The 144179-nt window shown below is 44.0% G+C and overlaps 4 protein-coding genes and 1 long non-coding RNA gene across 5 annotated transcripts; 2 read left to right on the top strand and 3 right to left on the bottom strand.

Moving 5' to 3' along the window:
* Positions 1 to 8734: 8734 nt before the first annotated feature.
* On the bottom strand, positions 8735 to 9054 carry LOC119649381. The gene is made up of 2 exons (XR_005249126.1): positions 8894 to 9054; positions 8735 to 8823 (listed from the first exon to the last, which is right to left on the bottom strand). It is a non-coding gene; the product is annotated as an uncharacterized LOC119649381 (long non-coding RNA).
* A 23428-nt stretch (positions 9055 to 32482) lies between these two features.
* LOC119650084 (kelch-like protein 1) lies at positions 32483 to 40955 on the bottom strand. The gene is made up of 7 exons (XM_038052588.1): positions 40658 to 40955; positions 40396 to 40492; positions 40085 to 40339; positions 39920 to 40026; positions 33084 to 33789; positions 32803 to 33028; positions 32483 to 32746 (listed from the first exon to the last, which is right to left on the bottom strand). The coding sequence occupies exons 1-7, from the start codon at positions 40739 to 40741 to the stop codon at positions 32596 to 32598; spliced, it is 1626 nt and encodes a 541-aa protein (XP_037908516.1). The 5' UTR covers positions 40742 to 40955; the 3' UTR covers positions 32483 to 32595.
* A 9096-nt stretch (positions 40956 to 50051) lies between these two features.
* LOC119648338 (BET1 homolog) lies at positions 50052 to 50768 on the top strand. Its single transcript, XM_038050033.1, has 2 exons — positions 50052 to 50158; positions 50224 to 50768. Exon 2 carries the CDS (start codon positions 50276 to 50278, stop codon positions 50624 to 50626), a length of 351 nt encoding a protein of 116 aa, XP_037905961.1. The 5' UTR covers positions 50052 to 50158; positions 50224 to 50275; the 3' UTR covers positions 50627 to 50768.
* An 11225-nt stretch (positions 50769 to 61993) lies between these two features.
* LOC119649423 (transmembrane protein 19) lies at positions 61994 to 72056 on the bottom strand. The gene is made up of 4 exons (XM_038051570.1): positions 71661 to 72056; positions 71281 to 71532; positions 71072 to 71224; positions 61994 to 62781 (listed from the first exon to the last, which is right to left on the bottom strand). The coding sequence occupies exons 1-4, from the start codon at positions 71794 to 71796 to the stop codon at positions 62297 to 62299; spliced, it is 1026 nt and encodes a 341-aa protein (XP_037907498.1). The 5' UTR covers positions 71797 to 72056; the 3' UTR covers positions 61994 to 62296.
* Positions 72057 to 99389: 27333 nt separating this feature from the next.
* LOC119650466 lies at positions 99390 to 99913 on the top strand. Its single transcript, XM_038053333.1, has 2 exons — positions 99390 to 99757; positions 99808 to 99913. Exons 1-2 carry the CDS (start codon positions 99482 to 99484, stop codon positions 99859 to 99861), a joined length of 330 nt encoding a protein of 109 aa, XP_037909261.1. The 5' UTR covers positions 99390 to 99481; the 3' UTR covers positions 99862 to 99913.
* The last annotated feature ends 44266 nt before the right edge of the window (positions 99914 to 144179 follow it).

Here is a 144179-nt window from a genome sequence, read left to right as displayed (position 1 = left end):
AGGTCGTTAATCGCCTTTCATGGCTACTGAATAATGCTAGTTGGTATGATTTGGTGGTGTGATCTGACACACTTGATGCACTTAGATGACATCAAGCCATCAACTGAGACTGACGACCACCTTGGAAGTCTATTACAAACAGTAGACATGTTCAACTGTATTATTCGAATAGAATTTGGATTAGGCAAGGTTATCGTGAACCGCATGCCGGACATAACGCCTCCCCAAACTATAACCGAGACAGACTACTGCAAATACCTAGGACTTCTGCAAGGAAGCCATGGTCTGGTTGGTGATCTGAAGGATGTTCTACTGTTCGAATTCCTGTGACATGTGAAGATAGTGCTGAAATTGCACCTCCCGATGAAGGATCAAATAAGCGCATTGAATGTATTCACTATCCCTTCACTGGGTTATACATTTTAAATATTGCCGTGGACGAAAACCGACCTGGAAAAGCCTCAATCGTGTCTCAACGGATTCTTCGATTAATCCATTAGGTAAAATCCGGCATCTGCCCAGATCGTGACAACTCGGAGAATAAGGAATGATAGTGCTTAAATTCTAAGTCCGTATATCTTGAATATGGATATTAAGCCTCCTTTCTAAGATCCCTGCACGTGAGATCTTTTCAGTATCCAAACATCACCGTGGGGTTATGCCTAGTTTGTTAGATATCCTCAACGCCCACTATTGACGTCCCCTCTGTAATAATAACCTCTTACTTGTTATCTTAATGAATTTTTGTAATATCTTGAAGACTTTCAAGTAACTACCCGAACTGCTTTAGTTACATACCACCTACAGGGACTTAGCTGGGTTGAATTTTTAAGAAATATCTGAGCATGTTAGCCATTTATAGATCTTCCTGATGAAGCCACTCTCCTTGGTGCTTTTGTTCTTTGGATTATATTCAACTGAATTCTAATGAAAAATTCCATGTAGGTTCCCAGAATACAAGTCACATCCATAGATATTCATACCTTGGCGAGTGGTATCTATTTTTTGAGTAAATTTCAATCCGAACTAGTATGTGATGCTCAAACATGGTCCCCAATTAGAACCCTATTTGCATTTGCTTGCTTCCCTCATTGCAAATTCTTACCCAGCATGAGCATGAATTGTCGAATATGTGTACATATATTTCCTTTGATGAGGAGGAGATGGACATATATGTAAGACTGTCTAGGTTTGGATCCTAATTAGAAATCTTTCAACCAAATGGAAGTAATGATGAAGTTTCATTCAGTTCAGTCGTTGTTTAGTTGAATCGTATTCAGACTTGCTGCGAGGTTCTCAGGGCGCAAAGCAAAGTCGATATCGGGAAATTCAGACGCAAATTAATGCAATGGAATACTTGCGTTCATGCAGAAAAGTAGGTCGCAGGCAGTCAGAATAAAGGACTCTGCCCCAATATTTTGATTTAAATTAGTTCCCGCGAATACGCTTCCTAAATACCCCAATTAATTGACTGCCCCCGATGCTTCCGCAGGACAACATACCACTTATAATCAAATAATAGTAAAATCGAACACTTTATAACTCAGACCATGCATTACAATGATGTGAACTATGCAACATATGGGGATGTCTGGCCCTGCGTATAATGAAAAGCAACAAGTTCTTCAGGCATGGACGAAAGTGTCGTCCGCACAGATTACATTGTTCGTTTAATAGTCCTTGCCGGGAAGACAACCTGGAGTGGATTTCCACAACATTTAGCAAATTGCAAAGAGGAGTTTTATTGATTCCCTGTTACTTAAAGGACCTTTCCTCCCCATACGTATCAGATGCACAGACAACGGTGCTGGGAGGAGGCTCCGGATTCTGGCCAGGCACCGGGTATCCCATTATGATTGGATCCCAGCACTATCCTGACGCTCCCTGTGTATGCATACGGGATACGGTCAAAAGTAAATTTATACAATTTCGACAAACAAAAGTCGTATAAATAAATCGAATTTTAGGAATGAAATTGAACGGGTCACCCTCCTCCATATTGCCGGTTCTGAACCCGTCGGGGGTGTCAATAAACCGTAACGAAAAAGACATAAAAAATCGTAGTTAAATGATATCCCGATTCGACGATAAGGACTACTTGGGCAGAAACGAACGATGAATACAATCGTCGTTAAACGTTAAAAACGTAAAATGTTTATAATAACCTGGCAATAAAATTCTTTTTAAAGTTTTTCACCCCCTGGGCGGGTGGTGGGGGTGAGCTTTTTCAATTTTATTGAGGCAATATAAAATGCAATGTAGGAGGGAAACGGCTGTGTCTTCTGGCCGGGAAGCGACTCAGGAGGTGGGACACTTAATAAAGAAACACAGAATGGAATGACGTTTAATATTCGTTTTTATTAAGAAGATTATGATGAAGCCAATCAAGTTCTTGCTTAAATTGAGTGGAATTCCTACGACGTAGGCGACTGGGATGTGTCGAGTCAGAGTGTTATTTTTTGCAGAGACAATCTGCTTAGTTAATGGAAGGATAGAATGTTTCGTACTCTGGACATGGTCCTTCTGGAGAAGGCATTGAGGGGATTCAGATAGCCGCCATATGACTGGAAATAGGTAAGCGTTTTAATTTGCTTGTTCTTTATATAATTTCAGGTGAAGGACGTGTCCTAATTTGGCAAAGTAGTGGTGAGATTACATTCAAATATTCTGCACTGAAATAAGGGAATCGAAGTGTTAAGCAATTATTTTGGGATCTTATTCCTAGAACGGGGCCACATAAAATCCGTGGAGGAGATTGCAAAATGTCCTGCGAGAATATAATTCTTTGGAGAAATGGACGAGCCAAATAAACGTCGTATTTTTCCAACTCCATTTACACAATGAATTTGCTCTAAAGAAATAGTAACAATTTTATCTACTGGAACTGTGTTAACAGTGGTACGATTTCCATCAAATTTTCCAGAATCATGTCAAATGGTGTGTCTTCTATTGTTGCATTTTTTAGATATACTCCTAAAATACACTTCACGGCACAGGAGAAACACCGTGAGAAGCGTCGCCCACTTTACATTGCATTTCTGGATCTAGAGGAAGCGTTTGACTGTGTGCTACACGAACTTATCTGGTATGCTCTACGACAACACTTAGTGCCAGAAGAACTTGTACGCGGGGTTCGATTGCTCTACCAGGATCCGTACAGTAAAGTTTGAAGTGTGACGGTGTATCAAAACCGCTTCGTGTCTCTGTTAATGTTCATCAAGAAGGCGCCCTCTCACCACTCCTCTTTGTTCTTGTTATGGACACCGTCACACGGGACATCCAACGTCCAGCGCCCTATACACTGCTTTATGCGGATCATGTTTTCCTAACATCTAATCGCAAAAATGATCTCGAGCAACTTATTCAAAAACGGGATGATTGTCTCATACAATACGATCTCAGGTTGACTCTTTGACAAACAGTCCTTATGAAAGAAGCAATATCACTGTCAGTTGCAGTGGCCTGACCAGAACTGAGCGATTTAAATATCTTGGGTCAACGCAATGTAGGTCAATGGTCATGAAATTGCCTCACGCGTTAATGAAATCTGGATGAAGTGGCCTTCCACAACTGGTGTTCTTGGTGGTCGATGTATCAATGAACATCTCAAATCTAAAATTTACCGCCATGTCGTCCTCCTCTATGGTTCTGACCGGTGTTGACAGACCCTAAAAGACAATGTACACCACTTTGTGGTAATGGAGACGAAAATGCTGCCTTGGACCACATCCGAAATGAAAATATCCGCGATCGATATGGGGTTGCATCGATCGTGAAAAAATTACAAGAGAGGCGTCTTCCATGATATGGTTCAATAATTCGCGCTAACCAGAATTCGCTTACTAAAATTGGTCTAAACATCGGAGTCGATGGGAAACGATATGCTAGATGGTGATTTGAAAGCCTCGCGACTGGGCCTCAGAAAGAAGCACAGAGTTATAGATTAATGTTAAACTGGCTCAAGTGGTTAGAGCACAGAGCTATCATACGGAAGATCGCGGTTTAAATCTCACTGGTGACAGTGGGATTTGTATCGCGGTTTGACGTCGGATACCAGTCGCCTCAGCTGTGAATGAGTACCTGAGTCAAATTAGGGTAATAATCTCAGGCGAGCGCAATGCTGACTACATTGCCTCCTACAGTGTACTGTAGTGTATCGTTCCGGTCTTGAATGAAGTGCTCTAACACACTTCAAGGCCCTGATCCAATATGGATTGTTGCGCCAACGATTATTATTATGCTGAATCCCCATTTTGTCGCTCACACATTCGTAACGCTCCTTCCATGATGTCGCTCATAATGGATGGAAACACTCCTCACACTAATATCACCAAGTCGTCGGCGTACACTACCTCTACCCTGCTGCTGTCCAATATTCTTAAAATTTCGTCCATCACTGTTATCTAGAGCACCGGAGAGATGATCAAGTGGTTGCCTCCTAGATCCAACTGGATTATCCCGGTACTTAGCATGGATATAATCCAATGCGAAATATACCCCTCCAATCCAATACTGTTCAAGGCTTCCTTGTTCGTTGGTACTAACGTTGTTGAAAGCTCCGTCTATATCCAAGAAGGCAGCCAGGGTATACTGCAGTGACCGTTCAACCGTGCCAATTACCTCGTGGAGTGCGGTTTCTGTGGATTTTCCTTTCAAGTAGGCATGCTGGGGCTTAGAGAAAGGCGTTCTCTCCATAATCGTCCTTAACAGGATGTCCAAAACGGGCTCTAAGGTCTTCAGCACGAAGAACTTCGGGCTGATTGGTTGAAAGTCCTTCGCGGACTCATGGCCGCGCCAGTCCGATTTCGGTATGAAAACGACTAGTGCGCGTCTCTAGGATGGGCCCGGAGATTTATATGTGAAGAAGCTGTTTAAGATGATGATGATGACGATCTTGTCCTCAGTAATTACCGATTTGATAGTCTCGCAGGGCTGGGGTGGCCGCAACCCTCCAAGCAAGGCTCTGATTCACAATCCTTCTCGCTGGCGGGAAAGTGCGTCTGAACCAGCAGCTCCAACGATTCACCAGAAGATTCCGTCCAGGAGCCTTCCGACTTTTTAAGAAAGGATGGGCTCTTATGTTCCTTGGACAGAATCTTGCTGAGCCTCGCAGATTCAGTGTTGCTTTCGATGGTCTGACCAGTCGAACTAAGACCGCCAAGAGGCGGTCGTCCGATTTTACAGAGTGAAACACTTCTGCCTTTGCGTTCCTCACTCCGAACCGGCTGTTTGTAGCAGTCGTCCATAGGAATCCTAGGGTTTTGATGGCGCACTGATTGGACAAGCTTGTCCTTATCCATGCAAATCTTCAGCAACCAGATGCGTGTGAGCGGTCTCCTGGGAATCTCGTCGTAGGGGATGACATTGAGCTTTACGCCCTCCCAGGGGTCGCTGATCTTAGCGACGCACGAAACGAGAAAGTCCCTCGAGAATCAATTCTCGCAAGCTATAACGTGGAACCCATGGACCACCTGAGAGGAATCAAAGCAGGGGATGGATCCCGTGTGACAGCCTTCACTCAACACTGGTCCACACCCCCGGCGCTAGTTTCCCGCGGAATTACCATCCGCCGATGAAGGGCTTCGTAGCTCGTGGCTCATCGGCTGGCTGTTGTTGTGTACTTTGCCTCAGATGTTGCTTAGCGTCCTAGCTCTTGCCCACTCTGCTCCGCTTGTGATGTTGTTCGACCTCGTCTTGGGATCGATTGCATTTCAGAGCGATGGGCATCGCCCTCTACTCGTCTGCCAGGCGTTTGCTGTTGTATTCCTCAACAATCGCCTGGTATTTAGCGAGGTCTTTTTCTTCCCGCTCGTTGACAATACCGGCCTCCTTATTCTTAGCAATCTTGCTGGGAATATGCATGGCCTTCTGGTACTGGCTCTTGAGCGGGACATCAGGTGACCTTCGCTTCTTAGTCGGTTTCCGGTGACCGACGTTCTTATCGGTCTTTACTTTTGAGGGATCCCCCGACGTCCCGGATTTCGGGTTAGGAGTACTATGTCTGGTACTCGCTACACCCAGCTTGATGACAATAGATTTCAGGCTGGAAACCATTAGTCTATCTGCCACCTCACTCCGAGAGGTCCCTGCGGTTGGTTTCAGCACAGCGGTGCTACGGCTGGCACGACTTTACTGCTCTCAACGGCTACTGTCTCCTCGCTGGATGCCAGAAGCTCGTCCTCTGACCTCCTCTTCTTCTATCGCCGGTTTATTTATTTTTAAAATTAAGTCCATGTCTTGGTCCCACGAGTAGTTCGAGAAGAATGTCCACCCTGGCTAACCCGGCCACCAGGCTAAGGGTTTTATTTTAAACTGAAGGTGCCCAAAGAATTCAGAGTTCGCATATTGAAGACCAAGCTCCCCATTGGCCACGCAGTCCTCGGCCAATGTTTCGTTCTTTATCCTCTCTTTATCCTCTTCCTTATTAAGCTTTCGATTGGAGCTGGCCGAAGTCCATTTTTAATGGCACTATATGACCCTTCCTTTTCAAACCTTGGTTTTTGGTAAGAGGTATCTTAAAAAGTCTATGGACCATGGATCGATAGGGGCCACTAAGTTTATATAAAAGCCTTTTACTGAATTTTTTCTGCCAATAACAAATCTCACCTAGTCATTCCCGAAGTGGTGACCCTAGCTCAGAAGGAGAATTGCCGGGTTCAAGGTAAACGTATAAGAAGTGACAACGAGAATGTCGAGAACACGCAAACACAAATATTGACTGCGACCGCGTTAAACTGTGGACAAAATTTTCCAAACGATTTCCTGATCAAGAATCCATCAGAGTTGCCAAAGAGTTCCTTGGCGCATGGATTTCCAGGTTCAGCATACCACTTCGGATCAGCTTGATCAAGAAAGACACATTGAATCGAGGTCGCTGGAAGCACTCAGAAACCTCAGCTCAAAACGACAATACGATATCACAATAGCCGCTGGACGGAAGCAGTACCAAGAGCGATCTGCTGTTCCGGTAATTTGAACGTATTTTTAGCAGATTGTGTTCCACTAGTCCTAGGAGCAAATAGAAGCAAGAACAGCATTCCATATTATAACAACAACAAAAGCCTCACTTTAATCATCGAATGGTAAAGTTGATAAAATCTGATGCAAACTTTGTCTACCTTCAATTAAAACTATATATTTTTAGAATTCTCGAAAATCAAAAGTTAGGAACGAACTTTGAACATGTTGCTTCATAGCATACTTAACAGTCCACACTTGTCAATTGAGGGCTACGTATTAAAACTATGCATAAATTCATTTTTCATTACAAATGATAGATTCTAGCTAATTGTCGGCAGCTATTTTCCCCAAAACGACGAGAATACATCAAAATATATGTGGCTTGAAATGTATTAGTCTTGTGAAATACTCAAAATTGTGGATCATCAAAGAGGCCCTGACTGGCTTCTGTAGAAATTCCTATTTTTTGGAATAAGTCTTACGCCATTTTTGAAATATGGTTGTCATAAACCCCTATTTGGTGCGTCATCTTTGTCCTTTCCCGACAATGCGCTTCATCTGCCTCCACGATTTTCCGAGAAACATACGCTCGTTCTCCATATTCTGCATCACGTTGTTCTCTGGCAACCCACTCGTCGGCCGTAGGATAGTGGGTTTCCTTGTTTGGGTTAATCCTTTTGACTTATCCGCTGTCTCACCTTCTCACTAACATATCCATGGGTATCTAGCATCTAGTTATTTAGTTCGGTGTTAGGTGTCTCAAACCAGAATACCACGATAGTTTGATGCAAACATGAATTTATGAAAATTTTGAGCTTTTGAGTGACAGCGGCGGTAACTTTTCATATACTACTTCAATACGGTAGAAAAGCGAGAACTTTGATGCGGAATAGGCTCAACTTCATGTTTCTGTTGAGATAGTTACATTTCTAAATTTTGGAACAAAACAGTGAAAACGAATTTATCCGTCTTAATGCGTCAAGCAGCATGAAGTTCAGTGCGGCCCCCAGAAGAAAAAATACTTCTTAAATATACAAGTTCTTCGATGCCTTCGAAGCTCTCCACATTCATGCAATAAGAAGAGTACGATAACCAGTCAGACTGACAACCTTGGTTTTGTTAATGTTTATCTTCAGTCTCGTTTTGTTCGCCTTTTTTTCCAGATCCAGATCCATAGAAGGAGCAAATTAAGTGCCTATGGGGCACGGAATATCATTGCCTATTCGCAGGGTAGGGAGGTGGTAAGTAACTGGCCCCTAGCCCTTGCGGTTCGTGTATTGGTATGTCGGTGTGTCGATGACGCCTAGACGGCCATAAACAGTTGTGCAATGCCACGTGCTCACAGCCATGTGCTCGCATGTGACTCCACTCTAATGTACTGCAAAACATACACGGTACTGACACCAGAGCTAATGCGAGGAATTTCTCTCGACCATGTTCGAAGAAGGTTGATCATGTGCAATGATTTTTTTCCATTATACGATTTCAAGCAATGCGCCAGGTGACGAATCTCCTGTGTATAGTCTTCTTGAGTCCATGACTCTTTGATAGGGCAAGCAGAAGTCGGCGAGTTTAAGGAAGATGACGTAGTCCATTAGACTTTTCAATTTCAAAATTCAGGTTCATACCCTCCTTCAGAATTTTGGGTAAGGATTAAGGATTCGAACGACTAAAGAGTTAGTAACTTTGTCTAATGGGGTTTCAGCATACTTTCTGAAAGAATTTTAGTATAATATCACCACCTCATCTGTAATGTAAAGCAAAACACAAGAACTTCGCTAGCAAAATGTATTTCTTCTAATTTTATGGCACAACGTCGAAGAGGTTGTAGATGGCATTGACAACTTTCACACCAGTAGATCCCTGAAATCAATTAAATATTTCACCAATTAGCACTGATTATATAACTGCGCAAATCATCACAAATACTTACAACTGCCTTAATGATATTTTGGAGCAAAGCCTCGCTAGGATTAGCGAAAGCAATGATCAAAACAAGGCAGATCAAAAAGAAAGATACGAAATTCATTTTGGCAGAGTAAAGCCCACTGGAATGCCAAGCGATTGTTCCCAGGCTTTTATATCAACCTGATAAGAAGTGATTAAAGTCACATTGATGTCAAATTTCTGTCTTCATTCACTAATTACGCGTATATCTAGGAGTCAGCTGTAAGATAATCATGAATGGTTATGCATGCAAGTAGTCGCAGATAGTTGGGAATAGCATTTGATATGAAGCCAATAATAGATCACTATCTTTTTAACAACTTTTCAATTGGTTTTTGGATGGAATCTTAGATGAAATCAGCTTGGGTCTGATATTGCTTGCGCATTTGGCAACTGATACTGACAAAAATAGATTAGATTCTTTTGTTAGTAAAAAGTGGATATCAATAATTCCGGTAAAGATGTACGCAATTGTACCAGATGGGCAAGTAATTGGTATGGGGAGGAATGTTTTGGTTGCATATTTTTAGATTGTAGTATTCACAATAAATCTGTTCAATACTGTATAGGGTAGCCAGAAAATTATCCCGAACTGGCAACCACGAGAAAAGGTACTTAGCACTGTTGTTTCTCTAACGTTACCTTCGAAATCATTTATCATGTATCCGGTCTAGGTCTGCATTAATAAGGAACTCCAGACATCCCGGTTTTGCGCCGAGGTCCACCAATTCGATATCCCTAAAAGTTGCCTGGCGTCCTGGCCTACGCCATCGTTCCACCTCCTCTTTTTCTAGCATAGATATTGCCCTTATTGATTTTCCGGGCTGGCCCATCCTCATCCATACGGATTAAGTGACTCGCCCACCGCTTCTGTTAAGCTGGATTTTATCCACAATCTGACGGTCATGTTATCGGTCTCAGATTTCGTCGTTATGTGGGCTACAGAATCGTCCAATCCCAGGCCGGGGGTCAAATATTTTTCGGAAGATTCTTCTCCCGAACGCGGTCAAGAATTCGCAACTTTTTTTGCTAAGAACTCAAATCTGGCGGTGGTCAAAGGGTAGTATAGGTCCTAAGGCGAGACGTGGATTGGTACCCAGGATGGAGCATAAAACCTGCGAAACGCCTGCTGAACCAACAGCTCTACTACCAAACGCTATCCCCACCTCCACGCGGTGATCGCTGGGAGCTCTTTCTTAACGAAAAGCTGCAGCCGGAGAAGGATGAAGGCAAGTCTCCCGCGTCTATAAACGGGACAAATTATACCAACTGGTCCTCTAGGTTGGGTGTTGGGTAGGGCTGACAACCCTTCACGAAAAAAACTCCTTACGAAGCCACAAAAGGAGCCTCGGACTGGATGGATTTTACAACAAACCCGGCAACAAAAAAGGAATAACAACTTGCGCATTTTCTCATGGAACGTACGCTCCCTGTATAGAGGTGCAGCTGCCAAGCAGCTAGCCGATACCCTGTCCCAATATAGGGTTGATGTAACAGCATTGTAGGAGTTGCGTTAGACCGGGACCGGTTTCCAGGGAAAGAGTCGCTACACCATATATTATAGCGGCCATTCAGTAAACCATGTGCTCAGAGTAGGTTTCTTAGTCAGCCAAAAAATTAAGCTGGCTTTGAAAATATAAGCGAGCGGCTATGCACTCTGCGCTTGCGAGGCAAATTTAGAAACATAAGGCTCATTAACGTTCACGCCCATACAGAGGTGACTGCAGAGTCGGAGAAGGATACCTTCTACAAAGCAGTAGAACCAACCCTCGAAGCCTGTCCTAGATATGATATCAAAATCATACTTGGGGATTTTAACAGCCAACTAGGGACGGAGCCCTTATTCAGGCGATACGTTTGCTCCTATAGCTTGCATCGAGCGCCGCTACCTCTCAGCCTTGAATGTCAGAACGTATAGGGGGCCAATATCCTATTTCAGCTTACAAAAACTCGCGAGCTTTTTCCTGACACCGATGTCCTTGCATTCGATGATAATTTCCTATTTACCAGTCCTTAGAAATGTTTCTATTTGGCTTAAGAGTCTGTTTTCCGGTTTACCTTTGGACTTCTTGAGTTCCAGAATAGTATCGCCTTTCTGAGATCTCCGACTATGGCTGACATGATCTTGGAGCTCAACGAGCCCCGCGTCCTTCACACCATTTCGTTGAATATCAACATATGTTATCGCCTTCATTTAGAGACAATGATCCCTCTGATGCCTTTTGTTTTGCTTTTTGTTGGAAATAACCTCTCTTCAGACTGTGTTCTCTCTTTGAAGTTGGTTCTTCTTCCCAAGAGTTGTTGCCTTATTACTCTTATCGGACAGTTTCATCCACTGGTTTGGTTGCTTCTTTTTTTTTTAGGTTGACATTATCTCAAACGAAGAACTAGGTCGGCGCACAGACCTGCCAATCATCCGTACTGTGATCGGCATGTGGAAGTGGCAGTAGATAGCTCACACATTAGGGAAAGACGACAGCTGCATTGCGGGCTTCACTATGCAGCGGAATTCCCTCTCCCAAGGTGGCTGACGAGTGGGTGGCCCCAACGGCACTTGTCGCAGAACAAGATCCATTTCGGCAAGATCCATGACTAGAGTGCAAGAAGATGTCATCAAGGTAGTCGAGGTGTTTGAGGAAAAATATCATGGTTGATTGTAGCCTTTCATGCTCTTCGGTGAAGGCAGCATTGAAAACACCACTGATAACGAGAAAAAGTATTGGCGACAGAATGTAATTTTTACGGACTCCGCTTGAGGCACCGAAATTCCACCTTGATTTCACTTCGGTTTGACTCTTCCAAACAGTCCGTATCCGCATGTTACGACCGTTAACGTTCTTGTCCGAGCCATTATTGATTGGTCAGGAAGCCAGCAGGTGCCGTAAATAATAATGGTTTCGCTACCGTACACCGCTATTTAGGGTATCCACCGTCCGGTTAGTATGATTGTTTTCCCATTTCCGAATAACAGTGACACTATTGAGGTTAAAAGGTCGAGAAGAAGATGCAAATGATTTGGGCTTCGATATTTTCTCGCGATAATATAAAAAAAATTCTGCCTCTCTAATTCGCTTTTAGGCCTTCATTATGCTGGAGTCGTTTGCTACTGCCCGCAATATGTTGTTGGTCCACCCTCTCCCTCCTTTTATACACCTTACAATTGCAGTTGATTCCACAGCCCTTTACTACATTATTTGTACATGGAGTAGTACAGTACAACCTTTCGTAGGGTTTTTATCATAAACTCAACAACAAAAATCATCTTGCTTGTCAACCAGGCCTTGCTACTTTTCAGCGGGGTGGAAAAAGTCCGCTGTTAATCATGCCTTGAATGGGTAGCGAGTTCGGTTTATAGTTGCATACACGGTTCAGTACTTCGCTGGGAATACTATCCGGTCCTGATGCTTTTTTGGCCTTCATAGGTAGAACCATCTCTTCTAGATCCTTTACAGTGAAGGATGGACATTCTTCGGTAATTCCCCGCTCATCGACAGTGTCAGCTTGGATGGGGTGGATAGGAAAAAGGTCATGCACAATTTCTTCCAATTTTACTGCTTCTATGGAACAGGATAATCGATGGGCACCGAGTTTTTTGGCAACCACCTTGTACCCCAGGCTTTATGGCGCCCTGTTATTGTCGCTGATTAGTTCCTGTCAGCAGCTAGCTTTCTACCTGTTGATTTCGTGCCGGAGTTCTTTTTTCACTCTCTTATATTCTGAAGGTTAATTCATATTGGCCTTTTACACGCTGTGCAATACTGTAGTTTGAGGCACAGATACTTCTCGTGGCGGACTCTGCTTTTGGGAACCGATGCATTTTAAGCTCATTGTTGCGTGTACTAGGGATTCAGTCGCAATTCTTCTGTCCGCGTCCGGGTCTTGTCGCTCATTTGCCCCTCTTGAGAGAGTTTCTGCAAATTTTCCCACCTGGTAGGTGTTTGCCGGATGTCAGGACATTGGGAGGAGCTGTTTGTCACTTCTAAGGTAATGTACTGGCGGCGGGGACTATGAAATCTTTCAGTACCCCTCCATCGTTGCACCGCTGACACTAAGGACTTCGTAGCAGGTTACGTCTTCGATAGTGCCCTCGCAACCATGACATTACATTATTGGATACCGATGTTTGGGACAATAATCCAATCGTCCTATGGACGCATCAAGCATCAGATCTTTGGTGCCGATGTTCTCCAGTTGCGACGTGTAGCATCACATCCACTACCGGAAATCCTGCGATACGTTAACGAATCGGGAATATTCCGTTAGACGGAGGAGGCGAGTACAATGGGCCAACACGGCCTGAGTGCTCAGAAGCTGTAGCTTCTCCCCCACCATACACACACATACATCCGTTTTTATCATCGAAATTTTTATTTCGGCCCCGGGGCGAGTCTCCCTTTTCTACCTCCCTCTTGTCAGGTCTGCAGCACTTATAGCTGCGGGTTAGAACTGTCCTTCGCTTTATCTTGCAAATGAAGCACTTGATCTTCATTTTTTCGCAATGAAGTAGGCTCGCTGTGTTCTCAGGGGCGGTGACAATGCTCAATTTTTGTCCTCTTGAGGTGATAGATGTAACTCGCACCTTGAGGTTGCTCACATTTCGGTAATCCGTTTTAATCGCTTCCTCCACCTCTTCCGCGTTCGTGCGACAATCCTGATTACTCTAAGTGTGTTCTTAGGTTCTCGCTGGACACCACTTCTTTCTTGCCTAGAATGTTCTGAGTGTTGTCGTAGAATGAACTCTGCTTGCCATTCCTCTACACAAGTCCAAGTTTACCTCTTCTCTTTTTCTTTGGCGCTGATCTTGTTGTCTTAGTTGACTTTGACTTCGCTATTAAACTTACGTTGTTGTTAGTGAATTTTCTCCTTCTTTCCACGCTGTTTGGTCCGTTTGGTTATTACCTCGCGGAATCCTTCTTCCTCCGTCCTTGGCGGCAAATTCTCGCTGTATTTCCCTCATCACTTCTTATCGATTATTTGTTCCCCCTCTGTCGTGCTGAGGGTACACGTTCTGTGCGTTACCGATGCGTTTTTTCCTAAGCTCCCCTTCAGCTATCTCCTAAGAGTTTCGCTGGTGTCCAATAAGACTCAGGAGTTCCTCTATCCCTATTATGTCAGTTTTGACATCCATCTGTTTCGCTGGACAATAATAGCAGCTTTCGTTTTCCGTAGAATCAGCCCGAACTTCTTCAGTAACCTTCGCTCCTCAACCCTTGCCTTTCGTACGAGGTCGATCATCTTCGGTGAGATGACTTATGTTTCCACCTGGCTGGGAAGTTCGTCATTTTTTTCCAGATAAAAGACTAATATGCAGCTCCGAGCTATCGTGGCCGTTTTTTCGACCTCGAACTTGATGATGTCCTCTTCCTTTGGCCTCCAGACCTCTTACCTTCGACGGTGTCCCTCTCTTTTTCACTAGCAGTCGCCCTCTCCATTGGGACAGTGGGCCTTTCTTCTTTTTCAGCAGGTGACCGTCGTAACTTCATGCTTGTTGTAAAGAGATTTATAGTAGAATCTCCCATTTTAGCTAACAGAAGCAGTGGGTGTGATGTATCGCTGCTCCTTCTAAATATTATGGCTATTGTCGATTGTGGTTGCTGTTGCTCTTCCCGCTAGAAAGTGCAGCGGCGCTAAATGATTCCCGTGATTGTCTATCTGGACAGGAAGGTCACACGTGGGTTGACACAAATCCCTATTGGAGTTTGTGTTCATCTCAATTGAGCCTGTACTGCCAACTTAATGGTGTCATAGCTTTTGAACGTGCTTGGCGTCCTGCCAAGATTATTAGCAGGAGGGAGGCAGCTATAACATTAAAATGAAGGATATTTCCATGAGGTGCCACGGTCCTGTAGTAAGATAGCAGAATGCCAAAACTGTCAGCTCATGTGTAACCTATTCCGAATCGTTCGTCAAATCGTAAGTCCATGCCTTACCACTGAAGTTAGTTCGCCGGCAGGGCTACCAACCAGGAGGTTGAGTCAAGATGATTCGGAAATAACGAGGATCGTTTCCATCCAGATACTTGGACCTGTCTGTCCGAACCCATTTGGCAGCTGGGCATGTAGCTTTATATTGCCATTTAGACGTCGGAAGGATATTTTTCTGGTTTCTTTCAATTACCCACTCGATATTCCGAATTTAAACCTGAAAAGCAAGAATTGTTGCTTAGGTAGAGATAACCGGAATATCGAACTCCTTTTAAATGGATCCACTACTGAATGTAGCCCTAGCCCTTCCTATAAGTTTGTAATTTTAAATGCTCAGATAGTCAGGTTTCCTAGTACTGAGGCACTGTGGTCGCTAAATACTGCCAGGCGTAAGCACGTTTGTCCATTCACTGCAGCCACTGCTTTTTGGAAAGCCCTGATCCAAAATCCAAGACTTCATTGCCATAGCCATAGCATTTTGTTTCTGTCTAACCGATTTTCTAAATAAGCATCCCCAATCAGGCACCCATGCAGATTAGTATGCATGTATTATTCTCAAGAATTGTTATACCTAATGGGTAATCTGACAATAGTTAACAGCACTTCAAGGTGGGAGGCTGAAGCCCCCGACCTCAAATTGGCTCGGCTCGCACAATATGGTCTGGTCACTTTGGGTTTCAGGTCATATTGCGTTAGAAGGCAATGAGGCAGCGGTCGAACAGGCCAGGAAGGGAGCAGGGACGCCGCTACACGGGCCAGAACCCTTTTGTTGGACCAGAAATGGAGCAGTCCAGGGTGCTCAGGAGGGGATGCGAACCTGAGCTGTCTTTACGGAGCCAACCGCAAGAAGCTAACTCCGTCCCTATACTACCTAACCCAACCTCCACAGGCAACAAATTGACTTATGTTTTTTTTTTTTTTTTTTTTCCTTCTGCCTAAGCTTCGATGGCTGCAATAACTTTTTCAACTTCGGTTCATATCCCCTTGGCTTTCACTATAAGCTCCATGATATTTTCGGGTGTAAAGTGCTCCCCGGTTGTAGCTTCTAATGTAGCCCTTTGGGTTTCGAATCTGGGGCAGTGAAAAAAGACATGTTCTGCGTCCTCTGGAATGTTTGCACACTGTGGGCAATATGGCGAATCATCACGCCCAAATCGATACAGATATGCTCGATAGCCTCCGTGTTCGCTCAAGAATTGAGTTAGGTCGAAACCTACTTCGCCGTGAGGTCGTTCGATCCATTTCCGGATATCCCATATGATTTTGTGAGTCCAACGGCCTTTTTTTGACTCGTCCCACTTCTCTTGCCATTCCGCGACAGTTTCACCTCGTGCGAACTGTCGCCGACGGGCAGGAGATTCTCCGGTGAGGTACGTTCGATCGTAAAGTCGTTGTATTTCTTTCGCCAGAATCTCAATCGGGATCATTCCTGCTATCACGCAAGCTGCTTCATTAGAAATTGTTCTGTAAGCGCAACATGTTCGGAGTACACTTATGCGATACGCAGTTCCAATCTTTTTCTTATTTATTGTATTTCCCAGTGCATCTGCCCATACTGGGGCTGCATACAGTAGGATCGAACTGACCACCCTTGAAATAAGGAGTCGACGGCTCGGCCTTGGGCCACCTATATTTGGTAGCATTCTCGCAACCAGCGCTCCGATGTTATATGCCTTGGTTGCTGCACCCTCCACATGCAATCTGAAATTCAACCTCTGGTCAATCATTACACCTAAGTACTTAAGTGCAGGCTTGGAATAAATTGTTTGCTTTCCAACTTTGATCTTCATGGAAGTGCATTTTCTCCGCTTGGTAATAAGTACTACTTCCGTCTTATGCTCTGCGAGCTGTAGACCAGCATTCTCTAACCAGGATTTAATCTCATAGACTGCTTCATTTGCATAGAGCTCGGCTTCCTCGAGAAGGCGTGCAACAACCGTCACACCAATATCGTCCGCGAAACCAATGGAGGCCACACCAGTAGGAAGGTCTAGGGTCAGTACCCCGTTATACATAATAATCCACAAGAGTGGCCCTAGGACAGACCCTTGTGGAACTCCGCATGTCGTTTGATAGGATTTCATTCCTTCATCTGACTCAGCAGCACAGAGTCCTATCGATTAGGAAGTCGGCAACAATACGCACCAGGTACTTCGCCACGCCTAAGTTGATTAGGGACTCAAGTATCTTGTTCCATCTAGCGGAATTGAAGGCATTCTTCACATCAAGTGTAATCACTGCACAACATTTGCCCTCGTCAAGTGCGGTCTTAGCTGTGTTAGCTACTAGGACAAGTGCATCGGTTGTAGACCTCCCCTTTCGAAAACCGAACTGATTTTCGGACTGTCTGTCTGTCTGTCTGTCTGTCTGTCACACCCGATTTATTCGGAAACGGCTGGACCGATTGTCACGAAAATTGGTGAGAGTATGTAATCTGGTGATCCCTTTACATGCAGTAAGTGGCGCCATCTTGTGTTAAGTTTAAGGGGGGCTCCCCATACATGTGAATGGAGGGTGCAAATTTTTTTTTCACAGAATGTGGGCAATGTGTGCCATGTGGGGTATCAAATGAAAGGTCTCAATTAGTACTTTTCGAGACTGGTGCAATATTTGATATTGGGTGAAACATGGAGGAGTGAGCGCTCAAAATATGACCCCCAAAAAGTGTAACAGGTCTCGTTCTCAGAACCTATTCAACCGAAAAATTTGAAAAAAATCACAGTGGTGCATCTCTACGAAATCTAGGCCTCAAAATATATCCGGTTCCGACATCTGCACAAATAAAGTTAATAATAGTATATTTCCACATTTTAGAAATTTACCCGGCACCCCCCTTACGTTCATCCCAGAAGTGCAAAATTTGGCATGCGTGTAATGAAGAACATAATGCACAATTTGGTCAAGTTTGAAGAAAATCTAATTATTATTAGCAAAGTTATAGGGGGTGAAACTTTACAATTTTTTGTGAATTTCGTGCACTCTACAACCTGCATGACGTCATCATCACATATCAATTCGTCAATACCACAACGAAATAAGTTCTTATGAATTGGGTCGCAGAGAATTATTTTGTTTTAGTTTTTTTAGTTATTTGCCAGCCAGACATGTGTGCATGTAGGTATATAATATATGCGTGCTAATGAACTTTGCGGGTAGTGCCTAATTCAAATAGATATAAGAAGTAAATCGGAAATATGGGTACGATCCATTTATATACGTGCAGATATGTGTACAGTATATCCGAAGCGCGAGCTTCCGGTATTCCGACTTGTTTTACATCATTCAGCTTTGAAATTATATTTTCTATTTTTCTGAATCAATTTTTCGGCCCTGCAAAGAGCCGTAATTTTTACTAAACCTAGGTTGTCAATTGAGTTTCGCGTTTATGCCAAGTACAACCACTTAACACGACGAAGCACATAACCTGGAGCTCATGAATTATTTCACACTAACCAAAGTGTCTGAGCATTTTCCTGGCTCAATTCAGGGAAAAGCCAACGAATTTAAACTCTGCCCCATTTGAAAGGGAACCCATCGAAATAGAAAATCGTTTTATTGATGTAATGATCCGGAAATCGAAAAACGTAGTACGTAGTACGTGAAATCAGCCCGGAAACTTTTTTTCTTTTAGCTTATCTCAACATATCGATGCGAAGTACGGTCAAAGTCAGGCAAATCAGACTGACTTCGCTATGACTCGCTGGAATATATCCTTTTTATCTGACCTAAATATGTATGTACTTCGCACTATCTGAGAAATACATAGTACGGAAGCGAAGATTTTGCTGACTAAAAATCCTGCTCCCAATCAAATCCTCTGCAGAGAATTTCGAGTTCGTAACCTTAAAAACTGCTTTAGTTGCATTTATTAGGGAGGACGATGTCGACAAGGATGGCAGACAGATGAACGGCCAGAGGTCGGCGAGTCTTAGACAGTCATATGATAGTCGATTAACCAGAAATTCAATTGCTTTAATGTGTCATCACTCGTAGGTTAGGGATGCTGGGGAATCTGGTTCCAGAAGCGTTTAATTGGGACCGACACTGAAAATTCGGTTGGATTTTTCAGAGAGAATTGATTAAAACAGGAGGAGTTGGATATTGATAAGGACTTAATTAAAGGAAAGGCGTGCAGGTTTGTGATAAATCAACTTGAGCTGATTTAGTTGTTCTTTCTTCAGATGCTTGTATTTGGGAGCAAAATGATATCTTAAGAGTGTGAACCAAAAGTGGTTAGTCGACTAGTCTCTTAACAAAAGGGGCTAGAAATACACCTCCGTTTTGAAGTATCGCCATTTTAGGAAGTAAAGAGCTTTCCCAACAAATTTGAATTTTCCACCCTTCAAAACTCCCATTCGGCACTTCATGAATTCCGTAAGTACCAATTTTCCCTGAGTACCCACCAGCAACCCTAAGAGTTTTCACACGTATTGAAATATCGACGACGAAAAGGAAAAGATGAAAAGTAAATGCACGATTTATAGTTGATTTCCTTGTCTTTCTTCTGGGTCGTTTGAGAATCCTTTCTTGTTGGAGTCCACCTCGGAATCCATAAAAGATGATAAATTTGTATTCATCCAAAGGTTACATCGGGACTCTTTCAATTTCTCACGTATTTCCTTGTTTTTCCTTCCTTGCCGGCACCCAGCGATTGTTTCAGTTTTCTTCTACTTTATGGCATTCCTCAACGTCTTCAGTTGTACTCTTCAATGGTTAAGGTGGATTTGATCCTATAAAATATAAATCACAACAAGGATATGAAAACCCTTTTAAAAAAATCTTTTACCAGAACAGGGCAAAGTAGCAGCGTGGATGGCTGGATCCGGATGCGAATCCGGATATATAGAAAAGTGTTGAGCAATAAAAGAGGATTTATTCGTGGCTGTGACATGATTGATGAGCTATCTACTTTCGTTAGCACCACCTTGGTGGGCTGCAGCTGACTTCTCCGATATAAGTTAGATTATTGTCAAGGTCGTTTAATGGACCGAGAACGATATAACAAAGGATGTTGACTGACGAACTCGAGGGGTCGCATTACACATCGTTATTTTCGAATAGTTAAATTTTCAGGGAATAAAATCGAAATGTTTATTGTATTGGAAGGGAATGATGATCTGTTGGTGTTACTTTGTATAATTGGATTATTCAATGTTTGTAACAAAGTACAAACGAGGAAGTAGCAATAAAGTTTAGGCGGAAAGGAATTATAGCCATTCGAGGAAGCTAGGCAATAGGATGGGAATCCAAACGAGTTTTTAGCTTCGTTTTGAAAGAAGGATTTATATTAGGTAGGTAGGTATCAGTGGCCGCTCCGAGGAGCCCAATTAGTGCTGTTGTGCACTGTTTTGATGTCACAAACTCCTAAAACCGTAACTGTTCTTATGGGAGCAGGGAGGCAGAGTCCAGCCAGCTCGGATCTTCAGAGCCAGCCCGTACCATTCACGAACCAAAGCAGCTCTCCCACTCTGTAGCTAGAAATCTCTCTGAGGTCCCCAATGGCAATGCGAATTGTAGGGTATGCGGAGTCTGCCAGCATATTCCCTGTGGGTCAGTGCTCCGCGTAGACCGCCGTAATCTTGAATGCATTTGCACGCGTTTGGCAAAGAAGCTCTCGCGTTCGGGCTATGTTATAAGCGGCCCAAATCCTCCTCGACTTGGCACAGCTGGTAAGCCTTCGCCATCTACGGCCCGCGGCTGCGTGGCCTGGTAATGCGAGTAGATTCCGTCCTTGACAGCCGCCAGCGAAACACCAACTGTATTCACCAAAAGACTACCAAGAGCAGAGTCTCGCCTAGCCAATCCGTTCGCCCGCTTATTCCCCAGTATGTTCCTTTGCTCGGGTATCCAGAGAAGGGTGACCTTGAGCGTGCCGCCTAGACGGTTCGGCGCGTCTTTGCACTGTCCCAACTGCCTGGAGGATGTCATCGCTGAGTACAAGGCTTTCATGGCCCCTTGGTTGTTGGTGAGAATGGCTACGTTACGCTTGGGGCTCGAATCTCGCTCCATCGACAATCTTCCAATATCGCAAGTACTTCTGCTTGGAATACCCTGGCGAAACTTGGAAAACTATTCGACTCGGATACACTGTGTGTATTTGAGAAAACCCCCGCACCGACTCCACACACTTTGAGCCATCAGTAAAGAATTAAGAGTCATAACCTTGCAACACCCGCCGATCTTTCACTTTGTTCTGATTGGAAAGTCCATAGTAAAGTTCAGCTTGTGTGTAGCATAGTCCATGAGGAATGCCCAAATTTCCCGGGGTACTTCGCCTAGGGTGTTATTGTGGTCATAGGACTTCGCTGTCAGCATCCGGACTCGCGTAGTCTGACGGCACTGCACGCTACAACGTGTTTAACGTGGAGGTCTAGGTGGAGAAGATGCAGGAGTAAATTGAGAGCATCTGCCGGGCAGGGCTGGTTCTTTCAATCCTATTATGCTTCATCTTATTGTATTTTTTTCTCAAAGTCTGCCACCATACAATAGAACCGTACATTACGCCCCCACCGGTGTACATCCAGAGACCCATTCTCGGCCGGAGATCTCATTTCTTTGCAAAGGTTCTCTTGCAGGCGTAGAAGGCTATACACGCCTTCTTAACCTTCAGTTCCACGTTCAATCTCCAATTTAGCTTTGGATTCAGGATTACACCCAGATCTTTACATTGGAGGAAAGAACCAACCTTTGTTTATTCAGCCTTGATAGATGGAATTCAGGTATCCTGGGCTTGGTGGTGAATAGCATCAGCTCTGTTTTGGTTGGGTTTATGCTGAGTCCGCATATTGTGGCCCACAGGCATACCTTTCACATCGCTCCTTCCATGCTCATAATGGACGGAAACATCTTTAACACGAATATCAGCAAGTCGTCGGTATATGCCACCACCTTCACCCCGTTTCCGTCCAATATTCACAAAATTTGGTCCATTACTATTAACCATAGCAAAGAGATGGCGCCACCCTGGGGCGTGCTCCTGTTCACAACTTTGGTCCAGTGGTTGCCTTTCAGATCCGACTGGTTTATCCTGGTACTTAGCATGGATATGATCCAATGAGCAAGATACCCCTCCAATCCAATACTGGTTAAGGCTTTCTTGATGGCGTTGTTATTAACGTTGTTGAAAGTTCTATATCCAAGAAGGCAGCTCAACCGCGCCAATTACCTCATAGAGAGCGATTTCTGTGGATTTTGCTGTGAGGTACGCATACTGGGACTTAGAGAAAGGCGTTCTCTCGATAATCGTCCTTAAGTGGACATCCAGGACGCGCTCTAGGGTCTTCAGCACGAAAGAGGTGAGGCTGATTGGTCGAAAGTCCTTCGCGGACTCATAACCGCGCCTCCTCGCTTTCGGTATGAAAACCACTCGTACGTGTTCTCAGGACTGACTCCACGGCACAGCCCTTTCCTACTGCTTCTGTAGCATGACTGGCATTATGCCAATTTCCTAAGGCTGGGAAGATCCTCATTCCACCACGGTGGCAGTGTCTTCTTGCTGTACCTAGTAGGGCATGGGACTTTAAAGACGTTATCGAATGCCTTTTCCAGAACCCTGACCTTTGACTCTAGTTCGTCTGTCGTGCCAATTTTACCAATTTGCGCACCGGAGTTGTTCTTAATTACTTGACCAAACTTTCTCCACTCGATCCTCTTGGGGTCTCTGAAGGGTTTAGAGATCTCTGCGGCGAGATCTAGACTAAAAAATATCCAACTGTGATCTGGGAAGGATCTCTGGTTAGATACTCTCCAGTTTTCCACTCTAAGCATGTCATTATCGGTTAGTAGGGTGATATCAAGCACCTCCTCCCAGCCGCCACAGTTCTCCGAGCTGGGGAAATGGAAGGTTGGTATACTGCCCCTGTTACACACCGATAGGTTTAAAGTAATAATAAAATCAAAGAGTGACTCACCTCTCTCGTTGATTTCCGAGCTGCCCCAAAGCGTATACCTTGCATTGGCATTGTAGCCTATCAATAGATTGGCCTTCTTTGTTGCTATGGTGTTCGTTAGATGTTGTAGTTCTTCTGGTGGAGCTGATCGATGGTCAGCCATGTAAGCCGAGGAAATATGCACGTTCTCTGCTCTCGCCTGTTCTAGTTTGGCCAAGACTAGGTTGCTGGAACTCAAGTCCGGACACAGGAAACCGTGCAGACTCTTCCTCGCGAGGATACATGCTCTAGGTCTGTCCTGATCATCGTCTCCTGTGCTGTGGAATAAATTAAAATATTGCTTTGAAGCCCTTTGACAGTTCAGTCGAATCCGACTCAAGGCACCTGTATTAGCGTGATGTCGATATCTTCCTCTAGGAGAAAGACAAGCAGATTAGCCGAGGCGCACTTCGAGTGCTGCATGATCTGCTTGTGTGGGGGGTTCGTCAGTCCCCCTCGGACCGTCGATCCTCATCTCCTCCGACAGCTCGTTGGCAGCATCGATTGGATCTAAATCATCGTCCGGTTTTGCAGAGCAGAGCACTTTTACCTTTGCATTCCTGACTCCGAACCGCACTTTATAATTCCACTGCCTCCTCTCCGTTTATACGGAGTAGACAAGGTTGGCTGTTTGTCTGGTGTTCCTCCTCCTTGATAAAAACCCAGTGGTCCATGGGAATTCTGCGGTTTTGAAGGCACAGGGATTGGAAGAGCGTGTCCTTGTTCATGCGTATGCAAGCGCCCGCTCTCCTGGGAATCTCGTCGTAAGGGATGACATTGAGCTCTACGCCCTCCCATAGGTCGTTGATTTTAGTGACGCACGAATCGAGAAAGTCCCTAGAAAATTGGTCCTCGCAAGCTATAACGTGGAACCGACGGACCACCTGAGAGGAATCAAATCAGGGAATGAGTCCCGTGTGTTTGCCTTCGGTGTCCAGGAGATGCTCAATGACCATCTCCGACAGCCTGGCCTCAACACTAATCCATACCTCCGGCGTTAGTTTGCCGCTAGTTGAGTTACCATCCGCCAGCGCCACACGTAAGTGGCTCCTGGCCACGTCGCTGAAGGGTTTCACAGTTCGTAGCTCGTTGGCTGCCTGTTGCTACGTACTTTTCTTCAGATGTAGCTTAGCATCCGAGCTTGTAACCTGGCTCGACCACATGTTGAGATGGCAGGCGTTTGCTGTTGTATTCCCCAAGAATCGCCTGGTATTTATCGACAGTTGACAGTACCGGCCTCCTTATTCTTAGCAATTTTGTTGAGAATATGCATGGCCTTCTGGTACTGGCCCTTGAGCAGGACACCAATGGACCTTCGCTTCTTAGTCTGTTTCCGGTGACCGACGTTCTTCTCGGTTTTCACTTTTGAGGGATTGGATTCCAGGCTGGAAACCACTTGAGGTCCCTGCAGTTGGTTTGAGCATAGCGGTGCTACGGCTAGCACCGTCACAGAACATAGCACTAGCTAGGTTACATACGGTTACAGAGCGGAAGATACACAGAAAGCGGTGAAGAAATGGTAAACCATTTGCTTGAAGTGCACTTTCCAAGCAGCATCCAAATTATCAGCTCAGGGTCGGCAGGTGCACACAACCCTCAACCGAAAGTATCACTTGAGCAAGTAAAATAATTATTTACAACAATTCGTTCCATAGGTGCATCATTTTGGCTCTAGTAATAGCGGGATACCTTGGGTCTATATAATCGGAATGAAGATCATGCATACCTAGAATGCAGATGTGAATGTGATATTTAATCCTAAACCAAGGGAACTCGCTCATACGGTCGAAAAAAGCTTCCGACCGATCAATCTAACTTCACTTCTACTAAAAGAACTAGAAAGACCAGTACACCAGTTGATAAGGAATACATATATTTCTGGCAAAAATTGAAAAGACGATGACCGAAAATGAGAATTGAAGGTGGCTTCAATTATGTCTTATTCGCAGTGATATGGAATGCGACAAGCGAGCACGGAATCGATCCTCTATTAATCAGTTGGATTCTTCACATGCCCGACTGGATAAAGATCCTCATATTGATGTTAAGATTACTGTATTAACAGATTTCCAATAAACCAACGAAAGCAGATTTAACGATGTTAATGTGTCGAGTGGCATCGAGTTCGGGGACACAGACAGAAACCACGCTTCCTGGATATACAAACCGAGTGATCCGTCACACTAATAGCCTTGGTTTTATTGGTGATTATCTTTAGTCCGACTATCCATGCCTCTCTTTCTAAATTCAGAACTATTCGCTCAAGGTCATCGCAGTCGATATCATTATGCGTTGAACTCCTCCACGTCCTCTGGGCAAGCCAACATGAAGAATCCACTGATAACAAGCAGAAATAATATCGGTGGCAAGATGCAACTCTGGCGAATTCTGTTTTGGACCTCTGACATTTTACCTCGATGCAACATTTGACATTTTGGACCATCCTATGTTGCTCTGATAGTAACTATTAGTTCCTTCGCAATGCTCCTCTCACGTAGAACACGCCAGATGCCTCCCTGTTTGCGCTGTTGAAAGCCTTCTTGATGAAGAGCAGGTGAAGCAGAGGCAGAGTGTTGATGTGAGCAATGCAAGAGAATCCTAAACGGAAACCAGTCTACTTTCTGTGGATCAAGCTTTTAAAGGCGTTCTTTTATGCGTTCTAGAATTATTTCAAGTATTACCTTTATGACGGCAGAGAGCAGGCAGATATCCTTCCACTTAATATCGGTGTTCTTCTTTGGAATCCTAACAATCATCTTCTTCTTCCACTCTCTGGGAAAGGTCTCGAATTTTTAGGATTTCTGTACGAGTGAAACTAGCAAATCTGCAGAAACTGTAGGGGCAGCGATGAGCAACTCGACGGGAAGACCGTTAAGTCCAGTCACATTTCTCCATTTTAGTACATTGATGGCCGAAATGATTTCTCTTCTGTTTGAAAGAGCGTATCTGCATATCACAGTAAATAGCAATTTCATCCACAAAAGACGGAATTTCACAGGATAAGATACGGTTAAAAACCGTGGGAAAGTGTCCCTTCCATTTCTTCAGCTGCTCGTCATCGTGTATGAGGAGTCGACTGTTAATATCCTTCACGCCACCAACGAAATGTTTGCGATCACACGCAAGTTCTTTTCTGATTCGATATACACATTTTCCACTTCCTTGAACACTCGACAACAAGTTCTCTTTTGTCATGGGGCAGACTACTTTGGACTTCTCGGGATTTCGCACGGCATCGAAGTTCGAGCGTGTTATGCCATCACTCGCGGTGGTCAATAGAGCCGTCAATCCTTTCCTCCGTGGCCTAAAAGCTGAATAGTACCCACGGAAAGTGCATGATGCAGCATCTCAGGATCTGCCTCATCTTCTTCGAAACTCTTTTCAGCGGCTTACAATATTGTCCTCCATATGTGAAAAAAATTGTTTTCCCTTTATCTTTCTATTGTGAGCCACTTTGCTACTGAAGTAGCCAATTCTTCCAGAATAGTTCCTTGATCGAAATACTCGGAGAAAGAGCGTCGACGTCAAAGCACACCATGATTTTGTCCTACTCAAAATCTCCTAAAAACTAAAGGACCCGGATGAATTCCCTTGAATTCTTGATGATTTTCTCTTAAACTTTTTTTTCCATGTTCTGGATTTTCATCACTAACCCTTCGGTTATTTCATGAGTTGGTGCTTTCCGCGGAAACGATTTCCCTCAGCTTCCTGTCTCGTTTATAGATTTTGGCACTTTGATCTTGGTGGCACTGAGTTAGAGACGTTCATTCTGTTTTTTCTCAAGATTGGCTGGCATTCCTTGATGACTTTGTCGATTTGCTTCATAAATTGTGGTAGAGTATCGGTCCTGAGTATTCTGCATTGTCGACCTTATCCTTCATCCTGTTATCGTAGTCCTCTTTGTGAAATGTAACCAGTGCATTCCCTTAGTCCGCCGATCTTTCGCAGAGCTCCTACCTGAATTGTCTTCTGCTCCTCTGTGTTGTTGTCGTTCCTGGTTTTGTCAATATTATGTTCGTTGATAACGCCTGATGTTAAGAACCCTAATGCAGTGATGAAGCCTGTTGGGAAGTATGCGCTGATTCTCGTTTGTAAGTCGGTAATGAATAGAGCGAAGTTTGCTTGACTTCGAGTAGCAGAGACTCGTTTGCCATTCAGTTTTTTTTGTTTAAGGACCGCGAGTTCTAGTTCACAACAAAGACCATGTTCATGAACACTCAGCCCAGATAGTGTACTCGACTGCTTCGCCCTTAGTAGATTTGTAAGCTTCTTATCGAGGAGCTCTCTATGGGAGGAGGTCAAATGTTTCCGTGTAGGACGTTGCACTCATGGCATTCTTAGGGCCAGACAAATGGAGACGGATAGAAGAGACAACAGTGTGGCTGAAGTGGGCTAGTCAAATATTTAGTGTCCTTGCTTCGCGTTCACTATGACAAAGATATTTAAGTATAAAACTCTGGAAATCTCTTAGCGCATCGACCTCTCAACGATTTTCTGCGTAGCGTAGGTGTGGCAAAACCAATAAGGAATGGAGTCGACGAGATAGCGTAGTTGAAAAAAAATCGTCTTTTTCTTTGCATGTTGAAATCGGGTTAGTGGTTAGCGGCTTCTTATTTATTTATTTAATGAGGACGATATACAGAAAGCAAATTCCTTATTACATATTGTCCTCAGAGGGAGGAGCAAGTGAATGGCTTATTTTACGCTTAAAGCTAGAGAGGGAAATAGAGTCAAAGGACCCAAGCTGTAGGGCATTCTAGAACCGGCAAAGCCTCGGGTTCGGAGAGTGACAGTAAATCTCGAGCTAATATCCGTAATATCCGAGTCGACGGAGCAGTCCATCAGACAATTGCAGAGTTTGAAAAGAGTACACATATCAAGGAAGATACGGCGTTGCTGTAGGGAAGGGAGATTGAGGGTGCGGAGTCGTGACGGATAATCAACCCGTGGAAGGTTTTTTTTGTAAAAGAGGGTCCGGGTGAATTTGCGTTCTACAGCTTCAAGAGCGCAGCAGTCACGGATGCAGTAGGGGGGCCAGACTACACAGCAATATTCTAGGATGTTTCTGACAAGGGCATTAAAGAGTGTTAAGGAGGGCTGGATTGAGGTAAAGCCGAAGGAGGAACGTAGGATAAAACCAGACATTTGGAAGCTCTATTGATGATGTCAACGAAGTGGGAATTGAAACGAAGTTTATCGTCGAATATTACACCCAGGTCTTTGAAGGAAGTCAGTAGTGAAAGGGATTGTCCATTGAGAGAATAGGAAAAGGATGTTGGAGAGGATTTAAGGGAATAGCACATCCAGTGGCATTTGTTGACATTCAGTGTTAGCTTGTTGACATCAACGGGCTAAATTATCAAGGTTAGACCGTAAGAGAACACAGTCCAACGGAGACGAAACAGAGGCAAACAATTTAAGGTCGTCTGCGTAAAGCAAATACGGGCAGGTGAGGATGGAGGCGAGGTCATTGATAAAAAACAGGAAGAGTAGCGGGCCAAGTATAGAGCCTTGGGGAATACCAGAGGGAGGAGAGAAGGAGCCAGATGAGTGACCATGAAAAGAAATTTTGCAGGAACAGTATAAGAGATAGGAGGAAAGCCAGGAAATGACTGAGGGAGGGAAGTCTAGTAATGAAAGTTTAGAGAGGAGAATTTTATGGTCAACGGTATCAGAGGCTTTGGAGAAAGCGGTATAAATAGCATGTACCTCCCGTCGTGAATTCAACCATTTAGCAACAAAGCTGGTAAAGACCAGAAGATTTGAAGCCGTTGATCTATGTTTCATGAAACCATTCTGCTCTTTGTGAGGTGACCAAAGTGCGCGGTCAACCAGTCGTTGACGTATCTTTCCAGGATTTTGGAGCAAGAGGAGAGAAGAGAAATGGGGCAGTAATTCACAGCAAGGGAAGGGTCTCCGCTCTTGAGGATATGACCCTGGGAGCTTAAGTTTTAATCCCCATTTGTAACAAGATCTGGCAAGCCTTCATGTTTCCTTTCTTTAAAATATTCGACTTCTCAAGTGGTCACCATTTATTTCAAATAAATAAACTAAGTACTTCTAGTTTTTTTTGAAATATCAGATCTTCAAATGCACATCGTGAGCACCATACATAGTTGTATACCAGTAAATTAGACATCACAGATTTTTCTGATTTTTATAAAGTAAGAGGGAAGTACTATGAAAAATTTATCTTTAGCATTACTTTTCTCTTGTTCTTTGGAGTTTGAGACACTTACAGTCATTCCTGCCTGTCGTAAAAAGCGACTAAATGAGATAGCAATTTATGCCCTAAAAACCTGTAAATTTCAAAACTTTACTACTATTGAAACGTCCACAGCGCCTCTGATAGCAGCTGGTCATTGAAAACTAAATTTGTGCAGCCTCAATCAATGTACTTAAACGGAGTTAAGCCGCTAGGCTTGACGGTCAACCCGCAGAGCTACATTTAGCTGCTCCTACACCGAAATCCTAGGAGCCCGAGACCTCTCATAAAGAGTAGAAGAAGGGGACGATTGTTAAGATTCCAAAGAGGGACACCCGCTGAGAGCGACAATTAGAAGGCTATCTGCGCGCTTCCTGCCGTCGCAAAGTTAAGGGCATGGCAATGAACCATGGCATCTTTCCTCAAGCATCTCGACTACGCTGATGGCAGCTTTTTGCTCTCTCACCGAGCTAGAAAGCACCAGACCTTCGTAAACACTTGCCTACGACGTATCATCCAAGTACGCTGGCCCGATACCATTTCATACAAAGAATTCGGTCGAGGCACAGGCCTGTTACCTGAGTTGATCAAAAGGCGGAGGTGGTAATGGATAGGTCACACATTAAAAGAGGACGATAATAATATTGCTGGCTACGCCATGCCGTGGAATTCACTCTCGCCCTAAGCACTTTTGGCGCAGAACAGGAGAGAATTGTAAGCGCGGGAAGTTCTGCGGGGAGTTGAAGCGCATTTGAGCGAACCCTTAACGATGGCGTCGTTGATGTGGTATGTCCATTAAGGGAGAAATTGTAACCGTTAATATGGGTGCGATGCTAGTGTACAGTGTTGACAGTGCATTGAAGAGCGGCACAACTGGTGCCCGAAATACCTTTTTGCAACTAATAAAATTATATCACGTGCCCCTGCAAATTGTTCAAGCTAAAATTAATAAAAACATCCTCAGAAAGTGCTACATTTGACAGTTAAATTAGTGAAAAGGGTGCCGATTTTTGCAACGAAGAGAACTTTCATTTTCAGTTATGAGTATACCAACAAGCAAAATTACCATATATCAGCTATCGAGCAACCACCACATTTTCACGTATCAACGTGTGGTGAAATTAATGGGTTGAAAGCATCTTATTTTGGATGGTATAAACGTGGAAGACCTGAACTCCGCCATGCTATTAGCATAGCATGCTAGCCCCAAGCCCAGGCAAAGAAGGAGGGTTTGAAGCAACGTACTCTGTACTATCCTCAGTAATACAAAAATAAAATGCTGAGATCACACAAAGAGATATATAGAGTATAGTTGGAATTATTCCACTATGCTAAATCGTACCTGATCTCACTTGGTGAGAGGTCCCGCGACAGGCCGACCAAGAATATGCATCCAATATCGTTAGAAACAAGATGATCGGATCGAGTAACAAGTCTCGGAAAAATGCGAGGGTGTCCACCTCAGTCGACGCGGCAGAACAGGCGCTGGTCCTGTCGAGAAATGGGCAAGGGTTCTTGACGCATGAACGGCGTCAGGACGTAAGTAAATTAGTCTGCAGAAAACAAATACGGGTCCGCACGCTAAATGTTGGCACCCTAACTGGGAAGGTCGAGGAACTTGCAAGAGCCCTTCGAAAAGGCACATTGGTATCTGCGCTCTGCAAGAAACCCATGGTCTGGTGCCAAAAGCTTCGACATTGAACGCGAACGCGGTGAAAATGGCTATAAACGTCTCTATTTAGGTAGCCTACACACTTAATATGGTGTTGGCATTGCCATCTCAGAGGGTTTCGGTGATGTCATTAAAGAAGTCGAACGATTTGATGATCGGCTGATGAAACTCACCATTATATCAGCTGATCGCACTATTCACTTCTTCCCCGCATACGCACCACAGACAGGTCGACCTGATGCCGAGAAAGATGCCTTCTGGCAACTTCTCAATGAAAAGACCTGCAACGTGCCCATACTTATGAATATATGGTTCATCAAACGAATGTCTCATCTTCTTACATTTTATAGTGGGAACAGTAAAACGCAAATCGACTATATTCTCATAAGACGCCGACATTTTACCACTGTCACTGATTGCAAAGCCGTTCACTATGTGACCATCGCACCTTAACATCGGCCGTCTTGCGAATTAAGCCACCGATAAGACAGCGTGAGGAACGCACTGGCCCGCGGCGCATTAAATGGTGGCGATTTCGTGAGAAGAAAGAAGAAATGATCAAATGAAAGACGCGATCCACAAAACGGCCTCTGCAACCCCCGGGGTCACCAAACCAGGCAAACGTAATAACCAGCAAGATACTTTGCTTTGGAATGACGATGTTGAAATGAAAGTCCGTGAAAAGAAACGCCTCTATCGCAAGTTTCTCGACGATAAAACGGTGGCCAATTGGCAAATTTATAAGAATGCCAACCGGGAAGCAAAGAAAGCGATCGTTGTCACCCGAGCGTCTCATTACCAAAATCTTTACGATAAACTGGACACTCGGGATGGCGAGAGAGAGATCTGTATCGACTTGCCAAAAGCCGAAACAAACGCACACAGGATATCGAACACTTCTGTTGCGTTAATCACAAGCACGTTACTTTGCTAGATGGTGAGAATACTTCAGCAGATTTCAACTGAAGAATTTGTTCATCCTCCACTTCCACAATCATTGCCGACATTTGGAGCAGTTCCACCTGCCAGCGCAACTGAACTTGAGAAAACAATAAAACGAATGACATTGGAGAAAGCCGCAGGACCTGATGACATCGCATTTGGGCTCTGGAAATCGAAGAGCTGGGACCCAACACTGTGGCCCAGTGAATTCTTTAATCGGGTTATTCAGGAAGATAGAACACCATTTGACTGGCAAGAAAGTACCACTGTTCCAATATGAAAAAATACAGGAATTACCGTCCGATCCGGTTACTTTCCCATACCATGACGATTTTTGAACACATTCTTGACAACCGTATTCGCGAAATGGTTGAAATAACCGTGAATCAAGCCGGGTTTCTCAAAAACTGCAGAATTTCTGACGCAATACACGTTGCATGGAGAAATACCGAGAAAAGCATCGCCCTCTTTACATTGCATTTCTGGATCTAGAGAAAACATTTGACCGTGTGTCACACGAACTCATCTGGTATGCCTTACGACAACACTTAGTGCCAGAAGAACTCATGCGCTGGGTTCAATTGTTCCACTTTTGCTCACTGTGGGAAGGTTGCACACAGCGCAATAAATGATCATTTGATTGAAAACTAAATTTATTGAATGTCTAGTTTCACGAAAAAAATATTCTCTTCACGATATTAAACACCGCTGCCTTCTTTTAAGCCTATGTGAAAGATAATGTTTACAAAAATAACCTATAAGAGATTCAGGAGCCAGAAACAATAAAGCCGAAGTAATACTCCGCAATCTCTCCGCAGGCTAATATCAGTTAGGGACTTCACGGTATTGTTTTGCTCCGAAGGAGTCATTCCAATAAGGTTCTAGTAAATTAAAACATTACGTATCTTTCTTCATTATTTTATTAACTATAAATGAGGTATTCCCTTTAACAACAATTACTTAAAGCTAACATTATTGCCGTTTCATAACACAGATTCATAATTGCACAAATCACATTTATACCACTAAAATGGAATAAGCGTCAAAACTTCCATCACAACTGTGGCGCCAGTCATTCTCGTCTAGATCGAAGTGCTCAATTCCTTCTTTATGCAAAACTTGCAAAGTGCCTTCGTACGGTGCAATCCATTCGCCACGCAATCCATCACTAAGATAGATAGAATTCAATATATGTATGAAGACTCATTGAGAATATGTGCTTACTCGTTTGGCAGTCTCATAAAACCCAATGTTCGGGCATCGTAGCGATAGATATCCTCCGAACCAATCTTCAAGCAGTAAATGTTTGCACCAAGTCGAGTCGCTACTGTGCCTGCGTAAAAGGAGAGCATACCAGCACTGTACCAAGTGCCTTCACGGGGATCGTATCGTTCAACTATTGGGTGTTCTTCACCATGAGCAATTCCTCCGAAAGTGAAGACTGAAGAATCTGCAAACAGGTCCGAACTTTACAAACTGAAACCATTGACTACCTTGCAACTTACGGAGAACTGCTACTCCCGGGTTCCATCTCGCCTTCTCCATATTCGGCAAAGGACTCCACTGGCCAGTTTCGAAATCATAAGAGGAACATGTTTTCTGGCAAGTATTCCCTATCACACCACCAACGACAAGCATTTTACCTGGTTTTGAAGTACACACTCCACACCCCATTTTCCCGATAGGGCATAAAAACTCGGTCCATGTCTTCTGTACCGTATCGAACTTCAAGCCAATATTTACAATCTGGTTATGTCGTTTTCCACCCACCGCATAAATTATATCCTTATATCTCGTCATAGAAAATGAGTCCAAAGCAGGACGTTCCCACTCAATAGCTTCATATCTACTTCCAGTGTACATATCGTAGTTAGGGGTAGGTCTCATAGTGAACATTTTCCTTCGTGGTCCTCGAGAAAAAACGTACATTTTTGAATTTTCAAGAATTCGCATAGACAGATGGAAGTTCTGATCTGTAATTGATTTTACAAGCCATCTACAACTTTTGCCACTGCTTCGGAATAGGTCGTTTAGCACAACGCATTCTTTGATCTGATTCGGTGTCAAATCATCAAGAGAAATGTAATCTAAAAATTCTTCGAAATGTTCAGTACGATGAGAGCGATCCTTTTCAATCCAACTTGTTACAGCTTTAAATATTGTAAAGGCATCTATGTCAATTTCAGTGGCTGTCGCGATGATAAACTCGACCTGAAATAATCATTTATGAATTTAAATTGTCAACGGGTTTTCAGCAATAGCGATAGAAAGAGCAAACAGACTTCCTGGACTAGAGAGCTGGAGATTTCAATCGAACCTTTCTTGACATAAGTGCAGTCATACAGTGGCTAACAACTTCTAAATTGGGGTGTAGCCGTTAATTGATTTTATGGGAAACTCACATTCCTCTTGCATTTGCCTGGGGTTACCCACTTGAAGATAACCGATAGATACTAATCCTAATCCCAAAAGAACTGTCACCTTCACCTCACCGGCCGAATTTTTGGCATTCAACGTCCCCTACGCATTGTTCACCCATTGTTCAGTCAATATTTAACGAAAAGGTTCTTCCGTTATATTCATAGCCGCTACTATGTCTGTAACCTATTTCCCTTAGGTTCATTACAAATGGCGCTCAACGTGGGGCTGACCATTTCCTGGATTCAGACATACTTTCTTATTTACAGATTTTCTGAATCAGTGTAAGATAGCCTATTCCGGCTCACAACTTCGTTTGGTAGTGTCGGATAGAGAATCAATAGATTCTGAACATTGTCCCCGACTAGGCTCCACGTACACTTGCCTTCACATTTCTAGTTTTAGGTTTCACGTCCTTTTCCCAGGAAGCAAGTGTTCCTAAGCGTCAATTTCCCACCTAGTAACGTAGAGTTTCCTACTCCATCCTTGGTAGAACACCACAAGCACTAGTCGTTTGTGGTGCTTGTCTTTGAGACTTAATGTCTCATAGGAGATTGCCATTCAGAAGTCTCTGGATCTACGGGCCTTTGCGGCTATATGCTGGAAGGTATTGCCGTCCGAGCTTCCGAGGAGTGTCCTTCTCTACCTTTATGTGAAACGGTTATCTCTTCGTTTCAGAATTTGAAAAACTAAACATTCTTTCTTCTTCGTAGGGGTGACGGGTGAGGCTATATGCTGTACCGTTCTGTCCTCAATAACTCATCTTCACTTTGTTCTCTGACTTCAGACGAGGAAGATTGGTGAATTTGTGCATAGGCGTGAGGCGGCAGGATGAAAAGTGACAGGAAATATAGTCTGTCAAGAGGACGAGAATTAACGAACAGCGAAACGTTTGTCAAAGAGGAACTTTCTTTGCGGCGGCGGCTGATGTGAATTTCCTCAGTTTCTCGCTGGAACAATCGGGTAGTGATTTTGTAGTGAATTTTAGTTTCGAGCTGCGGGAGACCTTCCCCATTGAGTGTGCGACATCCATAGAATATCGCATTTGTAGCCTCCAAGAATTTCTGTTCGGAGTGTGTGCGAGAAAGAAAACAAGAAAAAGAAAAACAAAAGTATTCCGGTATATTTGTGCCTTAAATGCAGTAGTCTTTTTGAGACAAACAATTTTCTTCTTAAACAAAAAAAAACAACACTACACGCCGAGCTCGGAGTGTAAAAAACGTGTAAGTTTTTCTTTCATTTCATTTTTCTTTTGTATTTATCTTAATTTTGTTTATATTTATTATTCTTAAAGTATTTTATTTTATGATTTATATTTTTCTATATTTGAAATTGAGCTCTTCATCCCTAATTATTTTCTCCCGATTTGTTTTCGTTCATACTGAATTTAAAATATATGATACCATAATACTTCCTTCCTCCTTGACCCCACAAAACCTTACTAGGGACATCCTCTAAATAATGGCCGCGCCTCAATAATCATTTGAGGTAGAAGAGGCAATGATCGGGACTGTGATCCGTCGTGGATCTTCTCTCTCGATCGCGGAACTCGAGTTCGGAGACTTACGGCTCCACACGCATGGTCTAGTCGCTTTTTTCTATTTTTCAGGTTTAGTTCGTGTTTTGGTTTTTTTTTGTTAGGCCGTTGCGTATTCCTTTGTTCGTTGTCTTATTTTTAGATCCGTTGCGGACCCACGCATCGGTATAGACATGCTAATTTTGTACTAATGACACATGAGGGATCAAAGCGCTCAAAGGAACCCCCCTCCCACATTCCCGAGCCTGGCTAGCACAGAGGTGTGCAAGAACGTATCAACTGTGCACTTTAATGGAGTTTCAATGTTTACGGGCGGACCTTCACGGTCGATTTCGCCGGTTTCTGGGATAGCTCCCCATTAGGTCGTCTTCGGCCATTCAGGATGGTGGTTTGATCCTCCTATTCCCCTTAGATTCATTACAACAGTTTATCCAGTTTTTATGCTTGGAGGATGTGGAGGGATTCTTTGACGATTCCGTAGCCTACATAACGACGAAATCTATGAGCGATACCATGACCGTCAGGTTGTGGATAAAATCCGGCTCAATATGTTACGGTGAGCGGATCACTTAATCCGTATGGATGAGGATGATCCAGCCCGGAAAGTGTATAAGGGCAATATCTATGGTAGAAAAAGAAGGCGGGGCAGACCCTGCCTGAGATGGAGCGATGGTGTAGATCAAGACGCCAGACAGCTTTTAGGGATTTCGAATTGGTGGACCTCGGCACAAAACCGGGATGTCTGGAGTTTCTTATTAAGCCAGGCCTAAACCGGATACCGGTTGTTGCGCCGTTGATTGATGATTATGAAATTATGAGATTTCCAATCGCTTGACTTGCTCTTCGGGTCAAATACTACTACCTGGCGATCACTATGGGTGTACTGTTCACTGTACACTCGCATATCGCGAGCTAGTGAAGGACTAACAAAAGTCAGATCCACAACGGAACCGGATCCCCCTTTTCGGTAAGTATTAACCTGATCATCGTTAGCTAATATGATCTCTAACTGCGCGAAAGCCTACAAGAGACAACGCCCTTTTGCATTGAAATCACCGGCGATGTCCAGCATTTCCTCGAATTTGGCCAACGTCAGGCTTGGAAGAGCACAGCAGCTATAAACGTATATGCCGTCTATCTTTGCCCATACGGAGCTTGTGGACTGCCTCATACATTCCTGTATGGTTTGGTCCCCACATGACTTTAGTCTTGATATGTCTTCCAATATCTTGAAAGTTATACTGAACGGTTAAGTAACTTAATAGCCTTGTACTGCGCTTGACTCTTCGTCTAAGTCCTCCGCAATTTGAGAAAACACCATTTTTTTCTCTTGTCGGCCGAGACTAATTTTCTCGCATCGATGTTAGCAAGCACTCAACGTGAAGTCAATCTTAAAAAACCTGGTGATAGTCGCACTGTTACTAACAAAGGTATATAGGTCAAAGTTGGCACTTCAGTGCAAATTTTGAATTTCAATATCACCCGAAAGTGGATATTCTCATAGAATATATGCATATAAGATACTAAGGAGACAAATGCACAACCAAATGTCCTTATAAAAGAAATACACAAAACCTTTCATACCTGAAGCGTCCAGCTTCCGGTTTCCCGACTTGTTTAAGGTTTTCCATGAAACATTATGCATTATCAGTCGTAAAAAGAAATTTTTTCAGCGCTACTACGCAAGAACTAAGCGATCTGGTAGTGTATTCAGAATCAAGTGGCCTTGAACTTTTAATAGGTTGTGATGCGAATGCTCAGCATATTTGTTGGGCAGTAGCAAATGCAATCCTAGAAGAGAGAAGCTGTTTGATTTTATCACTTCCGCTGGTCTGACGACCGCGTATGTAGGGCGCGCCCTACGTTCGAGGAGCCAAGAAGTGAATTAATTGACCTAACAATCTGCACTTCAAAGTTGTTAGAGTTGGTCAGAAACTGGCGAGTACTAGATGAAGTCTCAGATCACCGTTACTTAGAATTTAATCTAGCTGTTCGCCTGTAATACAAAGGCGGAATCCTAGGAAAACGGATTGGACGAAGTTCAATGAACTACTTGGCGACAAAATTGAGCTCCCTAGGCGACTAAGGACTCCTTTGGCGATAGAAGATCAATTGAAAACTCTGAATCGCACACTTTTAGAGAGCTTTGAAGAAGCTTGTTCCATTTCCCGAGGCCAACGGTTCCAGGGTGGAACCGAGAACTGCAGACACTCTGGAAATCAACCAGGAGACTTCTAAATCGTGCTTGCAAAAGCAATAAAGGTGAAGATTGGCTAAACTTCCGGAACTCACAGCGTGAATATAAGAGGCTCGTAAAACGTTCGAAACGAGACTCCTTTAGAGCGTATTGTGAGGAACTGGAAGGTGAAAGGGAGACTGCCAAGTTGTGCACAGTTCTTAATAACGATGAGTCGGCCAAGTTGGCCTCTCTTAGAGAACCGGATGGTACTTTCATGAACTGCAGAGTGGAGTCTATATAGACCCTCTTGGAAGTACACCACCCGGGAGAACAGGTCTCAGAAGTGGGAAGAAGAGAATATGTCATTTCTGTAAACCCTTCAGCATGAAGGTGTTGCAAGGAGAATTGGTACACTGCGAAAGCGGTTGTTACCAATGAAAAAGCAAGAGCTGCTATACTATCATTTGAACATTGCAAAGCACATGATATAGATGACATCTAACCAGCGGTGCTAAGGGAGAGTATAGAGAACTTAGAGCAACTTCTAAGAAATATTTATTGCTCTAGGTTACGTGCTTTCCTCTTGGCAAAAGGTGAAATGTCTGGAGAGACTGGTTGAGCGTTACATTCGCGAGAAGGTGCTAAAGTCGCACCAACTAAATGAAAACCAACATGCTTGCCAACATGGAAAGTCCTGTGAGTCTGCTCTTCATTCTTTGGTTTCAAAGAGAATGCAACTCTGAAAGGTGAGTACGCGATGGGGGTGTTCGTGGACATTGAAGGGGCTTTTGACTGTGGGTCCTGGGTTGACGAAACTCTAATAAAGTGGATCTACGCTCTGCTAACGCAAAGATTGTTATATGCTGAAGTGGGTGTTGATCGCTACTTAACAACGGAAGCAACGAAAGGGTGCCCTCAAGGCGGTGTGCTATTGCCACTTCTGTGGAGTATGCTGATCAACTCACTACTATGCGAACTGCAAAATCTGCCAAAACACGTTGAAGCTTATGCTTATGCAAATAAAAACGAGAGGTGGGCTTTTGTGTTGGGACAATGCACAACGGTCTTTCAGGCTGAAGTGTATGCGATCCGAAGGGCGGCAACCTGGATGGTTGACGAGCGGTTGAAGGGCAAGCGCATCGCAATCTGTAAAGATAGTCGAGCTGCATTGAGGGCGTTGAGTAGTACTTCACTTCAAAAATCATTCAGGAATGTAGAAACCGATTGAATTGTTTCTAGATTCGATACGGTAGATTTACTCTGGATACCAGGTCATTGTGGTGTAAAGGGAAATGAAATCTCGGATGCCTTAGCAAAAGAGGCTTCAACTTTACCCACACCCGGAGTGGATCCAGCAATTGGAGTGTCGGTAGCATTGTCTGGTGCTGCTATCAAAAACTGGGAACAAGCTTCCCATAATGACAGGCGGCGAAGCCTTAATACTAAGAACCAAACAAACATACTGTAAAGTTTATCCTGTTGAAAGCAGGAAGACTTACAGAAGTACTGTGGGCATTCTGACTGGCCATAATTCACTAGCTGGGCATATGTTTAGAATAGGAATTATCCAGGATCATACGTGTCCATCCTGTAATGAGGAAGCGGAATCCACGGAACATTTTCTATGTGAGTGCTCCGCTTACGGACGCATCAGACATCAGATTTTTGGTGCTGATGTGCTCCAATTGCAGCGGATAGCATCACATCCACTAACGGAAATCCTGCGATACATAATCAAATCCGGGATATTCTGTTAGACGGGAAATCGAGTATAATGGACCACTAGGGCCTGAGTGCTTAGAGGTTTTGCCTCTCCTCCACCTCAAACACACACACACACACGCTTTTGTACCGTTCCATCGATTGCTGAGCGCTTAGTGTTGTATGTATTCAGTTTATAAATCTCCTGGCACCTCATCTTTGTCGATTTTTTAAGATCAGCGCTTTCATTTTGCATTTTTACCCTTTTGTACACTAATTATTACATAACAAAACCCATTGAACTACGCAAGAATCAAGAACAAAATATAAACACATGTTTATATTTAAAGTTCTCGGAACTATAGATCCGGTCGAATTATCCCATCTCGGATTGTCGAAAGAGCATTGTACTCGAATGGGTCATTCGGATAACCATTATGAAATTTGGTTGTATTATCTGAGCTGATGTCCAATTTACAAAATCATAATAACTCACGCAACCTTACCTCGTCTTTCGTTAGATTCTTGAAGCCGTCTTTCTGGTAGAGTATATTTAAGTTGCTTACTATGTGATTTTTCGCAGCTTCCTTCAGACTCACGCTGCAAAATTCACCTATTGAACCAAAATCGGAATTATGTTACCTCCCAACTACCAACGTATCTTCCTTTACCTTCAATTTTCAACATTTCGAAGCAATTTCTGTCATTTAGGAGCCTTGCTAGGAGCGAGTTGCACTCCACTCCCAATTCGTCCAGAGTCTTAATCAGGTCCATCACTGCCTCTTCGGAGTATTCGATGACGCCTGTATACAAATAATTGACTATCGAAAGGACCGTTTGGTAGGACGCTTTGTTTTTGAGTTTGAGATCCATTTTTTTTGGACGGACCGTGCCCTTTTTGGATGGTTCCGGAAGTGAGGGGCTCTCTGAAAATACATTTCTATTTTTCTGGAACAATTCTCAAGAATTTCAAGCAACTTACGTTTGAATTTGAGGTCGAAATATTTGCTTCCCGCTGCAAGCACGCATTTGTGAGCTGGTATTTCTTGACCATCAACGACTAAGAGAATATCACAGTACTAAAACGGAAGGAAGAATGAGTAACTGTACCACCCACAATTACACAATCGAGGGAAATGTGAAAATATGACTGCACATGTAAATCGCTAGAATAATGCAATCAGACACTTTTCTACGGAAACTTTTGTATCCCAAAGGAAACATTCAGAAAAGTGCTACCTTACCCGGCTTTGTTCCCGAAACTTGGACAGAGTTAGAAAAGTCTGCCGGAACTGCCGTTCATTATCAATTTTCAATATTTTATTCATTTCACCGAGAACGAGATGAGAGCAAGTAACTTAAGTCCACACTAGCAGTTTACAGTTCGAGACAACTTTATATTAAACTTGAATTCTCCGACCAAGCGTATAACATTCCTCCGAAGTGAGTGTAATTAATGAAGGAATGTGCGATGCCTCAACTTCTAATAAAAACAAAATTACTGTACTACTGGATCATAACAAACTACGTCATCCTGTAAAGTGTCAGATGTGAGTTTTCTGTAAATTAGACATTTTAAAAAATGATGAAGTTGACGCAAAATCCGCCAGGTGGCTTGGTATTCGGGAAATCCCAATTTAGAAAGGGCTACATTTTGGGAAAAACAAGATACCGCCAAATGGTCGTTGCTTGCTCGGTCTCTTCTTTGAACTTATCTTTTGAAAGATAAGGTCTGACGAGAGGGCGAGGAAAGATGCGATTCGTCCCAGGGCAGAGAATTTTCTTGAGAGGCTGGAACAGAAACATTCGCAAAATTAGATAAGAGAATCCTGACAACGTGTTCAATATCGATCGGCGAGTCGATAATCCATTTAAAATCAACGGTTAATTATCTTGGACTGACATTGGACTCAAGGATGAGCCTTTTTGAGCAAATCAAAGCAGCAGCGTACAAGGCAGCAGCTGGAGTTTCGCCCCTAAGTCGACTAGCGGCAAACATTAAGGGTTCTATATCTAGCTGGCGACGTTTTTCATGAGGGCAATACAATCTCGCTTGCTTTACGGTGCAAGAGTATGGACTAAAGCAAGAAGATGAATCTTAATCGCCTTGCGGAAGTACAGCGGCGGGAAGTTTTGCGATTAACGTCTATATCATTGTGTCTGAACCGGCCGTGATGGCTATCGGGGGAGTGATCTCCGTTGCCCTGGTTGTTAAGAAGCGTAAAGTTGTGTCCAAACGCATGATAGGAGACACAAGGGAGGTGGTTGGCCATGAAGAACGGCAGCACTCACTAAACGAGTGCCAACTCCCTGAAGTCAAGAGGCAGACGGACTACACGGCCCATTGAAAACTTAGGTGGTTAACCAGCCAAGCACAGTGAGGCTATTTCTTCATCCAGCTTCTAAATGAGCGCCCATCTATCCAATTTTGTATCAAAATATGTAACCATTTCTGAAAAAAGCGCGTGTTACAGAAAGATGGAGAAATAGACAGGCAAACAGACTGTATTTGATCAGCTTGCCACCGAGTCAGGTAAGTAGGAGCGATAAGTGCAAAACGAGCAAGCATACAAGGAAGCCTATAAACAGCTTAAGCTAGCCTTTCAATGGAGCAAAAGCGAAAGCGTGCATGCCCGAGGGGTTGTTCCCCATAGCAAGGAAACGGTAGAAGATGGTACTGTTGTCTAAGCTTGGAAATCTTCCGAGTTAGCGATCCCCCTATAAACACATACAGTACCGGGCAAAAAAATCCGATCAGTTAAATGCGTCCTACTTAATCTCGCGTAAGTCCGTTGTTTTAATTTGGATTAACAAGCAGTTTTTTTGTATAAATACAAATGTGAAGAAAGTACTTGTACTGTTAGATTGTAGTTTTTCGCAGTGGTAAGTTTTTGAAGTGCGTTAATTGAAAAAAAATGGCAAAAACGTAAAATTATCTGAGTGATATTATGCGGTGTTTCCAACGATTAATTATCTGAAATAATAAAAAATTTGTTGTTTCTTTTTCGTTGGTGTGGATATTTATTCTTGCAAATACCGATATTTCGGGCTAACTTGTTAGCACTGATGAAGGGAACAAGTGGTTCCCGAAATATTGGTATTTGCAAGAATAAATATCCTCACCAACGAAAAAGAAACAACAAGTTTTCGACCAAGGAGAAATAATTACCTTATTTAATAAAAAATATAGCACACGACAAATACCGGTCGTTGTGGGCTTTAGTCAGTCCTCTGTAGCTGACTTTTTAAAAAAATTCCGGGCCACTGGGTGTACTGCACCGAAACAAAGTTCTGGAAGGCCAAGAAAGGCTACATCAACCGAAGACAGACCGATGCGGAGATTCTGTCTTCCAGATCGGTTCAAAAGTTCATCGGACATTAAAAACGAACTCAAGGATTCCATTGGGACAGAAATTGATGCATCGACGGTTCGTCGGAGGCTCTGAGAGGGCGGATTTCACGGCCGTCGTCTCGCAAAGAACACTTTTTTAAATGGAAGAATGCGGAAGCCACGCTATTTATGGGCAAAGAACCACGAAAGTTGGACCCTGAAACAATGGCAAACTGTGATATTCTCCGATGAATTCCAATTTAATATTTTTGGGCCGGATGGGATTCACCATGTATGGAGAAGATCAGGTGAGCGATTCAATGGGGAGTGTATTCAGACCACAGTACACCGCCGGTGAGCAGGATGATCTGGGCCGGCTTTTCGTTTTATGGTGTGAAAGGACTTTCATTAATTGATGGAACAGTCAATGGTGCAGCCTATAAACGAATCTTGGAGGAACATCTGATACCTTGTATTGAAGAGCAATATCAGTATTTAAGTGTGGTCATCTTTCAAGACGATTCTGCGACCTTTCACAGGTCCTATATTGTAGGTAATATTTTTTTCCAATTATTTAACCTTTTTTGCTTTGGAGGTGCGCAAGTTTCTGACCGAAAACTCAGTAAAGCAGCTAACTTGGCCTGGGAACAGCACGGATTTTAACCCCATAGAAAACTTGTGGGCACTAATGGAGAAAAAGGTAGCTGCACAGAAGCCGAAAAGCCAACATGAGCTTGATTTAATCCTCTTAAGGACATGAAATGATGAAGTTGACCTGCATATTCTGCAGAATCTTATTTCATCAATACCAGCGAAAATTAGAGCCGTAATTAAGAAAAAAGGAGGTGCAAAGAAATACTAATTAAACATTTATGAATTTATTGTTAAGTTATTAAGTAAACAAATTATTGTGATACGGCAAGTTTTGTGATTGATATGAAACGTAAACCAAATTTACCTATTTTTCGTAAAGTAGACTAATTTTGAATAAAACTCCATTCTGAAAATTTTACATAGTTTTTTCTCTCCAACAACTATTTTTAGAGCAAAATATCAATATTTACATATTTACTTTTTTTATCAGCTCCATTTTATTACTGATCGAATGCCCAGTACTGTATGTCTTCTAGACACTATGGGGAAAATACTGGAGCGGATAATTTATAATAGATTGCCCCCGCTTGTTGAGAGGTGAGGAGGCTTTCCAGATCGATAGTATGGGTTTAATCTGTATAGACTTATGAAAAACCGACACCAACCCACTGAATTTATCGAACACTTCTGTTGCGCTAATGACAAGAACGGTACTTTGCTTACCGATCGACGACCCACAATGGATAGTTGGCAGGAATATTTCAAGCAGATTTCAATTGTTTATTCCCTACTTTCACAAGCATTACCGACATTTAAAGCAATTCCTCCTGCCAGTGGCACTGAAGTCAATGAGAACTCAAACGAATAAAATGTGAGTGATTTCTTCAATGGGGCTATTGAGAAGAATACCTTCTAAGTGGTAAGAAAGCATCACCCTTCCAATATGGAAAAAGAAAGGTATTCTAGCAGAATATTCAAATTATCATTAGATGCGGTTGCTGTCACATGCCATGAAGATTTTTGAACGTATTCTTGATAAATGTATTCGCGACATTGTTCAAATAACTGTGCATTAAGCCGGTTTCCCCAAGAGCTGTGAAACTACTGACGTATGTTAATACGCACTCATTAAGAAACATTGTGGGAAGTGCCGCCAAACTTACATTGCATTCCTGAATCTAGAGAAGGCATTTCCAGATGAACTGATGCGATCCGATAAGAAAAGTTAGAAGTGTAGCGAGTATATTAAAACCGCGTCGTGTTTCTATTGGTATACATCAAGGAATCGCTCACTCGCCACTGCTCTTTGTTCTTGTTATGGACACTGTCGCACATGACACTCAACGTCCAGCGCCTTATACCCTTTCAATGCAGATGATGTTTTCCTAAAATCCTGGCGCTTGTTCAAAAGGAATGAACCACGGTCTATGATTGAATCTGAATAAAATCGTCGATCGATCCCCATGAAACAGGTATTATCATTGCTAGTGGCAGTAACCTGCCCAGAACTGAGCAATTTAAATATTTCGGGTCAATGCTATCAGCCAACGGTCAACTGCGTTATGAAATTGCTTCCCGCATTAGCGCAACCTGGATGAATAGCGTTCCACATCTGGCGTTATTTGTGGTTGACGTATCAACGTGTCGTGTCGTCCGCCCTGTCGCCTTCTATGGTTCTGGATGTTCACCAACTATAAAAGGCAATGAATGATGATCACATTCGAAATTAGAATATCCGGGGGAGATATGGGGTTGCACCGATCGTGGAAAGATTGCGAGAGAGGCATCCTCGATGCTATGGACATGTAATTTGTGGGCTGATGCACCGATTCAAACTGCTCCCCTATAAGTTCGAGTTTCAGAGCACCATCCATCACGATCACGCGCATCAGCAGTTACACTATTGGTGTCTATACCTGAGTCAATAAGGTGCTGTGTCTCGCTGCCACCGATTTTAATTCTCGGCACAATTACTCGTGACTTCTTCCGGAATAACGTATTTATCTTAGTAAACACGGAAACTGAATCGCTTGGTGAAATACCCTTTAACTTCTCCCGCCATTGGAAGTTCACTTCATTTACGTACTGTTGACGGATAAGATCCCGCGCGATCTTTAGAAGTGATTTGAACTGAACCAATATGGGATGATGATAGTCCCCATATCTTCGATAGATTTTGTTGACGCGAGTGAGCAGAAGGCTTTTCACTTTTTTCAACCGTTTTATGGCTGCAGTTTCATATCCTTCCATATTATTGCGAGGTTTAATCTTAGGGACGACTTGTTCAATTGTTTCCAGCGTCAAGTTCTCCAGCTTGAAAAGATACTGAAGTATTTCCTCGTTGCTCAAGTTCCTGTCACCTGGCGCAAATGTACTATCGTTTTTCCCATCAAGAGGCGGGCATTCCTCTCGATATCCCCGAATAAATCTCTCTTGGAATTTCTTCCAATCTGTTTGTTTAAAGTTCAGCCTGTGGACGCCACTGTCCATCGGCAGAAGGCGAACTCTTCGTCCATCAAACAGAACTTCAATAAGAATAGTGTTATGGTCGCTGTCGTAAGGAAGAGTCTGTAGTTTCCGTTGAGGATTCCTAAAATTAAAGTTCAAGCGCGCGTCAGCAATGCACAAATCCAGATAGCAATTTGCCCTGGGCCAGGTTAGACTCTCTGACCCATATAATTCGCATTTATACTCTATCTGGTATTGCTCTATCCAAGATTTGAGGAATACCCCTCTGGGATTGTTTATTCAGTTCGAGTATCGTGAACAAAGAATGGAATTCCTCCTTCAACTTGGCTCGATTGTTTCCTACTGCATAGACTGACAGAATGTATCATATAAATTCCCTCCTCTAGGCAGTGAAAACAGAATACAAGAGACTTCAATACACTCAAAGGTTTCAAATTCAGGCCTATTAATATGCCTGAAACGATAATGGCGACCCACAAGTATTCCGGTACCATTTCCCCCATCACAATTTCGTCTACCGTTCCTCACGAATTCAAAATCCTTGAATGTTATCGAATGCCTTGGACTGAGGTGGGTTTCTGAGGTGTATTGTGTACGTGTAGCGTATGCTGCATGTTTTCACACATGGTTAGTATTTTATTGGGGATGGTGTTCATCCCGCCACTTGCATCTTGTTGGGGCTTCTTAGCTCCCCCTTGTCGAACTACTTCTGCAAATGGCATCCCCGAAACGGTTGGTGTCGAAGGGACGGTACCGCTCAACGCCACTGATACCTTCGTCCGGCCGATCTCGGTGCCTGCTGCCTTGTGACCTTAACATTGTGGTATGCAGGACATCCACGGTACGAAGCCGGATGCCCCCCGCTTCCGCAGTTGACACAGAACGTTTTTTCCTTGCCCTCTGCTTCAGTCAGCGAACATTCGGCTGCGGTATGGTCTTTCCCGCACTTTACACATCGTAAGGTCATTTGACAGTTCATTGCCGAGTGACCATAGCGCTGGCATCTTCGAGACTGGACTATTTCGTCCCTTAGACTCACCAGGCTGACCCTGACCAATGTACGAGGCCAGATAAAAGCAGCAGGATCACTCTTGAAACCATTCAACATCAACAACAACAACAGACCGTTGAAAATTTCTCCTATCTAAGGTCGAAAATTACAACCGATAACAACTATGACGATGAAATCCGCGCATGGTTGTTGGCTATCAACAGAACCTATTTCAGCTTACAAAAATTGTTTCGCTCGAAACGTCTCACCGTAGGGTCAAAGCTCTTACTGTACAAGACTATGATCTTGCCAGTCCTCATGTATTCCTCGGAGACTTGGGTTCTTAGCTAAAAAAAAAAAAACTGCGAGCTCTTGGCCGCGTTCAAGAGAATTTTTGGCCCCCTACATGAGGATGGACAATTCCGTAGACTACATAACGACGAAATCTATGAGTAATACCATGACCGTCTGGTTGTGGATAAAATCCGACTCAATAGGTTGCGGTTGGCGGATCACTTAATCCGCACCGATGAGGATGATCTAGCCCGGAAAGTCTATAAGGGCAATATCTATGGTAGAAAAAGAAAAAGAAGACGAGGCAGACCCTGCCTGAGATGGATCGATAGCGTAAGTCAGGACAACAGACAGTTTTTAGGAATATCGAATTGGTGGACCTCGGCACAAAACCAGGATATCTGAAGTTCTTTATTAAGGCAGGCCTAGAGCAGATACCGGTTGTTGCGCCATTGATGACGGTGACTCTCCTTATGACTTGACTACTCTGCACACGACTCTACTCGATGCAAGAGCGTTTGTCATACCCTGTGTATGTTTTCCGTGTCTTAGCCCTCTCCCTCCTGTGTGCGGAATTCTTTGAAAAATTATCGGATATTCTAACTATAATGTCCTTCTCTCTCTTTTTTTTGTTTGTGGTGGCTTTAACCTCCCAATGTTCACCTGGCTAATGTGCCCGACCCTCCACCACTTTAAAGTAACTCCTTCCACCCTTCTTTTCCCTAGTGTGATGAATACCTGAAGAGTAGTTCAAGCCCACCAGAAATCACTTAAACCCTACTCTAAGCTTCCCACTTAAATTACCAATGCGTTGCTTTTCTCAATAATCAGCACCTCCTAGTTATGTCGCTCCTGATGTTGATCATCCTACGAGCAAATCGCTCGCATCAATTCCCACGTTTTGCGCAAGCACGCTAAATTAAATTTAGCGTGCTTGCGCAAAACGCAATAAATTCTCCAGAGGCCAATTTCGAAGGTTTGAATTCATTTCCTTTAGCTTGTGACGAAGCAGTCAACTTCTATTTTTCTCCATAATTTCGCTTTTTAAAAAACTTAGTTTAAATTGAGTTCATCATCATCATTAACGTGCAGCCGGTGCACACTGGGGCCTTTATAGGCCGCTCGTGCTTAAAACTTCAAAATCATTTTTTTCATGTTAGAATCTTATTGTAAATAATAAATAATGGCTTTAAAAGCGTTGTTCCGGGCTTCTTGTGCTTCCTCGCTAAGCTGTCCGATTTGATAACGATGCGTGGGAAATAATTTTTGGGCCATGAATTAACTTATGTATTTATTTGGCCGTTTCTAAACAATAAATATTGAATTTTTCTTTATTTATATCGAAACCACCTGAAATTGTTTGTAGAATCATGTAAAATCGTCTAATTAGTTCTTTATCAACTCCAGAAATAGTTGCCGATTCTTCAAAATTTTGAAAAAAATTTCTGGCTACATTCCCATAGTTACTGCTACTGTATCCAGGTTTTCGTTGATCGATTGTTAGCGATATTTTTTTCCTACATTTTTCTTGAAGAATTTTTTGTTGTTCTCAACAATATCTTTGTTTTTTTTTTTGTGATTCGCCAAGATTTAATCGGTAATTTATATGCTAGATGCAGTAAAAATTCAAATCTTCTTATCCATGAGTGTAACACTGAAATACCAAACAAGAAATTGTAAGTTGTTAAAATCTTTAGACGTGGCACCGCAAAAATTGCATCGAAGGGAAGATTTAGTCTCACTTAAGGCATAGCATAAATTGCCGTCTAACATCGTGAATATTGTTTTATGCACCACAGAGTATTCTCTATCATCGATCGTTATTGTTGTCAAGTTCTCATACAAATTTTTCTTTGCACTGCGTATGACTGGAACTACCATCGAAACCCCACTTTGAAATTAGGGTTAGAGAATTTGATGGATCTAAACTTCTAATGAGATTTTTTGAGTTGACAGTAGCCGACAGGCAGTATGGTCTCAAATTGATTGGAATGTACCTCGGCTTCACTTTCTTTTAATGAAATGTTTTTGGGTAACATTTTAATTCTTCTTTTTGGACAAGCTTGTAAGGCGGGAATATTTGCTCTTCGGATTACGTTATATTGTTTTCTGGATAATTCAGCTTAAATTTTTTTTGGAAAGGACATCAGTTGCTGGCAAATATGATGACTTTTGGACATATTTATCTTTCATATGTTTTTGAGCAAATCCTGGTATTGCGGTTACTTTCTTTACCACGCCTGCTTCAAATTTTCTACCGTTCGCCCTCAGTTACATTTGCATAGCATAAGCTAAAACATCCGGATGATTTCCAAAGCTGCTGTTTCCTACGTTTCGTCTGTTCGCTACTTGCTTGGAAATCTATTAGCGGCCGACCGCAACCATCTCTTGAATGTCGGTTGGTTTGAAATATGCAGGACCCTTCTAACCATTTTTTTTCTGTTTGAAACAAACAAACAAATGATGTTTGTTTACCTTGGAAAAATATTTCGCATTTTATCGAAAACTCCAACAATTTGATATCCTTAGCAACTACCTGACTTCCTGGGCTATGCCATCCATCCATCTGGGGCAGGGTTTGCCGTGTTCTCTTTTTCTGTCATAGATATTGCCAATAAAGATTTTCCGGGCTGGATCATCCTCATCCATACGCCTACCGCACCCTGTTGAGTCAGATTTTCTCCACAACCAGACGGTCGTGGTATCGCTCATAGATTTCGTCGCTATGTAGGCTACGGAATCGTCCACTCAATTACATTTCCTTTTAGTAGTTGTTAAGACAAATATTCAAAATGCTAAAGGTATTACTTAACATTTTTTTAAGATTGAATAATTAGTCATGAAATCTATATCATGAATGCTACCATCTTCATAAACCATTCCTCGCACACCAACCTGTTTATGAAGTAGTGCCATCTAGCACAAAAAAATTGCAGATTTTCGAGTCTATTGTGAACCCGTCGGAACAGATGAGTTCCAACAGTTGTTCAAACATCAAATAGGACAGTGACATTTCATCAAAAACAAAACATTACACGTCATTTAACAGTGACTGGAATTCCCCTTGTAAGTGTCCTTGTTACTATCGTGATTATTCAAAATTCCAATTCAAGCTCGTTCACCAATTTCAGCTTCCGAAAACCACACATTTCCATCCTGGCGAATTCGAACGCCGGACGAAGCATGAGACGCTCGAACTACAATTATCAGCCGCTGCCGCAACATCCAGGCGGGCCCAGTACAAGTCACGATGCCCTCGAGGAGGAGAACGAGCGAGTGGCTGACGAGCTGAAGGAGAAAATCGGCGCTCTCAAGTCCCTGACCATTGACATAGGCAACGAGGTCCGCTACCAGGACAAGATGCTGCGAGGCATAGACGACGACATGGACCGCACGGGCGGATTTCTGTCGACGACCATGTCCAGGGTTATCAGACTGGGGCGCGGAGGCGGAGTGCATAAGCACATGTGTTATATGTTTCTGTTTGTGATGTTTGTCTTCTTTCTACTGTACATAGTCCTTAAGTTAAGGTAATGCTCGTTCACGGAGCGCTAGATTAGTTTTTTCAAGGTGTCACCTACGAAACAAAATTATGATGATTTGTGCATTATTGTCCGGCGGGGGTTGTTGTTATTTCATGTATTTTATCATTAAAGGAGCATTTATATTAGTGGAAGTCGAGTTGTTTTGATAATAATAATAATAACCGTTGGCGCAGCAATCCAATTGTATAATATTAGAGCCTTGAAGCGCGTTAGAGCATTTCACTCAAAACTGAACGGTACACTACAGGATTACAGTACACTGCAGGAGGCAATGTGGTCAGTATTAAGCTCATCATCATCATCAACGGCGCAACAACCGATATCCGGTCTAGGCCTGCCTCAATAAGGAACTCTAGACATCCCGGTTTTGCGCCGAGGTCCACCAATTCGATATCCCCAAAAACCTGCCTGGCGTCCTGACCTACGCCATCGTTCCATCTCCTCTTTTTCTAGCATAGATATTGCCCTTATCGATTTTTCGGGCTGGACCATCCTCATCCATACGGATTAAGTGACAAGGATGCTCCTCAATCGTGTGATTCAGACGCTAGCTGGAATCGCTATAAAGAGGGACAGCAGGCTCTAAAGAAGAGCATAAGATCGGCAAAACGATCATCATGGAGACGCTTTACGAAGAGTCTAACTCTCTTAAGGCAACCTGAAAGCTGAAGCGGATTCTGATTAAAGAAGCCAGAAACTGGGTTATTTACATTTACAGAACGGAAGGTACACAGAAAACGATGAAGAAAGACTAGTAGATCGGTTCATATGGGACACACACATTCCTAAGTGGCCACATCAGCATTAGCAACACGTCTGTCAGAAAGGTAAATCCACGGAGACAGCACTCCATGAACTTATGACAAGAATTGGACAGCATGGAATCGAGCCGTTGCTAATCGATTGGATCCTTCACATGCTAGAGTGGAGAAAAATCCACATATTGGTCGGCTAGAAGTCTATTGAAGCAGGATGTCTTAGGGGCTGCCTACAATGAGGCGTTCTCTCTCCGCTGTTATGGCTCACCCTGGCGCTGTAATGGACACCCTGCTGTGACTCTTGGAGGACAAAAAAGTTTTCGCGTAAGCATTTGCGGACGACCTAGCCGTAATAATTATCGGCAAATTTGCGGACATAGTACACAATTCTGCATGAAATCCACAGTTGGTGCCTCCGCAATGGACTCACGGTGAACGGTACGAAGACTGGACTAGTTATGTTCACTAGGAACGTCAGGTGGGGTAGCTATACGCTATCCACCTTAGCAGGGGTGGAAATCCAGCTGGCACGAACAGCCAAGTATTTAGCAGTACATTTCGACGTTAACGTGGAAGCACTATATTCAGGAACAATATCAGAAATCCTGCAGATTGCTGTAGTGCTGCAGCAATGCGATAGGTAAGACCTGGGGAGTTTCACCAAAACGGAGACTGCACTTTGCTAACGCAGATTCAGGGGCTTGGTTGCCTAAGTATTACTGTAGCAATGAGTACTATGTCGACTGCGGCACTTGAAGTTATCCTAAATCTATCCCCATTCACTTGGAGGTGAAACAGAAAGCAGTCAATGACGCATATATATCCGATATAATTGGAACATGGAAAGGCGGTCAATCACACGGTCATGCGTCTATCTGGAAATTCCTTGGCAAACATCCGGTAGCTCTTATGCCGACCGATCATACGGTTTCCAGATTCATCTTTGAAAAGACATACACTGTCGTAGTCACCGAAAGAGAAGAATGAGGTCATTAGAGCGGCATTTTGATTATCCCTTAAAAAGTGGGACGTGAAAACCCTAATAGGACTTTTAACGGGACACTGCTCCTTAAACTACCCCCACCCCCTTTACCCCCCGAAATCATATACCATTTTGGACTAACGTTTTAAGTGTTTAACAGGAACTAAATTGAAAAATAATATGAATTTTGTTACTAAACAGTTTTTATTTGCCAAATCCAAATATTTATAAACAGTACTTTAGAAAAACGGTTCATAGATTCCGACAAGGTCGTCCCACATTGGATCTTCGTCTGTCGATTCGTACTCCCATTCCCATGCAATAACTACTGCAAATTTGCCGCGTGCTTCAATATTTGATTTGTCATCTGTCTGTGTCGAATCCTTGCCGGTTTTATCTGTTGGTTTGGAGCTCGCATCTTGGATAATCTGCGGATTTGTCGCAATTTGCTCATTTTTGGGGCTGTATCCGCCATCGACCGATTGTAACTCCACAGCAAGCAGTTCCTCATCTACAGTCTGCTCTTCAGTCTCCTGAAGCAGTCTGAAATAGTTGCTAGCTTTACCATCAAACCCATCAAGCGGATAATCGTCAATATTTACATCTATCACAACATGCTTCGTATCTGCTGGTGATATCGAATAGCTTTGCACTATGTTCGACAGGTCCTTTTCGTGGGCATCGTCTCTTTCAACAAGAGGCTCATATTCCATCTGAGCTGATATTTGAACAAGATCTATGGCAATTGATTCACGGAGGGTGTCTATAATCGATTCTCGGTTTTCGATTTCTTCGAGCTGTCTCTTCCATGAAGGATCTGATCGGTCAGTCTTTTCAAGTTGACATACGTCAGCCTTTAGCCTCTTCAAATGTTGGCTGAGCTTGCGCTGTTTATGTTTGTATCGATGGAGGGTTGATACGATAATGTTCTCCTGAGCTTCCCTGGTCTGTTCTGAATATGCAGGAGCCGTCAGGGTGTACTCTGCGTAGGTATTTAACGATTTGTCGCGAGTAAGTCTACGCTTTTTGTGTCGTTGATGGTGACTAGCTTTGTACCGTCTAGAATAGATCGCCTTACTGTACTTCCGTCGTGAAAAGTTGTATTGATCGGATGGAAACATTGTTTCTGGCTTAGTATAGCATAAACAGGCTTATATGTGTGAGACGTTAAGTTTAATTAACAAAGATTTGCTCTGAATTGAAGAGAAAGTTTGGACGGTGTTTATATAGGCCTAGTGCTCATTAAGTGAGATATTGTAATTACTGCTTATTGATATCTTTAAAGGGATGTTATAATGAGGTCATAAAACAAGGGTTACTGTTTCTTTTTGTGGGTTCATGTTAAGGAAAGAAATAATGAATGTTAAAATCTTATTCAAATATCTTTCAAGGAGTTCAATCTTTTCAACAATCTGCCCTTCTATCAAGGATACTTTTTTTTTGGGGTAGGGTAAGTAGGGTAGAATACTGCTCTAACAGATAATTTGTTGAAAGGAGTAAAGCTAACTCCCATATGCTTTCTATCTACTACACAGTGGACTACCTCCATTGTCTCTAGTTCTCCATAACTTCGCTTAGGGATGTCGGGTAGAGAAACATTGGTTTCCTTATTTTGTTACCGGCTCGGCTCCACGTACACTTAGCTTCATTTCTTTAGTTTTAGGTTACACGCCTCTCCTCCCCGTCTTATGTGGAGAACGGAGCATCATAGCCGACCTCAATATGTCGCTTGTGACCTTTTTTATGAAGGGATGATGCAATATCAGAGGATGAAGAAAAACTTGCCAGCCGAAAATTTCATTGTTTTAGTTGTCTATCTACTCAGTTTATATTCAGGACGTGGAAATGTCGTCGCCAAGTTTCTTCAGCCCATTTCGGGGCTTAGTCTTCAGGATGTCCTTCCCCTAACCATCTCGACCCATTGATCGCGCCCTCCAATTTTAAAATCAACGATGCGTTGTCTTCGTCAACAGAACCTCCTCAGCGATTTCGGGGGCTGGTGGCCTTGTTTGGTTGTGCTTCAGGTTAAGATTGCATGATCCGGTAAGTCCCTACATGACCCCCTCGCGGTGACCACTGGAAGCCGTCTCCGAATAGTGTGTATGGCCTGGCATAGTAGGTAGAAAACACCAATTCTCCAAGGAATTTCTCGGTTCGGGTGACGATGCCTGGGAGGGCGTACAGCTTGAAGTCATGGAGGAAGAGGGGCAATGACCGTGTATATATTTTCTTGGCTTACATGGGTCACGACCGATCATTTCCGCCAGAAAAGCTGCAATATTTGAGGACTACCATAGCAGTAAACCTGTTCATAGGCTGGGCGCCGTTGCATACGCTTTGGGTCAGCTCGGAAATCAACGAAAGAGATGAGTTATTCTTTGACTTTGCTATTAATACAAAATTAATCGGTGTGTAACAGGGGCAGTACATCATCCTTCCATTTTTCCAGCTCGGAGAACTGTGACGGTTGGAAGAAAGGCTAAGGTGGAGAACTGGATAGTGTCTGACCAGAGATCCTTCTCACCTTTTCAGATCATAGTTGGATAATTTTCAGTTTCGCCGCAGAGATCTCTAAACCTTTCAGAACCTCAGGATGATTGACTGGAGGAAGTTTGGTCAAGTTATCAAGAAGAAACTCTCCGATGCGTAGATTGGCACGATAGACGAACTGAAGTCAAAGGTTGAGACTCTGGAAGAGGCATTCGATACCGCCTTTAGAGTCTTGTGCCCTGCTAAATACAGTAAGGAGACACTACCAACGTGGTGGAATCAAGATCTGTTCAGCATCAGGAAGCTGACCAGGGAGATCTTCAACATCTGCTACAGGCAGAAATATTGACAGCCTTACAGGGACTGCCTGAAGAGGTAGAACTCGGCCACAAGCCTGAATGTTCGAGACTCAATAAGATTTCGTCCAAGGAGCATAGCAGCCCATCTTTTCTTAAAAAGTCGGAAGACTCCTGGACGCATCGCCTTGCCAAATCCTGGAGCTGTTGGTTCAGACGCACTTCCCCGCCAGCGGGGAGGACTGTGAGTCAGAGCCTTGATTGGCGGGTATGCAGTGCCAGTCGTGCGATACTATCAAATCGGTAATTACCGATGATAAAATCGACTGGGCTATATACAGCTTCTCCGCATACAAATCTCCGGGAACAGATGGGATAATGTCAGTCATGCCACAGATGCAGCAAGAAGAGTAGTGACGAGGCTTGTAGAGATTTACCGAAATTGGGATAGGTACCATACTCTTGGAAACGTCCACGCGTGGTTTTCATACGGCCAGGTGCAGTCATGAGTCCGCGAAAGACTTTCGATTAATCAATCCGCTCGTCCTGGACATCCACTTAAAAGTGATTATGGAGAGAACGCCTTCCCCTAAGTCTCAGCAAGCCTACCTCAAAGGAAAATCCACAGAAACTGCTCTCCACGAGGTAATTGGTACGGTTGAGTGGTCACTGCAGTATAAGCAGAATGCTCTAGCTGTCTTCTGGGTACAGAGGGAGCATTCAACAACGTTAGTATCAACGCGATCAAAAAAGCCTACTAAGGCTATTGGATTGGATAATATACATGCTAACAATCAGGATAATCCAGTCCGACCTGGAAGGTAGCCATTTTATCAGAGCTGTGAGCAGAGGCACATCTCAGGGTCGCGCGATTTCTCCGGTCCTCTGGTTGATATTGATGGAAAAAAAATTGCGTACATTGGACAGGAGCGTGGTGAAGATTTTGGTGTATGCTGAAGTCTTTGTAATATTGGTACCAGAGACGTCTGCATTATAAGTGACATCATGGAAGGATCATTAGCAGAAGTGTGCCTATGGGCCGAGATGGAACAGAACTGATGCTATTGACCACAAGTGTACTCGAATTTCACCTTCCATGGTTAAATGAAGCCTCATAAACGTTCACGCCCCTACAGAGGAGACTGCAGAGTCGGAGAAGGACACCTTCTACGAGGCAGTACAACGAACCCTCGAAGCCTGTCCCAGATATGATATCAAAATCATACTTGGGGATTTTAACAGCCAAGTAGGGAAGGAGCCCGTATTCAGGCGATACGTTGGCTCCCATAGCTTACACGAAAAAACAAATGATAACGGACTGCGGATTATTCAATTAGCAGGGTCACACGAAATGGTTGTTGGAAGTACCTGGTTAGCACGGAAAGCGGTCCACAAACATACGTGGGCCTCTCCAGATGGGACCACTTTCAACCAAATTGACCACGTGTTGATCGAACGCCGCCACCTCTCAGCCTTGATGAATGTCAGAACATATAGGGGGGCCAGACTCGGATCACTATCTCGTTGGCATGCTGCTCCGAGCTCGAATAACAATACCACCTAGAATCCCCTCTGACAATCAGGTGAGAGTGAACACTGAAGCCATCCACAACACAACCCTCCGCGACACCTATAAGAGGGAAATGGATGCCGCAATAACCGCAGTCAGTAGAGGACCTGGAGATGAAGCATCAACTAATGATCTTCACAATCACCTGAAGAACGTTATCATGGATATGGCCACAAACATACTTGGCCCCAGCCGCAAAAGGAGTCGGAACGGCTGGTTTGACGATGAATGTAAGCTAGCAACGGAACGGAAGAATGCCGCATACCGAGTAATGTTGCATTCTCAAAGAACGCGGGCACGCGCAGAGACTTATCACGAACTCCGTCGAGCGGAGAAGCGACTTCACAGACGGAAAAAGGAAGCCTGGGAGAACCAACAAGTCTATGAACTAGAAAAGTACAGGGAGCAACCGCACTAGGCGCGGAAGTTTTACCAACAAGTCAGCAGGATGAAGCCTTATACACCTCGATGCTCATCCTGCCGAGACAAAGAGGGAAATCTGATTTCCGACAGAATGTGCATATTGGAACGATGGGTTGAGTACTTTGATGAGCTACTGAACAACCAGAACATCGGCGAGTTGGAGGTCCCGCCAACTGAAGACGACGGACAAATCCTGCCACCACCAAGTTTAGGAGAAACAGTCCGTGCAATTTATCGGCTAAAAAATCATAAGTCGCCTGGAGCCGATGGAATTACAGCCGAATTGGTTAAATATGGAGGCGACCAGTTACACCAAGTGGTTCATCAACTTGTGCTCAAGGTATGGGACAGCGAATCAATGCCTGACGATTGGCAACGAGGCATTATCTGTCTCATACATAAAAAGGGAGATATCACACAGTGCAGCAATTATAGAGGTATCACGTTGCTGAGTACCATCTATAAGATATTCTCCACTATCTTACTAGGCCGGATAGCCCCATACGCCCAGAACATCATTGGCCATACCAAAGAGGCTTCACTCCAGGCAAATCAGCAACAGATCAGATTTTCTCTCTGCGGCAAGCGATGGAAAAACTGTTGGAATATGGACAACAGTTGCACCATCTGTTCATCGACTTTAAAGCCGCCTATGATAGCATAGCCAGGGTAAAACTGTACACGGCCATGAGAGAATTCGGTATCCCAACGAAATTAATAAGACTGACTAGGCTGACCCTGACCAATGTGCGAGGCTAGATAAAAGCAGCAGGATCACTCTCAAGACCATTCGACATCAACAACGGTCTACGACAAGTGGATGCGCTATCATGCGTCCTCTTTAACCTGGCCCTCGAGAAAGTGATACGTGATGCCGAGGTAAATGCAAGAGGTACGATCCTCTTCAAGTCCACCCAACTACTGGCCTATGCTGACGATATCGACATCATGGGAAGAACGACCCGAGATGTACAAACTGCCTTCATCCAGATCGAGCAGGCGGCGCGAGATCTTGGGCTGCACATCAATGAAGGCAAGACAAAATATATGGTGGCAACGTCAGCACCGAAGACGAATCAACCAACAACATCAAACCGCACTGGTCAAACACAAACACGAAGGAGAATAAGGATAGGAGAATACACCTTTGAGACCGTTGACAATTTCTCCTATCTAGGGTCAAAAATCACAACCGATAACAACTACGATTATGAAATCCGCGCACGGTTGTTGTCAGCCCACAGAGCCTATTTCAGCTTACAAAGACTATTCCGCTCCAAACGTCTCACCATAGGGTCAAAGCTCTTACTGTACAAGACTATGATCTTGCCAGTCCTCATGTATTCCTCGGAAACTTGGGTTCTTAGCAAGAAAAATTGCGAACTCTTGGCCGCGTTCGAGAGAAGAATCCTCCGAAGAATTTTTGGCCCCCTACATGAGGGGACGATTCCGTAGCCTACACAATGACGAAATCTATGAGCGATACCATGACCGTCCGGTTGTGGATAAAATCCGGCTCAATAGGTTACGGTGGGCGGGTCACTTAATCCGTATGGATGAGGATGATCCCGCCCGGAAAGTCTATAAGGGCAATATCTATGGTAGAAAAAGAAGACGAGGCACACCCTGCCTAAGATGGAGCGATGGCATGGGTCAGGACGCCAGACAGCTTTTAGGGATATCGAATTGGTGGACCTCGGCGCAAAACCGGGATGTCTGGAGTTCCTTATTAAGGCAGGCCTAGACCGGATACCGGTTGTTGCGCCGTTGATGATGATGGTTAAATGAACAAAGATTGCTTCTTTCCTGCAATATCTGGGTATAATCGTGGATCCGAAGCTAAATTGGAGATTGAACATATAACTCAGGTCTAAGAAGGTCTTAATGTTCACAGCCGTGGCACGTTCCATGCTAACGTACGGTTTTGTATGGTGGCAGGCGCCGGGTAAGAAGTATGAACTAAGTTTAATAGAATTCGAAGAACCGTGAGTGCATATGCGAACGGGACTCTGCGGTCCTGCCCTTCAGATGCTCTCAGTGTACTCTTGCATCTCCTCCCCATAGATCTCCACATTAAATACGCTGTAGTGTGGAGTGCCATCAGACTACGTGGCCCGGATGCTAGACAGCGAAGCCCTACGGTCATAGTAACATTCTAGACGATGAACTTCAGGAACTCTGGACTTTCCCCAAGGACTACGCCATACGCAAGCCGAACCTCGCGCGAAAGTTAGCTGTGGATTTTCCAACCAGGGCAGAGTGGAAGATCGGCGTGGTCTGTGGAGCCGGTGCGGTAGTTTTTTTCGATACATAGAGTGGGCATTTTTTGTAGACCCAGAGCCATCTGGCCAAGGTCCATGAGAGAGCAAATCGATGATATCAGCATAGCAGAGATGTTTGAGGAAAAATGACATAGTCCTCCGGATAAGGCAGCATGGACAACGTCACGGCGAGAAGATGCATACCTGTCGGACTCGGCTGTGGATTTCGTAGTCTCCTGAGAATGTACCAAGATGCGGCACGTGATGTTTTGTGCGTCATATGTCGCTCTTATAACGGCTACTAATTGCTCCAGAATGTGTCTCCTATGCAGAGTATTCCAGATACACTCCGAGTTCAAGATATCCAAATCTTTAAAGTTCACGTCCTTTATAGGACCATTAAAAAGGTTTGGATTTTTTTTAGTTGCCTTTGACGATGAGCAATGTATTGTTAAACCCCACCACACCGGAAGGCGATATATAAGGGCGCAAAATTTTACATGCTACATCTGAGTGGAATGGGTGACGTTCGTCATGCTACCTTGTCTACTGCTTTCTCACCGAGTCATGGACCTTGGCCAAAAGGCTCTGGATCTGAAAAAGAAGGCAAGCAGAGTGGGACTGAAGAGAAACACCAACAAAACTAAGGTTCTCAATCTGATTGGAAAGTGACCTCTCGAAAGCTGTAACCCTTCGTCAACACTTCCCTGTGTCGTGCCATCAGAGTACTCTGACCCGAGGCAATAACAAATGACGTTAGCCGTATGCATGTTGATAAGGAAGAAGTGACAGTAGATAGCTCACATGTTAGTTTGTGCAAGTTTCTCAGGTTGTCCTGGAGTCAGCTGGAACACATTCCAGGAAACCGTTAACGGTGACGCGTAGGCGCAGTGGACGTGCTATGCGTCATGCACTCAGTTGCGCAGATGCATTCTGTGCATTTGCAAGTGCAAGTATTGGTTTTCATGTATGCAGCCACGTCATTGCCAGGACGTGCACAGGTCGACATTCCCAGTGGGCCTACTCCTGATCCAAGCAGATGTCCTTTCGCCGTTTTCAACGTCTTGAAAAAGGAGGGAAATAGCCTGAATATCCAAAGACATTCAGAAATAGATAGGAGTGAGTGTAGTGAAGAGCGGCAGCGTAAGGATCTATTTACCATTTATTTATTTACAATTAGTAAATGTCGGTTACCAGTCGACTCAGCTGTGATTGAGTACCGGAGTCAAATCATAGATGAAGTACCCTAACACGCTTCAGGACCCTGATCCGATTGGATTGGCGAGATGCTCAAAATGTACGTCCGAGTTAACTGCTGTCGACCACGAGAGCAAACCTCTGGTAGTTATTCTGAAAAAGGGCTAAATTTGACCGTTAAGATCCATTTCCGGTCGACGTGCGCTTGCTGACCCCCCAGCTAGCCCGGAAGGTGCATCGAGGTCTCACATCCTTTATAAAATTCCGGGTATCTGAAACCTGGCACTTATGCGGCTTGTATGCAGTGGCCGACAAAAAAATGTTCGTACTCAACACTTTTGTGGCTCCATCTTTTTAATTACGTTTAGACAACATTTAGTTTCGCCTAACGATATCTGTTTTGGGATTTAAAGTTAAATATTGGTGTTTAGTATCAGTTCGCTTCAAGATTTAGAAGGTGAAATCTCTAATTTTGTGTGAAAAAAATGTCAGGAAGAAAATAGTTAAGTGTTCAGGAAAAGGTCCGTATTCTGGTTTTAGCAGGAACGGGGTGATAGTAATAGGGAAATAGGGAGAAAAACCAATTGTTATGAGGCAAGAACAAATTGGACATTAGAATGACGTGACTGGACTGTGGACGATTGGAGCCGAGTTGTGTTCTCCGATTAATCGAAATTCAATTTGGTGGGATTTCACAGTCCGTCCCCAGTGCGAAGAACAAAAAGCAGAGAGATGTGACCCCCTGTCTGTTGTATGAACTGCACGCCATTCTCCCTAAGTAATGATGTGGGGATGCATAATATATAGGAACCAAGGAATTGGTATTTTTTCGTTTCTAAGCAGTTCTGTCAATGCAGAAAAGTACAAAAAGTTATCGAAGGTTGCGTTGTTCAGACGGTAGAAGCACTGCATGATCACTTTGATGAAGTAATGCTTCAGGACGATGCGGCTCCGTGCCATAGAGCTCGTACTGTAAGTAAACGGAATACGCTTCTTAATCACAGGTAACATCTTGGAAAGAGGAGCTTGGTATACAGTCGCTGCCACGTATTGTGTGTATTGTGTATTTTGTAGTCAGAGCTACCATTATCAATCCAAAGCTCTAAAGCCTCACCTTCTATGTCCAAAATGCGCCATTGGGATTTTACGTTATGATACATTTAAAATGAACGAGTTGATAAAAAATCGAAATGCTAGTGGATGGATTAGGCTTAAATAAAGCACTTATCTATCGATTGCTATGGTATGCAGTGGATTGTTCCGTCTTACTGCGCTGGAATATTGACCATCGATTTAAATATTTCGAACAGCCTTAATAAGACTTCAAGAACGGCAAGGGAGTTTTTGTTTTGTTTTTGCTTTAGAAAGTACAAAATATGCTCCGTTAATGAAAATATATATTTTTATACCTTAAAGAGGGTTATTGCACAAAACTTAAATATAACAATTCAATGGGATCAGTTCTTGCATTGAGTTAATTAATAGTTAATAATTCAACGAATTATACATTGAAACTGGGACCATAGACATAGAATGTAGCATGCAATACGCAATGTGGATTGAAATGTTTCTCTTATTTTTAGCAACTTAACAAAACATGAATCATAAAACGAGCCTAACTCTAAAATCAAACAACCAGTCAACCTTTGTGACTATTCGAATGTAAATCAGTCGGTCAAATTTCAATAGATCAATGGCCACGTCTTCAACGCAATTATAGGCATCAAAACCCCCATCACAATACTCGAGATTAAATTTACACTATGATTATCTAGAATTCTCAAACCGCTGATATACTTGACATCATCCGTATAATGATCGACAATTTTTCCGCTTCGGTCGACGCCAGAGTACTGTAACGTGGCTCCTAGCAGTGAGTCAACAAGGGAACCTAGCAAACCTGCAATTCCACCGTAAATAATTAAGGGCCACTGTACTGGGCTGACGATGAGGAGTGGCGAATCAACTGTGTAGCGAACTGTTAGATAGTAGCCGAGGCCAACGAATGCACCTCCAATGAAACTCAGCAGAATCCCAATGAAGGAGACTCCTCCGTTTGTCCCGCGCGGAACACGTTTCCATGTTGTTATCAGAAAGGGGTCTGCCGAGCTTAAAACTGTTCCTAGTTCGCTGGCCCAAGTATCACCGTTGCAGCTGGCGAATGCACCTGTTGAGAAATTTTGTACGGTTTTTGTATTAGTGAACCCGAAAAATGTTATTCCTAAACTAAACTAAAACTGCCCAAACCTAAGAAAACCATTCGTTTAAAAGGGATCAAAGTAAAATACTTCGAATAAGTCCCATATTATCAACTCATCTAACAAATTACAAAGAATAAAAGTAAATTTGTAATCTGAAGTTTTATGTTTGAAATTTTAAGGTCTGCGACGACGATCAACTAGACACAAAAGAAACCGCATGAATTTATGACGTGAAAAGTTAACAGAATATCAGATCAACTGTATTTGAGCCATTTTTGTGTCGAAATGACCCCATAGACCAGAGATATCGCATCCTATGAAATATACATATGTATATAATTTGCTTGGTTGCTTCGGTCAAGAGGAGGCAGTGTCTGACGAGTTGCCTCTGCCTTCGATGAAATCGTTAGTCACCATATATGCATATATGCACCCAACCAGGCGAGTCACTAAACTCAAATTAGATCATTACTGAACGAGTCCTTCTGATCCTGTTGGGGCTACGGGGAGCCATAACGTGCGTTGACATGAAGAAAAGAGTTTTTTAAGGCTGCACATCACTAATTAATGACTAATTCCAGCATGTAAAATTCTGTCTAGCTCTCTCTTGCTGCGTATGACGTCTTGGCCAAAGATGAGCATCATGCTTGATGAAAAGAATGGCATCAGACCGTAAGAAAAGTAGTCCGAAATAAAGTTAACAGAAAGGCTTCTCCATCTTGCTACCAGGGGTAGCGGAGCTCTCCGTAAAAGATGGAAACTTGATGGAATAGTACTAAAATCTATGCTATGAATTTTTGGCCCCCTACATGAGGATGGACGATTCCGTAGCCTTCATAACGACGAAATCTATGAGCGATACCATGACCGTCAAGTTGTGGATAAAATCCGGCTCAATAGGTTACGGTGGGCGGGTCACGTAATCCGTATGGATGAGGATGATCCCACCCGGAAAGTCTATAAGGGCACTATCGATGGTAGGAAAAGAAGACGAGGCAGACCCTGCCTAAGGTGGAGCGATGGCGTAGGTCAGGACGCCAGACAGCTTTTAGGGATATCGAATTGGTGGACCTCGGCGCAAAACCGGGATGTCTGGAGTTCCATATTAAGGGAGGCCTAGACCAGATACCGGTTGTTGCGCCGTGGATGATGATGATGCCATGGAAATTGAACGCGGTCGAGCCGGTACTTTTTTTTATTTTTCATTTTAACTTCGCTTTTTATGCTTCAGGTCCCGATGCGGTCCTACGCATTGGACGTGGCATTTTTGATAATGACACATGAGAGACTGAAGTAGTGAAAAGATGAGCTTGACTAGGACAGATACGAGTCTACTCGTCTCTTGCCCACGGGAGGGGGTTTCTGAGATAGCTATACTCTCTTGATCGACTACAACCAACTAGAATGATCTTGGACCATCGATCAAATCTAGGACGTCATTACAAATGATCGTCTTAGCCGTTCACCTCCCTCTTTTCTGAGGGCGTTTCATGCTCCATTAAAAAGTGCATAGGCAAAAGGAGTGGTGGAAAAACTAAACTTTGCGAAAAGTAGTTACGTTTTGGATTCGAAGAAATTCCGCATCCGTGAAAAACGTTCAATTTACAACATGCAGTCAACGTGCCGAGACGAGTGGTAATTGCTGAGTTTCGGTTATTGAAGCGATTTTTTAAGGCTGGAAGTCATTTAGGTTGCTATTCATCTCTACTTGCCATTGTTCGGGCTTCGTTGAATTGCGCTGAGATGTTGGTGGAGAAATCTGAGACTTAAATTTCCGACATGATGACCTGTTGTATGACAACGAAACTGATAGACCCCAGTCCTGCATGGTGATTTCAAAAGCCCCCATACGAACTGGTTAACGAAATATGTGATATCGACACCAGGTCGGCCAAACTAACTGTACAAACTCAACAGGAAAATAAGGAGATTTTTTTGGTGCTCTGCCTATTTTTTATATGACGTAGCTGGACAATTCATCAGAGCTATTTATACGCCGAAAGTAAAAACATAGGGGCAATAGAAGGATGTGATGTTAACGCCCACCATATATGCTGGGGAAGTTCCAACATCAATGTGGGAGGATCGAGACTGAGTATCTGATAGAAACCGATATATCCGATATATCCTCTGTTTGGGTAATGATCCCACTTTCTTCAACGTGGTCAGGCGAGAGGTTAGAGACATCACGGTGGCTTCCCTTAGCATTTCGGCTCTTTTTGGAGAGTGGAAAGTATCAAACAATATCACAGGCGGATCACAGGCGCATTAATTTTGTGATGGGCATGAATCCACCTCCAACCACTGCATTTCGGAATCCGCGAAAGACAGATTGGGAGGCGTATAAAACAGAACTTAGCCCCCGAGTTACAATCCCTGTGTAGCACATCAATTCCATTGCTGGATCCAGATGATCAAAATTAGTATTAGAGAAGCTTTCGAAGAGAGTGGCCCACTTGATAAATCAAAGAAGGGGAAAACTCCATGGTGGAACTCGGATTTGCCAAAACAGGAGAGGAGGAGAACGACGAATGCTCCTTAACTGATCTCTAAAGTGTGACTCAGCCACTGCCTACAATCGGTACAAAAAGGGCCAGAAAGTTCTAAAGAAAAACATAAGATCGCCTAAACGATCATTGCGAAGAGACTCTTTTAAGGCAACCTCAAAGTTGAAGCGGATTATGGTCAAAGAAAAAAGCTGGGTTATTTACTTTACGGAACAGGAGGTACATAGAAAGCAATGAAGAAACAGTAAGTCATTTGTTTGAAGTGCACTTCCCAGACTGCATCCAAAGTATCAACTCGGGGCCGACAGGTGCATACATCATGCAAGTAGTATCACTGAAGCGAGCAAAATGGACATTTAACTCATTCCATAGATATGTCTGTTGCTTCGGATGGAATCATTCCTTTTCTAGTAATAAAGGGAATTGATGACCTGGGTCTACATATTCGAAATATATCAGTTTAACTTCCTTTTTACTAAAAGGGCTGGAAAAACTAGTAGATCGGTTCATAAGCAATACATGCATTCCTAAGTGGCCATTTCACGCTAGTCTATTAGAAAGGAAACAGCAATCCATGCGCTCAGGGCAAAAATTGAGAAGGCGATGTCCGAAAAAGAATTCGCGTTAGGCGCATTCATGGACATTGTCTTAAGGGTTGCCTAAGACTGCAGATTGCTCTGATGCTGTAGGACTGCGACAGATAAGGCCTGGGGACTTTCATCACAACTAATTCATATTAAAACCCATTTTGATGTATGCATGCATGATTCGGCCAACCAGCCAGACATATTTGTTTAGGCTGTGAGCGAGAATTTTATGGGCATCTTTATCGCTGGTGAACATTTTGGCTTATATTCACACACAAAAATATCTCAAATTCTCGTCTCAAGGCCTTCCACGTCTCGAGTTGAACTAAAAATCTTGCGGCTTGCCGGTACGTGGATGGTGCTTTCAGTTCAGCTGGTGGCCGGATGCAATGCGGGCTTTTCTGGCGCAACTGAACGGGGATAGCGGGCTTAACAACAGGAGGTTGCTGGCGCAGATTCAAAGGCTCGGTTGTCTAAGTATCACTAGAACCATGGATACTGCGCCGATCGCGGCACTTGAAACTATCCTAAATCTAGCCCCTATTCGCCTGGAGGTGAAACGGGAAGAAACTAATGATCGATATTGGCTCGATACCATTAACGCGTGGAAAGGCGGCCGGTCCGCAGTGTTCTCGGGAATTTCGATAATGGAACTTCGGAAAAATGACGACCATATTCCAGGCGGAGATGTATGTTATTTCATTGGCAGCAGAAGAATGCTTACGATGAACATTGCGTGGTCGCACCATTCAAATCTATTCCGACAGTCGGGCAGCGACTAGCTCACGCTCTGAATGGAATTGAAGAGCGATTTCCGTGAATAATACAATGGACTTAACATTGAGCACTTGAAAATTTGGCTCCCCTCATTAAACTAAACTAGACGCTGTTCAGGCGTCGTGTGATATCCAGTTCCGTGCCACCATTGGCAGAAATCTCGATTCTTAGTTATACAAATTGATCGACGCTTTCGATGCTCTACCCACAAATGTGGATAGGGGAGTTGCGTGACTCATCAGACTGTGACCCTTGGTTTTCATGGTGTTTGTCATCAGTCCAACTTTGCTAGCCACTTTTTCCAAATCCAAAGCCATTTCGCCAAAGTCCATGACTCAGTGAGGGAACAAGCTGGTGTCATCAGCGTAGTCGAGGCGTTTGAGGGATGATATCATTGTCCATTGAATTCCTCCACGCTCTCCAAACAAGGCAGCTTTTATAACGTCACCAAAAACTACAAGAAATAATATCGATGGCAACCCTAGCAGACTCCGCGCTTGACGTCAAATTCCTTTCAGATTTTACTTCAGTGCAACACGTGTCATTTTGCGCCAACGTATGTCGCTCTGATAATAGCTATTAATTTCTCGGGAATGCACCCTCCTGCATGAAGGACACTGTCGAAAGGTTTCTAAAAACTGATAAAGAAAAGGTGAAATGAAGATTGAACTCCACGCTGCTCCAAAATGATTCTTAGGTTGTTGATGTGGTCAATGCAGGAGGATTCAGAACGGAAACCAGTTTGTTCTCTACAGATTAAGCTTTCCGAAATGTTCTTTAATGGGCTCCAGGATTATTTTAGCTATTATATTCTAGACAGACAGTTTTACAGATATCGAACTGGTGGACCTTGGCGCACAACCAGGATGTCTGGAGTTCCTTATTAAGGCAGGCCTAGACCGGATACCCGTTGTTGCGCCATTGATGATGATGATTATTTTCCCGACGCAGATAATAAATTGTCTCCTTTGAATTTGAAAAGCAGAGAATGGAATCAGATGTCGAATGTTACTTTAGTCCAACAAAAGATTGACACCTATTCACAGAGTTGTAGTTGCAAAGCATTGAAATCGAGGCCTCCAAAAAATGGTTGAATAACGGTATACTACTCTATGAGAATGCTCACTTCAATTCAGGGTGCTTCGCTCCCAACAAAAATGATAAAGAGTACATTCTTCTTGACTACTACATCACCAACTCCAATTGTAGGTAATGCAAGAGATCATCCGGCATCAGTCGTCTGCAAGGTTCTCCATCAAAACCTTTCGTTGAAATATAACTTAGTAGCAAATTAGCATCCTCATTATACGTATACTCCGCAGAGAATCTTAGAAAATAATCTGTAGGATCACACCTACTGTGGGATCACACCATTGACTATAGTGTTAATCACAATAGACCTGATTTAGTTCTGCTTCTCAAAGAAGAAAGAGCGTGCTTCATAATCGATGTAGTCGTGCTGTTGGACCGGAACACTGTTCAAAAACAGCAAGAAACAGTCTGGAACTATGGCCCTGCGGCAAACGATATGAAACAAACTAGGAGACTACAAAGGATCGAAGCAGTCGCAGCCGTAATTTACACAAAACGCTGAAAACGCTCCATCTAAGGGCCAGGTTATATAAGAAGATACAAGAAGCGGTCATCCTTGCAACCTGTGCTATAGTCCGAAGAGTCCCGTCCGGTAAAGGTATGTTTTAGGGGGCTCTAGTCTTGATTCGCATTGTCTTCTTTACAATCCCTCCGTTCCTTGAAGCCAGTCAGATCTTATGACACTGCTCAAAGCTCTACTACTCTGCGAGAAGTGCCGGGCTCAACACCCAAGCGACCATCGGATTGTGATCCCTTTCGATGCACATTCAGGAGACAACTCCTAAATCCCCTGCTGATCGCAAGGTGGCCGATTTGATTGCTCGAACGGTGTCGGTCATTTGAAAGCCAACTGACCTTTTTATTAGGTAGGGACTCCTGTCCTAGATAGACTACCTGGAATTTCCAGGATTCTGACCCGGAACCGTTTGATACATTACCTCAAGGCACGCCTACTCACTATAGAAGCAAAACCCCGGGGATTCACGGAGCTTCAGCTACCCTGGGACCTCTCCTATCCATCTCCTTTTTTTCGTCTTAAGAATGCCTTGAGTGTGTGAAATTTATTTTAACAAAACTTATTTTGAATGCTGTTAATTCGATTGACAGTTAAACCCCGCTCAACGGAACTACAGCACTTACGATCGAAAACTGCTCGCCGCGTGCTTGAGCATTAAGTACTTCCGCTTCTCCCTAGAAGGCTGGCCGTCCACAGTGTTCACGGACCATAAGCCTTATACATATGCTTTGAAACAGAAGCCCGACAAAGCGTCCCCTCGTCAGCTTCGACACTTGAGCTTTATAAGCCAGTTCACGTCCGACATGCAGCACGTGTCCGGCAAGGACAACATAGTTGCTGACGCTTTGTCACGTGTCGTGTTTGTCTAAACATCCGCGCCTCACTCGACTTCTCGGCTATCGCCAAGACGCAGGAGGCTGACGAAGGGCTTCAGAGCCTCAAATCCAACCCCAAATACAAATTTCGGAAGTTGCCCATCTTCGGCTTGAATCTCTCTCTCTGCTGCGAATACTCGGAAAAGGGACCCCGACCATACATTCCGGCCACCTTTCGCAAGGAAGTGTTCCACGCGGTTCACGACGTAGCACATCCAGGCATCAGGACGATAAATCGGTTAGTCACCGAGAAATACTTCTGGCCCTCCATGAATAAGAGAGTGCATTGCATGTCAGAAGTGTCACTAGGCATGTAAGGAAAGAAGTGGGCTCATTCCCCCGTACTACCAAGCGGTTCCACACAATACACCTCGACATAGTAGGGCCTTTGCGAGACTCGCACGGTTATAGGTATTGTCTCACAATCATCGACAGGTTTACGCGGTGGCCTGAGGCAATACCTCTGAAAGATATTACGGCGCAATCATGTGCCGAAGCCCTCTGTCGAGAGTGGATACCTCGCTTTGGCGTCCCTGCAGTGGTCATCACTGACCAGGGAATACAATTAGAGTCCACCTTTTTCTCAGAGTTAGGCAAACTCCTGGGATTCAAACGCCAGCGAACTATGGCATAGCAGCCGCAATCCAATGGGATGCTAGACGCTGAAAGCCGCCATTATGGCTCGCGACTATCCGTCCTGGACTCAGGTCCTCTCGTCCCACTTGGCCTCCGAACTACCCACCAAGAGGAATTTGCTGCCAGCCCCGCGGAGCTAGTATACGGGGAGAACCCAAGGCTCCCAAGTAATCCGCTTTTCGAAAAGAGTTCGAGTCTCACAGATTCGGGATTGCTGCGCCTGCTGAAAGACAACCTCCGCATTAAAGCCACACCTCCCACCCGACACTCCTCCGCACCCGCCTGTGCGCCCAAGAAGTTGGACACGGGCACGCACGTCCTGGTCAGGACGGATGCTGTCCGGAAGCCGTTGCAGCCTCCATACGAAGGCCCGTACCGTGTTCTCGAGCGGGGAGAGCATTTTGTCCGGCTCGAGATCGGGGGACATAAAAAGGCTGTCTCCCTATCCAGGCTGAAGCAATATCTTGTGATAAAATATTAAGGGACCGAACTCAGGAAATCAGGAAGGTGATCGACATGGGTAGGAGGGAGCTTGTTGGGCGGAAAAACGTTGAGCGTATGAAACCTGGCCAAAGGAGTCCGACGCCAATGGAAAACTCCTACAAGGGAAAATTACATGGAATTGTGAAAACACAGAGAGAGATCATGATATATCGTGCAAACACGGAATGTGGACATTGGATATGACTTGCAGACCAGATAAAAAGGACGGTTCCTAAGTACATGGTCTTTGACAAGAATGACCAAAAGCCATGAGCCAGGATAGTCGGCCAAAGGGTCACAGAAGAACAAAAACTACGTACATCGGTGGACGAAATGGGGGAAGTAAAAAATCGAATGACTGAAGTTATTAATTCCGATTGCCATTTTCGGAAAGAAGCTTATTGCTTCCAAACAGGCCCGCATCTTACTACCCATGCATATTTTCTACCTGGCTTTTTCGACATTACCAGACAACGAACGATATTGTTCTTACTGATATTTCTGAAAACATTCCAACACTCGTCTAGAGTCTAAAGCTGATTGCCAGTAGCGGAAAAGGCCATAAAACAAAATCTGTTTTAAACAGATTATGCTTTAGATTAAAGCAATTAGACTGCTATCTCTAACTCAACTGTAAAAACCGTAAACATCGAATGATTAACGCAATAATCACCACACGACCAAAGGCCGGCAAATTGAACTATGCTCGCCTTCATGACGACACATGGATTGCCGCCTTTCACTCTAATCAGAAGAATTTGAACTGAAAACTTGAGACTTACTCATGATTCCGATTCCCAGCCAGCTCGATCGATAGTGCTCCGAAAAATTAATCGGACGCTCGCCACTTCCGCAGTCGAGGAGATACAGGAGAGCCAGTTGAGTGGCCATGCCCCCGTTGCACAGGACTTGAGTCCAGTTTCTCTTCCCTTCGCCTGAGGAACAAATAGGAAGTCAGGAAGAAGATTCAAGACTGATCCCAATAAATTACCTCCTTTATGGTCCGCCTCAAATGACCGTTTCATCTCACCCCGGAATCTGGTTGCCCGCGAGGACGTGAAGAAGAAAACGACCAGTGACGCGAAGAAAGCATGACTTGCAATCGATAGAATAATTGCAATGATGATACCTAGAACAGCGCCCGACTTGCTGACCGCCTTGCGTTTGATCGCATACACCATCAGCATGATGGGCGCCAGCGTGGAGAAGAGCCATCGCGTCGGCGGAATCACTGAATTTTCAGCTGAAATTAAACAAGACAAACATCAGAACCACACGCAACTATCAACAGTCTGTTCACACTCAGAGCGATAACCCGCGCCTAATGAATTGCATAAACATTGAACTTTGCGGCCGCGGCGCGCTACTCACCGTCCATTTCGCTGCCCCATTTGATTTTGGAGAAAGCGATGTTTCCGAGCCACATGAAAATAGAAAGCGGAATTGCGAGGCCGCAAAGAATGATGGGAAGCAGCTCGTAAAGGAGCGTGTTGTCGTGGCGCTTCATTATCCTGGCGATGAGCGATCGAGGTTTGCCTAACGGAAATTTGGAGGTCCTTTCTCGACTTGTTTAGAGCAGGAATGGCACGAAACTGCGGGTTGTTTGCGAGCTCTACATTGAATTCGACTGTCGAACTTCAGATTCACCCCGAGATAGATACCGACCGGGTGGAACTCATCGGAAAAAATAGCAAAAACAATAAACAACTCCGCCCGCAGCGCAACCGAGCTCACGAACTTGAAGACTTTGACAGGAAAACAAACTCCAACCGGTGGACGGGGAAGTGGTGGGCAGTAGCGCACAGATGAAAGGTGCAAGGTCGAGTAAACATGAGGTTCGTGCGCACACTAAGCCAAGAACTTTTTGTGTATTCACAGTAGTTGAAAACTTGTGTCTGTGCTAAAAGTTCGTTACGAAAAAGCAGAATTGTTAACAATGAAAATTTTTCTAAACAGAGCTCCTTAAAGCATTCCCTCTTGCTCCGTTGGATGGCGAGCTTGAGGGTTTTGCGGGCTTCCTTATAGGCGCGTTCTTTTTGCCCTTGGTCGATTCTGCCTACCGCTCTTTGAGCCGCTCTTCTGGCTTGGTGACAGGCTGATTGAAGACTGGCCAGTTCAGCATTCCACCAGTAGTTTGGTCTTCTACTGGGGAATGAGCACCTCCTCGGCATGGACGCGTCACACGCTTCGGCGATGCATTGGACCACATGGGCAGTTCTTTCCGTAGAGGCGCCTGCTTTATTAGGTTGGTCTAACCACACCTCCATGAAGGTCTACTCATCCAGAGCTTTAGCGGACCAGCCTGACATCTTTCTCGGTTTCGGGCATGATGATCTTATGCCCGGGGACTCCACCCATAGCCCAAAGAAGATTGCCTGGTGATCGCTGTGGGTGTAGTGGTTGCTGACACACCAAGCCATACCACGTGCCAGTGCAGGGCTGACAAAAGTTAGGTCTACGATTGAGGTAGACCCCCTTTCTGAAAGGTGTTTACACATCCGTCGTTGGCCAGAACGACATCCAATTGTGCGGAAGTGTCTAATAGACTGCGGCCCCTTGCATTTGTCTCTCTGCTACCCCACTCACGGGCCCAAGCATTGAAGTCACCAGCTATCACCCTTGGACTACGACCCCTTGCGTCGAGAACAAGGCTGTCAAGCATTTCCTCGAATTCGGGCAGTGTCAGGCTTGGTGGGGCGTAACAGCTGTACACATATACCCCGTTTATTTTCGCCCACACAAAGCCGCTGTATACCTGATTCCCAGTACATTGGATGGCTTGTCGACCGCATGCCCATATCGCCGCTCCACCAGACGAATCTATAACCCACACCCCACCGTGACGGTTTCTATAGGGTTCGCTAATGATGGCAATTTCCACCTCGGATTCGTAGATGGTCTGCTCGAGTAAATCTTGAGCGACGCTACAATGATTGAGTTTTATTTGAATAAACCTCATTTTTTCATTGAAGTCAGTGCCTTCCTAAATTCCGGGCTATATGGTATAGGCTATAATATGGAGCATGATCTTACCAAGTTTGGTAGAAATCGCACTATTACTAACAGATTTATATTACCTCAAAGTTGTTGCTACTTTGAAAATTGAAGACTATGAATGTCAATACCACCCGAAAGTGCATACTTTCACATAATTTATGGATATATTATGTGCTACGTACTAAGAAATACACAAAACCTTTCGTACCTGAAGCGTCCAGCTTCCGGTTTCCCGACTTGTTTCAACCTTCATAGCTTAACTGAAATATTCTATTTAGGTTTTGTTAATACTTTGTTAAATTTATCTTATTTATACTGTTTTCTGGCAATACCATGTCCTAGACAATTGTCTAGCTCTACCCTTGCAATTGAGAAGTCGTTCCGGGATGGACGCTTTGTGCGTGTGTTTGATGGCCCTGAGACACTTGGAGTACGACTTTAACAAGGCCTGCTGTGCCACATTCCAGACGATCCGTCAAAAAGGGAGACTATTTCTACTTTCGCCACGAATAGACACTTCACTCCGCTCTTTCAGGTTGCTGAGTTGATCATGGTGTAACTTTATTAAGTCCTCTCATTTTTCAACTCCATATTTTTAAACATTCATTACGAAGGTCCCTTCAAGTGAATCGTGTATTTCTTTATATGATAGTTCGGGGCCAAGCAGTGCACTGCTGGAATATAGCTCCCTGGGGCCAACCTATCTCTCTCTGGGAGTGAGCTATCTCTCCTTTAGGGTGATGCGTGACTTCCAGGCGCCAAGCCTCCCATCTACCAAGATCCTTAGTGAGTGGTAATAGCCACACCCTGTACGAGGTGACCCTACTATTAACAAAACGCTACGGATCTAGACTGGGGAGTCGGAAAACACCGCTCCCAATCTAGGCTGTCATGTGACCGGTGCCCATTGGATAGCTTGCAGTCGGGGGTAACTAACTATATTCGAACGGGGCCTTATTGATACCTGGTCGCTGATCTTACCGTGCTACGGGGGCTATAGCACTCACATACTCGTGGGTATCAAATGAGTAACATAACAAAAATAAAGAAAACTACAAAAAAAAAACAAGGGGGACCCTGTACCGCACACAAGTTGGTTAACCAGGCACATCTGCGAAATTCTGAGAGCCAGGTGATTACACTCAAGAAGGGAGAAGTTGGGACGTCAAGCGGTAGATACTGCAAGGACAACAACCAACAAAGACCACTGCTCAAAAAGCAGGGGAAAGCAAAAGCACGTGTTAGATCAATGTATCAGACGTCAGGGAGAAGACAGGTCTCAGTGGCGCAAGTTCTAAATGGTGCCTGCATTATCTCAAGGAAGGCTTGAAATCAGAAGAGCCCTTAAGAAGGCTCAGGACAGACCTAATCCATCTTTATCAGAGCCAAGAAAACGGGAAGCAACGGAAATTAGCCCGCATGACTTGAATGCTCCCAAAAAAATCCAAACCTGAACCCAAGAGGGGGAAAACCCGGGCAGGTCAGGGGTGAAGGCAGGGATCAAGAAGTCCGCCATTAACTATGGTAGTACAGTCAAGGGCAATCGACTGGCCATACTACCAAAAATGTTTCCCGAGCAAATATTCACTCGTGAGGAGCAAAAAACTGTCGAAGAGCTTGTCGTTAGGCAGACGTGCAAGGGATAGACGGCAAAACTTGTGTCCACAGGGATACGCTTTCGACCAGGTCATATACTAGTGGGCTGCGCGATGGAAGACAGTGCAGAGTGGCTTAGGACCATAGTTCCTATATTGCCACGCTGGGAAGGAGCAGAACTGTCAGCATCTGCTGGGGATGATATGCCAGGAGCACACATGGTGGCAGTGTTTTTCCCGAAATCCGCAACAATAGAGACGGAAGATTTTATGAACCTTCTAATCGCTCAGAATGAGGATCTGCATACGCGATTATGAAGAGTTTTCAGAAGCAATGTGGAGGGCAAGGGTAGACTTCTCACGATCGGGGCAGATGACCGATCCCAGGAGCAATCAAACGTCGGAGTTGCCATATCAACTGTCGATTTGGCAACATACCTGTGCACGTGCACAGGGAAAATAATAATCGTTGGCACAACAATCCATATTGGATCAAGGCCTTGAAGTGTGTTAGAGCACTTCATTCAAGACCGTAACGGTATACCACAGGACACTGTGGGAGGCAATGTGGTCAGCATTGCACTCGCCCGAGATTATTACCCTTATTTAACTCAGGTACTCATTCACAGCTTTATCTCAGAGCGCAGCGCTCTAACCACTTGAGCCATCCGGACACAGTGGAGTGGCGGACTACGCTGAGCACACGTATTTCTCTGGCGAAAGGTGGGACGGCTTTCGTCATCAGCTTTATGCAGACAACACTCTGTGCGTAAACGCATGCACCTACCCTACTTCCAAAAAAATCAGGTGAACTCTAAACTGGTATGGGAATGCCTTGAGAGACTGAATACACTCGGCAGCTCCGAGCACTTAGGCCATTGCTAGGCCCTTTGTACTATCCCCGTAAATCGTCTATTCAATGGCTGCAGATTCTTCATTGAAGAAAACCTTGCCAAGGTGTCTTCGTCTGAGATCTGAGGATGCCGGGCAGCTGCATAAATAGTGCAGGGCCATCTCCTCCTCCTCCTTACCTTGGCTGCACGTAACCGAAACCACTACCCGAATCTTTTCCATATGATAGTTTAAGGAGCAGTGTCCCTTTAAAAGCCCTACTAGGGTTTTCATGTGCCACTTCTTAAGGGACAACAAAAATGCCGCTTTAGGCTCCTTCACAAGGATTTTCGCCTGCCGGCAAGAGTCCAAATTTCTTTACTCGGTTGCGTGAATCCTTGCAATTTCACCCTTCAGAGTAGACTTGACAGTAGATGGTCGGATTCCAAGAGCTAGTTCTGCCCCACCACCCACCATTGTGGATCCAGACCCTCGGCGAGCCAGTCTGTCAGCTTCTTCATTACCAGCGATGTTTGGTTGCCCCGGCCGGTTTCGTTCAGTCGGTCAAGTTTCAGCAGCACCTGATGACAACTCCATACTAACTGGCTTGATATGTCATTGCTATTTAGTGCCGATAATGCCGCCCGACTGTCGGAACAGATTCGAATGGTGTGGTCCCTCCATTTTTTTCGCAGACATTCTTCTGCTGCCAATGAGATGGCATATATCTCCGCCTGGAATATGATCGTGATTTTTCCGAGAGGTCGGGCCAGTTCCATAACCGGATTCCCCGAGAACACCTTTGCGCCCGATCCGCCCTCCATAACTGACCCGGCGGTGAAGATTATTAAGCCTGTAATCTGAAGACCCATTTGTCGACCATTCTTCTCTTTCGGTGACTACAAAAGTGTATGTCTTTTCAAAGATGAATCTGGAAACCATATGATCGGTCGACATAAGAGCTACCGGATGTTTGTCTAGGAATTTCCAGATAGACGCATGACCGTGTGATTGGCCGCCATTCTACGCCCCAATGGTATCGAGACTATATGCGTCATTGGCTGCTTTCCGTTTTACCTCGAAGTGAATGGGGGGTAAATTTAGGATAGCTTCAAGTGCTGCAGACGGCGTAGTACTTATTGCTCCAGTAATATTTAGGCAACTAAGTCTCTGAATTTGCGTTAACAGCTTCCTGCTGTTAACAAAGTTCAGTCTTGGCCACCAGACGATGCATGCATACATCAAAATGGGTTTTGTTGTGGCTGTATACATCCAGTATATCCGTTTTGGTGAAAGTCCCCAGGTCTAACCTATCGCATTTCTACAGCACCAGAGCAATCTGTAGGAGTTCTGATATTTTTCCTGGATATGGTGCTTTCACGTTATCTTGGAGTCGAAATGTACTCCTAAGTACTTGACTGTTTGTGCCAGCTGGATTTTCACCCCTGCTAAGGTGGGTAGCTTATAGCTGCCCTACCTGACGTTCCTAGTGAACATAACTAGTCCAGTCTTCCTAGCGTTCACCGTGAGCCCATTGCGGAAGCACCAACTGTGGATTTCATGCAGAGTTGCATTCAAGCGGTCACATACTGTGTCCACAAACTTGCCGGAGGGAGGGAGTAGTTCAATATTTTGAATTTGTTTATGACGTTCAAGTTAATTTAAGAATCGCACCACGAATCAAGATAGGAATGACGTTAGAGGACCAAACTATATTTTAGCTAAGATGGAAAAGAGCTCCGTGAATGCCATCTCAAAAACATTATAATTGCCAACATTGTGCTGCACTGCCCATCAAGATTTGAAAAATGTCAACGGTCACCTCGACGATGACGAGCAGCTTAAGAGCTGAAAGGAGCATTTCACCATATAACATCTGAAGGAACTCCACATCTTCAGGATGAAGGGGCCAGTTACTGTAATTTGCTAAAATGGACTACCATTCTCAAAAAAGGGGAATCAGCTCGGTCATCAATGGTCAAGCCTCGACTGGAGGGCATGACGGTCTCCCCGTGGAATTGATAATCACAAATCCTAGTAAGCGAGAGCTTCCCAGAGAGAGTAAGAAGGGGACGATCATCAAGACCTGAGTGGAATTATGCGGTGTTTCCAATGACTAATTATCTGATATAATAAAAAAAACTTATTGTTTCTTCTTCGTTGGTGTGGATATTTATTCTTGCAAATCCCGATATTTCGGGAACCACTTGTTCCCTTCATCAGTGCTAACAAGTGCAAGTTGTGAAGGGAATGAAGGGAACAAGTGGTTCCCGAAATATCGGTATTTGCAAGAATAAATATCAACACCAACGAAAAAGAAACAACAAGTTTTTTATTATTTCAGATCATCAAGATTCCGAAGAAGCAAACCTACCTTAATTGTTATAATTAGAAAGGTATTTGCATACTTTCGTAGTGGAAAAGATAATATCAGAAATAATCCCTGAAAGCATTGAAAAACGTCTCGAAATCTTAGTCAATTGACTTCCGTTCTGGATACTCCCGCATTGACCTCATCAACAATTGCTCCTTATTGATTTTGAGAACCGTTTTGACAGCCTAAATAGGGAATGAATCAGGAGATAAAATAAAAAATGCTCAAGGAGATTAAATACGCTTTTGCGCTTTTACCAGATCCCTGCTGGAAATTCTCACTGGTCACTGCGGGCTAAACTATCACCTAGGGAAAATAGGGATATCCACGGATACTGCCTGCTTTGTGGTCCTATTAGCAACGCAGTCCGTTCTTCTCTATGGTGCGGAGGTATGGGCTGATGCCCTTGACAAGGAGGTGCATCGTAAACGCCTCGCTCAAGTGCAGAGGCGGGGAGCTTTGCGAGTGGCATCTGCTTATCGCACCGTCTCCGAACCGGCTGTGATGGTGATTGCGGGAGTGATCCCCGTTGCCCTTCTTGCCAAGGAGCGCGAAGCTATCTATCGCCGTAAGGGCGAAAACTTAAGAGAAGTGGTTGCCCGTGAAGAACGTCAACGCACCCTTAGCGAGTGGCAACTTTCTTGGCAAAATGAGCCAAGGGGCAAGTGGACTGCGCGGCTCATCGACAAATTAGACCCATGGTTGAACAGAAAGCACGGTGAGATTGATTACTTCCTTACCCAACTTCTAAGTGGGCATGGAGGTTTTCAGTCTTACCTGCACAGGATTTGGAAGGCGCGATCTCCTGATTGTGTGTTCTGCAATAGAGTGGCGGATGACGCTGAACACACCTTTTTCTCTTGCAAGAGGTGGGACGGCCTCCGCCAGCAGCTTTATGCAGACGCAGGGGAGCTCTGTCCAGATAACATTGTCAGAGAGATGCTGAAGAGCGCTGCAGCTGAAATCGTATTGCGCATTATGTTTGGGCTCTTCTTACTACGAAGAAGATTGAACTCGACCGGCGGAGGGATCGGACGGTAAGGGGTTCCCTGAACTAACAACAACTCCCCTCCTTCCTTCCCCTCCCGTTGGTGAAAGGAATTCCCTGACTTGACGGCTCCCAAAGCCGGGAGAGCGGGAGGGCTGGCCCGAAGTAATGTGTCAAACGGTTCCAGGCTAGTTCTCTGATGACAGGGAGGTGTTTAGTTGGTAGTTCGCCAGCGCGCTGTTGCACAGGAGTCCAACACTCTGTGCATAAATCCATTCACCTACCCTGCTTCCAAAAAAAAAAAATTAGCATCTTTCCCCGGTCCTTCGGTTTTTGGTCTGGTTCATCTCCCGCCAGATTCAATTGCATCTAAAACATGACCAGCGGGCAAACAGATCTTCGCCAGATGGAAGACCCTTATTATTATTATTCTGTTAAGGGAAAGTCGCACCGCTTCCTTAAAGAACTATTGTACCCCTTTTACTGGTTGTAGTGTACCTATTGATCATAGTATCTCAAGCAGGCCTGTAACCGTTAGGAACTTTAGTATGTTCCCTACTTCCAGATCTTTCAGCTTTGCATCTGGTATTAAACGTTCTCTCAGATGTCTCGACCTACTTTGCACAAGTGCCGGACACTGTCCCAGGACGTGTATAGAGGTTTCGTCCTCCTCCTCACAAAACCTGCAGGCAGTGTCCGTAGATATCCCTAGCTTCCCTAGGTGATAGTTCAGCCGACAATGACCAGTGAGAATTCCCACTATGATTTAGAGGTTCTTTTTGGTGAGGTTTAAGCAATCCTTTGTACGCATGGGTTCGTATCCCCCAATAAGCACCCTGGACTGCTTCATCCCTGGTAGGCCCGTCCAATATAGTTCCCTCAACCGTTTCTCTTCATTTTTAAGATTCATAGCCATGAAACCGCTTCCGATTCGACAGAAGGGTTCTGGCCCGTGTAAAGGCATCCCTGCTCCCTTCTTGGCTAGTTCATCCGCTGGCTCGTTGCCTTCCAACCCAGCATGGCCTGGAACCCAAAGTATCCAGACCTTGTTGGACGAGCTGAGTGTATTCAGTATCTCAAGGCATTTCCATACCAGTTTAGAGTTCACCTGGTTGGACCTAAGTGCCTTGATCGCTGCTTGGCTATCGGTGAGAATAGCTATGTTCTGCCTCCTGTAGTTCCTTTGGAGATTAAAGGAGGCACATTTGTCTATGGCGTATATTTCCGCCTGGAATATGCTAGTGTACACATTGGCTCAAAGTACATTTTTCTTGGACCAATGACACCGGCACCCGCTCCCTGGAAGACCCTTAGCCTGAAGCATAATCAGACAAACCCGTGATTTATATCATATATGTATGTACTAGCGCGAGTTTGTAAGATCTTAGATTCTCTATTCTGCACGGATATTCAAGGATCGTGAGACGGCTCAGGTAACAAGTGAAGTATTCAACAGTATTCCATGTCTCAATATTTCCAAAACATTTAATTTGTCTTCCTTTCTGTGTAACTTCTTAGAAGGCATTTGAATTAATTAAATCTGCTTTTGTATGCTTTTCCTGCTTTGTTCCTTCTTTATCGATTTGGGTGGAAGCTTATCATGGGAATCACTTCCAATGCTTTTCCATAATTATTTTGCGTTAAGTAGACTCTCCGCTGTACTATCTTGTATAACATGGCGAAATTCAATAGTACAAAGTCTAGGTACCAAATGAACCTGATGAGTTCTCGCTCGACTAAAATCAAAAGAAAAAATCTTTGAATAAAAATGTAATGACTAAATTACCATCTCAGATTGAAATTGAAAATAATCTTCTAAATAAAGCCAAGTCGAGACTGGTCGGGACATGGCTATGAATGAGGACGTAACTTTATACCGACGCTTCTGTACAAAGGCAAATATCTACGAAGTTTCACCATCTTGAATACTATCTGGTTCATCTCAAGGAAAAAACGCGATGATACCGATGTCTTCCAATTCTCCTTCCCTCCCTTGGTTGCAGGATGGGGTAGTGTTGGTACGGAAATGAAAAAAGCGAGGAAAATTCAGTTTCCCGTTCGCGTTGCCTGTCCACAACCGATGAGAATTATTGTCACGTTTTAAATCAAGCAAGGATGCATCCAGGCAACAGTTGTATCCTTCGATCGTTGCTGAAGGGAAATGTAGGCTGCAACAATGTAAGCTGAGTGAAAGAAAGCCGGGGACTGACAGTGTTTTTTGTTTATTAGGGCGTAATGCTGATTCCCTTCTGTTCCAATTTATCTGGCTCATCAGCTCACTTTATTATGTTGGATGCAGTGTACAAGGATACAAGAGATTTCCCATGGATACACTTCCAGAGAACAAATTTATGAGATAAATTTTCTATGGAGCAAGGAGAGCTCGATTTGAGTCACTGATGAATTTATGCAAATTGGATTTATCGATCTGAACTTTATCGACGAGAATATACTTCCCGGGTACTATCGCGTTACGTAGACAATTTTAATTGAAATATTTGACTTTGTAATCAATTAACCGCAAATAATTGCACACACAATGGGATCATTCGAAATTTTTTGAATTTCGATCCCAGCATGCATCCCCATTCACATTTCAGTTGCGAAGTATCTTTGTATCTCTCTCCGCACATAAACAATTCCAATTAACATTCGTTTCCTGATTTAAACACTCTTCTCATTCCTGATTAATTCCAATCATTCAAACCGAATTCATCAAATCGACACAGCGTCCCGATCCCGTCCTTGTCTTCGAATCTCCATCCCCAGCATTCTCACCCCCAAAGCAATTTATTTTTCCTTAGTTAAGTTGTTTATCAAAGGAAAATTGTAGTTTTTCTGCGAATCCATGGTAGTATCAGCGTCCTTTTGGCATTCCTTTCCAGGCGGCACTTGCCCAACATATTGTATCGTGTGCAAGCTGATTTGTTGAGAAAAATCCTTGAATTGATTCGGGAAGGAAAACTACGTTTTAAAATCAATTAAAAAGTTTTTTTTTCAATTGTGCTTGATATTTTGGGAAAGCCGGGGATATGGTGGTGGAACCGATGGAAGTGAGCTGCTCGTATTGGTTTATTTTATTTTTCATTTCCTCCGAAGAATAAGAACAGTTTGTTTTTAATATTAGAGGAATCAATTACAAATTGCTAACAGGAAGCTTTCAATTAAAATCCCGCTTGCTGGGCTGAGCAGATGTTTCTTCTTTCCGGAACTGAAAAGAATGAAATTATCTTGAGGGTGTTGAACCATTAAAGCTTGGAACGTTAATATTAAAAAATCAGATTCTAATTTATTTCTGAATATGCTGCTGGTAAGGAAGAGCGCCAGGGCCAATTTCAAATTAGTATATAAGGATAGACTTGGTGGAAAAATCAGCAGTTTCCAGAGGAGGATGCTGATGGATAAATTTCACATTTTGTTGTCATGGTCGATATTTGACAAAGCGTAAATGCCATAAGTTCGTTTGTCGCATTGTCAGATTGAGATTAAATAAAGGAACTGAAAATGCCAACAAAAGTAGCTACAAAATACGTGAAATCTTCCGGGGGAAATTGGAAAGGTAGGTGGGTAGGTATAAGTTGCTGCTCCGAGGAGCCCAATTAGCGCCACAAATTCCTAAGACCGTGACAGCTGTTATGAGAGCAGGTAGGCAGAGTCCAGCCGGTTAAGATCTCCAGAGGTAGCCCGTAGCATTCACGAAGGAAAGCAGTTCTCCCACCCTGCAGCCAGAAATCTCTCTGAGGTCCCCGAAGAATAGTTTGCCCAGCGTCCGTAGCTTGACTCCAGCTAGACCTGGGCAATCGCAGAGGAAGTGCATGAGGGCCTCCTCCCTACTCCTCAGCTTCGGCATTGCGAATTGCAGGGTATGACGAACCTGGCGGCATGGTCCTATATGGGCCAGTGCCCCGTGCAGACATCTTGTATGCATTTGCACGCGTCTGGCACAAGACCTCTCGTGTTTGGGCTATGTTATAAGCGGGCCAAATCCTCCTTGATTTGGCACAGATGGTAAGCCTTCGCCATCTAAGGCCCGTGGCTGCTAAGTGGTGTAAGTAGATTCCGTCCTTAACAGTCACCAGCGAGACATTGACTATATCTGCCGAAGGACTGCCAAGAGCAGAGTCTCGCCCAGCCAATCCACCAGCCCGCTCATTCGTTTCTATGTTCCTATGCCCGGGGACATAGAGAAGGATAACCTTGAGCGCGCCAGGAGGATGTTGTCGCTGAGTACAAGGTCTTAATGGCCACTTGGCTGTCAGTCAGAATGGCTATGTTACGCTTGGGGCTCGGATCATGCTTCAGTCATCGACAGACTTCCAACATCGCCGGTACTTCCGCTTGGAATACATTGGCGAAACCTGGAGATCATACGACTTGTATACACTGTATTCGAGAAAACCGCCGCACGGACTCTACAGACCATCTTTGATCCATCGGTAAAGAACGATCATCATCAACGGCGTTTTTGTGCCGAGGTCCACCAATTCAATATCCTTAAAAGCTGCCTGGCGTCCTGGCCTACGCTATCATTCCATCTCAGGCAGGGTCTGCCGCATCTTCTTTTTCTATCATAGATATTGCCCTTATAGATTTTTCGCGCTGGATCATCCTTATCCATACGGATTAAGTGACCCACCCACCGTAGCCTATTGAGCCGGATTTTATCCACAATCCATCCTCATGTAGGCGGCCAACAATTCTTCCGAGGATTCTTCTCTCGAACGCGGCCAAAAGTTCGCAATTTATCTTGATAAGAACCCAATTCTCCGAGTGATACATGAGGACTGGGAAGATCATTGTCTTGTACAGTAAGAGCTTTGACCCTATGGTGAGACGTTTCGAGTGGAACAGTTTTTGTAAGCTGAAATAGGCTCTCTTGGCTGGCAACAATCGTGCGCGGATTTCATTGTCGTAGCTGTTGTCGGTTGTGATTTTCGACCTTAGAAAGGAGAAATTATCAACGTCCTCAGAGTTGTAGTCTCCTATCTTTAGTCTTCTCGTTTGACCAGTGTGATTTGCTGTTGTTGGTTGGTTGGTTTCTGGCGCTGATATTCCCACTATATATTTTGTTTTGCCGCCTGCTCAATCTGGATGAAGGCAGTTTGTACGTCTTGGGTCGTTCTTCCTATGACGCCGATGTCGTCAGCATATACCAGTATTTGCGTGGACTGTACCCTTTGCATTTACTTCAGCATCACGGATCACTTTTTCCAGGGCCAGGTTAAAGAGGACGAATGATAGGGTATCCTTTTGTCTTAGATGGTTGTTGATGTCGAATGGTCTTGAGAGTAATCTCACTGCTTTTATCTAGCCTCGTACATTGGTTAGGGTCAGCCTAGCCAGTCTTAGTAATTTCGTCGGGATACCGAATTCTCTCATGGCGGTGTCCAGTTTTACCCTGGCTATGCTATCATAGGCGACCTTAAAGTGGATGAAAAGATAGTGCAACTGATGTCCATATTCCAACAGTTTTCAATTGCTTGCGCAGTGAGAAAATCTTATCTGTTGCTGATTTGCCTGGAGTGAAGCCTCTTTGGTATGGGCCAATGATGTTTTGGGCGTAAGGAGCTATCCGACCTAGCAAGATAATGGAGAATATCTTATAGATGGTACTCAACAACGTGACACCTCTATAATTGCTGCACTGCCTGATATCCTCCTTTTTATGTATGAGACAGATAATGCCCTGTTGCTAATCGTCAGGCATTGATTCGCTGTCCCATACTTTGAGCACAAGTTGATGAACCATTTAGTGTAATTGGTCGCCACCATATTTAACCAATTCGGCTGTAATTCCATCGGCTCCTGGCGACTTATGATTTTTAAGCCGATGAGTTGCACGGACTGTTTCTTCTCTTCAGTTGGCGGGACCTCCAATTTGCCGATTTTCTAGTTGTTCAGTAGTTCATCAAAGTACTCAATCCGTCGCTCCAATATGTATATTCTATCGGAAATCAGATTTCCCTCTTTGTCTCCGCAGGATGAGCATCGTGGTGTGTAAGGCTTCATTCTGCTGACATGTTGGTAAAACTTCCGCGCCTGGTGCAGTTGCTCCCTGTACTTTTCAAGTTCACAGACCTGTTGGTTCTCCCAGGCTTCCTTTTTCCATCTGTGCAGTCACTTCGCTCGCCGGAGTTTGTGATAAGTCTTTGCGCGTGTCCGCATTCTGTGAGAATGCAACATTACTCGGTATGCGGCATTCTTCCATTCCGTTGTTTGTGGCCCGTTTTCCGCGCAAACCCGGTACTTCCAACAACTAGTTGGTGTGATACTGCTAATTGAATAATCCGTAGTCCGTTATCGTTCGTATTTTGATGTAAGCTATGGGAGCTGACATATCGCCTAAATACGGGCTCCGCCCCTAGTTGGCTGTTGAAATCACCACGTATGATTTTGATATCATACCTGGAACAGGCTCCGAGGGTTCGTTCTATTGTCTCGTAGAAGGTATCCTTTTCCGACTCTGCCGTCTCCTCTGTAGGGGCGTGAACGTTAATGAGGTTTTCTAAATTTGCCTTGTAAGAGCGGAGTGTATAGCCTTTTGCTTATGTTTTGAAAGCCGATAACAGCAGGACTAAGAAACTTACTCCGAGCATAGGAGGTTTACTGGATGGCCACTATAATATATGATGTAGCGGCTCCTCACAAGGAAACCGGTCCCTGTCCAACGCATCTCCTGCATTGCTATTTTATCAGCCTTATATTGGGTCAGGGTATCGGCTAACTGCTTGGCAGCTCCATCTCCGTATAGGGTTTTCGTTACCGGGTTCGTCGTTGTGTAGTCAATCCAGTCCGAGGCTCCTTTTGTGGCACCGTAACAAGTTGTTTTCCGTGTAGGGTTGTCAGCCGTACCCAATCTCAACCTGGAGGACCAGTTGGTACAATTTCAGCCTTTTCCGTCTGCAACGTTTCGTTAAGAAAGAGCTCCTAGTGGTCAGCACGTGGAGGTGGACATAGGGTTTGGTAGTAGCGCTGTTCGTGTTGGTTCACCTACGTAAACGTATCATTTTAGAAGTACCGCAGATAAATCTATCATATGAAGTGCACCTTGGCTAACACGCCGGTCTTCTTTTGGGAGGAAGACATCGATATCGGAAGAGCTATGCAACGGAGGAAACTGAATCATTAAAGACCTCAAAGCAAAAATTACGATTTAATCCACGGCATTAAAAACATGGATCAGGACAGGCCTAGAGCATGCATCCTTGCCAAGAAAACCGTGCGTGTCTTTCTGTGTTCAGATCTGAGTGTGAGCGTCCTAACCGGGGTTAAACTGGAGCAGGCGAGAGTAGAAAACTTGTGTATCCTCTTGGACTACCTGCTTCCCGTCGGAAGACTTACAACATCTGACGTCTAGGATCATATCGAAGAAAGCCGAACTGTTAATAGATTGCAATGACAATTCGAGGCTGCAATGCCAATGTGATTTTGATTTTATTATCAACACCAACCTATCGGCGTGTAACAGGCGTAGTCCACCATCCTATTATTTCCCTAGCTCAGAGAATTGTGCCGTTAGGGAGAAGATCTGTAAAATGTCCCTACCAACCGATAATGGATTTTTCTCCGTGGAGATCCGAAAAGGGTTTGATGAAAGATGCTTCTTAGATCCCGGTTAGATACTTCTCAGTCCAAATCTGGCTATAAAGGTCCCCTGCTCGTTCAAAAACACCAGGAAAATCAAGAACAAAGTCTCCAGTGCATGAAATGGTAACATTTGCACCACAGGCGAACTAGAGTCGAAGGTAGGGACTCTAGAGAATGCGTTCGAAACAGCGTTTATAGTCTCGTGCCTCTGCTGGAGCAAAAATACATTACTCCCATGGTGCAATGAAGATATGTCCAAACTTAGGAGACTGACCAGTGAAGCCTTCAACATCTGCTACAGGCACAAATAGGAGGACTGCCTGAATAGGTGTAAGTCGCTCAGAAGCGGTCCTGACTAGATTATTGTCGGAAATTGAAAGCCCCAACCTGTCTGTAAGATTCAATAAAATGTTTGCCAAGGAACATAGGAGCTTATCCTTTCTTAAAAAGTCGGAAGGATTTTAACTGGAATTTTTAGGTGAGACCCCCGAGCTGTTAGTCCATACGTAGTTCTCTACCAGCGAGGTGAATTTCGAGTCTGAGCCTTGCTTGGAGGGTATGTAGCCCCAGTTGCGTGAGATCATCAAATTGGTAATTACAGGCGATAAAATCAGCTGGTCTATAAACATATTTTTCGCATATAAATCTCCGCGCCCAGACAGCATAATACCCGTCATACTTCAGAAATAGTAGGAAATGGTTATGCTGTGGTTTGTAGAGATTTACCGAAGCTATTATATATTTTTTCGGACACATACTGGATATCTGGGGACGCGTGCTCGTGGTTTGCATACCGAAACGCCGAAGGTGTTTCGCCCAAACACCCTCACCTCTTTCGTGTTGAAGATCCTAGAACGCCTTCTGGGCATCCAATTATGGACGATGATGGAGAGGATGCACTTCGTCAACCCTCAGCACGCCTACCTCAGAAACTTAACCACTGAAACTGCTCTTCAAGAGGTAATTAGCACGGTTGAGCGGTCTCTGCACTACACTTATATATCCTAACCCCTTTCCTGAATAAAGAGGGAACATTCAACAACGTTAATACCAAAGCCATAAAAGAAGCTCTAACCAGAATAGGATTGGAGAGGGGCCTCACATAATGCATAGCATACATGTTAAAAACCAGGATTCAAGCCAATCCAATCTGGGAAGTAGCCACCTAACCAGAGTTGTGAGCAAATGTATGCCGGAGGTTGGCACCATTTTCCTGGTGCTCTGGTTGATAGTGATGGATGAAATTCTACAGATATTAAACAGACGACTTGGTGACATTGGAGACAGGGTTGCTTCTGCAGAGGTTTACCCATGAGCGCGGGTGATATACAAAGCCTTTGTCTGCCGCATCCTAATGTACGATTTCTATTATGTGGTGGCAGGTCCTGAACAGGAAGTATAATAAGACCAAATTGGTAGGCTGTGCAGTGCTATAAGATCCCGTGAGTGACGATACTGGGTAGCGAAGCCATATGTCCATAGTAACGTCCTAGACAAAGGATATATATATATCTACATTGAAAAATAAAAATTGTAGTTTGGAGGAAGTTACTGATCTATCAATTTTAGGTTAGACTACAAATAGCAGACAATATCTAATCTCTTAGAAGTATATTCCAGGCGGAGGAACTGGCGATACGGGGGGCCTATCGGAGCGACTACTTATACCTACCTACTGGCCTTCAAAAAACGTTACTTCCCCAGGTGGTAGCAGTGTGTGTAACCTTCCCAATAAAACCACTCCACTGGCATTTATCATCAGCTGCAGATATGTAATGATCCTGAGACGACGGAGATTAGTAAAAGGTATCAATATTTAATTTGCCGTGAGCCGTGAACCTTGCACCAGAGAGGTATAATTCTTAATTAAGCGAGGCGAGTAGCCAAAGCCACCTATTTTGGCTAAGGAGCCTTTTATCCAACCCCTTTTGACGAAATTGAAGGTATTGTTGGAATTTAACGTCATCACCGCGTAGTACGGTGCATGCCTTTTCAAGCCGGAATCACAACTATTGCTCTTGATTCGATCCTAGAATGGGTATCCCGAAACCCATACTGTTGCTCCGATAGTGCTTTAAATAGATTTACAAGATTTTCCTCATAGTGTATACACGATAGATAAGGCGATACAAAGAAAGCACGTCTTGTGGCTAGTATGTAGCAAGTCCAACCTCCGCCTTTTCTCCATGGAGGGAAATAACTCCTTCCACCATACATAATTCAAATATGCACTCGTCCCTGTCTTGGTTCTTAGCACCCAACTTGATAGGTCTGTTCGAATTCCAACCAAGGCGGGACCTTAGGGATCGAAAGGATGCCCTGTTGAAATTTTAGCTGAGGTGCGCACTGCTTCTGTTGCCGAAAACGAGTTGCAATTATTTGCAGTAAGTGACGTGGATAGGTTATGTGAGGTAAGTTTTTACTGTTTGTAGATTGTTCCTTCCTGGCATTCATGAACTTTACGCGTAAGTGTCCGAAATCAATGCTTGGGTTTTGTTCACCGAGCATGTAAATGATACGCCTTGCCTATCTTCGAGGACCAGATATCCAACATCCTTTCATCCTGCACAACTTGGTATCCACAGTGATGAACTTCGATGGACCGCCAGGTCTTCAAATTGAGATTATTTTTTGAAGCCACTTTCAGGCAGTCTTATCAGTGCACTCCAAATGGGAGAGCCCATCGGGAAAATTTTGATTGTTAAACCTTGGTTTCGGTCTAGACTCCAGAAACTCCTTCCACAGGTATTTCTGGAGAATGACAAATTGTTCCTAAAATATTTCGTAATCCTTAGAAGGAACCTCCACAACAGCGATCAGAAATGAGGCATCAGCTTGCGCATGCGTCACCTTTTTTCCTGCCTTTGTATTTACATTTCTGTAAGAGGGATTATTTTCCGTGGCATTGAATAGGCTAGTGAGGATCACAATAAAGCGGTGCCCACCACAGATGTGCTGGCATTTCGCTTCTAGCATAGATTAGCACTGACCGGAGAGTCTGTTGCGTCCAGTGTGGATCTCACCGGGGTTATCAACTTGAGTTCACCTCTCGCCGAAGATTACACTTCCTTGCGACCGAATTCTCTGGATCAAGAACACTATACACAGGAGATTCAACTCCCAGCATACTCTTAGAAATTTTATGGATACGGAAAAGTTTTGCACTCGTTTGACTGCGCCGGGAGTTGCGTGAGGCAAATTCCGCGCATAAGAGCTGCTGTTAGTGTTATGTGTATGATGCAATACATTTGTGTGCGCCCACTTGGTTATGATCACATGGGTGCGATTTGCAGCGAGCACTTGGCAGTATTTCTCATAACGATGAATATTGCACAGCTGTTTATGGCTTCTCACATCCCAGCGTGAACCAAAGGCAGAGCTTTCCTAAAGATTCATTCCAGATTGTTGGCAATGGGTTTTAATGAAATCATTAAGCGAATGGCGCTTCAAAATTTCTCTGTGGGAAGCTTGGTGAAAGCAAACACTCGTAACATTCTCAGCAATAGATCCATTGTTTGCTCTTCTAAAAAGTGAGGAGGAAATAAAGAGATGCCTGCAAGATCAATCTTTCGAATGCATCCGTTTCCTGTTGGGATAAGATGAAGAAACACACACAAGCAAACTATCTAGGCAACATCACCACACCTGCACACCAATACCACTTACCTACCTCGTCCCTTCCCGAAAGGCACAATGAGATTCCGTGCCCCTCCGCCGCTGAAGTTGCTCCTCCTGTGTATAGTTTGTAGCTCTGGACATTACCACATTTGGTAGTGTAGCCACGTCCATGTCCTCATTCCCAAATAGCATCACCATGCCTTCCTCTGACGTCAGTTAGGAGCCTTTCCTGGCTCACGGGGTCTGGTCCGCTTGGTTCCATTTTCACATCTTGGCGTTAGATCAGTACCGCCTACGTCACCAGCTTCGCCTTCTTTCGTTCTTCTTAGTTAGGGCGAAGGAAAATGCTCTGACCCTCTTGGTGGCTGAAGTCTCTTTCTGCCAGTTTTCATCGACCGGTTGATTGTAGTTTGATTTTCAGTTTCCGCCAAAGTGGGAGTTGCCGTACTTTCCTTTCTGGCTAACTGTCTGCGCCGTAGGCACTAAGTGGAAGTTTTCCATAGATGGCATGCCTCCCACAGATTTTTCCATGGACTTGAACTTGGTGAGGTCTTCAAAATCTGCGCCTCGGTTGTGACTTACGTGGTAGATTTGAGTTGTATTAATAGTGAACTACTACAGGCTCCATGACCACGACAAGCGTCAGGGGGTACGGGAGTGCAAGGACTCCAACGTCAGAACCGCATAGCTCCTTTTATTCTCTCCCAACAGGAAGGGTAAAGAGGTGTTTGCCTAATTCCACGATGATTTGGTATTATTCGCAGAACATGGAAATCCTCTCAATTAATCCACAAGAATGAACTCCACTCGGGCGGGGTGAGAAATCTAGACGGTTGCTCGTTATTTCTAACTAGCTCATATCTTTTTAATGAATTCTTTCTGGAAGCTCGTTGCTCTGGCGAATAAACCTATTTAGCAGTGCCACAAACATTCCATACATTATTAATAATGGAGCACAACATTCCGCCGGCACACATTCGCTCCATTTATACGACCTCCGCCATGATTTCCAAGTAAAGTTGTTTACGAAAACAACGAAATTCCACTGCTTCCAATTGAATTTTTTTCCTATTTTCCCTTTTTTTCTCTCTCGTCCTTTTCATCTTCATCTGTACACTGCGAAGGATCATTTTTCTTTTCCGGGCTATTGCTCATAAAAATTGTTTTCACATTGTCCTCCTCATGTAAATCTTATGGCGCTTTTATGCGCCCAATGTAAGGAACGCGCTACTCATAAAGACGACATAATGTTGGATATCAATTTCGAACAAGCGACAAATTAAAGAACAATCGACATAAAAGTACATCGTATACAGCCAGAGGAATTGACTTCCTCCTTGGAGGAGCTGGGAAGCAGAGACTGGATTGGGAAGCGAATTCCAAGTAAGTTATAATACCATGTGTACATATGTTTATGAGATATCTTTTATTGCGACGATTCCAGGAAGATTGAATGTGCGGATGGAATCCGAATATTAAATATAACAATATTGAAGTTACATTAATATTTATGCAGTCCCTCCGCGCGGATTTGAAATTGAAAAGATTGGCATCAAAGTGGAAAAATTGAAAATTTAATTTGATTCGAACGGCACATGTCTCCGGGGAATTCCCCTATTAAGCCTAGACTCAAATTTGGTCCTGTTCAGGGAATAAGGATTATTTTTTAACAAATTTAAAGGAGGGATTCTATGCCGGCGAGAACTACCCTTGGTACCTATCTGAACGTCAACCCTTCCTATCAAATCCACTCCCTGTTCAATATTCCTCAGATTTTTGCCTTTTCCGACTGAGGACGGGCTCGCTAGGACTGAGCCCCATTAATTAAATTGCAAGATAAGAATAATGTCAAATACCATCTTATCTGTCTTACAACAATATTGTTGCTGCCTGTGTTCCTTCAATGCTTTGTAGCCGGCTCATTGCCACCATCTTTCTGGTAGATAGTATCATTCCTTCCATCTCTTTGTATTCTGTAACTGTTAATTGGTTTTCCAGCTTCCTTTAAGAGACTTGTCCCGGTATTTACTCCGCTTTAGTGTACGTAATGCTCTAAGTCCTTGAGTAACCATATTGCAATTGCCACTAAAGTAGAATAAAATAGAGCTTTACTACGAGATATATTTTCAAGATAAAATACAAATAGAGAGTGGCAATGAAGAGTCAAGGAGGGATGGTTTGGAGCCTACCCCCCAATGGAGTTGAAGTGTAAGCGAAATAGTAAAGTTTGCCTGCCTATTGCAGTGGGAATTACATGGAAATTTCGTCGTATTTCTCTTTGAATTTTCAAGAAATTTAGATATTCTTAGGAGTTAGATGACTGCATGACATACTTTTGGTTTCAAATTAAATTTGTCCTTGTGTAATGAATTGTCGATTACTTAGACGGATTTGTCGGGACATTGTTGGTGCGAATAGAACTCGACAATTTAGTCTCTCTAACTCATACAATGAAGCAATTGAAAAATCCAAAGTTGTAGGCTATTGGGCAAGAAATAAGTTATAGGTAGCAGGATAAGAGCACCTTAAACGAACTATAAGAGGCGGAATTCTTCCTCTGAAATAGCCGACGAAGTGACATTTTCACATTTTTGAACATCCGAGCTCACCATGTCTCAATAAAGAAAAAAAAACCCAAAATGAGGTTCCTAGCCTGAAAGATTGAGTCTGAGATAAGCAAGGAATTTGGTAAAGAGACGCTAGTCGATACTGCGTTTGGCTAGAATTATCCACTACGTATATTCTGGGTGAAATAAGAGAGCCGCTCGAAAACAGTATGTATCCCAGGCTTGAAAGTCATTGATGACACTTTGACCTTAAGTCCAATGATATTAATGGCCATACTCTACCAGAATGTCGAAGAAAATACCTCCTCGGGGTTAACATTTCCCAACACTTTACCTCGAATTATAATTTTTTTTTTGAATTTCAGCCTACACAGGACATGTCAGGATCGAAGGCTTTTCGTCATAATTTTGGATTGCATTTTTTCGAATTTTACCAAGGTATGTGATATGGCAGATTTTTTCATTCCTCATCATGGCGGTGGTAGTATTGGCATTCGTAATTTTTCCGAAGCAAAAGAAAGAGTGTAAATGCCAGATTTATCTCTATATGAAGGATAAAATTGAAGCGGCATAGGACAAATGAAGGCAGAGGATTAAGAAGGGCGCTGGCCGTCTTGTTAGGCTGGAGGGATGCATTGAGAATGGGAGGTGTATCTACTTAGTACTATCGGCGTATCGGTGAAGGATTTGTCTCCCATTGAAGCGTAAGCTTCCCATATATAGAGGGGAGACATCTGTCCAGAAGATAATTTCGAAGGTGATCAAAAGTTGAGTTAACTGCTTTTTTTGGGGGTAGAAGGATAGAACATTGATTGAAGGATAGGATAGTGATTACAAGGTGCCGTTTATATGTCCTAACATGGATTCAAATGAACTTGCCCACATACTATGTTTTCCGTCTTTTGTGAAGGTATAAACGATAAAGTTATCGTTAATTGGGAGGTGCATAGAGTGCAGCCTTGTGGGGTTCCAGCCAGACTGGTGTTGCATTCCCACTTAGTATTCCTGACCATCTAGAAGGCCTAAGATTAGCGCTGAGAGGTCCTATTGAGAGCTTCGGATATTACTGACGGAGTAGTTTGATTAGCCAGAGGCTAGTTAGAGATAGTTTGGAACAAGATATCGATTTTAAAAATTAAGAGGCAATGTTTAGCCGTGCTCCCCTGCTTCCCGTAAAAGGAATATAAATTTTTGGGCAAACAACTTGCAAATTTCGAAACTTTCTTCTTACTAGAGCGTTAGTTGGTCCTTGAATAGAGACTGATTTCATAGTTACGAGACAGGTTTGAGATTGTTTTTCTGGACTATAAGTCCGTTCCTTGACAAACGAATACACGGACAAGGTTGGAGAATATAGGTTTAAGAGAAGAGAGATCGTAGGGGGAGGTCCTTGTCTCTCCTTATGCCATAACTGGCACTGGCTGTTGTATTTAGTGTCGGACTCTTGCTGACCACTACCTCGGTATCTTGACTGTAAAATTCCGGTCCAGGTTAAGAAGCATAACAGTTGTGCAGTGTTACGCATCAATGGAAGTTTCTGACATAGAGGAGAACTACATGCAGTTCAGAATAGGGTTCCTTAGGGTGATATTGCGCTCGTTTTCCCCACTTTTTTCCATCCTCTGTGGCGACTTCAATCTTCCCATGCTCTCCTGACCCATTACTCCTGGCCTTCCCCCCCTCCCTAATAATTCCACCCACCCTTCCCTTCCTCTATCCACTTTCATGTACAACTGTGGCGCCTTCCAGTTTAACTTTTCTAGAAACTACTTAGATCGCACTCTTGACCTTGTCCTCTCTAATCTTCTATGCCTCGTCTTACGTTGCCCCTGACGCCCATCACCCTGCTCTCGACATCGAAGCTCACATATCCCGACTGCACTCTACTATCGCTCGCAAGCCTACCAAGTTCAACTTTCGTAAGGCGAACTTCGAAGGTCTGAACTCAGCCCTGATGGCAATCAACTGCGTACCCCTCCTCTTTCCATTTCCGTGTGACAAAGCACTTAACACCTTCTATACCATTTTATCTGATCTTCTTCCTTGTTACGTCCCATCCGCTCCTAAGTGCTTACAGTCTTATCCTGTCGGGTTCACCACTAAAGTCCACGAAAAATTATGTCAAAAGCACACTGCGAGGGTGAAGTTCTTGTTTTCTAGAACCTATGCTGACTTAGTTTTTTTCAAATCTCTACGTTCCTCGGTCGAATCCTTAATACACAAGTCCAGAAACGAATATTTGACCAGTATTATAGACTCACTAACGCGCACCACATTCGCAACTCCTGCTGCCCTGCCTAGCTATCCCCTCTGTCGATAAAGTTCTCTGGTTCCTCACCTAACTCTCCCCAATTATCTTGTGATTTATTCTGCCGTTACTTTTCCTCTATGGTCCCCCTCCTTCCTCCGAATTCCTCCCGATAGTGGGTGTAGCCTGCCCCGCATCACCAACCATTCCCCTTCTTACCCCTCTCCTTGTCGAGTACCTCATTGGTAAACTTGATTCTAATGTCGGACCTGGCTACGATGGTCTTCCAAATCTCTTTTTGCTCAAAACTAGTAAGTCCATCTTTCTTCCCCTATCTCTTATTTTCAACAAAAGTCTCGAAGAGAGTTATTTTCTCGGCTTGTGGAAAGAGACTCGCTCTCATTATCCCCATTCACAAAAGTGGCGATCGTACGCTTGCTGAGAATTATCGTCTCATTTCTCTCCTCTCCTCCTGTTTCAAAATTTTGGAAAGATATGTCAGCTACCGATTGTCCTCTCACTTTGGCCACCACGTAGGTCCACTGCCTCCAACCTGCTCGACTTTACCAACTTTGCCGCCAAATATTTAAATTCACGGCAGGAAGTACATACCATTTACACTGATTTCTCTAAAGCCTTCTACACTTTAAATCACAAGATACTTCTATCCAAACTCTCGCCTCTAAGCGTTCCCATACCACTGGTTTTATGGTTTGCCTCTTACCTTTCCAGCCCAATCTGCCGCGTCTCTTTTGACGGCTGCACTTCCCGCTCCCTCTCCCCAGCTCTGGCGTCCCACAGGGATCTATTCTGGGCCGTTTGTTATTTTTACTTTTTATAAAAGACGATAGCATAGCCAGGGTAAAACTATACACGGCCATGAGAGAACTCGGTATCCCGACGAAATTGATAAGACTGACTATGCTGACCCTGACCAATGTGCGAGACCAGCTTAAACCAGCTGGATCACTTTCAAGACGACATCAACAACGGTCTACGACAAGGGGATGCCCTATTGTGCGTCCTCTTTAACCTGGCCCTCGAGAAAGTGATACGTGATTGTGAGGTAAATGCAAGAGGTACGATCCTCTTTAAGCCCACCCAACTACATCGACATCATGGGAAGAACCATCCGAGACGTACAAATTGCCTTCATCCAGATCGAGCAGGTGGCGCGAGGTCTTGGGCTGCACATCAATGAAGACAAGACAAAGTATATGGTGGCAACGTTAGCACCGAAAACTACCTACCCAGCAACATCAAACCGCACTGGTCAAACACGAAGAATAAAGATAGGAGACTACAACTTTGAGACCATTGTTAATTTCTCCTATCTAGGTTTCCGATAACAGCTACGACGATGAAATCCGGTTGTTGGCAGCCAACAAAGCCTATTTCAGCTTACAAAAACTGTTCGGCTCGAAATGTCTCACCATAGGGTCAAAGCTCTTACTGTACAAGACAATGATCTTGCCAGTCCTCATGTATTCCTCGGAGACCTCGGTTCTTAGCAAGAAAAATTGCGAACTATTGGCCGCGTTCGAGAGAAGAATCCTCTGAAGAATTATTGGCCCCCTACATGAGGATAGACGATTCCATAGCCTACATAACGGCGAAATCTATGAGCGGTACAACGACCGTCTGGTTGTGGATAAAATCCGGTTCAGTAGGTTACGTTGGGCGGGTCACTTAATCCGTACGGATGAAGATGATCCCACCCGGAAAGTCTATAAAGGCAATATCTATGGTGGAAAAAGAAGACGAGGGAGACCCTGCCTAAGGTGGAGCGATGGCGTAGGTCAGGACGCCAGACAGTTTTCAGGGATATCGAATTGGTGGACCTCGGCGCAAAACCGGGATGTCTGGAGTTCCTTATTAAGGCAGGCCTAGACCGGATACCGGTTGTTGCGCCGTTGATGGTTATGAAATTGAGGCTCGAAACACGTACATATTTAATGTGGCCTAAAGTTCCAAAATATGACAATTGTTAGAAAAGGGAATGCGGAAACTCGAATTGGGCAGCTTAAAGAGCAACTTGGTAACGATGGGATGTGCGTCAAAAACTCACAACATACTTCGGATGGGTGACAGAAAAATCAGTGGGAAAATTGCGGTCTACATTTAAGAAAAATGGTGTATACAAATAATGCATAGAGCGACCAACTCGAGCGATGAAAGAAAAATTCGATGAGATAGGGGGATTTGTAGATAAAACGTCTGTGAGCCAATGAGGGATAGATCCAACTTAGACGATAACAAGACGATATGTGTTCAACACTTCAGAGACTTACACAGTTCTACTCTAGTGGGTACTTCCGCTCACACAATCGCCCCAGAAACCTCCGAAAATGACTTAGTTCATTCACTATTAAGTCGCGAGGCCGGAGGTATGGAAAAAAAGCGAAGCATAATTGACAAGTTTCCGTTCAAGGTTCAAAGGATATGTTATGGCCATGCGCGCATCCGGAGATGTGCGTCAACAAGCGTGGTTATGTGTAGGCCGAATCGGTAGGAACAAAACACCAACCCGTGGATAAAATTTGGCTATGGGAAGGATCTTGGCTATGGGAAGGTATTCTTCCATGGAGGAGCAGAGGAGAAATAAAGTTCCGATGCCGGACTACAGAAACTCAGTACCAGGGATTTTCGGTAGTGGGAAAGCTGGTTTTCGGCCGTCGATATCTAACAAATGCAGCGCTTTAGTAATGGCAACCTTGGCCTGGTTCCCTTGACGGACCTGTTCAACCCCCAAAAAAGTGGAGCAAGCGAGGAGCACGGCTGAAGCTGTCAGCGAAACCTATGTAGCCGCAATTCCGGAGAAAGCGGGTGGATCTCTCAAGGAGGATGTAGAAAAGGAGATCTCGGAGGAAATTTATTATCATTTCCAAAAGTTTTGAAGAATATATATTACGCAGTGCAGCATTTATAGAAATACAACGTTGCTGAGTAACATCGATGAGACCGGATAGCCCTATAGGCCCAGAACATCACGGCCATGGGAGAATTCGGTATCCCGACGAAATTAGTGATACTGACTAGACTGCCCCTGACTAATGTGCGAGGCCAGATAAAAACAGCAGGATCACTCTCTAGACCATTTACCATCAACAACGGTCTAAGACATGGGGACGTCCTGTAATGCGTCCTTTTTAACCTGGCCCTGGAATGATGGTGAGGTAAATACGAGAGGCAAATCCACCCAGCTAGTGCCGTACGTTGACGATATTGACATTGTGATTTGAACAACCCGAGATATACAATCTGCTTTCGTCCAAATCGATCAGGCTGCGGTTGGCGCGAGATGGGTTACATACGAGCTAAATAGTGGCAATGTCAGCACCAAAGACCAAAGAAGCAACAACAGCAAATGACACTGGTCAAATAAAACCAATAAAAATTGGAGACCACAACTTTGAGGCCGTCGATAATTTCTCCTATCTAGGTTGAAAATCATAACCGCAGCGAAGAACTCTTTGAATAATTGTTGGCCTCCTACATAGATGGAAGATTCCGCAGCCTATATAACTACCCAATTTATGGGTGGTACCACGGCCGTCTGATTGCGGATAAAATCCGCATAGATGAGGATGTATCATCCTCATCCCCTGAAACGTCTGTAAGGGCAATATCAATGGTATAAAAAGAAGACGTGGCAGACCTTACCTCGAATGGAGCGATGAGACCATTTAGGGATATCGAATTGGTGGACCTCAGCACAAAACCGGAATATCTGGAGTTCCTTATTAAGTCAGGCCAAGACCCGATACTGATTGTTGCGCCGTTGATTGTGATGATAATATTCAACGGAAAAGATTTCCATATGGTGAATACATAGTTCTCGAATGGTATCACGATAGGTTCAAGATTTCATTGTCCTTGGCTTGGACATTATCAAGTCGTCAACCATTATCATAGGTGGCTGTTATTCAGTAAAATATACTTCCTTTCTCATGAACAACCATTTTCAGCTACAGCCCCAGCATGGCCATCAATTTGTACTAGGCTTTGAAGGTACGCAACACATCTGCCCATATATTGTTGGAACAATTGGTTGTCATCCCCGTTCACTGTTTAACCCAATCTGAATCCTTCAATACGGCGAAATTACATATGAACCACAAGCCTGCCGAGGCATTTACCGTCACATAAAATCTAAGCTGTCAGACTCCGCTTCCTCTCAGCGAACATATAAATCATTTTACAAGTGCAAAACTTAAATCCTACTTGACGTCCTCGCATAGTGGGTAGGTAAATAATGAAAATGGGTTGGTACGTTCGAAGGTAGGATTCAGTGTGAGCGCCTGAGTGTCAAAACCAATTCCCAAGATAAATGTGCCGCACGTAATCTTCTTGTATGCAAGATATGCCATGGCAGGCGTGAACTATAATGCGAACTTCCATGTCTCTGTCATCTTTTGAATTTCCCCATAAATTTAACCAACAGTCAGTGGTGGCGAAAATTGTTGTCGTTAATAAAATATCACACCTCGCATCTGCACACACATCCGGAGGGAAGGAGAATCAACAGAGTAACAACAGACCTGACAAAAGTAGCAACAACGCTAACAATTTAACCGACATTTTGTACCCGAGTCTGAAGGACTTTCTTGCCTGTCGCTGCTTAGCCCATTGCCGAAGAGCCGCTGGGAGAGCAACGATAGAGGTAAGATACATTTACGTGCGTCAACTTTTTCGCTGTAATCCTTTTTTTAGAGAGATGGAAGGAAGCAAGGTCAACGGCGAAGAAAGTGTTGGAGGAATTCCTGATGTTTGAGCCGCATGGAAACGGGAGAGTTTTACCTGCTTTTCTGCTTTCAGGGTAAAGTATATCAATTCAAGGTTCGATAGATACAACGTGGTCTGACATTAGTTACAGGAAGGGAAGATTTTGTCTTTTTCAGGGAAAATTTAAAGGTTCATTTCGGTTCGTTAGCGGAGTTGTGTGGGTAGAAAATTATTATTCAAGCATTTAAATGGAACGAATTTGGTTGACTCCTTTTGCATAATTTCTTTTGATGTTAAATTAAATATATTTTCTGAGAGTTTTCTTTGATTTTTCATATATGGGAAAGAAATTGTTCAATTTTTTTTCTACTTTTGGGAGGAATATCATCCAGAATCTAGAGACTTGCGTTCAAACAAAAAACCTTTGAGTTCTGCTTTGGTTCTATGTATCCTTTTATAGTTGATTTGTAAGGTCATGTACTTAACTCCTTCAGTATCAGCACAGAAACGATTTATTTGACTAGGGGTTGAAGACTGGTTTTGAGTAGTGCTTTCTGTTCATACCTACTGCTCAGATTTTATAATAAAGGTTGTCCTTCATATAATAGAGGTTGGAAGTTTGGCTGCATCAAAATAACGACATGGTATTTAATTAAGTTGTCTCTACTTAGACAGGATTCAGTCTTTACTTTTTTGAGATCCTTTTTTCATATCCCTGGGGATTCCTTTAAGGACTCATGTACAAGAGTTAGTTCTCGATTTATAACATGGGGGGGGGGGGGGGGTGCAGGGTGGTTTAGGACAAGCTCCCTAAAGTTGATACTGGTAATGCGTGATCTGTATTACAAGTCCACCTTCCAAAGTTGGCCTGGATAACCTTCGCTCGAAACAGAGAACCGGCAAAAACGCTTTCCTCCTGCTTCTAGGATGATCACGGGACATTTGCTTATATCGAGCTAGGCCTCTTCAATTTAAGAGTACACAGCCCGAGGTTCAGGAATACTTCGAGTCTTTCCTATCCATGTTCGGAAGTACCTCGTAGTTACCTCCTTCCCCCAGCAAAGAAGGGTTGATGATAGAAATCACACTCTCTACGGAAGTACGGGAGGAGCCAGTAGCAACCCCTCTGCAGTAAATGCAATCGGGGGTATGAATTTCCCAAATTTTGCGCAAATAACACCGAAAATAGCGGTGCTCACTGAATGATTGCATTGGGCTAATAACAATCTTACCTTACCTTACCTTTGCGGTCCTACCCTTACATTCTTCCAAGATTGTTGTCACACATTGAGAGTGCGAGTGTTTTCACAAACAAGTGTTTCCGTATCCTCTTTTCCTTTTCCAAAGTATATAAATCCTCGCTATGCAACAATCAGATTGTTTGAAATTACTCCTGCTGTCACCAACATACGTTGCTGTACGTTACCCGCAAAGCTCCCCATCCTTAAAACTGTGCTAGACGCTTGCTTCATCTGCTTACTAAGAACACCGCTTCACATTTCAGGAGGTTAGAGGAAAATATGCCAGACCACGCTCATTTGCAAGCAGCGATTTCTGGATATGTTTAACTGGGCATAGGCAATTCGTGTAATAGCCTGGTCCGGGGTTCTCCGAACTTGTTTAAAGAATTTCAACATCACGTTTATTGTTTGCTAAGGCTTTTCACCGCCGGCTTGGACTTAAGGAAAATCATATCAAATCAGATAATCTCTTTTTTTTGGATGACCACTTCGATCTTCTCAAGAGCTGTCAGAGTCTGCGCTCAACCAATACGCAGCATACGTTGGGCTTGTTTGATCGAACATGCATCGATTAACGCTTTCATATCATCTGAAAATTCGAGCAGTTGCAATTCAATCGGTACTTCCACATGCAGTATGAAGGTCCTGGGGGTTTGACGTGAGTACCTACCGTGTAGGCATAATCCCACGGTCCTTTTCGGACAGGGATTGATTTGGAAACCACAATCAGAGCCTCACCATGACTGCACAGCGGTACTGGTTTATACCTCTGCCGCAACTAAGGGGTGTGGCACCCGATGCCCGCGATGTAGGCATAACCATAATCACCATGAAATTCCCACAAGGAGGCCAACCGCAAATAACCGGGCCGAGAACACATCCTCCAGGAATTCTCCTGCAGCATATGCTCTCAAAGGGCCATCCGGTTTCCATTATACCAGATAATCTCCGGTGAGACTTCGTGGCAACAGCTCCTCCAGATGAGTCCCTTGCAGACTTGGCTGTGATTGCTCTCCTCGAGTACGTGGGGAGGGCCCTCCCCAACTAGTTGACTGGAATTAGCTCGAAGCGGTGAACTGCAATGAAACCTTTCCGCCAGTCAACTACCACTTTGCGTACAATACAATACGAAAGACATCACAAGCCAACACCAGCACCAAACACACAAGACTGGTGGCTGTCCACCACGGTCACTATGGCCATTCGTCCATCATACTGCAAGCGAATCAGCGTTGGGGAACCGCCTCCTTCGTCGGAGGGTAACACGCGCGAATCTATTAACGCATCAAAGTGTACCCCCGCTAGCAAGGCACTGGCTAACATCGTAGATACCGTTCTCTATCTGATCGCTCATGTCGCCTAGATGGCGGCTGTCACAGTGCGCTGGACAGACATAGAGGAAATGGAACGAATCCTCTGTGTCAGCCCCTCACAGAACACAACCCTGACTGGAGACAAGGTTCCGTGAGAAGAGAAATTCATTCAAGCTACCATGTGCCATTAGGAGGAAGCTCATTTCAAGCCCGAAGTCTATGACGGAACTTCCTCTGGCAGGCATATTTCTGACGTGCTCATACGTGACTCGGCCTTTCCCACATTCGTTCCATCTAAGCTGCCACTTTTGACTGCAAGTGATCCTAGACCTTCTACCTGGTCCACAGTTGTCTGCTTCCAGCAAAGGTACGCCCGTCCTGATCCTGTAGCCATAGCACGCCGGACTACCTCAGGATCAAGAGGAAGAACACCCAACAAGACCTGCATGGCGTCGGTCGAGACCGTACGATATACAGGAAGAGATGCTAACAACGCTATTTGCTGGCAAGAAAAGTACAGTTTCCTGCTCTGTGGGTTAATGGCGCCTTAGCATACACATACAATAGTAGTGGTAACGAATTAAGCTCCCTTTTGCGAAATTCTCAATATTAACGGAGATATAAGCGTTTAAAGTTTTTCCCGAGATTCCTCCAAAAATCAGCAATTTTCCTGGTACTCAGACCCCCCAATTTATATACCATTCTGAAGCTCAGATTCTCTCCCAATAGTAGTGATCAGGAATTGAGCTCCTTTTTGCGAAATTCTCAATATAACGGAGATATAAGGGTGTAAAGTTGTTTCCAGGATTCCTCCAAAAATCAGCAATCTTCCTGGCACTCAGACCCCCCCATCCTATATACCATTTTGGAGCTCAGATCCTCCTCCAATAGTAGTAATCACGAATTAAGCTCCTTTTTGCGAAATTCTCAATATTCACGTTTAAAATTTTTTCCTCTCGCCATTTATCTGGTATTGTATGATGACCGTAGCTAAGTCCTGGGAACAGTACTGTCTCAGCATGGTTGCCTCTAACTGTCTTGACTTCAGGACGCAAGCTCTCGGTCTTAAGGATCTTTCATCGTAAAAGATCCTAACTCCCTTTACTGATCCAATGCCACAGATTCTGTTAAATCGAACCCACGGCTCTTGCACCAGAAAGATGTATGGGAAATCCTGTAGCTTTGTCATTCTCGCTGCCAACAGGTAGGAGGGAGCTTTGGCATGCTGCAGGTTGTTTTGACCAAATTTTTTGTTTTTCGAAATAAACTTAGTCTATTGTTTTATGGCAAACAGTTAGAAGTGTATGCGGCAGTCCGCGTGTGACGGGGTCCCCCCTACACATTACCGCCAGACACTCGTTCCCCTCGTGTTTGATTTCTCTGAGAAAAGCCGCATTTGGAGGTACCGCAGTTCCCATGTTCTCATCCATGAAAAATCTCATCTCATCCCGCAGAGCATTTGTCTGTTTTCCACTTAGCACCTTAATTGGTTTGCGGGGTCCAGTTTGCGTAGATTCGAATCACTCGAACTGGCATCAAGTCAGTTCCATTCACGTCTATGGCTTCCCTTTCTTCCGCCTGTTCCTTGGAAGGTGTAGGAGAAGTTACTAGCAGATAGGATTCACACTGTAGTCCCTTCACCAGTGAGGGCCCCTATACGGGGATTCCACCCCTGTATAGACTATCCTCCGCGCGCAGCTCCGTTGTGGGAGAGCGCACCGAAGATGCTGCAATTTGCTCTATATTGTGTGAGTCGAAGACCATCATTGTTCTTCGCTTAAAATGGAGATGATGCAATACAGTTTCCTGATATGACTGAATTTCAGTCTATCCAGGAAAAAGTGGAGCACCATATGGTAACTTCCCCTGCGCACATTCAGACTCTTTTGGTCCAGTTCGAATACTAAGCTGAAACCTTCCACGTTTATAGATTTGTCCTTCCTGGCATTCATGAACTTTACCCTCCAATGTCCAAAGTCCATGCCCGGGTTCTGTTCACCCAGCATTCGGATGATGTCCTCTGCCGGCCTTCGAGGACCCGGTAACTAATATCCGACATCTTCTGTCCTGCGTAGCTCAGTGTTCACAATAGTGAACTTGGGCCGACCGCCGGAGCTCAGAGTTGGAATTACCTACTGGAGCCACTTTCAGACAGCCTCGTCAGTGCACTCCAAATGGAGAAGTCCATCACAAAAACCTTGATAGTTAAATCGTAGTTTCGTTCCAGGCTCGAGCATTTTTTTCCACAGGCATTCCCGGAGGATGGTAAATTACCTTTCTGACATTTTGCCATTCTTGGAGGAAACTGCAGCTTGCGCATACGTCCTCTTCCATCCCGCCTTCGTGTTCGTATTCCTATGCGAGGAACCAGCTTCATTGAGATCTCTCTAGCTGATTTGATCACCTCCCGGCACACCGATCCTAATCTCCGTAAGACGTGTGGATGTAAGCCCTGGTGCAGAGCACAATAAAATGTTGACCACAGCAGATGTATTGATAGAAGAGTCTGGTGTGTCCGATTTCTCTGGACGTTACCGCGCCTAGTGGTACAGCCACGTCCGTGTCCTCATTCTCAAGGTGCTTCACATTCCTTCGCAGGTGCTTCATCTTCCTTCTGCTGCCGCCGGCTTGATGCCTTTCCAGGTTCACGGTTTCTGGGCCGCTTGGATCCATTTCCACGTACTTCATTAAACCAGTCGCGTCCACGTCACCAGCTTCCCGTTCTTCCACTCTTCCCGGTAAGGGAGAAGGAGAAGGTTCTGGCAGACAGAATTCAGCCTGTAGTCACCCCCTCCTTATTGGCCGAAGTTCGCTTCTGGTAAGGTTCAGTAAAAAAAAATGGCTTCGGTCTTTGTCTCAGCTCCGCTCGAGAAATTGTGGAAGAATCGTTTTTCAATTTTTCCGCAGCAGCGGGGAGCTTAACTCTTTCATCAGTCAGGACACTGTACATGTTGACCAGGTATAGTTTCCTGACTGAGACGGATGCAACTGCAGTTTCGTCGATCGAAAATGTTGTGGGGTCGTATTCCTGAACCGGCATGTTCCTCATTGGCCTACATATATAGTACCCTTTAGAAGTCCCTATTACACAGGTACATATTAATCTTGCGGCACAATCTTCTCAATATGTGAGCGAGAAGCCGTATTCATACAAGAAAAAGGAGTAACGGTTTCGCCCAGGGCAGAGGCAACTCATCAGATGCTGCCTCACCTCTGCCCTGGGAGCAGCGTGACCGTAAGTGGGAGCAGGTGGATAACGCTCTATTATATATTCGCCAAGACACGTCAAGGGTGCGAATTATATCCAAGTGAACCCGGACAGGGATGGTTTCCTGGAGAAGAGCCACTACACCATATGTTATAGTGGCCATCCAGTAAACCATGTGCTCGAAGTAGGTAGGTTTCTTAGTCAGCCAAAAAATGAAACCTGCTGTTATCGGCTTTGAAAACATAAACGAACGGCTATGCACTCTGCTCTTGCAAGGCAAGTTTAGAAATATAAGCCTCATTAACGTACACGCACCTACAGAGGAGGCTGCAGGGTGGGAGAAGGAGACCTTCTACGAGGCAGTAGAACGAACCCTCGAAGCCTGTCCCAGATATGATATCAAAATCATACTTGGGGATTTTAACAGCCAAGTAGGGAAGGAGCCCGTATTCAGGCGATACGTTGGCTCCCATAGCTTACATCAAAATACAAATGATAACGGACTGCAGATTGTTCAATTAGCAGTGTTACACGAAATGATTGATTTGAGTACCTGGTTTGCGCGGAAAGCGGTCCACAAACAAACGTGGGCCTTTCCAGACGGGAGCACTTTCAACTAACTTGACCACGTGTTGATCGAACGCCGCCAACTCTCAGCCTTGATGAATGTCAAAACATACAAGGGGGACAATATAGACTCAAATCACTATCTTGCTGGCATGGTGCTCCGAGCTCGAATAATATCCAGAATCCCCTCTGACAATCGGGTGAGAGTTAACACTGAAGCCATCCACAACACAGCCCTCCGCGACACCTATACATAAGAGGGAAGTTGATGGCGCAATAACCGCAGTTAACAGAGGTCCTGGAGATGAAGCATCAACAAATGATCTTCACAACCACCTGAATGACCTTATCACAGACGGAAAAAGGAAGCCTGGGAGAACCAACAAGTCTGTGAACTAGAAAAGTACAGGGAGCAACCGCACCAGACGCGCAAGTTTTACCAACAAATCAGTAGGATCAAACCTTGTACACCTCGATGCTCATCCTGCCCAGACAAAGAGGGAAATTTGATTTCCGACAGAATGGGGATATTGGAGCGGTAGGTTGAGTACTTTGATGAACTACTGAACAACCAGAACATCGGCGAGTTGGAGGTCCCGCCAACTGAAGACGAAGGACAAATACTGCCACCACCAAGTATAGGAGAAACAGTCTGTGCACTTCATCGGCTAAAAAATCATAAGCCGCCAGGAGCCGATGGGATTACAGCCGAATTGGTTAAATATGGAGGCGACCAGTTACATCAAGTGGTTCATCAACTTGTGCTCAAAGTATGGGACAGCAAATCAATGCCTGACGATTGGCAACGAGGCATTATCTGTCTCATACATAAAAAGGGAGATATCACACAGTGCAGCAATTATAGAGGTATCACGTTGCTGAGTACCATCTATAAGATATTCTCCTCTATCTTGCTAGGCCGGATAGCCCCATATGACCAGAACATAATTGGCTAATACCAAAGAGGCTTGATTCCAGCAAATCAGCAATAGATCAGATTTTCTCTCTGCGGCAAGCGATGGAAAAACTGTTGGAATATGGACACCAGTTACACCATCTATTATTCGATGTTAAAGCCGCCTATGATAGCATAGCCAGGGTAAAACTGTACACGGCCATGAGAGACTTCGGTATCCCGACGAAACTGATAAGACTCACTAGGCTGACCCCGACCAATGTGCGAGGCCCTATCATGGGTGCTCTTTAACCTGGCCCTCGACAAAGTGGTCCGTGATGCTGAGGTAAATGCAAGAGGTACGATCCTCTTTAGGTCCAGCCAACTACTGGCCAATGCTGACGATATCGACATCATGGGAAGAACCACCCGAGACGTATAAGCTGCGTTCATCCAGATCAAGCAGGCGGCGCGAGATCTTGGGCTGCACATCAATGAAGGTAAGACAAAGGATATGGTGGCAACGTCAGCACCGAAAATCAACCATTCAACAACATCAAGCCGCTCTGGTAAAACGGGAAGAATGAAGATAGAAGACTACAACTTTGAGACCGTTGATCATTTCTTCTATCTAGGGTCGAAAATCACAACCGATAACAGATACGATGACGAAATCCGCGCACGATTGTTGGATTTTAACCTACAAAAACTGTTCCGCTCGACACGTCTCACCATAGGGTCAAAGCTCTTACTGTACAAGACAATGATCTTGTCAGTCCTCATGTATTCCTCGGAGGCTTGGGTTCTTAGCAAGAAGAATTGCGGACTCTTGATCGGCTTTGAGAAAAGAAGAAGAAGAATTTTTGGCGCCCTACATGAGGATGGACGATTTCGTAGCCTACATAACGACAAAACCTATGAGCGATACCATGATCGTCAGGTTGTGGATAAAATCCGGGTCAATAGTTTACGGTGGGCGGGTCGCTTATTCCGTATGGATGAGGACGATCCAGCTTGGAAAGTCTATAAGGGTAATATCTATGGTAGGAAAAGAAGACGAGGCAGACCCTGCCTGAGATGGAGCGATGGCGTAGGTGAGGACGCCTGACATCTTTTAGGGATATCGAATTAGTGGACCTCGGCGCAAAACCGGGATGTCTGAAGTTTTTTATTAAGGCAGGCCTAGCCCGGATACCGGTTGTTGCGCCGTTGATGATGATGGTCTATTTTTTGCCAAACCAAAAGTGTTGAGCTGGATCATCCACAAAGAAAGAAATAAGTAGGACTTTTTTTTAGCTCGATTGATTAAGCTCTAGAAATGTTTAATCAGTGATAGTTGGTGATTGCTTTTGTTTCCAATATCCTTTTTGTTTTCGCAATCGTAATTTACATTCACGGTATAGATATGTACATATCCTCATATGTTTACTCCCCCACGTTAGTCCTCGGGCCGGCATCTGCTTTCCATTTGAACACTTATTTTCGTTAACTTGACAATCTTTCACTTATAGTTAGGATATAATGCATTTTCTATTGAAAGGATAACAGACAGCAGTGCTCAGTCTTCAATTACGAATCGCCTTTAGTAGGCCTTCTGGGATTTAGTGGACACACAACACGAATTGGTGTTAACACTAGAAGGGTGGAATGGGAAATATTCAAGTACCATCCTGGGCTTTTAAATAATTTAGTCGAAAAGGGACAATAAACACATGAATGTGTTTGCTCCATGGCACAACTCTCTTTAGGGAAAACAAACAAAAACAACTTTCGGTATATTTTTCAAGAGAATACAAACGAATAACCTGGTAATCAGCGAGGGACCATCTTCTGAATCTTTTTTTCGAAGCGTGTTTTCCCACGGAAAAGCGTTCCTAAAGCATATACTCTAGAAAGACTTGTTTTCCGCCCTTTAAACCCAAATCTAGCCCACCCACTGATTTCCATTGACACCCGATACTATTTGCTGGCCTCTCAAGCACTCCGGCAATCGGCTTTGTCCTTCTAAGCCAAACATACCTCCAGCAGTGGCCCAAACTGGGGAATTTAATTTTGGAGACTGAAAGAAATTCCTGACAATTTATATTTTCTAGGCGAAAGTATGCTTAGGCAAATATCAATATCCTTAACCAAAAACAATCCCCAAACGATGAAAACAGCAACAACTACGGCACAAGGATAACATGGAAAATGTATGCTTTCAGATTGAGGACTATGGAAATCCAGAAGTTTGCCAGAGGAGGGTGTAATGAAATGGGACGTATTGGCATCCAGATCGAAGCTGTGCCTTTCCAATAGCCTCAAGTCGGTCGTTAGTTTTCCCTACAACGTTAATTGAATTCCATTTACTGGTAGACATTCATTTCTCTCATATTCTCGACATTTTCAGCGGAGAAGGACCCTACTGTTTTCGGAGAACATATTAGGGCAACGTTTATTAGAAATTATCAGGCCAAAGTAATTGAAGAATTCGTAATATGCTAATCAATGTCGATTAAAGGATATGGAGTAGATAATAATGATCCCTGGGGTGGGGGCTTGGTCGGGCTTTTTCCAATTAGTTTGTTGAAGATTGGGGAGGTCGAAGTTCAGCCAAGATATTCTTATATGTGTAGATATGGCGGAGATGTCAAGGGCTTGGCTCAGTCAGATAATACTTTGCCGTCTGGATGGAGACTTTCTGTGCTCCTTCTGTTATGAGAGCCTCTCCTCCCGCATGTAATGCAAATATAATAAGAATTCCCTTCCTGCAGATAACATTCATGACTACCCAGATGCATTTCTGTCCCGAAATTCCTCTCTGTATCCTCCTTTTCAATGAGAAATTTAACTTGTAACATTTGTGCGCCATTTATCAAGGCTTCCTTTCCTCCTGTGTCAGCAAACCAGAAGCCGACAGGGGTGCGATGAATGAATGAATGTTGTAATGAAGTTCGTATGACTTCATTCATTCTCGACTGTGGCGTGGAGATGGTTTTCCTGATATTTACTTATCATATATCCTGAAGTCTGCCAGGGAAGTCTTATTCGCATCCCCAGTGTGAGCAAGTGGTACATATATGGGCGCTCTAGTATGTAAGTTGCTGGTTTAACCTCACAAACGACAATCATGATTTCTTGCGTACTTTATGATGTTGGAATTTAATTTGGTTTCCTAGAATGGAGAAATAGATGAACTAAATGATAAAATGAAGGTACGAGTATGTTTGTGAAGGCCAACCGGAATCTTGGAGTTATCAAGCGTCCTTTTGCTCGACAGTTAGACTTTATGCATCCTCGGGTTATCAATGTTAACTGAAAAGTCTATTAGGCAATGGTCAAAACAGTTCTCAGGAATTAATAAAGGAGAAATTTGTTTGGGGTGACAAGTGAATTGTAAAGGATCATGATTCATGATGGTTGTTGGATCTCAGAAAGCTGTATGAAATTATTCGTCTAAAGTCATTTACGAGGCTGCTGAATTGAGTGAACCTTGACTTCTCGAATACGACGAATTCAAACGATTCCTTTTACCAATATTGCTTGCAGGATGGCTTCGGGGTATTCCTGATTTCCGGCTAGACATAGGGTTTAAGGTTCATTGAATCGCTTTGCAGTAGAATATCTCTCGTAACCAGGGCTGTAGAGAGAAAATCGGTGCTCAGGGTGAAAATTATGCGGAAAAAACAGAGCCCGGGAACAACATTTTACGGAGTCAGGTTAAAAATCATGGGAATTCTCAATTGCCCCCTCTCTTCGTTGAAATTTATATTCCGGACCACTAAGAAAATTCGAGGGGAATCCCTAAGTCCCCCCCCACTTTTCGCCCTCGTTCACCAGACCTGCTGATACCAAAAGAATTCATTCCAATTGGTAGTGACCAGGATTTATTGATGAATGATTTGAGACACAAAGTCACGCAATTTAAAAATTTATAGGGGAATGTTGTTTCTTCAGAGTTACTGGGTGGATAGGGCATAGGTACATCTAGAAATCAACAGTTTGAAGGAAAATCTAAGTCATGTCAGACGAATATGACCTTATGTTGAAGCTCCAAACATAAAACGGTGTAATCACCGACAAATTTTTGCGGTAAACTGAAAAATCTCTAAGATAGAACCGTAACAGGGAGCAGGATGGACTGCAAAGATATAGATAAGATCATTACAAAGAAGAAGGTCCACGAGGTTTTGGAGAAAGAGTTAGACCTTACTGCATTTCGGGAATCAGCATTAAGAACGCTATGAAAATCTACTGAGGGCCACAGGCCGTTACCACCAGTCGAACTGTTGATAGCAGGGAGAGCAACAATAGACTGTGCTATGTGTCAATTTACGAAGCTAGCGGCATTGACACAATGCAGAAAATGCCGAGTACAGGACCATATCAATAAGGATCGCAAAACCGTCCTAAATTTTACGAAGTAATTCACTACAAATAAGCGGCATTCAGAAAGCTGAATATTTATTTATTCCGAGTTATCACAATTTTGCCAGATGCCGAATTTTACCTACTACTAGCACTAAGTGCTAAGTATTTAGGCTCGGACGATCCTACCTACTTAAATCATAAAGGGCGCTGGTAGTAGTGGCCGGTGATAGGTCAACTCCCCGCAACATGGAGCTCGTATGCAGTATGGTATATTTCTGCATGGTTTGGACCAGACTGTGTGAGAGTCCTAGGACATCAAGGGAAGCCGTGAGGGATTTAGGTTCACTACCTGTAGCAGACAATATTATGGGAACTACAACCACCCGCTCGAGAGGCCAAATTTCTTTCATTTCCCGAGCCAGTGACTCATAGTTCAACTGGAATATGTCGATCAGTTAAAACTTCCCGGTCTCAGCCATTTGTTCGGCAAATGCAAATTGACAAATGGCTGTGTCAATTCAAGTCAATTCACGTGTTTACCGTACATTGCCTTCAACTTCCATTCATCGATCCGCTCATGGGCCGACTTCACCCCACTCAGAGGATTGAAAAATCGATCCTTCAAGTTAAGTGGAGTTAGTCCACAGTCTGTTTCACAGACAGTCGCATGCAAGGGACTCACCTGTTCTTTGGTGTAAAAATAAGCGCGCAGCAAGTCGAGCGATGAAGTACCACAAAGTCAACCACACCCGTACCTACGATGTCTAGAGGTAAGTTCATCCGCTCCACGGTAGAGTTTGGAAGATGCATTCGGAATTTGGACATAGTTGTCCGTACCCACCGCTGGACGTTTTCCAGATCGGTCTTCTTCTTCTTTTTCTTCAGCCTTTGTCCCGTTCACAAGCGGGATCGGCTGTTTTTCAGATCGATCTTCGTTCACGGCAATATTCCGAATGCATAAGCCAGTGAAGGGATAGCGAATATATTCAATACGTTTATTTTATTCTTCCACAAGAGAAGCGATTTCAGTACCAGCAGGAATTCGAACAGGGGGGGGGAGCATGGGTTCCTTGGAGAATTCCTAGGTACTTGTAGAAGTTTGTCTCGGTCATTTTAGGTATGGAGGTCACCAATGCTATGTCCGGCATGCGGCTCGTGATCTTTTCGGATGGCTTGGATTCGACACTTGTCTAATCCAAACTCCATCCGAATATCACGGCTGTACGAGTCTACTATTCGCAATAGACTCCTAAGGTGGTCGTCAGTATCAGCATACAACTTGACGTCATCTAAGTACATCAAGTGTGTCAGTTAGCACCAAGCACGTAGGCTATACTTTATTGCAAAACCGCGCCATCTAAGATCAATCAGTTATAATGAAAGGGCATTCAGTGTCATGCAAAGAATCCCCCTGGAAGATGTCTCTCTGTATATGGATGGGCTCTGAGGTATTAGCACTATCAGATGTACGCATTGGTAAGTTGGTATACCACTCGTCCATGACTGTCGCCAAAAACTTTTTTAGTTTGGGATCAATACGATATAGATGTCGGACATCGAGCATAATCAATATAGCAACTAAAGAGGTTTCTTTGGCCTCTAGTTGCTTGTCCTACAGCTCTTTGCAACCCCTTGACCTAATTCGGCAGACCTTCTGCTTCTCGGACAGAATGTTGTTTGTCTCGAAGTGCGCCTTGACCCTACCGCTAATAATGGACTTTTTGAATTTATAGAGGGTTGATAAGGAAGTAATCGGTCTTGTGTCTGCGGGGTCCTGCACCGTGTCTTTCTTAGGGACAAGGTAAGTAATCTCCGCAGTGAGGCAAGGTGTAAATTTTTCCGGCCGGCTAAGGACCTGATTTATGCTGTGCGCCAACTGACCATGTATACTGGTGAACTTTTTGTACTAGAAGTTCTGCACTTGAGCCAGACCTGTGCCCCTCCAATTCTTCGAACTGTTTATGGCTCGTCTAACTTCCTTTGCGGTAACATCCGCAAAATTCATGCCAGGTGTATTGGCATGACGAGTGCCTTCGGCAGTGATCCACTCAACACGCCCAGCGGCGGGAAACCTCCAAAGTCCATCCCAATATTCTCTCGCTTCCGTCACCGAAAACTCTACTATTTGGACGTTCTGTTATGATTCGTTGAGAGATCTGTAAAAGCTCCGCTGGTTCCTCGCGTAAGTTGCATTCTGAACAAGTCTGGAGTGAATTTCGCCATACCGTTGTAACTGACTGCATATGACAGAATGCTTTAGTGTATCCAGAATTTAAACTGCGGGTGTTTCACTGGGGATACATAGTTCCTATAACCCGCTGCATTTTATTTCTCTGCCGATGTTCCAGACGAATTTTCCATGGTGGATCTCTTTGGTCACTCAAATCAATAATGCGAAAGCGAATCTTCTGACCGTGCAATCTAACAGCCATAACTGCACCATAATACACAAGTGATTGTAGTTGCAGCAACGATATGTCCGCACACAGTGGAGATGCAATCTCATCATTGATTTGAAATCGAGTTCTCGGAGATGCTGGAGATGCATAGAGCCTGGAAATACCTGGTCTATGCAAAGGATCCACTTTCGAGAACTCTATACACGCTCTTTGGATCTCATCCCGAACCTCAACGGAAACCTCAGCTGGATGGTGGAGAAGAGTACTTCTGCGAGTATAGGAACTGTTGCCTGCAGTGCGGCGTGGTGTTGTTGATGCCGCCGCTTCTGTCCTCATCGGGTCTTGGTCATCTTTTTCCGCGATGACCTCTAGTGGAACACACTCCCAGATGATGGGCGAGATTATGTCGTTGCAAGTAATAAAGCGGTACTGGTCTATGACTCGTTGCACCGTCACATGCGCGAATTGCGGGGAACGCTCGACGAATCTCTGGTGCAACAAGGGGCGGTAAGATGTTGTAGACGCCCCACCGTTATTTCGTAGTATGAGCGGTTGATCAAGAGGTTTAGGCAACGCTCCTTGTCGTCGTGGTACCTAGACGTCACACCGCCCCACGACTAGCGGTTTTAACGACGTGCTGTCCATTATGGGAGCCCGACGCAGTCACCAAGTCAGACAACTTCCGCCGATTATCCGTACCAAACCTGAAATTTCTCCTTTTCATTTTTGGGTTTGCATTTTATCCCTAACTGCCAGTTGTGGTGATAGCTTCCTCAGTGAGTAATTTATAAGACTGCAGAGTTCCCGCACTTTCCTCCCCTACTCCCTGAGATGCTGCTGTGGCGTATAGCTATTTAGACTGAAGCTATCCATCCCTCCTTGTTTCACAATCGGACTTGGGACCGACTACGGCGGGGTTGTTATTATTATTTTATTTTCCAGTAAAGTTTTTAACAGTAAATAAAAAATCCAAACCATTTCTGTTTCCTTTGCTAATTTTCTTTTATTTTTTGGACTTAGGTTGGTCCGGGTGGAGTCGACAGGCTCTACTTTTAAGCCATTTCCACTTCGGTCAGTTTTTTGGTCGTTTTCCATCGACTTCGATGGTCAGGTAAATCTTTGCTGGGGATCAGTTTGCAGCTCATATGCGCAAAGAGGGGGTGCAAATTTTTTTCACCGAATAAAAGGTATCAAATGATAAAATGATAATTAGTACTTTTCGAAGCAGATATTAGTTTTGACATTGGTTGCAATGGGGAGTCCGCAAGGGGTCAATCACTTAAAAGATCCGGTTTGAGAAACCACCTAATCAACAAAATTGGAAAAGATATGGTAATTCATACACCTGGTATCTAGGCCCCAAACTACTCTCCGTTAAGATATCTGCTCAAGTAAAGTTGATAATAGTGTATTATTATATTTTAAACCAACCCCTTTTACGTCCATCCTAGACCGGCCTCCCTATCTTCACCTCCACTCAATGACCGCCGGGAGTTCTTTCTAAACGAAAAGCTTCAGAGGGAGAAGGATGAAGGAGAGTGTCCCGCACCTAAAAAACGGGTTAAATTATACCAACTGGTCCTCCAGGTTGAGGGTTGGGTAGGAGTCGCAACCCTACATGGGAAATAATAGCCTCGGGTTGGAATGACAATACAACGACGAACCTGGCAACGGAATAACGCTGCCAAGCAGCTAGCTGTCCTAATATAGGGCTGATGTAACAGTTTTGCAGAAGATGCGTTAGACAGGCCTCTAGGAGATATATTCTAGCGGCCATTCAGTAAACCATGTTCTCGGAAGAGGTTTTCCAGTCTACCAAGAACTGAAACCTGCCGTTATCGGCTTTGAAAATGTAAGCGATTGGCTATGCACCCTGCGCTTGCAAGACAAATTTAGAAATATAAGCCTCATTAACATTCACGCGCCTACACAGGAGAGTGCAGAGTCGGGGTAGGATACCTTCTACGAGGCAATAGAACGAACTCTCGAATCCTGTCCTAAGTATGATATCAAAATCATATTTGGGGATTTTAACATCCAAGTAGGGAAGGAGCCCGTATTCAGCCGATACGGCGGCTCCCATACCTTATATGACGATACCAATGATAACATGCGGATTATTCAATTAGAAGTATCGCTCGAAATGGTAGTTGGAGGTACCTGGTTTATGCGGAAAGGGGTTCACAAACATACGTATGCCTTTCCATTCAAATTGACCACGTGGTTATTGAACGCCACCACCTCTCAGCCTAGATGCATGTCAGAACATATAGGGGGGCCAACTAACTTTCAGACCATTGATAATTTCTCTTATCTAGGGTCGAAAATCACAACCGATAATGAAATCCGCGCACGGTTGTTGGCAACCAACAGAGCCTATTTCAGCTTACAAAAACTGTTCTGCTCGAAAGGTCTCACCATAGGGTCAAAGCTCTAACTCTACAAGACAATAATCTTGCCAGTCCCGGAATCCTCCGAAGAATTTTGAGCCCCCCTACATGAGGATGGGCGATTCCGTAGCCTACATAACGACGAAATCTATGAGCGATACCATGACCGTCAGGTGGTGGATAAAATCCGGCTCAATAGGTTACGGTGGGCGGGTCACTTAATCCATATGGATGAGGATGATCCAGCCCGGAAAGTTAGTAAGGGCAATATCTATGGTAGAAAAAGAAGACGAGCAGATCCTGCCTAGGATGGAGCGATGGCGTAGGTCAGGACGTCAGATAGCTTCTAGGGATATCGAATTGGTGGACCTCGGCACAAAACCCGGATGTTTGGAGTTCCTTATTAAGGCAGGCCTAGACCGGAGACCAGTTGTTGCGCCGTTGATGATGATGATGATAATAGCGTTTTATTTGGCCTAAGTACAGCTCATCGTGAAGAATTTGCCGCCAGCTCCGCAGAGCTCTGTGTGTGTGTGAGGTGGGGGAGAAGCTTCAGCTTCTGAGCACTCAGGCCGTGTTGGTCTTCAGTATCCAGTAGGTGGGAACGCCAAACCATCAGTTTTTGATGGAAGGTTGTCCTGGGTCTCTGAATACCATTATTGAGGCATGCTGCAGAGCGAAGCCACATGGAGTCGAGTGGCACGTTACACTCAAGGCACTCTTAACACGAAAAAGAGAGAAATGGATAGGAGAGATGTCAGGGTAGCTGAGGCTGCTTCCTGAATACACGGGGTATTGCTCCTATACTGAATAGGCCTGGCCAGAGGTAATGTATTAATGTGTCAAACTGCTGGACCGCTGATATTTTGTTTGAGATTGCTAAAATGCATTTCACTCCCCTGCCTCTGCCTCCTCCTCTAAAAAAAGAGTGCAAAATTTTGTTCATCGAATATAGCCAAATGATAATTCGTACTTTTCGAAGCAGATGTTAGTTTTGACATTAGTTGCAAAGGGGTGAAGTACGATAGTCCGAAAGGGGTAAATTACTTAAAGGACCCGCTCTTAGAAACTACTTAACCAACAATCTGAATCATGTTTTGTTCGTTTTTAGAGACTTATTTCCATAAAAATCGGCCGGGCAAAATTTCGAGTTTCAAGTCAGGATTGCTACCCCTAAAAATCTCACATTAATAACGAACTACCATTTTCGGGTCCCACGTTGAGCGCCATTTTCGATAAATGAAAATTTCTGAACTTTTGATGCTTTTTGGGTTAGTTTACCGCCAAGAATGGGCTGCTTTATCAACCATTTGAACGAAATATAGTCTATCCCCACTTTGAATATCGTCTCTGTTGGCGCTCCCCCCAGCACGCTCACTGCATTTTATTTAAAATTATTTTCCATGTTTTTAGTTGTGATGCAGTCTCATTCCGTGGGTTATGGTCCCACCACCTACCTCAACAGTTAGAGACAATGAGCACCTTCATCTCATAGAATTGTGCAAATGTTGCACTCCTGGAGCTTTAAGCTAGTGAAAACTTTTTGAAGATACTTAAGGTCCGAATTTGTTGAACTTTGTTGTCTTTCTACGCTTCCTTTATTCGGGATTAACACAATTGTGAAATAGTATGAAGGAAAATATAATTAACTAAACTTGATCGACAGTTGCCTGATTTGGATACTGCGCCAACTGGTAGTTCAGCAAACAACCATGGTAAATCAGAAAATCTTGATGCTCCCAGGTTGTGTTCGGGCTGTTAGTCAAAAAACTGTGTTTTGCTATAGGTGTTGGATGTATAACGTAGCCAGGTCGTTTCCATTCTAGACTGGATTTGTGCAATTGTGAAAACTGTCAAACAACTGAGGTTATTTTTTGGTATGCGTAGGTGGTATTCCCAGAGCTTCGCAAAAACCGCCTGTTTTGTTGATCTTAATCCTTTCGATGTTTGGAAAATAAAGTTCTTTTCGATTCCAGTCTTTCCAAACTTTTCATTATAGGTTGTGATGCAACTCAACATGGCATGGGTGCACAGACTGAAGAGCGCGGTGAAGTACTGTACATTTTTAAGCAGGTTCCCTAGTCTTAGATAAACTATATGGTCGTCGGGGTAACAGCCTTTTAGCTTGTGTATCATGTGGGGACCTTGTGCTATAGCAGCATATGGTTAAAGTCCGCCCAATTAAGCTGGTTGTCCCGATATTTCTGGTTATCTGGTACTATGGGAAGCAGGACAGGTTTCTGTCCCTTTCGGTTCAGCTATTTTCTCGGGCTCCATTTTTGTGGTTTCTTGTGGGCTCAAGAAGAGAGTCGGCGGTCGTACCCCATAAGTGCAGGATCCACTGATGCCAGTGGTGAGCCTGCACTCAGTACAAGCAGAGAAGGTCGTGGGACTACGTAGGGAGGCCCTAACGTTGAACACTCAGGAACTTCATATGGTCAACTAAAGTTCACACAACAGTGAGGTAAAGGAAGAAGTTGGTGTTGGTTGAAGTTTAACCAAAGTACACCTAACGAATCGGTACAAAAATTTGTTGAAGTAAGGGTGTACAATGAACTACCCGAAATCTTCTCTGCCATTTTGATATTGCAGATATAAATCCTAAACTGACAAAATATTGCAAAGATGTCTTCATGAAAATCCCAAAATCATTCTGGCTAACATCTGAATGTCAAACCTTCTGGTAGACGTGTACGCCTGTGCATAAATATGACATTAAAACCATTCGAAATCCTGTTTGAAAACATTTCTGAAATAAAATAAATCTGCACGTTTTCCTGACATCTCGGCAGCCACAAATCATTTTCGGTCGTGAACAACTCAAAGCCCGAAACGATAACGTCCACTAATCTCTTGTGAAGCTGCGACTACAATTCGTTCCGCCACTCGTCTCGCCTCCATTTCTCCGTCGTAAATCAATCAATAAATTGACAATATAATTTTATCCGTCCAACATATGTATTCCCGTTCATATACGCTCAATTCAACATTTGATTTGAAATACATCACGCGATAGCATTTGAATTTGAATGTTCTCGAATTTCAATGCGACCAGGACGCGAATACGAAATTCGCATTGTGGCCATGTTGGATTCGTCGACAGGGCGACAGGAAGAAAGGGGTGGATCATCCCTTTATTTTTACATTACCGATTTCATGGCTGTATTGTCGGAAACTCGAAACAATTTACAATTCTCCCGGTATACATGTGGATACGTACGTGACGGGGAAAACAGGAAGAGTAATGTTTATAGCGACAGGACCAGGAAGAGCGTTAGATTTTTGGAACAGGAAGCGGGAATAGTGCTGAAAAACCGAATTTTAGTTTGGCGTATATTCCATGTTTAATTTGAATAAATCTTCGTGTTGAACGTACTAATGGATTTCACGTGTGAATCTGTATCATTTAACGAGTGATTGATTTGTGAGTAAACGATCGGTTTTGATGGAATCCTGCAGGGTCCCTATTACGGGTATGGGACAAGCATCAGTTTCCTGACGGATAAACCACAGTTGAAACTTTGGGGGTTTCATGTTTTGTAATATATGCAAAGTATATTATGGTTTGAAACACATTCGATTGTTTGTAATAGTCGAGTCGAGTTTGATGCCAATTGAGGTCATGAGTCCGAAACCAGAGTGTCCGCAATCGCATTATTCTTTGATACCTAGCTTTTTACATTGCTGAGGCTGGATGGAACCGACAGAAAATTGATAGATTTTGCGCTTCTAATCTCTAGGATATATCGTTTAAAATTGGCTTGATCCAGCGATCGTGTTCTGCAGTAGCTAAATTCTAGCTCTTCCTGTTACTGTATTTCGGGAACCAACTTTTCTTTTCTCCGGTGTCCCTCCAAATTTCATCCTTCGTAGCGACTTCATTGAAATTTCTTCACTCCACTGTTATATTATGGCTGGCTCCATTTGCTAGGGAGCTATTTACCTTGCTCACCATATCCTCCGGGCTTTTCTTGAGCTTTACAACACGCTCTTCCTCCTGCGCTTTCATGCTCCTTGTGGCATCGCTACGCAGATCACTAATTTTGTTGATAATTGCGACTGGAAAAAATTTCAAGTTCCTAACCTGCCCTTTACCTTTGTCCTATCATTGGTTTCTAAATTTTCGACTTCCGATTTCTGTTATGATTCGCGACATTTCGATAGCCTACTATGCTTAGAGTTCTTGCATTTCAAATTTCAAATTTTTCTATATCACCTTTGTTTCTCCTAGTGACCTCAATGCCTATAATTATCATCCACTGCGCAACAATCGGTATCCATTCCAGGCCTCCCTTAATAAGGATTTCCAGATATCCTAGCTTTGCGTCGAGGTCCAACAATTCGATATCCATAAAAGTGGTCTGGCGTCATGGCCTAAGCCATCGCTCCATCTCAGGCAAGGTCTGCCTCATCTTCGAATTGTCCATCCTCATGTAGGGGGGTTCAGAATTCTTTGGAAGATTCTTTTCTCGAACGCAGCCAAGAGTTCGCAATTCTTCTTGCCAAGAACCGAGGTCTCCGAGGAATACATGAGGACCGGCAAGATCATTGTCTTGTATAGCAAGAGCTCTGATCCTATGGTGAGACATTTCGATCGGAAAAGTTTTTGTAAGCTAAAATAGGCTCTGTTGGCTGAGAACAACCGTGCGCGGATTTCATCGTCGTAGCCGTTATCGGTTGTAATTTTCGACCCTAGATAGGAGAAATTATCAACGATCTCAAAGTTGTACTCTCCTATCTTTATTCTTCCCGTTTGACCAGTGCGGTTTGATGTTGTTGGTTGGTTGATTTTCAGTGCTGACGTTGCCACCATATATTTTGTCTTACCTTCATTGATCTGCAGCCCAAGATCTCGCGCCAATTACCGCCTGCTCGATCTGGATGAAGCCATAGGCCAGCAGTTGGCTGGACGTAAAGAGGATCGTACCCCTTGCATTTACCTCAGCACGCCACTTTCTCGAGGGCCAGGTTAAAGAGAACGCATGATAGGGCATCCTCTTGTCGTAGACCGTTGTCGATGTCGAATGGTCTTGAGAGTGATCCTGCTGCTTTTATCTGGCCTCGCACATTGGTCTGGCCTAGTCAGTTTTATTAGTTTCGTCGGGATACCGAATTCTCTCATGGCCGTATGCAGTTTTACCCTGTCTATGCTATCATAGGTGGCTTTAAAGTCAATGAATAGATGGTGCAACTGTTGTCCATATTCCAACAGTTTTTCCATCGCTTGCCACAGAGAGAAAATCTGATCTCTTACTGATTTTCCTGGAGTGAAGCCTCTTTGTTATGGGCCAATGATGTTCTGGGCGTATGCTAGGCTAGGCTATCCGGCCTAGCAAGATAGCTGAGAATATCTTATAGATGGTACTAAGCAACGTGATACCTCTATAATTGCTGCACTGTGTGATATCTCCCTTTTTATGTATGAGACAGATAATGGCTCTTTGCCAATCGTCAGGCATTGATTCGCTGTCCCATACCTTGAGCACAAGTTGATGAACCACTTGGTGTAACTGGTCGCCTCCATATTTAACCAATTCGGCTGTAATTCCATCGGCTCCTGGCGACTTAAGATTTTTTAGCCGATGAATTGCAAGGACTGTTTCTCCTAAACTTGGTGGTGGCAGTATTTGTCCGTCGTCTTTAGTTGGCGGGACCACCAACTCGTCAATGTTTTGGTTGTTCACTAGTTCACCAAAGTATTCAACCAATCGCTCCAATATGCCCATTCTGTCGGAAATCAGATTTCCCGATTTGTCTGGACAGAATAAACATCGAGGTGTGTACAGCTTCATCCTACTGACTTGTTGGTAAAACTTCCGCGCCTGGTGCGGTTGCTCGCTGTACTTTTCTAGTTCACAGACTTGTTGATTCTCCCAGGCTTCCTTTTTCCGTCTATGAAGTCGCTTCTCCGCTCGACGGAGTTCGTGATAAATCTCTGCGCGTGCCCGCGTTCTTTGAGAATGCAACGTTACTCGGTATACGGCATTCTTCCGTTCCGTTGCTAGCTTACATTCATCGTCAAACCAGCTGTTCCGACTCCTTTTGCGGCTGGAGTCAAGTATGTTTGTGGCCGTATTTATGATAACGCTCTTCAGGTTGTTGTGAAGATGATTTGTTAATGTTCATCTCCAGGATCTCTGTTGACTGCGGTTATTGCGGCATTCATTTTCCTCTTGTAGGTGTTGCGGAGGGCTATGTTGTGGATGGCTTCAGTATTAACTCTAACTTGATTGTCAGAGGGGATTCTGGGTGGTGTTGCTATTGGAGCTTGGTGGACCTTGCCAACGAGATAGAGATCCGAGTCTATATTGGCCACCTTATATGTTCTGGCGATCATCAAGGCTGAGAGGTTGTGGCGTTCAATCAGCACGCGGTCAATTTGGTTGAAAATGGTCCCGTCTGGAAAGGCCCACGTATATTTATGGACCGTTTTCCGCGCAAACTAGTTACTTCAAACAACCATTTCGTGCGATACTTCTAACTGAATAATCCACAGTCCGATATCATTGGTATCCCCATGTAAGCTATGGGAGCCGACATATCGCCTGAATACCGGCTTCTTGCCTACTTGACTGTTGAAATCTCCTAGTATGATTTTATATCATACTTTGGACAGGCTTCCAGGGTCCGCTCAACTGCCTAGTAGAAGGTATCCTTCTCCGACTCTGCAGTCTCCTCTGTAGGGGCGTGAACGTTCATGAGGCTTATATTTTTAAACTTGCCTCGCAAACGCCGAGTGCATAGCCGTTCGCTGATATTTTCAAAGCCGATAACAGCAGGTTTCATTGTTTGGCTGACTAAGAGGACGGATGGTCACTATAATATATGGTGTAGCGGCGCTTCTCCAGGAAACCGGTCCCTATCCATCGCATCTTTTGCAATGCTGTTACATCAGCCTTATATGGGACAGGGTATCGGCTAGCTACTCAGCAGCTTCATCTCTGTACAGGGAGCGCACGTTCCATAAGAAAATGCGCAAATCGTTAACCCATTGTCGTTGCCATCCTGCCCGAGGCTCCTTTCCTGGTTTCGTAACATTGGTTTTCCGTGCAGGGTTGTCAGTCCTACCCAACCCCCAGCCTGGATGACCAGTTGGTACGATTTGTCCCGTTTTTAGGAGCGGGTGACTTCGTCCTTCTCCGTCTGCAGTTTTTCATAGAGAAAGAACTCCCAGCGATCACCACGTGGAGGTGGAGATAGGGTTTGGTATTAGAGCTGTTGGTGTTGGTTCAACAGGCATTTCCCAGGTTTTATGCTCCATAGTGGGTACCAATCCACGTTTCGCCCTGGGACCTTTACTACCCTTTGACCTAGTGGCCGATCTTTCCAAATCCAGAGTCATTTGGCCAAGGTCCGTGACCCCGTGAGAATGGTGAGAGCGCAAACAGATGTCATCGGCGTAGTTGAGGTGTTTGAGGAAAGATGTCATTGTCCACTGAATTCCTTCACGTCCTCCGGACAACGCAGCATGAAAAACGGTACTGATAACAAGAAGAAATTATATCGGTGGAAGATGTAACTCTGGAGGACTCCGTTTCGAAATTCTCCGAGATTTTACATTGGTGCAGTAAGTGACATTTTCCATTAGCAGATGTTACTCTAATAATAGCTATTAGTTTCTCCGCAATGCTCGTCTTAGGTAGAGCACTCTAGATACACAAGCTTTCTCGAAATCGAGGAAGAGCAGGTTAAGCGAAGATGTAAATTTCGCGCATTGTTCTAAAATGTTTCCTAGGGTGTTAGTGGAGCGGAAGGATCTGGAGCGGAACCCAGCCTGCTCTCTGTCCATCAATTTTTCGAGCTGCTCTCTACATTCCAGGATTATTTCAGCTATCATCTTTGCAACGGCAGGGAACACGCAGATACCCCTCAAATTGTCGCTCTCGAAACGTAACGAGAATTGGCGGACGTAATACTCAAACGAACGTAAGCGATTATTGGATGGGGATCCCTTTCAAGGCCAATGTCGCGCCTCTCCTGTCTCGCATATCAGGGAGACAACTCCTAAATATACTGCTGATCGCAAAGTAAGCAATCTATTGCAGCTCACTTGAGCTTATCGCAGGCTCTGTGCTTGAACAATTTGCCACCAATGACGATACGATGGAAGTTGCAGAAATCTACGAGTCTGTCAATATTACAGTCGCCATGGTCGTGTCTCTCGATTACATGCCCAAGGAAGTTGTTGTCAGAGCCAACCTTGGCATTTAGATCACCTATCACAATGTCACTTTCAGGAAGCCTCCCCGAACTGCGTTTAATTGTTTGTAGAAAGTATCTTTCTCCACTATATTGGAAGTTAGTGCATAGCACTGTACAGCTGTCATACTCTTTAACCTAGACCCGAATCTTGCAGTCAGAAGTTAATAAGAAATCGGCTCCCAAGTCAAGAGAGCGAGTAGTGCGGTGGCGGTCAGTCAACAACCATAGAACAGATTTGCGTCTACTACCCCTTGGCTTTCCAAAGTACAAAACCACATTGCTATTAATTCGGCGAAAGCGAGAGGAGTATTCTCCTGGGTCTCACAGTCTTACTTCACATAGGCCTTGAATGTTCAACTTATATCGTTGGGACTCCCGCTCAAGTTGGAGAAAGCGAGCGTTCCGAGGACCCTCACTACCGCTGTCGAGAAGTGTGCGCACATTCTAGAAACCAATCATAGTCCGTTTTCGTTAGGCAAAGGTCACTGCCGTGAGGTTGGCCCCTATCCGATGCGCTCTTGACATTTCGGTAGCAATAAACTTTCAAAATTTGCAGGTTGCTTTTCGAAAAATCTCTTTTAGTCGCTTCTTAGGATAAGCAGGGAAATTTTGAATGTATTCTTAAGCTCCAATTCACCGGGTTATCAATGGCTAAAACTGTGAACGTGGTAACGTATTTGAATTCTGGATAAAATTACAGGATGCCTACATGCCCAAAATTGAGACAGAAATGAGGCTAGTTTGTGAAAACAATGGATAAGGAATTCAAAGAGATGTGGGTGGAGGTGTAGAAAGACCAGCTTAATATAGCAAGCATCCTCACGGAGGCAGCTCTTTTCATGACATAGTACATCGCAGAAGGATTGCGTGCATCAATAACGAGAAGGTGTGTTTCTTAGTACAAAATCCATATATTGATGAAATAACAAATTGGCCAACCTTCAATGAGTTTGCCATTAAGCTGGCCAGTGGTTGGCGGACACTTCAGGTTAGCTACTCAAAGTATTATTATTATTATTCTGTTAAGGGAAAGTCGCAGCGCGTCCTTCAAGAACTATTGTGCCCCTTTTACTGGTTATAATGTATCTATTCATCATAGTATCTCAAGCAGGCCTATAACCTTTAGGAACTTTAGTATGTTCCCTACTTCCAGATCTTTCAGCTTTGCATCTTGTTTTAAGTGTTCTCCCAGTTGCCTCTGCTTACATTGCACAAGGGCCGGACACTGTCCCAGGACGTGTATAGACGTTTCGTCATCCTCCTTACAAAACCTGCAGGCAGTGTCCGTAGATATCCCTAGCTTCCCTATGTGATAGTTCAGCCGACAATGACCAGTGAGAATTCTCACTATGATTCGGAGGTTCTTTTTGGTGTGGTTTAAGCAATCCTTTGTGCGTATGGGTTTGTATCCCCCAATAAACACCCTGGACTGCTCCATTTCTGGTAGGCCCGCCCAGTATAATTCCCTCAGCCGTTTCTCTTCATTTCTTAGATTCATAGCCATGAAACCGTTTCCGATTCCACAGAAGAGTTCTGGCCCGTGTAAAGGCGTCCCTGCTCTCTTCTTGGCTAGTTCGTCCGCTGCCTCGTTGCCTTCCAACCCAGCATGGCCTGGAACCCAAAGTATCCAGACCTTGTTGGACGAGCCGAGTATATTCAGTCTCTCAAGGCATTCCCATACCAGTTTAGAGTTCACCTGGTTAAACCTAAGTGCCTAGATCGCTGCTTGGCTATCGATGAGAATAGCTATGTTCTGCCCCCTATAGTTCCTTTGTAGATTAGAGGAGGTACATTTGTCTATGGCGTATATTTCCGCCTGGAATATGCTAGTGTACTTGCCCATTGGCTCAAAGTACATTTTCCTTGGAACAATGACACCGGCACCCGCTCCTTCTGCTGTGTAATCAGTGGCTGGTTTAAGCCGTATGTCGCAGCCACGCTCTCCCAGTTTGCCTTGTTACTGCAACGTGTTTCAAGCTTCTTATCGAAGTGAAACCTCGTTGTCATTGAGGGAATCGGGATTAGTACTCAGTATTGACACATAGAGATTTTCAAACTAACTTATTTTGCCGCCAATGCAGAGTGAATGGACGAACCTGTTGGATAGATGGGGTGGAAATTACCTTCCTTTAGTTTTAATGACACTGTCAGTACCTTTTTCTGCAACGGAATCAATTTCCTTTAAATTGTTTAGATGGGTCAGTGCTCCTCCAAACAATGTTTACTCTGCTAATCGGACTATGGTACGAGTAGTCATCAACACATAAGCAAAACATCCGCCTTTGCCAGCATAATGAGGTTTCAAAATAGATTCCAACTATCCAACTAATTCCGCTTCCTAAATCTCCTGAAATCATCAACTGATAATAAGCTGAATAAAACGCAAAGTTGTCCATTTCTCTCGTTAGTTAAGTTTAGAAGATAATCAAACTGCTTATTGGATGGAACTTCGCATATTTACGTGATTATTACATATCCTTGACGGAATCATTGGATAACACCCAGAAAAGTTTATCCTTGGGGCGAAAACCCACGGAAGGTATATGGAGCGCTAAACTTACTTGTGCACTATGACGACGATTTCCTTTCCCATAATGTTGCCTGTTCTACTTTCGTACGGCGATGTGGATTTCCTTTTCGCTATATCTCTTCCTTTTGGCGGATGGAAATGTCTGGTACAGTAAAAGTTTTCCGTTTTAGTTAAGCCTACTGTGTATAGGCGCACTATGTGTAGGTCTATATGTTATGGTTTATGTTGGTCGTAAAATAAGTTTTTCCATCAGAGAAATTTGTAGCAATTGATACAGAAAAGTAAAAGTATTCATCTATTTGCAACGCTACAAAATAGTACAGAAAATAGCGAGATATCCTTGGCGGGTGGTAGGAAATTATGACTGTGGCTTATGTGGGAGGAAGTTTATAGTAAGAGGCTTTGGACATTCAATTTGCGGTAAACAAAAGCCAATTACATACGTTCTGGTTATTGCAGGCAGTTTTCTTTCCTTTTTATGGCATATTTTTACACCTCTCCTTGCAATCTCATCCGTGGGAGTGAAACTACGGAAGTTATCCCAAATTATTTCAGTCCAATCATCTCGAATTGAACGATTAAAATCGCGCCAAGAACATTCAACATTCAATAGAAGCTTTAATGTATCTTTGATTTCCAGGCCAAGTTCCTCCGGAGGTCCTTTTCAATATGTTCGCTCACCGCTTGCAAGGCAATCCATCATCCTGCGTATGCAAATATAATCCGATGAAGCTAAACATATGTTGGGCGCTCTTCTATTTTTCATCACTTTGAGATAATATTGAAACAAAACAAGGCCCCGAGGATACGCTTTTTCCCCACAGTATCTTCCCCCGTATAAAGATACGTGACTTAAAGCTGACTTCAAGCTGACTTCAACCTTGAATGAAAGAAACATTAGAATCCTCGGATGAAGTCTGTGCAGAAATCCTTGCTGTCCTGTTTTGTTTGTTTCTCTTGCATATTATTTCGAAGTAGTCCTCGAAATTGAAGAAAAACACGTAAAGGAAAAAAGCTCGGGAGTGAAATAAAACGACAAAAATAGAAGGAAGACCGTAGATAGCGGATTTATTGGTTTTTGTGAGGAATGCGAATGAATCTGGCAAGTGTGGGGGTGATTTCTTTTCTATTAGCATTCGATCCGCTTAGTGGTAGGCTCGTGTGGAGCACGGCAGCATTTGTATGCTATTACATATGCGGTTGACTCATTCTGAGTGGCATCTCCAGCCTAATTCTATTGGCAGCAGGGATAGCCACGACAATATTTTCGGAGCAGTTGCCTTATCAAGGAATTTGTTGAAATTCAATCTCTTGTTCGAATGTGCTCCTTCATGCATGCGGCGTATAGATTTCCTGGGATCGGTAGTCAAGTCGAACTGCTGGAGCTAGTATGTATGTAAATCCGCTGAATGTTGGCTGATCTAGAAACAATGCCTGTCACCCGACAAATGAAGAGAAATTTCAACACGGAAATTTCAAAGATAAATCCTCAGGGAAGGAGTATGATACATACCTCGTCCTTGATTCTAAAATAATGAATTAACTAGACATCAAGAATTTATAGATTCACGTCGTCAAGCTGGAACAACTTTCCCAACTGATTCCTTGCAATGCACACAATCTCAGTACGGTCTCCATCAGTCGGAAGTTCATAGGAAACATTTTTCACGCTATGCAAAAGAAGAAGTTCGCTAAGCGATTTATTCCCTTCTGCGCTTGCATGCATAAATGAGAGGGATTTGTTGGCTGGTCGTAAATATGCCAACATGTCAGGTTATTTGAATGGGAAGTGGATACTAAAGACAAACCCTTAAAAAAACCAAAAACCCACATGAACCGTATTCCTGACCAGTTAAACCTAAGGAGTTCGCACCACTTTCTCGCCGTTGCAGAGAATGGGGTTGAAAGGCAATGGCTGCATATTGCAAAAGTCGTCCTGTCTCAAGCTGCATTTCAGGAGGATCGAAAACAGCTCTAAGATGGCGGTGAGAAGGAAACTATTACAGCTGGAGGAAGAGACCAATCTAGCCAATATGAACGACCAGTTGGGACCGTTATAGGGATTTTAAGGATGCAAGTGATAATTTAGTGCTGGCGTGGTTGTATGAAAATCAACTTATGGTCACGTTTTCCGGGAAAATATTTATAATGGTCTCGTTGCAGTTCTGTGTGGTAAGACGATGGAGAAAGAATTTATTGTAAAGTTTTAGAAATAATGAGGGTCGGATTTGCCCAGCTTACAGTTCACTGTCAGGCCATCAGAGTAGGTACATAAACATTAGAAAGTTAGGTATTGAAAGTAGCTTAGGATATTGACTTCACTGTTGCTGCAATGAAGGCAAGTGAATTTTTAAGGTTTTGAAGAAAACATCTGTATGTATGTCTGGTTTTTTTGTAACGATGTGGAAATCATCAAAATACTCTTGCTGAAGACGCCAGAGTGTGCTATTTTAACCCATTAAAATCACCCTCGACTCTCGCCCTGCCCTGTCGAACCACCATTAGGTATTACATCACCGAACGAAGTTAGGTTAATTAATCTTGGTCTCCTTTCTTCTATTCGCGGCGTTCTAAACGGGGCCTTCTTCACCTGTTCTGCTTTTTGCATTGTTGCTAGCATGCGGAACTGTAGAGTGGCTTAGGACAATAGTTCCTAAATTGCCACGGGGGAAAGAAGCAGAACTATCATTATGTGTTAGGGATGATATACCAGGAGCACATGTCATGACATTATTTCTCCCGAAGCCCGCAACAATAGAGACGGAAGATCTCATAGACCTCCTAATCGCTCAGAATGAGGATCTCCATGCGCGATTATGGAGAGTCTTCCAGCAAAGTGGAGGGCAAGGGTAGACTCCTCACGACCGATGTTGGTGACCGATCCTTGGAGGCAATCAAATCTCGGAATTACCATATCAACTAGGACTGGATCAGTCAGGGAAGTAGACTGCTACCTAATGAAAAGCAGAAGCTGGATCACCTAGACCCAGATCTTGTGGGGTTTAGGGTGGACAGCGACGCGCAGAAAAAACGCCATTGGGGGATTCTTTTAACAAAGAGCTTGCATAATTCTTAAACGTAAAATACATATATTCAAGTCTCACTGGAAGCCGGGAGGAGCACTTGAAAGGCAGTCGTGGCATTGGACTACTTCCCAGGAGACTACATTCGGGTTTCACTGGAGCTAGTCGCTAAAATGGTGAAGTACTGTGAGAAGAGCGTTACTACTTCTCCTCGACTACGATGCCAACGCCCATCACTGAATCTGGGGAAGCAGCGAAACCAATCGAAGAGGCGAGTAGTTTCTTGAAGTTATTCTTAGCAATAAGAGAGGCGATCAAAGGATAGTAAAGGTCCCAGGGCGAAACGTGTATTGGTACTCACGATGGAACATAAAACCTGGGAAACGCCTGCTGAACCAACACCAACAGTTCCATTACCAAACCCTATCTTTACCTCCACGTGGTGACCGCTGGAAGCTCTTTCTGAACGAAAAGCTGTAGACGGAGAAGAATGAAGGCGAGTCTCCCGCGTCTAAAAACGGGACCAAATGTATCAATTGGTCCTCCAGGTTGGGGGTTGCACGGAAAACCGACCGATGTTACGAAGCCACTGAAGGAGCCCGGGACAGGATCGATTTCAACGCAACAACGATTTGCGCATTTTCTGATGGAACGTGTGCTCCCTGTACAGACCGAATGCTGCTGAGCAGCTAGCGGATACCCAGTGCCAATATAAGGCTGATATAACAGCGTGACAAGAGATGCGATAGACAGGGATCGGTTTTCTGGAGAAGAGCCACCACACCATATATTATAGCGGCCATCTAGTAAACCATGTGCACGGAGTAGGTTTCTTAGTCAGCCAAAAAATGAAACCTGCTGTTATGGACTCGGAAAACATAAGCAAAAGGCTATGCACTCTGCGCTTCCGAGGTAACTTTAAAAACATAAGCTTCATAAACGTTCACGTCCCTATAGAGGTGACTTCTACGAGGCAGTAGAACGAACCCTCGAAGCCTGTGATATAACTAATTGTTAGTTTTTTGCATAGCGAAATATATGTGGCGATCCTGCCAGGTAGGAGTAGAGGTAATTTCAACCAGAATCGCAATAACCCCAGAGATAATAGGAACAACTACAGAGTAAATATAATTCAGAACCAGGGAAACGGGACACCCTCCGGCGAGGAAGAAGATTAGAAAATAAAGATAGAATCCTTACCGGAAACCATGTATACAACTTATCGAACAATAATTCAATTTCGAGTTATATAAAACTTTATTGCAAGGATTTGGGCCAAGATTTAACTTTTCTAATAGATACAGGGGCAGATATTTCGCTATGAAAAAAACTAACAATTAGTTCAGACAGAATAGATGATAAGGAAAAATGCAAGTTAAATGGCATCACTAAAGAGTCAGTAGAATCTTCGGGCACCACAGAACTTACTTTACGTATAGGTGAAAAATTTGATAGAAATAGATTTCATATAGTAGGAGATAACTTTCCAATAAAGACTTGATTAGTAGCTTTCAATAAGGATAGATAATTGCTATACAGTGATATCTATCTTAAGCTCTTCCTGTGTCGATTAGACCAACGGCAGAGTGCTGCTGATTGTAGCTACCGCAGATTGTTGCGGAGTTAGGAATCCTCGAAAAAGGATAATTTCACGATGTCGACTTCACTTCCCCACACTAGCTTGTGTACTGATTTCAGTTTTTTCTTCCCTGATTACCGCCCTTAGGTAATCATTGGCCTTACTTTTGCAGTATATATCCAAAGTAGTATCTCCAGGCTGAAACCCCATTTTTTTCCTGCTTTAGACTACAAGTCATTAGAGCTCTCGTGGCTTTCCGACATGTGTCTTCCAGCGTAATTTTTGGTCTAACCTAATTCCCAAACATTTGACCTCTGTTTCTCGTTACACCTCCATGTCATGTAACCTTATGACTCTTAGGTGATCAAGCTTACGTCTTGTAGTGAATAGTACAATGGTGGTTTTTGCTAGATTGATCCGCAGTCCCACCTTCCTGCACCAGGCACTAGTAACCCTTAGTCCAGTTTGGGTCCTATCGCATAGGATATCGTCATATTTACCCCTCTAGATTAAAACAATGTCATCCGCATAACCCTGGACCTGCATTCCAGTATTTATTAGCACGTCCAGGAGTTCGTCCACTACCATACTCCACATAAGTACCCCGTCCTGTGGACAACCTTCATTATTTATGACAATAGAATTTGTACCTGTTGGTACTTCTATTTGCCTACTCTGTAGCATTTTACTCATCCAGAAAGCTACTCCATTGTGGCTCAGGGCATCTTGTATTTTTCAGTGTGATGTGTTGTCGAATGATCCTTTGATACCCAAAAACGCACACGGTGCTATTTCGATGGCATCCCGTAGTACATCCGTTAGCTGATACAGAGCAGCTTCAGTTGACAATCCTGCGGAGGGAGAGGAGATTACGCTTTAGAACGTTGGTTCTAATACAGTTGTCTGTGACCTTCTCCACTATTATGAGTACGAACAATGTTAGGCAAGTTGGTCTCAAAGATTTAAGGAGGATCCTTTTTACCCGCTTTCGAAATAAAGACCACATTTACCCGTCTCCATGCCCTTGGTATATAGCCCAGGGCTGTACTCCCCCTTATCACCCGCATAAAAGACTCTACGATGGTTCCTAGGTTCGGTGCGGTATTGGTATAGGCCTCTCTGGATTAGTGCTGGGAAAATGGTATCTACTCCGGGTGATTTCAGTGGTTTAAAGGTTCCCACTACCCAACTTACCCTAACTTCTGAGCATAACTCTTTTGCTAGTTTCCAGATCTCCTTTCTTCCCCCTTTATTGGTTGTTGGGGTGTCAGGCAAAATGTTGTTGCCTGCCGCCCTATGGTAGGAGCCCAGGAAATGAGTTCTGAGTAGCAGGTGTACCCTGTTCTCCTCATTCTCGGTAAATGTCCCATCTTTCTTTTTCAAACAAACAGTTGATATTGCTCCATCTTTGGCTGCAGCTTTATAAAGCCCGGTTGCTTCTGATTGCTTCTGATTTGTTCGATACCTTCACAGAATTCCCTTAAGCTGTTCCGTTTTGTTTCCCTGATGGCGTTGCTACACGCAGTCAGTGCATTTCCGGTTTGCTTTGCCCAGTTGAAGATTTTCGTACCTCTGTTCTCATTCTGGCCGGGTTCCTATTCTAGCATCTTATATTTCTGGATGACTTAATTGTCTTAGCCGGACCGCTGGCCTTATATGCGTCAATGACGACTGTGTTGAAGTTTTTCAGCACTGTTTCCAGTTTCAGTTCGCTCATGATGTCACCGCCCGCTTGAAGGTGGGCAATATTGTTGCTCAGGTGCGTTGCATAGGATTCCCAATCCGTTCTCTTGGGATTCCTTATTATTCTTTTTATTTCGGAGTTACCCTCAATTTCGAATCTCATTATTATGAGATCAAACATAGAGGGCTCATGCGGCATCCTTCAATTCCTGACCAGCCCATCCATTAGAGTATTTCCTAGAGTTATGTCCAGTACCTTTTGTCTACTGCTGGTCAAAAATGTTAGAGTGTTCCCTAAGTTATATATTTCTAACCTATTGCTAAGTCTAAATTCAAGAAGGTACTCACCTCTTCAATTGGTGTCGCTGCTTTTTCAGACTTCGTGATGGGCGTTAGCATCGCAGCAGTACTTCATCAGTTTAGTGACTTGTTCTGGTGGAATCCGCGTGTCGTCTCCTGTTAAGTATCCTGATGCCACGACTGCCTCTCGATTGCTCTTCCAGCGAGACTTAGATAGCCACAAGGTTCCCGGTCAGGAACTCTGAAAGACGTGGCGGGCCTCCTGATTCCCGCCCTCACCCCTTACCTGCCCGAGTTTTCTCATCCCTTGGGTTCAGGTTTGGATTTTTTTTTGGGAGCATTCCCTTCATCCGGGCTAATCTCTGCAGCTCCCCATTTTCTTGTCTCCGGTGAAAATGGCTTAGGTCTATCCTGAGCCTTCTTAAGGGCTTCTTCTGGTTTGCAGATACCATTTAGTTCCTGTGCCATTGAGACTTGTCTCCTTGCTGACGTCTGATATATTTATCGCAGACGTGCTTTTGCTAGTCCCTGTTTTTTTAGCAGTAGTGTTTGTTCGTTGTTGTCCTCGCAGTATACCAATGTTGACCTTGGATTCACTACTTGACGTTCTAAATTCCCCCTTCTTGGATGTAATCACCTGGCTATAGTTTTTTGTATTTTATTATGGGTGCTCATTTGATTCCAACGAGTATGGGGATTAGGGGGTCCGCCGTGCCATACCCCACCGTAGCGCAATTAGGTCTAACTTACTCACTGAGGCGACCAGATATCAGTGAGGCTCCGTTCGAATATAGTCGGTCTCCTCCGACTGCAAACTATCCAATGGGCACGGTTCGCATGACACCCTAGATTGGGGAAGGTGTTTTTCGATTCCCCAGTCTAGATCTGTAGCGTTTTGTTAATAGTAGGGTTACCTCATACAGGGTGTGACTATCATCACTCAATAACAGTCTTGGTAGACAGGCTACACATCGCCCTAGAGGGAAGACAGCTCACTCTCAAAAAGAGATAGGTTGGCCTCTGGGAACTATATTCCGGACCCTAGCCAATTCATAATGATTAATCCGAATAAATGAAAGAATACAGAAACAAACAAAAATGACAAGAATTTCACTAAACCTACGTGGGAACGAAAAGAGGGACCATTTCACTAAAATCGCTGAGTTGATTTTGGAAAATTCTTTAATTTTATTCGTCATTACGTTATATGCATAACTGCATAACTAACTATGCAGATTAATGAATTCCAGTTTGATTGCTGGAAACAGAGGATACTTGAAAAATGTCCTTATTGTATCACTACTGGCACGTAGATACTTCCACGTAGTATGACACTGTAGGCTATTTGTCCAATCCTGCGAAGTTGCAATCAGAAACAAATGTTTGATAAAACCCCAATAAACAATGGGAAAATGGGTAATGTAAAATTGAAATGCCAATCAAACTCAGGTTGATAATATCTGGGTTCCTGTTCATGAAGTACAAGTTGCAAACAAATCAATTCTATTATTTTCCACTTCATCACCGTCGTCTGCTGGTTGGTTCTTTTATTTCAATGGAAAGTGCGAGTGCCACATTGAAAATATCAAATTCATAGCTGAATTCGCTCTTGACGATAATCGCCATTGATATGTGGTAATAGTTTGAGTGTTGGTCAAGCTGTAACCAAATCCATGGAAATCAGCAAATTATATCTGATTGCGAAGTAAGTATTGTGCATATTGAGTAGATACTATGATAAGTACAACAGGGTCATATTTCCTCACCACCATGCACCAGGAAGGAAGGAAGCAGAGTTGTCGACAGGTGCTGAGGATGATGACCAAGGGGTGACAGTTTAACTTCCCAAAGCCGAAGCAGAAACCGAGGAACTTGTAGACCTCTTAATTGCTCACATGCGGTTACAGACAGTTTTTAGAAGCAAGGGAGAGGAAGAAGGTAAGCTCTCCACGATTGAGGTAGATGACCGATTCTTAGAGGCATTTATTAAACGGAGTAAATGCGTCATAGACTATAGATTCGGTACCATCCATTTGCTTGTGTACAGGAACAAGCCGTGGAAAAATAATTCGAAGGACACATTGAAAAGTCTACAGAGATTCACGAAGGAATCGCCAGGGCTATGGAAGCCGAAAGAGCAGGATTGATCAGGGAAGCGGACCTGCTTGTCATTGAGGAGAAGAAGCTGGAAGACCTAGGCTTGGACTTTCTGAGGCTCAAGCTAGGTAACGAGACGTGGGAAAGGGTCAGGGGAGGAGGGAGGGGCACTACGATACCCCTAAGCAGGAGAAAAGCTTGAAGCATTTGTGGAATTAATGGTTAGCGCTTTGATAGCCCGCCATGCAAAAGCTACATCTGTAATAATTGCAAGGCAATTTCTAGGGACACCATTGGATTTCTGTTGGTTAAAAATCCATGACCGTACCAGGATAAAGGGTTAAAGGAAAAGTTTGTAGTGACCGCGGCTTCGCTACGGGAGAGGAATCTCATTCGTCTCTTTCTGAATTAATTTGCTCAAATAATGTATTTCATAATGTGCAATTACCCTAATGTTCGGCGCTGATAGCACATTATTGAATGCATTCGGGTGAATTAAGCTTGACAGAGGGGAATGGTTTCCCGCATCCATAAGCGCATACGCATATTGCTGCAACATGAACTCAACAGAGTTCAAGGCGAACGTAGCGTCATGGGGAGCGGTTTTTGGGTGGAATAGCTGGACTGGTGGATGACAAGAGGAGAGGTTTGGATTTGGGCAGAGAAGACAGCTGAAAGGCCGGGGGTTGAGATTGGAAAACTTTTCGCGCAGGAGCATCTGGAGAGGAAAAGCTTTGATTTTTCGCGGGGGAGACAGCGGTGTAGACGACGGGTGACGATCGGAAGATTTTTCGCGGGAGCATCTGGCGGTAAGGAGCAGCCCCTGTCGGGACTCTGGAAACGGATCTTTTTTCGACATCGACAGAGGCAAGATGGTAAAAAGGATACGTTTGAGCCGAGGAAGTTGCGGATGGTTTTAAAGGCGCCGATGGAGTTGTTATCCCAGCGGGCGTGCCACGTAAACCTGGAAGGACTCGAAATGAGTGGTTCAACACCAATGCTGGTGTCCTTCGCGATTTGACTTCTGCCATTGCGAACAATTGTCCAAAGACGAGTCCAGTTTCTGGTTTCCCGACATGTTTTATTTTTCAGTTTTTGCTTGCGTTCTGGTTTTTATTTGCTAGGCCGTCGCGAATTCTTTCATTTATTGTCTATTTTGAAACCTGTTGCGGACCCACGCATCGATATAGACACTTTGATTTTGTATTAATGACACGTGAGGGATCAAAGCGCTCAAAGGACCCCCACATTCCCGAGCCTGGCTAACACAGAGGCATGAAAAAAGTGTCGACCGAGCACTTTGATGGAGCTTCAATCTTTCACGGTCAATTTTGCCAACTTTTTTAGGTTTCTGGAATAGCTCTTTCCTCTAGGTCGTTTTCAGCCACTTTGGATGATCGTCTGATCCTCCTATTCCCTTAAGCTCATTACAAGTTGGAAAAGGACTGTATAGCTGCTTGCAAGTTGACAGTGCTGAATGATACCACGCGGTTACACCTAATTGAAAAAAATTGTCACCATTGAGTACGGTGGACTTGGAAGCAGCATGGATGGGTCGAGAAATTTCTGGGATGCAATGGCACCGGGTCAGAATATAAACATTGGTTGCCATCAATCGTCTTTAAGTGGCGGGTACCTGGCGGGTCAACAAAATTCATCTGGGCTGCAGGTTGTTCCACCAACGTAATACCAGTCATGAAGTTCGGAGTCACCTTAGCAGACAAGGTGGGCGGTTCATTTTTTCGAACCACATCGGGACGAACACGGGTTCTACTGCGATTTCTGTGCTGTGCAGAATCATGGTTCATCCAATTGTATTTGTACGTATCTAGTCGAATTGCAGCTGAGAAAAAGCGAATAATAACCGTCCTTGGAGGTAAGAAGAAAGAATGTGGGGTTCTGAGAGGGGAATTTTCGACGACGCAGCTGGATGGAAGGCGCGTCATTGAAATTCCCAACGTCCGAGGATTGAGAAGGAGTCTGTTACTACTTGTAGACACAGGGGTGGAGTATAATTTAATTAAGGAACCAGTGTTATGTAAGGGTTAGATTATACATAAAAAAACGGGTTTGCATTAGTTGGTTGGATGGAGAGGAAAGAGAGTCCTTGCGTTCTTCCCTGGTGTTGAATTTGGCACTGCATAGGTGCAATTTCCAGATGGTCGGAGATGAACGGAGCTTGGAATATGATGGAATTCGCACGTAAGAGGGCCGTAGTAGATTGTGCTCCCGGGTTTTGGCAGTAATTGATAACGGGTACAAGCAAGTCGCTGAAGGCTACTCAAAGGGAAAAGCAAAGGACGAAGTGTCGGAAGAAACTGGATGTCCGAAGAAATAGGATTGGAAATGATATTTAGTATGTGAAGATGATAAGGAATTCGCGAGCTTCGTTAGTGAAGTTGCAATGGAATAAGTAGGGGATATTGACGCATAGAGTATGGGGAAAATCATGCAGAATCGGAAATAGTTGGTTTCTTCATCCACAGTGCAACAACCGGTTTTTGGTCAAGTGGTAAGGAGTAAGGAGCTCCAGATATCCCAGTTTTGCGCCGAGGTCTGTCAATTCGATAGTTGTCTGGTATTAAAAGAGGCACGAACACAGCTACGTTTTCGTACCAGGGCAGAGGCATCAGACACTGCATCACTTCCGCCCAGGGAGCAGCGTGACCGAAGCGGCTCGCAGGTGTTAAACGCTCCCTTGTATAATTTGCAAAACACAACAAGGGTGCAAATTATATCCAACGTAAATTCGCCCACAGTCTGAAGCAAAGCTTGGCCAGAGCTAGATCATTTTGGTGGTGCGAAACCGTAGCCGTCTTTGCTCCTCTTTTAATTTTTGAACTTTGGGTGTTAAACCCAAAAAGAATAGTCCATGGACGATAAACCGTGGGAGCAAATTGGTCTCGATTTGGTGCGGTCCGACATCAAGTAGATGAAATCCAAGTCTTCGAAGAGTACATGAGGACTGGCAAGGTCATTATCTTGTACAGTAAGAGCTTTGGTCCTATGGTGAGACGTTTCGAACGGAAAAGTCTCTGTAAGCTGATATAGGCTCTATTGGCAACCAGCCGGAGAAATCAACGGTCTCAAAGTTATAGTTTCCTATCTTCATTCTTCCCGTTTGACCAGCGCGATTTGATGTTGCTGATTAGTTGGTTTTTGGTACTGACGTTGCCACCATATATTTCGTATTGCCTTCATTGATGTGCAGCCCAAGATCTCGCCGAATCGCCGCCTGCTTGATCTGGATGAACGCAGTCTATACGTCTCGGGTCGTTCTTCTCTCAGCATAGGCCAGTAGTTGGATGGAATTTAAGAAGTAGTGCCCCTCGCATATATCTCAGCATCACGCGGCCTTGAAATGAACGAACTGATCAGTTCATATTCCAACAGTTTTTCCATCGCTTGCCGCAAAGAAAAAATCTGATATGTTGTTAATTTGCCTGGAGTGAAGCTTCTTTGATAGGGGCAAGATAGACGAGAATATCTTATCGACGGTTCTCAGAAACGTGATACCTCTACAATTCGCTCACTGCCTGACAGTTTCCTTTTTATGTATGGGACAGATAATGCCTATTTCCCAGTCATCAGGCATTGATTCGTATGATTTTGATATCATACCTGGGACTGGCTTCGAAGGTATCCTTCTACGACTCTGCATTGTCCTCTGTAGGAGCGTGAAAGTTAATGAGGCTTTTACTTCTAAATTTGCTCGCAAACGCAGAGTGCATAGCCGCTCGCTTATGTTTTCAAAGCCGATAACAGCGGGTTTCATTTTTTGGCTGACTAAGAAAGATACCCCGAGTGCATGGTTTTCTGGATGGCCACTATAATATATGATTTAATGACTCTTCCCCGGGAAACCGGTCTCTGTCCAACGTATTTTTGTGGCTTCGTAACGAGTTATTTTCCGTGTAGGGTTATCAGCCCTACCCAACCCCCAACCAACCTGGAGGACCAGTTGGTACAATTTATCCCGTTTTTAGGCGCGGGAGGCTCGCCTTCATCTTTCTCTGTCTGCAGCTTTTCGTTAAGAAAGAGCTTCCAGCGGTCACCACGTGGAGGTGGAAATAGGGTTTGGTAGTAGATCTGTTGGTTCAGCAGGGGTTGCCCATGTTTTATACTCCATCGTGAGTACCAATCCACGTTTCACCCTGGGACCTAAAATACCCTATGACAACTTTTAACCTACCATCCCTTAAGTGCAACTCAACTGAAATTTCTGGTCATCCCGTAGAATGATTTGTAAATGGTTACTAAACATGAGGAGGAAGATTGCAACTTATCCATATGGTTGGTGCTGATTATTCTGAATCCGGATATCGCGGGGCTGGGGGAAATCAATGACGGAGTGGCGCCCAACGTGGGGTTGGAGTTAAATGACTGCCAAGGGTGAATAAGTCGCATCTCACTATCACCTGATGCTAAACTAGGAGAGGCAATTCACCGGTTTTGTGGCTTTCCTTTTTCTATTAAATATTCAGACTCGAGCCGTAGACACGTTCATCTCGGGATCGAGAGAGAACCACTTAAACCCTGTTTATTTTTTTAAGCTAAATCCAGACGTACATAATTTACATATTTTAATTTAATTCCGAATTATCCATAAAGTTACTATTATAATTTGTTCTCGGAAGGGAGAGAAAAAGTTAAGTTTTTGACAACATTATCGATAGTTTTCCTACCGAAAGTCGTTCCATTTTGTAGATATTAAGTTTTAATTTTCTCCCAAAAAAAGGTTTGGTCTCTCGAAGCGTCAGCTCGATATCAGGGCAATAACCGCGTACTTAACGACTTTTCTAATACTAGATTATCATAAAATGTACATTCACTTTACTGGTTCCATTTTTTTCCAACCGTCGTGTTGTTAACCTTTTCTGCTTTCATCTGGTTCTGTGCTTTTCCTCTATCGCGTCCATTGTTTTTGGGCGTAGGAAACCAGTTCAATGAGAGGTTTTAGAACTTATAGAAAAGACATTAAGTTTGTTTTTATTTATAGCTTATTTTGTATACACACAGCCATTTCTAGATATGTAAATACACAAAGTATCTTCGCATCTGAATAGGCGAGTATGGAGATAAATTTGATGGTCAGAAGTAAGTTTATGCTCTACGAGAAAATTTATTAATCTTTGGAACTGGATTTTTAAATCACTCGAAGTTGAAGTGATACAAAGAAGCCATAACGCAATATGCAAAAAAATCTAAGTCACAATGAGATAGGTTTGACTTTTTTTGTGTTTACCTTGTCGAATGTTAGAATAATTTTGGTGATGTGAGCATACTCGTACATTCCTTCCTCTTTGAACGAAGGTCAACGTTCTTTAGGAGGAAATTTAAAAATAAATGTCATTGGTAATGGTTAAATCTTTGTAGCTTCGAAGTGAAAAAATGATATCAATATCTATAAACATTAGAATCATCTCATCAACCTGCCAAGGTGTTCCAGGGCTTCAAGAATATTAATGCAATTTCTCATGTTTGAAGGTTGTTGATTGAATATAGAGTTTTTTAGTTAGAATCAGATAAATAACTGACGTTATTTGAGCTTTTTTTCACCATGAAATCACCATGCAAATATCTTCCTAATTCATGATCGAGATTCTCGAGGGAACCTCGTCTCGGTTCCTAAACCACTCATCATAAGTGCGCTCGGATTTAAGTACATATCATTCGAAGGTGCATCTCGGTTCGTCCTGTATCTATTTGAAAGTGATTATACATTTTTGAGGTTTTGTTTGCAAAACAAAACCTTATTAAAATTGGTTCAATGTCTGCCTGTCTTTTTTTGTGTGTTGGAAGGTGGAAAGGTTCAAAACCGACCCCTGGCTCCTGCCATACGGTCATGTGAGGCTTTTACTCACTAAAATCACCTCCTTATCCTTCGCTTACTCCACGGCAGAATCAGTTACGAACTGCGCCACGTGTCGTTATTTGTAAGTTTCCTGCGAAGCTCCTCCCTCCTCAGCAGATTGTGGATCGCCTTTATTAATTTTTCCACCGCCCTCCAAGATGTTTCAGAGGCTAGCAAGTGGTCCACGACATTCCCGGGTGTTATCCGTGCTTTGGCGTCAATTTCCGCCTCCGCTCCAAAATAGACTCACTTCATGCTAATTTCCGACGATAAGTGTAGGACTCGCCGATTGCATATAATGGGTCCTATATGCCTACCCATTATATGCAATAATGGGTTCTAGAGACATCGACCCTCGTTCGCCAAGATGTCGACGGGGGCCATACCTTCTATGACACAGGCTGCTTCGTCTAATGTTGTATGGTAAGGGCACGACGTTCGCAATGTACTCAATCGGTACGGAACTACGATTTTCCTTCTATTGCTTCCAACTTCAAAGACAATGCCCAGACTGGAGCTGCATAAGGCTGACGATTTTGTCTAGGACCACCTATATTTAGTAACATTTTTGCCAACAATATAGCCACCCCGGAAGCCTTGGTTGCTGAATTTTCAAAATGGGACTTGCATTTCAGTTTTTGGTCAACCATGACTACTAAGCGTTGGTTGCGACTGTATTATGTGTTTACTAATCCTGACCTTTATAGACGTTTGGTTCCTTTGCTTGGTGATCAAAACTACCTCGGTTTTATGCTCCGCGATCGTCAAACTAGTTTCCCCTAGCCAAGACCTGATTTGAAAAATTGCCTCGTTTGTGAATACCTCGATCTCATCAATATCTGGTGCCACAACAGTCACTTCGATGTGGTCTGCGAAGCCAATGATTGTCCCTCCTTTGGGCAGTTGCAACTTGAAAATTCCGTCATACATTATTATCCACAGAACCCTGCAGGTTGTTTGATACGTCTTAGGTCCATCGAACGCATATGTTAGTGAAGTAATAGCCCCTTCTTATACGGATAGGCTCTGAGGTTTTGGTACTCTCAGATGAATGCCGTGGTAAGATGGTATGCTCTCCTTCCATGGTTGTCGCGAAAAACTTTATTAGTTTGGGATTAATGCGAAACAGATGTAGCATATCGACTACCGATTTATGCCGGACGCTGTCAAAAGTTTTGGCTTAATCGATATAGCATCTAAAGAGATTTCTTTGATCTCTAGTTACTAGTCCTAAAACTACCGAGTCGATAATTAGTTGCTCTTTGCAACCCCTTGGCCAACCTGGCTGCCTTTTTGTTTCACGGACACCTCGAGGGGTTATGAATTTGCAAAGGGTTGCGTCCTTTTCCGGGACAAGGTAAGTAATTCCCGTAGTGAGAAAAGGTGGAAATTCCTCCGGCCAACTAATGACCTGATTTATGTTATGTGCCAATCGACTATGCATACAGGTAAATTTTTTATACCTGCCTGGTCTGATTATGCTTCAGGTTAAAGTTGCATAATTCGGTCTTCACACGACCTCCTCGCGATGGCCGCTGGAAACCGTCTTTGGACGGGCCAGAGTGTGTAGGGCCAGGCTGGGAGTGTGCTCATCCAACTACTTGTCTCTTGGTCATGTGTAAGGGGTAAGTCTATCTGGTGGGGAGATGAGCCGAAACAACAGCCCGGGGATCCCTACACTGGATAAGGTGCTAACAGGACCCCAAGCCGAGGTGAAACAGCATACATCGAGGGCTGGCCAATCGAGAGCTTGGTCTTTAGTATTCGAACTCTGAATACCTTGGCACCTTCAATTTCAAATACGACCCTTACTCTGGTGGCCAGGCTGGCCAGGGTGGACATTCGTCGCGGGCTGCTGATGAGACCAAGTCGTGGACTCAATTATTAAAAAAACAAGCTGGGTGTAGCGAGTACCAGACATAGTACTCCTAACCAGAAACCATCGACGTCGGGGGATCCCTCAAAAGTAAAACCCGACATGAACCTCGATCACAGGAAACCGACTAAGAAGCGAAGGTCCATGGGTACCCTGCCCAAGAGCCGTGCATATTATCAGCAAGGTTGTTAAGAATAAGGAGGCCGGTACTACCGGATAAAACAGATCTCGCTAAATACCAGACGGTTGTTAAAGAATATAACAGCAAACGCCTGGCAGAAGCGGAGTAGAGTGGGCAAGCGCTTGAATGCTAAGCAACATCTGGACAAAAGTACGCAGTTGATGAGCCAAAAACTGCGAAACTCTTCAGTGACGTTGCCAGTAACCACTTACGTGTAGCGCTGGTGGATGGTAATTCCGGTAGCGGAAAACTAGCGGCGGAAGTGTGGACCAGTGTTGAGGCCAGGCTGTCAGAGATGATCATTGAGCATCTCCTGGATGCCAAAGACAAACACACGGGATCCATCCTCCGCTTTGATTCCTCTCAGGTGATCCGTGGCTTCCACGTTATAGCTCGCGAGGACCAATTCTCCAGGGACTTTCTCGGTTCGTGAGTCGCTAAGATCAGCGACGCCTAGGAGGGCACAAAGCTCAAAGTCATACACTACAACGGGATTTGCAAGAAACCGAAGATTCCCAGGAACCGAGCGACGACCTGGATGCAATCGGCGCCGCCAACGAGCTGTTGGAGGAAATGATAATCGACGATCCAACGGGAACTGACGAACGCCTCACGCAAGTAGATCATGCTGAGGGTAACGCAAATAAATCTTCAGCAGTGGAAGTGCACCTC

Source organism: Hermetia illucens, chromosome 2 (assembly GCF_905115235.1).
Source record: "Hermetia illucens chromosome 2, iHerIll2.2.curated.20191125, whole genome shotgun sequence".
Lineage (NCBI taxonomy): Eukaryota > Metazoa > Arthropoda > Insecta > Diptera > Stratiomyidae > Hermetia > Hermetia illucens.
Note: the sequence above shows the minus strand (reverse complement) of the source record. Positions and strands in the feature narration are given on the sequence as shown.

Coding starts and splice junctions, on each gene's coding strand:
- LOC119650084 (XM_038052588.1), bottom strand. CDS start 40,741: ATGAATAAAATATTGAAAATTGATAATGAACGGCAGTTCCGGCAGACT. Junction 40,340..40,395: donor TTTCGACCTCAAATTCAAAC/GTAAGTTGCTTG, acceptor ATGTATTTTCAG/AGAGCCCCTCACTTCCGGAA. Junction 40,027..40,084: donor CGAAATGTTGAAAATTGAAG/GTAAAGGAAGAT, acceptor TTGGTTCAATAG/GTGAATTTTGCAGCGTGAGT.
- LOC119648338 (XM_038050033.1), top strand. CDS start 50,276: ATGAGACGCTCGAACTACAATTATCAGCCGCTGCCGCAACATCCAGGC.
- LOC119649423 (XM_038051570.1), bottom strand. CDS start 71,796: ATGAAGCGCCACGACAACACGCTCCTTTACGAGCTGCTTCCCATCATT. Junction 71,533..71,660: donor ATGGGGCAGCGAAATGGACG/GTGAGTAGCGCG, acceptor GTTTAATTTCAG/CTGAAAATTCAGTGATTCCG. Junction 71,225..71,280: donor TGAGGCGGACCATAAAGGAG/GTAATTTATTGG, acceptor TTTGTTCCTCAG/GCGAAGGGAAGAGAAACTGG.
- LOC119650466 (XM_038053333.1), top strand. CDS start 99,482: ATGCGAACTTCCATGTCTCTGTCATCTTTTGAATTTCCCCATAAATTT. Junction 99,758..99,807: donor CTGGGAGAGCAACGATAGAG/GTAAGATACATT, acceptor TCCTTTTTTTAG/AGAGATGGAAGGAAGCAAGG.